Source organism: Simochromis diagramma, unplaced genomic scaffold (genome assembly GCF_900408965.1).
Source record: "Simochromis diagramma unplaced genomic scaffold, fSimDia1.1 OVJJ01000603.1, whole genome shotgun sequence".
Classification (NCBI taxonomy): Eukaryota; Metazoa; Chordata; class Actinopteri; order Cichliformes; family Cichlidae; genus Simochromis; species Simochromis diagramma.
Window position 1 is genome coordinate 1,269,571 of NW_024387414.1, and position 143,254 is coordinate 1,412,824.

The following is a 143,254-nucleotide window of genomic DNA, read 5'->3' on the forward strand; positions in this document are numbered from 1 at the left end:
CTCAGCAGCATAAGGAGAATCATGTGCTAACGGCTGTCTAAATGACTCGGCTAAAGTTAGTAGCATGCTTGCTTTTTTTTGTCTGCTTCCACTTGTCTTTGCACTAGGATGATGTCGGCGTAAATGTGCAGTCATATTCGTTGTGTTCCCACTAGTGCTTTCAGGTTAATCTCGTTGAAATGACCTTAACGCCACAACACGGCAAATCTCCGTTAACGAGCTACCGCCGATCGCTCCGTGCATGGGGCCAGACGGCAAACACGTTAACGAGCTAACTGCGCTAACACACTAGTTCACACCAATGTAATTGAGCATTGCATGGCACATCCAACATACTGTTTTACTTTAGTCCATGACTCGCTTACCTTCAGGGTCATACGTCACATGAAAACCAAAATAATTCCAAACGCCAGATCTGAATGTTGCAAGTAGAGCTTAACTTCTGTCTTGCTAGCTTGCCCTGCGCTCTTCCTTCTGACTATGCTGTCTGTGTTGAGCGCTCAGTGGATCTGCGCTCGACAGTGCAGCCTAGGCGGAGTAGTCGAACACAGATTCACTGAGCGCTCAACACAGACAGCATCGTCAGAAGGAAAATTGATAAAATAAATTACAAATGTTGTATTGTTCGATACATATGCGTACCGAACCGAAAGCACTGTATCGAACGGTTCAATATCGATACGAATATCGTTGCACCCCTAGTAATTAGATTACCGTTACTTTCCCGTAGGAACGCTGCGTTACTGCGTTACTAAAACCGTGAGTTTTTGCGAGAATGTCTCATGACAGTGACGTAAGCGAGTGCGCCGTTCGTGACAACAGCTGTGTGCAGATCAACAATGGATCATATATCGAGTGGGGAGAGAGTATGAGCGTGCAGCGTTTAAAGCGTGGAAGTACTGACCTTACTTTGAGTTTGATTCCATAAAAAGTGACAAAAACATTAGTGTCCGCTGTGCGTGGGAAGAAAACTTCTTTTTACAGCGAATAAAAACCCCTAAACTTCCAAACAAGCACCGAGTAGCTACGACGTAATGGGAAACTCACAGAGAAACTGCCGTATCCTTCCACTGACCGCGGCACACCTGCACCAGAGTAAACCTCCGCCTGCCCCACTCCTGCTTTACAGGTGAAAATAGAGCAACAGGACCGCTGAGTCTTTGACTTTATTTATTTTCTGCTGTGTTTTACTTGCATCTATTTGAAAGACTGAGTGTAAACACAAAAAATATTTTATTTTATGTGCTGGAATGTGCAGAAAATATGTTTAAATGTTAAACTAATTTCTTCCAGTCAGAGAATGTTGCATATAATTAAATTTTTGCTTGATGCATAAAGTTAAAAGATTAAAACTAATAAAACAAGTTTTAAAAAGAGACTTTTCCATTTGATTACATTTTGTATGATGGATTATGCAGCAAAAGTAGAATTGGGCTGAAAGATCTATCGCTTTATCACCTCTTCAGGTTGTAAATTGTGTTTTTAAAAAGTAACTAAGTAACTAAGTAATTAATTACTTTTGAAAATAAGTAATCAGTAAAGTAACAGGATTACTTTTTTGGGGAAGTAATCAGTAATTAGTTGCTGATTACTTTTTTCAAGTAACTTGACCAACACTGGTGACGTTACATCTCCTTTAAAATAAGTAGAACACGTGGAGACACTGGCTGCTATGTTTGAACGAGGGGACGATAAAGCTCTTAAAACAAACGGATGCAGACAGAGCAACCCCAAAACAAGAGTGGACGGTTTTAATACCGATTCCCTGAATAACGGAGGCCTGATTTAACCTAACAGGAGACATTAGACGCGATGAAGAATCTACCTGAGCTGCAGGTGAAAGAGAAGGACTCCTTTCAGTCAGTCACCTGGGCGATGTTTAGGAGAGGAGGGAGGAGACTTATGTGTATCGTGTGATTTCCACGGGTTAAAGACACCATGCACTCCTATGTCTGAGCAGAAATGTCAGCGGCGTTATATAACGGGCTCGGTTAGAGCTGTGATCGGCGCACTTTGCGCTCTGAGGGTATTTAAGTCAAAACCGTAATCCCCGTCACAGTGACGGGCACACTGGAGTAATTTACATCCATGAAACTGGCTCCGATTTTAGAGCCAAATGCAAAATGCAGGCATTGGCAAAATAAACAGAAAGTGAAGCTTTTCAATCACTGATCAATGAAAACAAGCTTAATAAACAGGGGGCGGGGCAAACTGTGTGTAGAGGCTGTAAATGAGCTGGTAACACTTTATAATACATAACAGTAATTATATTCACCCACACATATGTAGAGGTAGGCAGACCAGAGTAATGGGCAACAAATCAGGTGTGTACAGGAAACAAGGAAACACTTCTTCTTCTTCTTCTTTTTAATTTTAAAGGGTCACCAGCGAAAATAAAAACACTGATGAAGCCAAAGGAACCTGAGATTTATTGAACCTTTATAATAAAACGTCTGGTTGTCTCTCACTGTTCACTGATGTTTTCCTCCTCTCTGCCTTGTTTCACTATAAAGATAAAGGTTTCCTCCTTTATCTCTGAAACGGTTTAACTGAGGATGAAAGTTTAATAGGCCATTTACAGAAACTGGGTCATTGCAGCAGCAAATAATGGGACACAACAAGAAACAAGATCACACAGACGTCCTGTCTTTCGTTGCACAGAGTAAAATCCGAGGTGGGAACGTCAGATATTTGTGTCCGTGTCGCTCAGACATTAATGGAAACTGCTGACGGTGCTGCTGCAAACACAGGATGTTCGTTTGATGCAGTGTGATGTGACGGATGGCTCTGAAAGCGTCATATGGTGGCAGCACTGACATTTTCATTATCTGATCTCTCCCTTAGAGCAATACCTACACATCCCACGAAACAGTCTCACTGACACGGAGATGAAATCTGTCCCGTGCTCGTGTGCTGAGGCCCTGCAGCTGGGAGGAGATCTGCTTCGCTTAGCATAAAAGGTGGAGGCAGCAGGTAAAAGTAAGTCTGAGTGCACAAAATAAAGCTAATCACATCCTAACATCAGCTCTCTGCTCAACACAGACGACTCGCATTTAAAAGATGAGAGTCTCACGACAGAGATCAAAGTTACAGAAGATTCAACGCATGACAAAAACAAGATAATCCAGATTAATGCCAAGAGGAACATTACACATGTGAGTGAATAAAGTGCCGAGCTGCCGGAGAAGAAGACTGTGAGACGGGCTTTTGTGGACTGTTCTCTGAATGTGTTCATCAGACCATCTTTAACACCAAGAGATAAAATAATCAAGTGGCTGTTCTCCCAGCTGCTGCATGCTGATACTGGTCAGAAGAAGGCGTCAGTGGGGTGAGGAGCTACAAACGTGTCCTCTGGTGTGTGAACAGTCATCAGCCGGGCTTCATTTACCTGCATAAATCTAGATCTGATCAAGGTTATCACACTTCTGCAGGATCAAGGATTTGGATAAAGTACTTACACAAATAAATAGGTCCTGCAAACTCACAAGGCAACATTTCTTATCTTGATAATTAAATTACATTGAGATAAATACAAGTGTGTGATTTCATGCAGCCAGTATTAACAGATTTGGAGGGGAACTGGAGCAAACACCATTCTGCCACACAAATATCTACTTGATACTAATTTTGAACCATGAAGTTGTGACAGTGGGTTTAAACGTATTAAAAAGAGAGAAGGAGACACAGACGTGGGAAAGTGAGAGCTGAAGCGAAGACGTGAGCGAAGATGTGAGCGCGAGCAAGTCGGTGCCAGTGAGTGGAGGCTGCTCCGCAGCCAAGAACCCGCTTAATACATAAAACCTGCAGGTTAGCTAATGTCCAGCAGGGGCAGCAGTGAGTCAGTCCCCACAGACTGCCATGTTAAAACTTTCCAGCAGAAATAAACATGTTTACAGCCTGAGACACAAACTGTCTATCGAGAGGTAATTCCCCCCTTTGTAATTACTTCCTTTAGGTTTCTCTCTGGCCCCGCCCCTCCCTGAGCCTGGCTCTGCCAGAGGTTTCTTCCTGTTAGAAGGATCTACCTTACAATATAAAGCGCCTTGAGGCGACTGTTGTTGTGATTTGGCGCTGTAAAAATAATATCAACACCATCTCCATCCTTAATAATAATAATAATAATAATAATAATAATAAACTTTATTTATAAAGCACACTAAAAAACCAAGGGTATACCAAGGTGCTTGTCAAAATGAGATAAAAAAAAAAGGAGATGGGAGGGAAAAGAGAAAGGACCCGACGCGTATCAATTATAAAACAATGACAATCATAATACAAAAAAGTAGTTAACAAAGCATAACGGATAAAAATGTATCAACACACACCAAATATTAGCTAGGTGGAAAAGCAAGCTTAAATAAATACGTCTTCTCCTTCATCCTTCAATCCTTCATCACCCTAACCTGCTGCACATCCTTTCCAGCACCACCCTGTCAAGTCCTTCTCTCCTTCCTTGTAGCCCAGCCTCACATACACCTCACTAAAAGCCTTTCCTTTACATAACAGTATGTTTGCATTATTAGGGGCGTGGCCTCTTTGACTGACAGGTGGATGGTGACAACAGGGTGCTGCTAGCTGTCCTTCTATCTCTCATCACATTTCTGAGGGTGTTAAAAGTGAAAACTGTCCAAGCAAAGAAACTGTTTTCAGACCAACGACAGTAAAGTTTTCCTTAAATCCCACCAAAGTCTTCGAGCAGCCTGAACCACAGACTTGATGGATTTATGACTCTGCGCTGTCTTGTTGTTGTGAACAATTCACATCAGCTCCTGACATCCCCGAGTCTTTTTTACCATTTCTTTCTTGGCGTCAGGGTGATAAAGCCTCTTTGTTGTATGAATCATCAGTTTCTTTAGTTTCTATATTAAAAAAAAAACCTTTTCACACACTGATGTCAAAACTTTGTGTTACTGAGGACGGTGAGAGCGAAGGAGGCTGAGATTTCTTCGGGAGAGTGCTGTAATTGCAGCACTTTAGAGCTGCGCTGAGATGCAGCAATAAAGAGCATTGTGGTTAATTCATGCTACACACACACACACACACACAGATTTTATTGCTCTCTGGGAGAATGAGTCAGTCTGGTCAGGAGAGAAAAGCAGGGACGTAAACAAATAAATGACAGAGTGATGGAGGGATTGATAATGACCAGACTGGAGGAGGAGGAGGAGGTGAAGATGGAAAGAAGTGCAGCCTCTGACAGCGGACGTGTGGAGGAGGGCCGCGTCCTGCCAGGTTTGATTCCTGCGTGGCTTCAGAGTCAGCAGGATGAAGTGAAGTGAGCGGGGGAGGAAGAAGAGCGAGAAATTAGGGGAGTGGAAGAGGAAGGTGGAAAGGTCAGAGCTGTAATTAACCTTCAGAGTTGGCGGCGCTGCAGAATAAACAAACTTGGTGCCGCGCTGCTGCTTTGTTTAACCTTGCTGCCGTCTTGTTTGAGGCATTGCTGCAGGTGAGGACAAGTTTTCACATTTATGTCTTTATGTTTGAGCTGCAGGTCATTCATTTAGCATTAGTTTGCTAACAACACGTAACCTTTGTCGTGTGCATTTGAAGTAGCTGCTCCCTGAGAGCAGTGACCTGCACTGGTGTTTCTGTGAGTCTGTCTCATCTCTGTGGATGAACTTTGGTCCTCTCTTCTTCTCAGCGATGCTTCAGCTCGTTCGGGTTTGCAGCACTGGTTCATGCACAGCCTCTCAGTCTGGACCTTGGACCTCTGCAGCAGCTCCATTCTTTGCTGCTGTGCTGGTAGGTCCAAGCTTCAGCTGTGGGACAGACGGCCTCACACGGACTCTAGAGCACTTTGGTATACAGAGGAGCTCAGGAGTTGTTTGTTTCCTCCAAACGTGCTGCTGTGCATTATGGGAAAACACCTCACTTTGCTTTTTGGTTCCAGAAGTCTTTGTTTTGTTCTGATTCAGCGTTGCAAACCCAAACTGTGCTGCTCTGGTCCTTTATGGAGAAGAGGCTTTCTCCTGCAGACTTCCAAATAAGCCATACTTCAGTCTGTTTCTAATGCTGCTCTTATGAACTTTGACCTTTAACCTGCTGACTGAGGCCAGCAGAGTCTGAGCTCTTGGGTTTATCTCCACACTCTGACCTCACGATGAATTTGCTGGGATGTCCGATTGCGGCTCTGTGCTAACACACACCTGAATGCTCCAGAGCAGCAAACAGGTGCTCTCACCTGCTGACGATCATTTATTCATTTGATCAGCAGCACCTGGCTGCTTTCTGCCTGCTCGATTCAAATGGAAGCACGGATGGTTTAGTTAAATCTTCACAGGACGGCAGAGTCCTGTCAACATGTTTGTTTTTATGCGTTTTGTAGATGCATAAAACGTGATGTTCTAGCATTGGTCGTAACAAATGAAAGACTCGAGATGATGCAAGAGGAAGACTCAGAGTGTCTGTAGAAAACACAGCGCCAGTCCATCTACTAAATGTTACACCAAACATGAAGCTGTTGACCTGCTGGTGCCAAAATGGGTGACCTCTTCAGCGTGAGGCTGAGGATGGAGGTACAGCTGAGGCCTGCAGGACATTTAAATGATGGCGTGAGAAAACATCGACCCACAAAGTGAAACTGTCACCGGGAGCTTTTAGGCGCTCACCGCAGAGAGCACGTGTACGCTACGTTTCCCACACGCTGACATTAAAAACAAGCTAAAAGACCAAAGAAACAAAAAACGTTGTCTTCACTTCAAACACGAAGAGATAAATTTCATATACAACGGCCTCCATTACAGCTTCTCTGCGGCCGCTTCACTGTAATCACCGGGCTACGGTTTGGATGTCTGCTCTGAGCTTTCTGCCCATTATCCTGCCGCCCACACACACACACACACACACACACACACACACACACACACGGCCTCTGAGCACCTTTAAACATTGCTTCGGTCTCACAGGCTTCAGAGTGGTGATGTTTCTTTTATTTATCTGTTTATTTCTCACAGTAACAAACGGCTGAACAGGGCAGCCGGCGCCATCTGTTACTGTTGAGGCTGATAGCTGCTCTAATGGGCTGGGACTGAGGTCCATTCTGCTCTCTCTCACACACACACACACACACACACACACACACACACACACACACACACACACACTCTTGTCAGTCGTAAATGTAAAATCCATAGTGTTAATGAAGCACAAACAACATCCGACGGTGTTTATTGGTAACATAACTGCTGATAAGTTCCTTCTTTCCTATCTCGTCTATTGATTTTCATGTGTAAGAGTTTGGTTTTGTCTCATTTTCTCCCTGATGCTTGCCTCCTTGCCTCCTTGCATCCTTGCCTCCTTGCCTCCTTGCATCCTTGCATTAAAAAAGCTCAGAAAGCTGTTTGTTGACTGTTCTTCATCAGAGGAGAGGAACCACACAGTCTGATGGGAGTTCGTGGAAACCAGGAAGTTTAATCTCCTGATTCATGTCCTTGGTCACTCACCTCCCCCTGTACTTTTTTTGTCTATGTGAACATGATTACTTCACAGTTCAGTCTCACACACGATAACTTCTTTCCACGTTTACCACAAAAACATTTTCCCAGGTCATCGACAGAGTTTTTCTCCATCACACTGATGACAGTTGTTTTCACTGCACCAAGGTTAGCGTTTAGCACTAAAACCTACTTGGTTAGATTCATTTCACAGTTTACAGATGGCTGATGTGGGATTGTAGCAGGTTATCCTGCCGCCTCCTCGTGTGCAGTCACATGGTGTTCACTGTTTAGCTGTTTCCTGTTTTATTTTGGTAACTTTGCTCTCGTGCGTTTGGTACTGAGTTGAAAGCACAGCAGGGAGGCCAGTCTCACTGAGCCCTGGAGCTTCCTGAATAAAGAAGAGTGACACGAACACCTGCAGAGTGAAAAACCAGGAGCTGGTTGGATCTCCTGAGTGAGGCGATCTGATGATCAGAGATCAGAAACCCCTGGGCTGCAGTCGAACAGTCAATAATCAAAAACGCCATCATGCTTACTTTAAAACATGAGCTCTCACCATATTGCTTGGTGCAGACTGCATGAAAGAGGAAACCAGTGAAAATATAATGTCGTTACTGCGGTTTAAAAACAAGACTAAAGCTTCGCAGTGACAACGATGAAGCCTGCTAGGAACACATTTCTTTTTCCCGCTGAAGAAAATAACCACGTTGACTCTACCTTCATTCAACCTCTGAACGCAAATTAAACTCTGAAAGCTGCTCAGAATCAGGACACAACCAGTAAACACAAACTGTCATCATTTTATTCTGACTAACTGCATTTATAGAGCACCTTCCTAAACCCAGGCAGGAAGCACTTTAGAAGATTAAGATCTGAACAGAGTAACATTTCTATGTTTTTAAATGATGGTGCTTTGTTTCCATGAGGTTTGATGGTGAACCACTGTGAAGCAGGTTTAGGACACTTCACTCAGTCAGGAAACATCGAGATCAAAAGTGACCAGCCCTGCTTTCAGGCACACCTTTCAGCATATCAACCAAGAGAACATTTAACGATCTCTGAACGCAGCACAACGTTTTGATCCCAAAGTCCAAAAAGACAAACGAGCAAAAATGTGTCCTTCAAGACTTTAAACAAGAACTCTAAGCAACTGAAACCCTGAAGAATGGGACAGTGCAAACGGTTTAAGTGAGGCACGAACAGTTTAAAGAGTGAACTTCACAAACCCTGTGAATCTGTAAAGCATCAGGCGAGAGTTTGAAGCTCGTTGGCTGGTAGGCAGCCACAGTCGTGTGGACTTTGTCTCGATGTCTTCTGTGTCTTTATGTTATTTCAGACTCATGATGCTGAGACCTGGACTCTGCTGGGCCGCGCCATCTGTTCTTGTGGCTGTTCGAGTTCATTATGAATACATTTGGGATGGATCAAATGCCTTCCTAATGGCAGTGCTTAAGGATAAGACTCAAACATCAGAAGGCTCTCTGCCCACTCCTCTATATGCAGCATCAGGAAACACAGCAGGAGATATCACAGCTATGCCGATGATGCTCAGTTAAGTATGTTTAATTAGTTTAAAATAATACATTTTGCCAAAAAGTAAGAATGATTTGATTGAGTGTTAACTTTTATTTTGAACCAAGTTTTAAAGTCTTCAAACCTGCAGTTCCTCTAATGTCCAGCAGAGGCTCCAGCAGCGAGTCCACATAGATGTAACATAGATGTTCTTGGTGGGCGGAGTCCATCTCACAAAGGAGATTTGTCTGGTCCACTGCTGCTGCTGGATCTGGCTCCTCGTGTTGCTCTGTCGTCTTTCCACCACAGGTCATATTCTCTTTACTTCTGACACCACCTGTCAGCTGGGTCGAGTGGCCGTGAAGGCAGACACCCAACACAAGAACCAAAGAGTCAGGATGACCTTTCAGAAGTGGATTCATGCACCGCGTGATCCAGAAACCTTCCACGTCACCATCCTACAGCCAGGAAGCAGCAGAGGTGAAAGTAAGAGGCTGAAGAGTCTTTCTGTGACGTTTGGCTGACAGCTATCATTTATACTTGTTAACATGCATGTAATTTAACCAAAAGAATTTGTTGTATGTTAATATAGATCTGTGCTTGTATTCTGTAGGCGTAGCCATGAGGTGCACGCCGACGCCGAGCGCGCCCACAAACACGCACGGATAACAACCACTTATTTAACTCTGATATCCTGATAATGAATAGAGGTCCTCCAGTTACTGCCTGTTTACTTTAATGCAGTATAAGCATGCACTGAGTTATTGAGCGGAGGTGATGGAGGCTCGCCGTTACATTTGGTCTGATCAGTTTCACTTTGAGACACAACAAGCAGCTGTGCCGACACACCAGCACACACATGTGAGGGCTCACAGTGCAGTCGTGTCTCATAACTTCACTGTAAATCAAACCAATCGAGACCGCCGCAGCGACTTCTCTGCTCCATTACAGAAACACTCAGCCTGACCTTTCATGACCTCAAATATACAGAGAGGCCTCGAGGCTTCATTCACAGGCTTTAAAACACTCTATTAACAGGCTGCGAGTGATTCATAACTCCAACACGATGGATAAAATAATACATCAATATTTCTTGCTTTCAGTGGAATTGATTTAAAAGTCAGTCCTGTCAGCTGAATAAGAGCACAGAATCAGATTCATCGCTTCAAGTCAGAATAAAGGTCTTCAATTAGCTGCAGACATGAGAAGCAGTTACAGATGTCTGTTTAACTCCACCTCCGTCCCCAAACTGATGAAATCTGCAGACCCACTTTAAGTTTGTCTCTACTTTTCATACGGCAGACTAGAGAACAGGTGATCTCAGGTGCAGACGGAGACTCGAGAGGCCAAACTCATTTATTAGAAAGTGCAGGAGGATGTGGGAGGAGGGCTGAGCAGCGGAGAGCCAGAGGCGGCGGCTGGGCTGTCGACTGTGGGAGCCAAAGCAGAGGGAGGCGAGGCTGGCTGGCAGGTGGAGAGCGTGAGGGTGAGGTTGGGCTGGATGGATGGAGGCCCAGAGGATGAGCGAGGCAAGCTGGCTGGCAGCAGAGACGAGCGGATCCACAAAGAGCAGGAGAGGGGCCGGACACCGAGCTGGCACAGCGGAGCATGAGAGCAGGTCTTGATTACTGAGATGAGATGCAGCTGGTGAGGCAGGAAGAGGGAGAGCTGGTCGGGCTGACCCAGAATGGGACGCTCCTGAACAACCTTTATAGACACTTCCTGCAGCTGAGGAACCTTTAAAGGCTCGCTGTGTAACTGCACGTGTCAGAGGAATTTTACTGAAAACATATTCAGTGATTTTGTAAAATAACTGGTCAGTCAGAATTTGATTGGTACAGAACCAACAAAGCAGGAAAAGGTTTATAAAATGATCAAAATCAGCTGGTGGGGAAGCTCATCATTAATTTGTGACACGACTGCATCTGAAGAGATCATCACAGGAATGAAGGACGGCTGCAGAGCCGCTGGACTCGGGAACACGTGTGAACAACGTCCCTGCTCGGGGGGGTGGGGGCATTAATGCTGAACCACATCTCCAGGTTTAGGAGCAACACAAGCTGCCATCCTGGTGTCTTCTCGGGGAAGGCCTTGCAGTTTGCAGTCTGATGCGACTCCCACAGGAACACTACAAGAACATTGTCTGTGATAATATTACAGCTGCAAATCAGGGATGCTCTCTCGCTTTGTGTGGTTATCTAAACCCTGCACCCACCTTCGCCTTATCAGTTTTTCTTATTGCACGCTCTCATGCGTAGCTGCGTAGATGACAAATGGTAGAAATGACTTTCACAGAGCAGGAGTGTGCGCCCAAATTGATTCTCTCAAACAGAAATGTGTTTTCAGCGAGCTGCAGCAGGAACAGCGAGCGTTGGAAGTGGAACAGAGGCTGTGATTGGCTGCCAAACAGAGATTCATACAGCAGCTTTTATTTGGAGGGGGGCAGCGAGGCGATGTGGTTACTGTAAGCCTGACAGGTGTGGTCCCATCGGGGGCGACTGGTTGGCCTCGACCGTGGGGGGGCCTGAGGCAAAGAAGTACATCAGTCTGACACCACCCACCCGCAGCACCCACATCACCATAAAAATGTGTTCAGCCACAGAAAAAGGCCGTCTGCTCAGTGGCAGTTTGAGGGTTTATTCTGTAGCTGTCATCTGAAAATGTGCAAACCCCCAGAGTTATGTGTTTTTATTATCAGGTTTCATTTCAGTTCTTTTGTTTCCTTTCAGTTTCTATCGTGTGTTTGCTCGTTTCGTTAAAGATGTTTGGTTTTAGCGTTGGTTTTAGACGTTTATACAGGGTGGGCCATTTATATGGATACACCGTAACAACATGGGAATGGTTGGTGATATTAAAGTCCTGTTTGTGGCACATTAGTATATGTGAGGGGGCAAACTCCTCAAGATGGGTGGTGACCATGGTGGCCAGGGTTCCAAACCAGGGGCGGAGTAAGACGACCAAACGGTTTCTGTTCACGGACGTAACCATTTCCACAGGAAGTTTAAGCACATGTGAGAAAGTGGGCATGTGTTACTATGGCAACAAAGAAGCCAAAGCTTCGACAGATGTGCCAGCTGTTGACTTTTAACCCAAACTGCGAGTTTTATGTAAACCTCACTCACTAAATATTAATTATTAAATCAAACCAAATAACTCAAGTTGTTTCCCAAAGCAACATATTCATTTAATTCGTGACACATTTAAAAACTGAATAATTAACGCATTAAAATCTGCGACTGGAATTTTGGCCTCTGAAGAGAAACTCCATGTGGATTTATTTTCTCTGGTTTTCTCTGGTTGGTGATATTAAAGTCCTGTTTGTGGCACATTAGTATATGTGAGGGGGCAAACTCCTCAAGATGGGCGGTGACCATGGTGGCCATGTAGAAGTCGGCCATCTTGGATACAACTTTTGTTTTTTCAATAGGAAGAGGGCCATGTGACACATCAAACTTATTGGTAATGTCACAAGAAAAACAATGGTGTGCTTGGTTTCAACATAACTTTATTCTTTCATGAGTTATTTACAAGTTTCTCTTTGTTCACAGCCATCGACATGTCAAAGAGGTTAACACGTGAGGATCGAAATCGTGTTGATATCTGGTGAACGCAGTAACCGGGTCATTGCAGCAGATTTCAATGCCGGACATCCATCGCTTTTCGTGGGTGGGGTTTGACATTTAGGTGTATGTTCCACACTGAGATTCTTTGCCCTTTATCAGATAGTTACAATATCTGTAGTACTCGATAGTCTGTCTCTCCACATGAGGCCGGGCATCGTCACGCCCCAGCAGGAAGCCAGGAGCGTCTGCACCAGCGTCTGACAGTGAGTCCATCCTGATACTCGATGGCAGTCAGGGTGTCGTTCCCCGCAGAGGTCGTGTGTCCCTCCATGGATATGCCACCCAGACCATCGCTGACAACCACCTAACGATGCTGAACGTGTTACAGGCAGCATGATGTCCTCCACGGTTTCTCCAGACCCTTTCACGTCTGTCACCTGTGCTCAGGATGAACCTGCTCTCACAGGGTCCACTGGAGGACGCCGGGCCCTCTGGCCCCCCTCACGACATCTGTTTCTGATGTTTTGGTCAGAGACATTGACACAGTGGCTGCTGGACGTCCTCTTGTAGCTCAGAACTGATGAAAACCAGCCAGAAAAGATGAAGAGGGGAAAATGTCATAAATCGTTCCTGCTTCTGTTCGGCCCATTGTTGCCCCTCTCGTGCACCTTTCTTAACTTCATTAACACCAAAGCAGCTGACACTGATCACCAAGCCCCTCTGCTACTTCACTGATCTGATCAGAGGTTTAACTGAGCTGACAAAAGTGCTCCTTGAATGTTTCTGAGGGTTTACCCATTCCTCCTTTGATTCTGTAGTCCTTATGTGCAGTATCATTTCCTGTCCATACATAGACACTGACTGATTGTAGCTGTAAAGCATCAGCACTGAGCTGTGGGAATATGTAGGATTTAAAGTGTTGGACGTTGCATCTTTAAGCTGAGCTGTCTGTAAAATGATTCTTATAGTGTGGTTTGATGTCTTCTCTTAAATCTGCTGAAGTAAAATGATCCTGCAGGAGGAGGAGCCGCCTCAGCTCTCTGCTGTGATAACGTTTAAAGTCTGAACCGATGGAAGTCTCCTCTGAAACCTTCGCTGTCTGTTTCTCTGGCCCTCCGTGACTGTCATCTAACCAAAACTGGCTTTCCTGCTTGGTGGGGACGTAATGTTTGTCGTTTTATCTGCAACATATTTCACTGGATTTACTTCCTAGAAACCTAAACGACTGATCCCTAACACGCTGTGATAGTAGCTTTACTTTATCTGGATTTGTACTTTCTATGCGTGGAAACTGAGGAATAAAAAAATCAAAAGCGGACCTTTAAAAAGTTTTATTAGACATTAAGTTTGAAGGACTGTCAAGCAACGGGAATGACGAACGACTTAAAACTGCTTACTGGAGTCTGTGGTTCAGCTCGTTAAGGTCGTCACATCAGTCATAAGTCAGAGGGTTGTCAGAGGGAAGACCACGGCCTCCTCACCGAGGTGTTTCATGTCCAACTGGGAGGAGACCCCGGGGCAGAGGACACGTTGCAGGGATCGGGTCTCTCTGTTGGTTTGGGAACACCTTGATGTCCCACATTTTCTTCTGATGTCAGTCTCTTCACCATTCTGTTAAACTCTTAAAATTCACAGTCACCACCCGCCTTCTGCCTCACAATGAAGCTAAAGATGAAGGATCACCACTCTGGCACAGCGGAGGAGGTCCCACGGCCGTCACAGATGAGCAATCAACTGATCAGACGGGGACTTCCAGGGACAAATCTAAATCTTCTGCTGCACTTTCTGACCACACGGTGGAGAATCAACTGGACCAGAGCTTCTGCTGTTAAAGACGTGAAATGAAGACTTTATTGTTAGCACATCAATTCATCATGAGACGCAGCAGAAGAAAAGCTCAAGGCCAAACATCGTGGTGAATACCTGAGCCAAACTGAAATCAGAGCTGCAGTTGGTGAGGCTCATTGGAGCTTATGAGAAAAGAGCTTTAAAGGTGGAGCTGATGGTGTCACAGCTGTGGCACAGCGGCACAGCATCGTCATCCAACGAGGCTGAATGCGACGTGGTGAGCGAGGAAGGTTTGCAGCTGGTCTGGGAACATTACACAGAGGGAACAAGTGTCAGCAGCAGCGGCTCCAAACGACTGCTCAGTGAGTTTAAAGCTGCAGCTCACCGGTGAGTAGGGATGGGTATCGTTTAGGTTTTATCCGATACCAGTACCAAACTGGTACTTTTGAAACGGTGCCGGTGCTTAAACGGTGCTCAAACCAGTGCTTAAAGAATGGAGAACACAAACTTGGTCCAAAAACCTCTCATGTTCAGCTGTTTTTTTGTAAAAAGATAACAATGTTAGCCTTTTCTGCAGCTATGGGTCATATATGGTATCACTCTTGGCTGGAAGCAGTGCTTAAACAATGGAAAAAACACAAACTTTGTCCAAAAACGTCTCATGTTTAACTGTTTCCCTCTTTTTCTTTGGTCATTTTAGCCTTTTTGTCCAGGGTGAAGGGAGCATCTGCCATCAAACAAGAAGACAGCCGCATGTAGCTATGATGGTGTTTGCTAGTTCACCTTACATGCATTAATGTAATCACGTGGTTAGCCTACTCAACGTAAATCACACACGAACAACATTAAGCTACTCACGCAGAGAAGAACGGCTGCTGCTGCATCATCATCCTCATCATTTCTGCTACACTGGCAGGGCTAGGGGCCAGGACTCTCCTCTTCGGGTTCTTGGGGATGTTGCTAACTCCGGGTCCGATAACAGGCACCACACCTGCAGTAGATGCGCTCGGTGTGAGGTCTCGCAGCAAGCTATCAAATACGGCGCATTTCTCGGCTTTTAAAAAAAACGCTATGCGTCGCCAGGTGTCTCATGACCGCTTCGCCTTGGTCATTTTTAATCTGTAGCTCTGCTCTAAAAGAACCTACGTACCTGGGCCCGCCTACTATCCACGGAAACGTAAAATGATTGGCTAGAATCTAAAGTGTATGACATCTCTGGAAAAAAAAACACCTGAAATAAAGCACTGAAATGTGCGCTGCTTTTCGGTGCGATTACTACCGTTTATGTCAGAACCGGTGCCATCATGGGACCAGATACCGGTACCCATCCCTACCGGTGAGCAGCAGCCACGGAAAGGTTAGCTCAGCGCTTTCAGAGCAGCCGTGACTGCAGCTTTATTCTTGTTTCTCCGACACAGTTACAGTGCAAAGCTGTTTAGAGATGATGGTGTCGTTACCTCAGAATAACAGCGTGCTGCCGCACGAGATATCTCAATCCAATTCAGTTTCATTTATAAAGCGCCAAATCACAACAACAGTCACCTCAAGGTGCTTTATATTGTGAGGTAGACCCTACAATAACACACACAGAGAAACCCAACAATCATATGACAATCATATAAAAAGAGTTGCGTTCACTCTGACTTGGATCACGCTGCGGGCCTCTGCTGTAGCTCCATCCTGAGCTCTGTTTTCATGACTCTCGCTTTCATAAAATATGGTTTCTAATAAGATTTCTGTGTTGTAATTAAGTTGAATTATGTCACTGACAGTTTTTACTTCTTTTAGATGTAATTTTAATGTTGGATTCGGGACTAAAGGGTTTGTTAAATAAGCATTTTTTTTGCACACGGCTCGCTCTGAAGCCCACGCTTTTCAGTGTGAACCAGTGAACAAGGTAATTAGTATCATAATGTAGAAGTCATAAAAAATGAATCTGTAATCATAAAGAGCTTTCGCAGACTCAGAGTGCTGAGATGCATGGGGCTTTATTGCAGACAATGAAACGTGCATGCACACATGCACACCAACAGGAACATTAGCAGGCATAACAGAATGGCATTAAAGCTGCTATTAAACGCTCTCTGGTAGAGCAAACGCAGAGGTGCTGATGGGAGTCATATCACGTCCTCACCGCGGTGAACAGATGGACGAGCGACTGCAACCAGGAGATCAAGAAGGAACCCTAAAAGCAGCTTTGTGCCTCGGAGGACTCGCTGCGGCATCTCTGCGTGCTCTTCATCCTCCTGCCTCACACAAACATTTAGACTGAGCGGCCCAGTGTGACCGCAGTGCTGATGTCTGAGAGCATCACCCAGACACAGATAGCAGCTAATCAGTGCTCATGACATCCAATCAAGATCCTTGAATTTCACTAAAACTGGAGCTCCGCCTTCTTGGACGGTCTGTTAGTACAGTGACCTCACAGCAGCCATATTATTGGTCACATGATGTCATTAAAATGCTCCAAAACGCTCCAACAGCACAAACATGGTGCAGAGGTCCAGCTCCGGTGAAGCTAGCAGCTACAGCCGCCTGTGTCACCATCAGTGTTGGGGAGTAACGGAATACATGTACCGCCGTTACGTATTTAAAATACAAAATATGAGTAACTGTATTCCGTTACAGTTACAGTTACCGTTTAAAAAGGTGGTATTCAGAATACAGTTACTTTGTTGAAATAAATGGATTACACTGCGGTACTTTCCTGTTTCATCTTGTCGCGGGTCAGGACTGTTTGGGTTTTGTTTGACAGCTACGTTCTGTGTTCCAGGCGGCAGCGTTACGGTTGCCATGGTTACAGGGCGACGCTCTCTCTCTCTGCGACTGTGTGTTTCCTGGGTGAGAGAGGCCTTTTCGTTGTTGTTGTTGTTGTGCTAAGCTAACAGGCAGAATGCTACAAGCATAGCTCTAAAGAATGTAGCATCATGGGCAGTGTAGTCCGTGCTGCAGGGAGAATGGACCTGCCATACACGTTATGGGTCTGTGAGCGCGAGGAGGGAGAAAAAGGGGAGTGGAAAGGTACGAGTTGTCATCGAGGAAAAACGGCAGCTGGAAGCATGTAAATATAATAATAACCACTTCAGCCAAGAAGAGTGCCTGACGAGCCCAGTTGTAAGTAAGCTATTAAGACTCGACTGTACACCGTGTTCGTGTTTTCCTCCGAAAACAATAAGTTCCATTGGAGCAGTCTTTCAACGCCTCTCTCTGTCTCTCGCAAGAAAAGTTGACCCACACAACAAAGTAAAGCTATTTTTCGGCTACGAGCCGACAGGGACCCCGCCGTATTAGTCAGAGGTCCCTTTACTACAGTTCGGAGTCGCGGACCTTCAGTAATAGTAATAAATCACACAGCAATAGTACATTCACGTTGTTGTAAACAGCATGATAATATATTAAGTAATCCAAAGTATTCAGAATACGTTACTGTCACTGAGTAACGTAACGGAATACGTTACAGAATACATTTTGGGGCATGTATTCTGTATTCTGTAATGGAATACATTTTAAAAGTAACCTTCCCAACACTGGTCACCATACACCTGTCAGTCAAAGAGGCCACGCCCCTAATAAGGCAAACTTATAAAACAGGTGAGTTATAAAAACATCCTCCTCTGTACAGGTGTTAATAAGGAGGGAAAGATCCACAGAGCAGTCCGTTTGTGTCTCAGGCTGTAAACATGTTTATTTCTGCTGTGAAGTTTTAACATGGGAGTCTATGGGCACTGACTCACTGCTGCCTCTGCTGGACATCAGAGGAACTGCAGCTTTAAGGAGTCCTTATAGAAGTTTGAATGTCCTGCTGCTCGCTTTCTGTGCTGTTTGACTTTGTTGTTCATCATTTTATTTCTGATGTTGTGATTTTCTCAGCTCTCCCACTGTTTCCTGTTTGTGTTAGACTCATTTCCTGTTTCACTCTCAGTTTTCCAGTGAAGAACCAGTCTGTGTTTTACTTCCTGTCTCTGTCATCCCTCCTTGTCTTCACCTGTTCAGAGCTCGCTCTTTGTTCTCACCTCCTGTTTTGTTTTTTGTGAATTTCCTGGTCAGCATCACTTGTTCTCTGTTTTCTCGCGGTTCCTCCGTGTCCTACGATCTCTGATCCACGCAGGCTCAACACTAAACGTGCTTCCAGCTGGTCATCAAGCTCACGCTGTTTGTTAGCTGTTGTGTTTTTTTATTGCACTTTTGGCTTAATCACATGTGTTTCCACTGCGTAGCTGCACACATTTTCCCCATGGACCTCGTTAAAGTTTCATGTTGTCTTAATGATTTAAAAATAAAGCTCTGCAGCAGTGCAGAGCCACGTGTTTGTTTCCGACATAAACAGCTGCTTTGCATGTCGTAAATACACCCACACAATTCATTCAAGCACAAACTGCATGGTGTGTGTGAGTCTGTGTGTGTGAGTCCTGTGACGTCCTCTGATGTTTGCTGGATGCAAAGGAGTAGTCGGCCTGATAACAGTGTGTGAGCTGTGTGTGTGTGTGTCTGTGTGTGTGTATGTGTGAGCTGTGTGTGTTTGTGTGTGTGTGTGTGTCTGTGTGTGTGTATGTGTGAGCTGTGTGTGTGTGTGTGTCTGTGTCTGTGTGTATGTGTGAGCTGTGTGTGTGTATGTGTGAGCTGTGTGTGTGTGTGTCTGTGTGTATGTGTGAGCTGTGTGTGTGTGTGTGTCTGTGTGTATGTGTGAGCTGTGTGTGTGTGTGTCTGTGTGTGTGTATGTGTGAGCTGTGTGTGTGTGTCTGTGTGTGTGTATGTGTGAGCTGTGTGTGTGTGTGTCTGTGTGTATGTGTGAGCTGTGTGTGTGTGTGTCTGTGTGTGTGTATGTGTGAGCTGTGTGTGTTTGTGTGTGTGTGTGTGTGTGTGTGTGTGTGTAATAGCAGGCCAGTGCAGCCAGGTGACAGCGCCTGTAATTACAGCCAGTGACACCGGACAGCTTGTCTTCTAAAGCGTCCATCAGGACGGAGGAGAGGAGACGCTTTCACACCCACTGACGTGCTGGACCTGAGTCGGCTCAGTTCAAACTGAAGCACTACAATCAGCCACTGGAACCTTTCAGATGCGGCCGCAGCATCCGGTTAAACACGGAGGTCAGCGGCACAGCTTTCTTTAACTACACGTCTGATGGAAGCGGAGAAGCTTTCGCTGGTGATCTGCTTTTAGACAACTAAACACACTAAAGATGAACTTTGTTTGCTGAATGGAAACACTGTGACACGGCCCACAGCGAAGGGCGTAATTACACTGCAATTAAATGGAAATTACAACGTAATTATTTTTTTACCAACAAATACTTAGAGTTAGTAGAAAAATGGCAACAAGTCAGGAAACAAAGAATAAATTATTCTGTAAGTTTATGTAACTAGTTTACAAGTAGCTGTAAGTACTGCAGAAGTAATTTCAGGTGGTGTTTAACTTCTGTGTATTTTTATTTACATCAGCTAAAAATGTAAAAAGGCACGGTTAGTCCAGCCCATAGTACGAGCAGTGCTGCAAACGCACAGTGTGTTTAACATGTAAGATAGGGAAATAATGAGGGGTGGGGGTGGCATCAATTACTTACATTTACTTACAGTATCATTTTTTTTTGTTTCCTTTAAAAACACATATTTAGTGCACCTATCTTTAAGTATTTGTAGGTAAATATAATTACACTGTAATTTTAAACAAAAATACATTGAAATTCCATTTAATTACTGAGAAATTACATCCTTAATCATGGCCTGAATGATAACGTGTTCCTGGCTAAATTTAAACGTGCTACTAAAAGACACATTCAGTCACTGCGCTCCTGTCCAGGTCTTTGTCCTTCATCTGTGGGCATGAAGTGCACACGTTTATGATGCGCAGGGCCACGAGGAGGCGGTGGGAGTGATTTATAGGCATCCTTTACTGATCCATACATCTAATATCTTATCTTTCCTGCTTGGGCAGGAAGTGTGCTGATACAAGTTTGAAGTGTCTTTTTAAGTGAGACATGATTAAAATCAGCTGGAATAAAGTTTGGTCCGTGTAGTGAAAGAGACCATATCGTGAACTGTGCTGGAAGCAGAGACGGCGTTTGTCTTTGGGTGGTTGTAGAAAGATAGAAAGGACGTAATGATGCTGATAAACGTTCAACATCTGCTGTTCTGTGACAGTTTTCACGACACCAACTTTTCTTCATGGCTTCAGCCTTTTAGTCCAAATGAAATGTTACTCCAACGGTGAGTCGCTGCCTCCTCAGCGTTTGCTCCGCTCCCTCTTCTCACCAACAGTTTCATTAGAAGCACCGATATCTGTCACACAAGCTCACCTGTGGAAGTTCAGACACAGCCATACGTCTCTGACGACAGGATAAATGATAAACCCCTTTACATGGCACTCGGTATAACAGAGCCCACAAAATGACCACGCAGTGCAGATCCATCGAAGATAAAAACCTTTAAAGCACATACAAAAACACTGATGAACTGTACAACATGCATGAACAAGATGCATGTAAGCTGGTGACAGTGGGAAGGAAAAACTCCCTTTTAACAGGAAGAAACCTCTGGCAGGCTCAGGGAGGGGCGGGGCCATCTGCTGCGACCGGTTGGGGTGAGAGAAGGAAGACAGGATAAAGACATGCTGTGGAAGAGAGACAGAGATTAACCCTCTCAGGCTCAAATTACACTTTTTGTTGCTAATGCACAACCAAGTCCTGCAGTGGTACTTCTGAGTAAAATAAACTCATAAAATATGTATGTGGGGTAATCAGGTTGTTAGTTTTTAACTGTTGCAAATCAGCAAGGCCTGCCTCGAGAGGGTTAATAACAGGTATGATTCAGTGCAGAGAGGTCTGTTAACACATGGTGAGTAAAGAAGAAGAAGAAACACCCAGTGCATCATGGGAATCCCCCAGCAACCTCCACCTATAGCAGCATAAGTAAGGGAGGATTCTTCTGGGGTGATACTAACAGGTGTTTAAGATAAGCCGGGCACTGATGGTTCAGAACAGCACGCTGTAAACTGTCCATGGACTTAAAAGTCATTTAAATTCATATTTTCAGGTTGTTTTTGGGCTGCTTCCGTTTTCCTCAGTGACATACATCTCACCGAATGCTGGACTGCAGAGATACACGAAAGATGCTGAGATGAGACCACCATCCTCCTCCTCCTCTTCATCAGCGAGAGCAGGTCTGAAGGCAATCAAAGCATCTGAAAGCGCGTGCAGACGCTTGAAGTAACCTGTGCGTGCTCGCTGAGGTTCCCCGTGGAAACACTGCTGTCACCCGCAGTGCGAAGCTGCCATCGTCTTCATCTCTGCTGTTTTCATCCACCCATCAGACCGTTGGTGCTGAGGCTCGGTCCTCTCGACTCTGACAGGCCCTGATGGGGACAATTATTTTATTGGCCTCACTTGCGTCTTCATCGTTCTCGGTGTCTGTGCAGAAATCCCAGCATACGCTCTGAGAAATAAGAGCCACTGAAAATGGGATTCTTGTATTGTCTCGACTCATTATTCCCCCCGAGCCGTGCTTATAAAGATGATTTATGATCATATTTTCTGTCAGTGCTGCAGTGTGTGTGTGAGTGCCTCCATGCACGCCGCTGTGTACAAATCTTTAGTTTCTAAAACGCTCTCAAGTGACGGCCTCTGGCAGCCATATTGAAGGCACTCAGCCTCTGGCGATGGCCGTTAGCAACAGCAGATCAAGCCTGTGCATATTAAACCCGGCAGCTCTGCACAGTTTCGGTTTAAGTGACTTCTGTCAGTGCCAATGTCATTTGCACCTGTGTTAGGACATTCTTACCTTTTTGTTTAATGTGGCTGCAGTTTCAGTGCAGAATTGTCGATTTTATGCATGATGTTCCATAAAATTCCTAAACAGTTACAGCAAGATCATCGTGGGTGGAACACCTGGCCAGAAGACGCACGGGTGCAGAGATGTCCAACCTGGGCAGCACCTCGACCGCTCTCCCCTCCTCTCAGTGAGACTACGAGCTCCCTCTGCCGTTTCAGGACAGGATCTGCACATGCCGATGGTGCACGCCGTGCAGGGGCCAGTCCTTTCATGATTGGCCGTCCTCTTGCTCTTCTTCTTTCTCGGGTTTCTCCTGCCTGACGTATTCACTAAGCATGTGATCATGTCAACATGTGTGCTTGTTGTCTCATCCTGGATCATGGTTTTGACACTCACCAGTCCTCGGCCAGCTTTCTTTTGCTTACCGTACAGTTTCAGGGTGCTGGACTTGGGCGAAACCTTCCTCGCATGGTAAGGACGTTTCTTGCCTTGATGTCACTGGCTTCTATCTCCTCCTCTGGCCAGCTGATTATCCCAGCAGAGTACCTGATTATCAGCAGGGCGTAGGTGTTGATAGCCCAGATCTTGTTCTTCCCATTCAACCGATGGTGGTTGCATTTTTCCTAGCAGCCTCTTTGTGGTCCCCACTTGCCTGAAGGTTTCCCAGGTACTTGTAGCTGCCCTCATTGTCTGCAGTGTTGCCTTCTGGTAGTGCGATTCCCTAATTTCTGACTACCTTCCCTTGCTTTGTTACCATCGGACTACACGTCTCCAGACCAAATGACTGTTGTTGCTGTAGATCTTCAAGTCTCGTGGAGAAGGTGGCAGACGATTGCTCCGTTCTGTAGTCGGTATCCGTAGCCAGTCTCGTCAGTGATCTCAGTCAGGGGGTTTAGGCCTGTGCAGAACAGCAGTGGGGACAGAACGTCTCCTACACTTGATGGTGACTTGCGCTATTGGCATAAAGTTGGCCTGTAGTGTCGTTCGCCACATCCCCATCAAATTCCTTTCAGTTCCCTGCTCATGTATTGAGCCATGTGCCTGTTATTCATAGCTTCTATGATGCCTGACAGGAGCGTGCATGTGGTGCTGAGGCAGGTTATTGGACGGTATTTGGATGATCAGGCGATCAGGACTGTCTGTGTCTCATCTGTTAGCAGCTGGTTCATTTTAGCTGCTCATGAAATGAAGCCAATGTGTGAGTTCAGTAAGGAAGCTCTGTGACTCTCCCTTGCAGACGCCTTCGTGCAACCCACCTCCTCCCCATCACCGCCTCTCTCTTGTCACTCAGGCTGCATTCAAGCCTCCATCTTTATCTCCACCATATTTGTTCTCATATTGTTCCCCTGCCACTGAGAGTACACCTTGGATGGTCAGTGGAGAACAGCTGGTTTATTCTCTTGCCTTCTGTCTCTTAGGTATACCCCTTCAAGCAGCTGGCCAGGGCTGAGAGTCTTTGGCAGTTTTTAAGGCCTCAGGTGTGGGCTTCTTAGGTATCCCTTTCTTCATCACACCTTTCTGCAGCTCCAACAGTTGGTTGAATTCCTTCCTCCTGCCTTCGTCCTGGCCTCTACTCTCCATCTCCATGGAGGATACTGGTCCTGGTGGCTGTTCACCTTGTAGCCGAGCATCTCAATAATCACTGCTGCCACGGTGCAGATCGGCTGGCTGGTTTTGGTGATGGTGACAGTTGGGATTGTCTGTAATGCTGCATTCACATTTTCTAGTAGACCATCAGAGGGTTCACACGTTGGTGTCTGCTTCACGCTGAAGCGCTGGGCGAGCTGCTTCCACAGACTGAATGAACCGGGTCAGGAAAACACTGCACCTCTAATCTTCATTTTATTTTTTGGACCCACAGAGTGTGGAACGGTTGTTATGTGGCAGTAAGTGTCACTTTCACACATGCAAAAAAACAGAAACAAAACAAAACAAAAAAGTCTTTTTAAAGGTACTTTTTGTAATCAAACTGTAGATGTTTTCAATTTCACCACCAGGAGGCGCTGTTCTAGATACTGCTGTGTTTAGATGTTTGCTTGTTTGTTTTTAGCTTTTTTCTTTTTAGCTCCATTACGAGGTTTCGGATTTTTCCAGCCAGACTTTATGAAGACGAATGACTGCCCTGGCTAACTCGCTGCACCACCATGTGGTACAAACTGGTATTACAGCCCAGCACAAGCTCAGCTGCTCACTGTGCTCATTTCTTCAGTCTGTTAATGCTTCATTCCATTCTGGAAGGTTTTAAACAGCTTTTCAAACAAATAAGCACATTTTAATATCTGTGAGCATGCAAACAGAAGGCCTGCACTGATTAAAGACCAGCCAGCCTTGTTCACGTGCAGTCACACTTAAATAGGTTTATTACAGAGACGACAGCAGTTTAGAACCAGAGTGCCGAGAAAACAGCCAACGACATCAGACGGGCTCCATACAGTTATTCCTCACAACACAAAGAATAACCTGCACACACACACACACCCCGATTACTGCATGCAAACATGGAGATCCTGCAAGCTGTAGAATAATTATAGAGACCTCAGTGTAATGTTGTGCCATCCTGCTGTCAGCCATTACTGCCCTAATGAGAAAGACAGGGAGAGAATTAACATAATGAACCACACACACACACACACACACACACACACACACAGAGTGCAGTACAGTGTGTGTTATGCTTAGCTGACAGTTTTCAGCATTATCGCCTCTCTACTGTACTTATGGGATCAGGCTAAACACACACGCACAGACTCACACACACGTTGCTTGATTGTGTGGGCGCTCTGTGAGTTTGGTATCATCCTGGGGCTCCACAGTGAATATGTGAACAAGTTTATATGTCTATAATATTCATATACAGCTGTGTGTTTTATGCACAGTAAGTGAGCACACACACACACACACACACACACACACACACACACACACACACACACACACACACACACAGTGTGCAGTGAGATTTGCATGTTTTCCTGCAGGAGGGTAAAACACTCATTATCTGTCTCCTCTGTGAGACGCAAACGCTCAGTAATGGATGTGATGTCAGAGGAGCAGCGGCGGCGTGCTGTTTGGGGATGAGCTTCAGTCTCATTACTGCGCAGCACCGAGATGCTCCCTCTGCGTCTCCACCGCAGAAGCTTTCTGCTGGTGTTCAGAAAGTTCTAACGACCCGCTCACCTGTCTGCAGTGCTTTTCCTTTTTACTTACTTCCTGTTTACTTCTTACTCTGCACTCACTGAGCACATCACACCTGGCCTGAACCTGCAGATTAGGTCCGCGATTCCTCACCTGTGACCGTCAACTGTGGGTAGAGAGCCGAAGACTCTCCTCCAGACTGACTCTGCAGCAAAGCTGCTCCTCCAACACAACAAGAAACAGCTCCATGACAGGAAGTGCAAGCGTTTTCACACATCCGTCCATTTCCTGCTGCTTATCAGTCTAATCGGAAACGCCTGGACTTCCCTCTGCCAGTCACCTCCTGCAGCTCCTCTGGAGAGTGGAGGACAGTGAGGCGTTCCCAAACCAGCAGAGATCCCTCGAGAGTGTCCTGGAGTCTCCCAGTGAAGCACCGACCCGAAGACAGTCTAGCCCAGGGGTCTGCAACCTTTAGGACCCAAAGAGCCGTTTGGAGCCGGTTCCCACGCAAAAGAAAACACTGGGAGCCGCAAATACTTTCTGACATCTAAAATGAAGATAACACTGTATATATTGTTTTTTACCTTTATGCTTTGTGTGAACAACCAAGGTGTGTTGCTTATGAAATCCATGAAGTGCTACAGAGAAAATTACATTTATTTATGTAATTAACACATTTTGAACTCTTAAAGAAATATAACAAAAGCAAAGACACCCAGCTGACCTAAAATGATCCAGCAAACAAAAACTGTTGTAAACCGCCTCCCTTATATCGCCTTTGGGCTTTTGGATCCTTGACCTGACTTTTAAAAAAATAACTGGAAAAAAGCACTATGCTGCTAAAAATAAAAAAAAAAATCGATATTTGCAAAATTCTGCCTAAATATATCTTACCTGGTTAATGTGTGTGGCGGGGCGTGGTCTGCTGCGCCGCTGCAGGGGAGGCGGACGCACCCGAGCGGCACCCGCAATCACGCTTTGCTGCCTTAATGTCTGCGCTATCTGTGTTGTTGTTGGTGTGTGTCGGGCTGTGAGCTGAAAAGCTACAGCCGGTGTTCTGACAAACCATCCTAAACCATTCTGACAAACAGTAACGCGTTACTGTAATCTGATTACTTTTTTCAGGTAACGAGTAAAGTAAGGGATTACTATTGCAAAAACGGTAATTAGATTACCGTTACTTTCCCGTAGGAACGCTGCGTTACTGCGTTACTAAAACCGTGATTTTTTGCGAGAATGTCTCATGACAGTGACGTAAGCGAGTGCGCCGTTCGTGACAACAGCTGTGTGCAGATCAACAATGGATCATATATCGAGTGCAGAGAGAGTATGAGCGTGCAGCGTTTAAAGCGTGGAAGTACTGACCTTACTTTGAGTTTGATTCCATAAAAAGTGACAAAAACATTAGTGTCCGCTGTGCGTGGGAAGAAAACTTCTTTTTACCTAAACTTCCAACAAGCACCGAGTAGCTACGACGTAATGGGAAACGCAGAGAAACTCGCGGATCCTTCCACTGACCGCGGCACACCTGCACCAGGGTAAACCTCCGCCTACCCCACTCCTGCTTTACAGGTGAAAATAGAGCAACAGGACCGTTGAGTCTTTGACTTTATTTATTTTCTGCTGTGTTTTACTTGCATCTATTTGAAAGACTGAGTGTAAACACAAAAAATATTTTATTTTATGTGCTGGAATGTGTTGGTCAAGTTACTTGAAAAAAGTAATCAGTAACTAATTACTGATTACTTCCCCCAAAAAGTAATCCTGTTACTTTACTGATTACTTATTTTCAAAAGTAATTAATTACTTAGTTACTTAGTTACTTTTTAAAAACACGATTTACAACCTGAATAGGTGATAAAGCGATAGATCTTTCAGCCCAATTCTACTTTTTCTACATAATCCATCATACAAAATGTAATCAAATGGAAAAGTCTCTTTTTAAAACTTGTTTTATTAGTTTTAATCTTTTAACTTTATGCATCAAGCAAAAATTTAATTATATGCAACATTCTCTGACTGGAAGAAATTAGTTTAATATTTAAACCTATTTTCTGCACATTCCAGCACATAAAATAAAATATTTTTTGTGTTTACACTCAGTCTTTCAAATAGATGCAAGTAAAACACAGCAGAAAATAAATAAAGTCAAAGACTCAGCGGTCCTGTTGCTCTATTTTCACCTGTAAAGCAGGAGTGGGGTAGGCGGAGGGTTACCCTGGTGCAGGTGTGCCGCGGTGGTCAGTGGAAGGATCCGTAAGTTTCTCTGTGAGTTTCCCATTACGTCGTAGCTACTCGGTGCTTGTTTGGAAGTTTAGGGTTTTTTTGCTGTAAAAAGAAGTTTTCTTCCCACGCACAGCGGACACTAATGTTTTTGTCACTTTTTATGGAATCAAACTCAAAGTAAGGTCAGTACTTCCACGCTTTAAACGCTGCACGCTCATACTCTCTCTGCACTCGATATGTGATCCATTGTTGATCTGCACACAGCTGTTGTCACGAACGTCGCACTCGCTTACGTCACTGTCATGAGACATTCTCGCAAAAAATCACGGTTTTAGTAACGCAGTAACGCAGCGTTCCTACGGGAAAGTAATGGTAATCTAATTACCGTTTTTGCAATAGTAATCCCTTACTTTACTCATTACTTGAAAAAAGTAATTGGATTACAGTAACGCGTTACTGCCCATCTCTGGTGCTGGAATGTGCAGAAAATAGGTTTAAATGTTAAACTAATTTATTCAAGTCAGAGAATGTTGCATATAATTACAATTTTGCTTGATGCATAAAGTTAAAAGATTAAAACTAATAAAACAAGTTAAAAAAAAGAGACTTTTTCATTTGATTACATTTTGTATGATGGATTATGCAGAAAAAGTAGAATTGGCTGAAAGATCTATCACTTTATCACCTCTTCAGGTTGTAAATCGTGTTTTTAAAAAGTAACTAAGTAACTAAGTAATTAATTACTTTTGAAAATAAGTAATCAGTAAAGTAACGGGATTACTTTTTGGGGGAAGTAATCGGTAATTAGTTACTGATTACTTTTTTCAAGTAACTTGACCAACACTGCTTGTAGGTAACATTCACAAAGGTAGGATGGTTTGGCAGTTAATTTTACCGGTCAGAGTATTTTTCTAGCTAATATTCACAAAGGTAGGACAATTTGCCACTGAATTTCGTGTTGTGCGCATGCGCAGAAACAACGGGTAGGATGGTTTGCCAGGTAGGATGGATTCCCAGTACACCGGCTGTATGCGTACAGCAACCGTGTTTTAAAAGTGGTCAATAAAGAGATGCTGAAAAGCGTGTTCATGCAAACATCGTCGGGTCTGCCGTGATATGTTTACAATAAGACTTCTGCTCCTGAACCTCTGAACAGCAGGACTGTAAGCTGTCGTCTGAGGCTTGAGCGCTGTTTGTTTTTAACATAGCTCACGGTGGAGCTGCTGACATAATGTGGATCCAAAGATCCATAACTGGCCTACCTGGGGTTGAAAGTCTCGGTAAGTGCACGGCGTTTCGGCGGGTACACCGGCTTCTGCGAGTGGGACGCTTATTTTGAGCGATGAAAAAATAATATAATTTTATTTTTGTATTTCAATATCACAATAATCTTCCAATGTAGAACTACAAGTTAAAAAAAGCACTAACATAAATAAAATACACTTCAGCTAAATACTTGTTTATTACTAATTTATTTTCCCAAACCACGCGGAGCCGCAGGTTATCGACTCCTGGCCCAGCCGAACACCCTCAGCGGGCTCCTTTAGATGCAGAAACACTCGCCATGTATCAAACATGGATGCAGACATCATGATGTCACAGGCCTCATGACAGCATTTAAGCTGCCGCCATGTTGGATTTCTGGAGTGAGACGTGGTCAAAAAATGCATCACTTCATGAAGATGTTATGATGATATTCACAGAAACTGAAAAAAGTTTATTATGGAAAAAAATGGAGGCGGAAACTAAACTAAACTGTACAAAAGGAACAATCGTTTGCAACGTTGTTAGCAATGGTCGCAGTCAACACATGGTTACCATGACAACTTTAACACAGACGACTTGTTTGGTATGAGGCCACGGATGTGACCCCGACCTTCAGGTCACGGAGGAACCAGGAGGACGAGGACAGGAAGTCGGACACAGGAACGGAGCAGAAATGTGGGCTCTTTTCAAAATAAAAGACCCCCAATCACTCCTAAATGCTGCTGCTGAAAGCTCCGTCACAGACGGGTGTGCTGCTGACGACCTTTCACGGTGCTCGTTCGTGTCCTGTGCAGAACTTGCCCTCGACCCTGCTAACTTCTGTCTCATTAGTGCCCGTGTGGAGCTAAAGCCGAGGCTGCTTTACGGAGTTCTGCAATAAAGGTGGTGATTACTGTGACCCACTCATGAATAAATCACAGCGCACACAGAGGAAAAACACACGGGGACTCGTGTTCGTATGTACAGCTGACATTTATAGAGCTAATAGAAAACACGGTGGTACAGATCATTTATAAAAACTAAACCAGAACAACAACATAAATAGCAGGAATACAGAATCCTGGTCAGTACAAATGTCTTGGTCCCCTTCCAGCATCAGAGTCGAGGCAGAGTGAAGGCGAGGCTGGTGGAAGATGAACGGATGAACGGATGAATGGTTTATTGCTGTCACAGCGGCATCGTGTGACTGTTTCATGAGTGGATCTTTCTGAAGTGTTTGGTTCTCAGATCGCATCCTCAGAGCTTCCCATCCTCCCTCACAGCATCTGCACACTCGACATGAAAATGCTAAATACTGCGTCGTTACAGGAAGCTTCACCTCCCAGACTGTGACGGCCGATCATTTGGGTCTAAATCGTCTTTGTCTCAGGGACGTTTCACCTCAAAATCCAGAGCACCCCTTCCTGTTGTTAGTGCAGTGTCAGAAACACTCATTGGGAATGCTTTTTTTGCAGCTACCTACGGTGGCCCTGAAAGGCCAAACGGACTGCAACTTAAGAAAACACCAGCAAGAAGAAAAACGCTGCAAAAGCACAAAAAACACAACGGAAATAGGAAAAAAACAAGGGAAGTGTTTCTGGGGAGACAATAACCTGATGGACCAGTTGCGGGAACCAAAACATGCTCGGTAAGTGTGTTTTAATCCCACGATTCATACGCACGATGGCACGGTGGTTAGCACTGTTGCCCGAGTTCAATTCCACCATCAGGTCGGGGTCTTTCTGTGTTTGCATGTTCTGCCCGTGTTTGCGTGGGTTCCCTCTGGGTACTCCGGCTTCCTCCCACCGTCCAAAGACATGCACTTTGTGAGGATAGTTAATTGAAAAATTGCCCATAGGTGTGAATGCAGGAGTGAATGTGAGTGTGAATGGTTGTCTGTCCCTGTGTGTTGGCCCTGCGACAGACTGGCGACCTGTCCAGGGTGTACCCCGCCTCTTGCCCAATGACAGCTGGGATAGGCTCCAGCGCCCCCGCGACCCTAAAAAGGAGAAGTGGATGGATGGATTCATATAATACTGATGACAGATTCTTAGGCTAACACACTTATCTCTCCTCTTTTCTTTCCTCACAAAACCGATAGATCCTCCACATCTTTGAAGAGTCTCCCAGCGCGATTCTTAGCATATTTTGGTTCCTGCAACTGGTCCGTCGGGTTATTGTCTCCCCAGAAACACTTCCCTTGTGCTTTTGAAAACGTGTTTTTTCCTATTTCTGTTGTGTTTTGTGTGCCCACTTACTTAAAAACAAAGAAAACACACACCCTGCAGTATCGTTTAGGGACTACTTTCTTCCCACCGTCTACATCCGCTAAAGCAAAGAAGCGCGCAGCGAGCTGACGTCACAGCTCGGCCGACCTGTTCGCACTCCAGGGCGTCAAATTGTGCCGTCAGCGATGCAGCTGCAGCAGGATGTGACACTCTGAGGTAAGAAGGCTCAGGTGGATGCACACTGACATGGTTGGTGGAGGCAGTTTGGTGGAAAAGAAGGGTTAGGATGGAGGCTTCTCCACGAAACCGCTCACAGAGGATTTGGTTTGTGGAGGTTTTCTAGCATGAAACTGAGAACTCACAGGAAGCCTACACAGGTGGATCAACAGGAGACACGTGCATTTGATTTGGGAAACACCTGAACTCCAGGTGAGAGGCTGATCCCAGGTGTACCCTGGGCTAATGCTAGTGTTAGTGATTATCTCCCTGGAAGCGAGCAGAAAGCAGCTCAGGTTAAATAAAAGCAGACACACAGCCGGAGCTACAGGTGCTCCTGCTCCAAACACTCTGACTCCGCCCTGCCACGCCTCTCTCGCTGACTCCTCCCTCATAGATGTGAAGCTTTCTTTTCCTCACACTCTTTAAGCTCCACTCAGCTTCAGTCCTGCTGAGAACACATTATAGTAAACATTACACAGCTCAGCGGGTGTTCTGAATATCTGCTGTTGGCGGGACTTCTTCCTGCAGCCTGGCCCCGCCCACTCCCTTACAGAGACTTAAATCGCTCTGAGTGGCCTCAGAAGGGGAGCAGAGGAAAGCGGACGCCTTACACCTGTAAGCCTGTGATCCCTGCAGGTGTACAGGTGCACAGCGTCATGTCGTGACATCGTCGCGTGGAGCAGCGTCACACTCCTCAGCCGCCTGTTTCCTGCGTGTGAATGCTGCGTTCGAGTGATCTCAGCGAGGCCCGTGAACTTTAAACACTTTGGTATTTGGCAGAAAAACTCAAATTCAGAAACACTGCATAAAATAATTTTTTTGAACTCTTCGAACCTCAGACTTTTCTCCCTCTGGGCGGAGTTCTAATACTGCAGATGTGAATACAGCAGCACAGCTGGAGCAGCTGTGATGCTCGTGACGATGGTGTGAGGTAAGAATGAGCGAGCACGTGGAAAGGATAAAAACATGTCGGCTTGTCCTGCAGTTCGGTCTGAGTTAAGTTCTTTTAATGAGGATCAGACGATCCGGACTTCCTGTTCACGCCTGTCACACTCCGGCTGGGCTTCATCCTGCTGTGTGTGTGTGTGTGTGTGTGTGTGTGTGTGTGTTTGCAAGGATAACGTCTGTTGTTGAAACTTCTTTGTTCTGCTAAATGATGATTGGTCGAAGACACCGTCACCTGTCGCTGCAGGTGCATGCACAGGTGCGCTGTAAAGCTGATTCATGTTGCTCGCTGGTTGGGACTGATTTACTTTGTGTTGCCAAACATCAGGTTTCAGCTGAGAGCGACAATCTTCACCATCATCACGCGACTGCTGATGTTGGTGTGTGTGTGTGTGTGTGCGTGCGTGCGTGCGTGCAGGTGTGTGTGTGTGTCATGGGATCTGGAGCTGCAGTTCCTCGTCCTCCTCGTCCACATCGCTGCTGGGACCGTCGGGGTTCTCAGGACCAAAGCGAGCCGATCGCATCTTCCCGAAGAGGCCGGGACTCTGCTGCTGCCGCCGCAGTCTGACAGGAAGACAGAGAGAGGGTTAAAATAACGTCCGCTCACTCCAGTCAGATGGGCTCAGCGACCTCGGGAAAAGTGTTTCCAGACACTGCCTGAAATCAGTCGGCGGGCGAGTCACCAAAAAAACAGACTTAACATGCTAAAGTGCTAAAAACCTGCAGTTCCTCTGAAGCCCAGCAGGGGCAGCAGCGAGTCAGTCCCCATAGACTCCCATGTTAAAGCTTTCCAGCAGAAATAAGCATGTTTACAGCCTGATACACAAACTGATTGGCCTCTACAGATAATATCCTCCTTCGTAACACCTGCAGAGACGAGGATGTTTGAGCTGTATTAAGTCGACACAGTTCCTGAGCTCACAGACTTCTATCCAATCAGACTTCAGAGGCACCGCCCCCTGCTGGACGGCGGACAGGCCGCAGGCTTCAGATGCTTTGCAGACCCGGTGTACGACGACACGGCACGCTGTGAGCAGCACAGACAGTCGAGCAGCCGCCGACAAACTGAATGAAAGCACGAAGAGAAGCGGCGCCCTCGACAAAAACCCAAAACACAAAGATTGTGTCAGTCTCCTCAAGCTGTTGCCATGCCGACATGCCTGTCATTCCGCGACATCAGCAGAGGCATGAGAGAGAGCGAGATCCCTGTTACTACGGCAACCTGTGACCGGTAGCTCAGTGATTGGCTGCTGGGTGCTGGAGCAACAGCGTGGAGAAAATGGGAGAGAGAGCATAGAGGAGAGGAAGAGAGAGCGGAGGACTGTGCAAAGCTGATAGAGCTGAGTGACAGACACACACACACACACACACACACAGACACACACACACACAGACACACACACACACACACACACACACACACACACAGCAAAGCTAATCTCTGAACAATAAATGAAGGCAGTGCCAAGACTCACATTGAGCCTGGCAGCTACAAGTAGGCTGTCAGCTTAAAACACACACACACACACACACACACACACACACACACACACACACACACACACACACACACAGACACACACACACACACACGCTCCTGAAGGTGTGTTTTGAGTAAGAGCCTGTAGAGCTTTTCAGGAGTGTGAGAAGTGTTACTAAACATGCCGACACTCTAGCTGAGCGTAAGTGTTTGTATCAGAAACGGGACAGACTGAGCTGAGCTGTGGGAGCTGTGGGAGCTGTGGGCTGGCAGGAAGGAACAGAAGAAGCTAAAGTACAAAATCAACAGACTGTATCTCAAAGATGGATGCTGTCCATGTTGTCAGAAGCGAGATGCTTCCATGAACTGCTGATTTCTCCATCCCGGCATTCCAACATTAGCAGCTTTCAGCGCTGGCTTAATTTTTCAGGCCCAGATGTTGTTGCTTGGATAAAACTACAAGTCCTAAAAACTACAACTCCCCTACTGCCACAGGGCAATGTTAACAAGTTGTTTACAAGCCCAGCATCAGGTTTACGAGAACCAAATTTGCTACAATGTTTTTCATCAAAACTTGTAAATCAAAAGTTTTAAGAAATGTTTCTAACATTTTAGCGATATGAGTCATAAATGCCGCGCCGCCGTCGGCTTCACGTTTGTCAAGTCTGCTTCAGCAAATAGTGACTGAGTTCATATCACAACAGGAAATGAGACAAAGGTGTAGGACACCGGGTGCAAAAAGTCTTACCTCGACTGTAAGTGTTCCAGCTGCACCTGCAGGTTCTCCGTCTGCTCCACCTGCTCATCCAGAGACCTCTGCAGCTTCCGGGTCTGATTTTGAGACTCATCCAGCTGGAAACGCAAAAAATGCAGACGCATAAATCCCGCTTCAGACTGCACGATATCAGCCAGACGGCACAACTCAAACACGAGACGCTGCTGTGGCGCCGAAACACAGCGGTCGATGCTGTGGCAGCTAGCATGCTTCCATCCAGAGCCAAGGAATATTCTCCACACAGACAGCTTCAAAATGAATATTTAACACTTTAAATACACCAGACTTTGTATCACCTCAAATTCTCCTGAAAATATTAAGAGAAAAAAACCCCACCTAGTCACAGAAGTATTTATCGGTCAGCTGTTCGATTAATTCAATCGGTCAGAACGGAGGTTCATAAAGTTTTGAACTGGCTGCTGGTTGGTTTGTCTGACGCTGTCTGGAATAACTAACAAAATCTGTTTGTAGGTGTCAGCTCTGATGGTAGCTGATTGGTTTAGCCAGTTGTCTGGTTGTTTGTCATTTGCTGGCGGGTCGGTTGGTTTGGTGGAAGGAGGGCCAGTTTTTAACTGACTGCATGATTTTGGTTAGTTGGTCACATGACTGGCTGGTTTGTTTGTGTGTTGGTTGTTTTTTCAGGAATGACTGGTTCAGATCTGATCTGGTCAGTCAGTTGGTCGTTTGGAATGAGTCATGGAGATGTGGGCGGGGTCAGAAGCTGGATAAGCAGATGAGATCAACCATAATCTGTGACCCAGCCGTATACCTGCGTAGCCGTGTTCCTACCTCATCCTCAGCCTGTCCCAGTTCTTTCTTAAGCTCCTCCACCCTCAGTCGTAACTTTTTAACTTCGGCCTCGTGGCTCTCGACCCTCCGGTTGGCGTGGGCGAGCTCTGCCGTCTTCTCCTGGAACTGCTTCTTTAGCTTAGCGTGAATGTGGCGAAGGTCGGCCAGCTCCTGAGGACAGAGAAAGAGTTCAGACGCTGGCGTTTCCACCTCAGATTCTCACAGCTGATTAACCACGATCAGGAACGCCTTCACTCATTTATCACCCAGGAAATGGCTGACATGCGTTTTTGTTAATGGAAAAGCGACATTAGAGCAACGGTTGGATTTTTTTCTTATTTTGTGGTTGTTGGCATATTTCATGACATCCGGTCAGATGACCTCTGGCTAAATGCTAACGTTAAATGCTTCAACGTTTAAAAATAATCTGTGAGTTCTGAGTGTTTGAATAACAGACGCACCTTTACATGAACACGTCAGGAGCCTTGTGCTCTTGCGTGAGGATTATATGAAACTGACAGATGAAGCACTTTAAAGCGTGCACTTCCTTATCGTGTGCTGCACGCCGCAGGCTTCAGCTTTCTAAAGCAGCTGCAGGCAGAAGCGACCGCAGCCTCTCTGAGGAGCATCGGAACGTGAAACCGTGTCTTCACGAGGGTGTAATTACAGGTAGTTGTGGTCACAGTCGGGTTTAGCACAACAAAAGCTCCATTTGACTGGTTTGCACTTGGAGCTAATGGCAGGATTAATAATGCACCACTGTGTGCCCCCCCCCCGCAGCCTAATGGCTCCCCAGACAGCAGGAAGCTTTTCTGAACTTGCGATGGACAGAAACGAGACGCATACAGTGATAATAAAAGCCGGGGAGTGGGAACATCCTTATTTATCTACATCTGTATTTCTGATCCATCTCTCAGCGTTATTAGGTATTACATTTTTCTCTTATTACTAACTTCGATCTCCTCTATGTCCTCAGCGAGACGGCGCACGGACAGCAGTTTGATTGGAGGAGGAATTCAGGTCCAATCTGTTGTTCAAATAACGACAAATTCCTTCAGACCCTGCACACACACCTCCTCCCCTCCCCCCTCAGTCAGTATTTAAATGATGAGTGGTGCACAAATACAAGTGCAAGCTCAGAGCCAGATCAAACAAAGAGAACGGATGATTAAAAGAGGGGGTGGGGTCTGGAGAGGAGGGAATGAGGAGGATGAAGAGTGGAGGGTGGTGACTGGAGAGGTGGTGTTTCACAGGTGAAGCATTAGAACAAAGACCAGTGCAGCCTGTCTGCGAGACAGTGGGACGAGGCAGAAGTCCAGGAGGTCAGAAACATGTCTGACATGACTGCTCTGCTTTGGCGAGCTCCTTACTGGTAACGTCTTTAAAAAGGGGCAACACAGTGCTTGCTTAGATGACACACTGCATATTTTCTTGGATTATTTTACCAGCAAAAACAATTCTGGAAGTGTTTAAACCCACAAATGATCTTTTCCATCCTCTCAAAGTCAGAAGGTTGGACGTCTGGAGTAAAGAGTTTGACGCTTCACATCTGCTTGTTTGGTCCTCCAACATAAATACGTCAGTAGATCTGTGAACACGTCCCAGTCAGGGACATCCTGGGAAACACCGGAGCTCAGCCACGCTCGAGCCGTGACGATGCTTCATCTATTAGCCTAAAAAGCAGTAGCGCCTGTTTATGGATTATCATAAACTTTTACCTCCAACGGAGATTATTTTCTGTGATAAACACCTGTGAGATAATCCCAGTGGATCTGTATCACAGGAACCACGGCAATGCTAACTGACCCTCCCAGAGCAGCTTTGCATGATTCACAGTCCAAAATAATCCTTCTGTACCTGATCCTCTGCGCAGCCCCTCAGTTCATCCTCCATCTGAAACCAGCTGTTTTAGCTCCTCCCCTTTTAAGACAACTTTCTTTTGATTGGTTGCCCCTCATAAACATGTTTGAGCAGTTGGTGGGTGGGGTTTCTACCCCCTCTCGGCGCCATCATCTGGATCCAAGGGTAGAAAAAGCTGCTAAACTGTGTATTTAGATTAATCTGAGTTTCTGGCTCGCAGAGATTACTGCACATACAGCGAGCTCATTATTAGAAAGGTTGGACATGTTATCATCCAACACAGGAACAGGTCCGCTCGATCAGCTACAGATCAGTCTACAGCTTTCACTGTAACATTTAATGTCATGTAACCCCAGCTGTGCAGTTTCATCCGTTATCTGTGGCTTATCCTTATCAGGGTCACGCGGGCCTATAACTAGAGATGGGTGTGGCAGGGGTGTGGTCTCTGGCTCTGCTGCAATGGAGGGGTGGTACGATAAGCACATGGGGCGATGCCGCGAGGTCGGAGGCGACAGGTGCCACTAATGAACTCTGCCCTTTTTCAGTGTCTGGGGTCGGGAAGGAGTGGTTGGTGTGGTGTGGGAAGGTGCTGGAAAGCTGGCATCCTGGTTGAATACAAAGTGCTGAAACAGTGGAAAACTGTGGGTCAAAATAAAAGTGCTGTAAGCAACAATCGCACGCTGTGTGGGTCCTGATCATCTCACAACAGGCTACAGCCTGGACAGTCTGTCACTCCTGTGGCCACTAACTGCATGTCTCCGGGAGCCGGAGTACCCGAGAGAACCCACGCAAACTCCACACAGAGTGGACCCAGGACCTCCGTGCTGCCCGTACAGTTTCATATCCAGGAAAAAAATATTATCACATTTCCAAGTTTAATGAAAATGATTTATTTAATAAAACATGGCTAAATTCAGGAGATAATTACACTCCGTGTGACGTTTCCCTCTCGAAGCTGGTCGGTGAGCTGGATCAGGCGATTCTCTGCCACGCCTCAGTGATGCTGCTGCATTTCTCACTCTGACACGTTCGGGGCAGAAAGCACAATACAGGCCGAGCCGGGTTCTTGCTCCCCGAGCGCGGCTCACAGAGGTCTGATTGTTGGTTTGTGCTAATTTGCTGCTAAATAAATAAAACTGAACTGTTTTCTCAATGATGACTTTCTGATACTGCGGAACAAACATGCTTTTACACACGGCGAGACGTCCCTCGCCGCCTCCATCTTTCCTCATAAACACTGCTCTGTTATTAATAAAGAACCAGACCTGCGAACAGAATCTAGAACGACACATCTCTAAAATCTTGCCCGTCCTTATTTCAGTTAACCGTGCTCAGTGTGAACTCAGTTAATTTACTGCAGGTGATTTAATTTTAATATCTGCGGCCAGAGAAGTTTGAGGACTTCCTGCTTTTATCTTTAGCAGGTCAGAGACCCCAATATCCCCCCAGTCTTATCATTTCCAGACGATGGCTGTCTGAGAGGGTGGAAGAAGAGGAGAGGACGGGGGAGGGCGGGGAGGCAAGGGGGGAGGGGCGGGAAGTCCCTGACTCCATTAAACATGGATTACAGGATGGCGTATGAGCAGGAATGTTTGCCGTCCTACAAATGTGTGTGTGTGTGTGTGTGTGCGTGTGTTTGTGTGTGTGTGTGTGTGTGTGTGTGTGTGTGCGTGTGTTTGTGTGTGTGTGCGTGTGTGTGCGTGTGTGTGTGTGTGTTACGCTGCGCTGCCTGTTAAATGTTTCTCCTTGACTGCAAAGACCCTGAAGTCTGCTGCTACATCTGCTCACAGAAAACAAAGACACACACACGCACACACGCACACACACACCCACGCACACACACACACACACACACCCACGCACACACACCCACGCACACACACACACCCTTCCCCCTCTGTCATGCAGAATTTAGCATTAATTTAGACAGCAGTCCCACAGACGATGAAGAGGAGAATTGGTTTTATAACGAGGGCTGCCCGGGAGTCGTACAGTGGGGGAGGGGCTTGTGCGCGCTTCTCGGAGCGGTTTGGCGATATCGGCTCAATGAAACACAAAGAGGAAGAAAATGTGAAGAGACACAAAGAAAAGATGGAGCAGAAGGAAGTAAAATGAAAGGTTGGGAACAAAAATAGAGCAGCTCACCAATCAGATGCCTCGCTCTTATTTTGAAGGTCTAATCTCAATTAACCAGCAAACTCTGCCGTTTCCTGTCCCACGTTTTTTTATTAAATAGCTCGTTGAACAGGTCCTTGACAAAAGTCCACCAGGACAAACTTCTTTAACCTTCGGCCATCTTTTCCTCCTCTTCATCAGAGTCTTCCTCACAGACTACGAGTCAGCTTCAGCTCAAACAGTGTCTAATTATTATTCTGTCTGACTTCCTTTGATTCATTACGCTGAATCTTTACTCTGTGTGTGTGTGTGTGTGTGTGTGTGTGTGTGTGTGTGTGTGTGTTTTAAATGCAGCATTAAATCAGCCTGACATCTTCATAAATAACCCTGTGGGATGGGCGGTAATGGAGGCCACTTACACTGACAAACACCCACACACACTTCTGCCACCCACCCTGCTGCTTAATGAGGCCATTTAAAAGGACCAGAGATCATCTCACACACGCACACACACACACACACACACACACACACACAGTCTGGACCTTGGACCACTGCGGCAGCTCCGTTGTTTGCTGCTGTGCTGGGATCGTCGTCCTGTTTGGTGCGAGCTGTGGGGCAGACGGCCTCACACTCTGGTCTTTGACCTGTGTTTGAAGCATGAACCCGTCTCTCTCTCTCTGTTGGCCTTGTAATCATTCATTCCTGATGTTTCACTGACTGCTTACCCTCCTTGCAGACTTGTCCCTTACGGCCGTATCAGGTTTATTTGTGACATTTTGAGAAAAAACCTAAATAACCTCCTCACATGGAGACTGTTTATCCACTCACTGATCTTCTTCCAGATGTTTCTTTGATGCAGCACCCAGCCCCGCTGAACTCTGGGATGGCCTGACCTGACCTCAAACGACTCGACCGATCGAACCGCTGACAGCACGGGGAGGCTCGCCGTGTGACGCCATGCTTGTCGGCAGTAATGAAAGAGAAAATGAAAGCGTGGCCTCTGCTCTCTGTGTGGTTACTCTGACGTGTTTGCTGCCTGTTCATTTTGTGTTTGTAGTTCTTTGATACTCAGAGTCTTGTATTCTGTCTTTTGGCATTTTTATCCTGGATCTTTACCTGTGATGGACGGTGTTTAGACTTGTGTGATTCCTGGTTATTCAGTTCATTCCCAGAATCCTCTCATGTCTCGTCGATGTTACTTCCTGTTTTATTTTGATAGTCTCTTACTCTGTGTGTCTGCAGCCCGTCTAGGAGCCTGTTCGTGTTTGTCTGCTGTCTTGGAGCTCTGAAGCTGTTGAACTCTGACCTCTGTGTTTGGATGTTCACGGCCTTTTTCCTCGTTTGTGTTGTGCTGCCAGGATCAGATTTGGACTTTTTTCAGCCTCTCAGCCAAAACTTAAACGTGTTGGTGAAGCAGGAGTGTTTCCTGCCCCGGGAAGGTTCAGATGTTGCCTGATCATTGGTGCGATTGTTTCGCCCGAGTCTGACCTGTGAACTGCAGCAGCATCACACACTTTCACAGGAAGCTGAAAAAAAATGGGCCTCAGCTCCGTGCGGAGGCGCGTACAGACCTCAGCACGTCTCTGATGAGCTATGAACCCACCTGAGCCCTCGGGTCACCTGGATCAGGCTTTCACTTCTTAATGCTGCGACCTGCTGGGTCACAACTCCAGCTGTGCTCTGCTCCTCTTTAGGAAGTCTCACCTAAATTATTATTTTATTTCATTTCTGCTTCTTTTGCTGATTTCTGTTTGGGCGTTTAATAATTTGCTTTTTATTATCAGTTAATTGTATTTATCCTTGTGTTGGTTTGATCATTTTCAAAGACCTATGATTAGTTTTTGCTGGATTTCTTCTTCTTTCAGGAATTTAAATGATGAGTTTTTATTATCTTTGGTGTTTTCTGCTTGTTTTTTATCAGCTGTTGCTGTTCTTTAGTATTTTATGAATTCATTTGGTTACAACTGTCAGCTGATTGGACGGTGGGGATGTCCACACAGGAAGTGATTCAGTCTGGTGAATCACTCCTCCCGCTGGAGGTCGCTTCAATAACTCGCTTCTAATATTTGGGAACAGTTCAAAAGTTTAACCCCGCCCACTTTGGTTAACCGGCGTCAAAGTCGCTCCTTAAACCTCGTGACCACGGCACTTCCTTTAAACGCCGTTTCTTACCTCGCACCTCCGCCTACCTCTCCTCATCATCACGCCTGACTGTGATCAGGTGACTTATCTGACACACACACACACACACACACACTGTCCATGTGTGTGTGTGTGTGTGTGACAGTGAACATCAATCTGTGCTGTAGCATCCACAGCCTCGACTGAGGATGAAGATGATTCTGCTATCAATCAATCTGTGTGTGTGTGTGTCTGTGTGTGTGTGTGTGTGTGTGTGTGTGTGTGTGTGTGTGTGTGTGTGTGTGTGTTTCAATCACTCGCCCTGTTTGTTGTTCGCTGTGCGGATCAATACTGTGGTTTTAACACAAAACACAATCAATCTTTCTGTTTTTAAACACACACACACACACACACACACACACACACACACACACACACACACACACACACACACACACGCTGTTCCTGAAAGACAAGGTCGGGGCACAAACACGTAGCGCGAGCTCATCGGTGTGCAGGAAACCAAACCTCCTGCACTTTCAACCTCGTTTGTGAATCAGTGGAAATGTGAGAGGCAGCAGCTGCTGGTGGAAACGTCTCCTCTGTGTCGTCCACACAAACGTGGCATGAAGCCTGCAGCTGCTCTGCATGTGCAGCACGCGACCTGCGTCAGCTGCAGGGAAAGTAAGTAACGTGTAATCGTCGCAGGTGGAAGGCACCTGATGAGACTCGGGTTAACTCTGAGCTGCCACAGAAATTCTCTTTTTAACTCCTCACTTTATTTAACGAGCTGTGGGAGAGGCAGGATCGGGCGCTCGGAGGGCGTCTGACCTTAACGACCCCCTGACCTGAGGTTACAGGTACGCCGTTTCACCTGAAAGAAACTTTCTCATCTTCCGCTTGAAGGAAATAAAAGCTGAAGTTTGTTAATCTTCTATTTTTTATCTGCAACCTTTGAAACGGGTTAAAGCTGATGAACCTGCTCGTCTCAGCTCGAGACCCCTCACCTTTCACCGTCTCTGCCCATGTACAAGTTTCTCCATCTGTATTATTGGATGTCAGTTAACCTGCATGTAACCATGACGACATGGACACCCCGTGACCCGGCGGCGTCTCCCGGTTTTGATTAGACTTGGTTTACTTCTGTGATTTCCTCGTTATTCAGCCGGCCGATGCCCGCCTCGGACCGAACGCCGCCCGTCTCTACATCTGTGGAGGGATTTCCACGGTGTCGTGAAATGAAGGACCAAAAAACCTGACAGCTGTGCAGCGTGAGGGATGAGACCGTGGAGGAACACGCGAGGAAAAGGAAAGAAGAGAGGGAAGTAAGCATGCAGAAAGCCCCGCCCACCTTGTTCCTCTCGAACAGCTCGGTCTGGATGGCCTTCAGGTCGCTGTCGAGTGCGGAGGCGGCCTGCCGGCGCTGCTTGGCTAATTGCTCCTCCAGGTCTTCAACCTGAGCTCGCAGTTTCTTGTTGTCCCTCTCCAGGCCCAGCTTCTCGGTCTCCAGGCGCTCTCTACGCCCCCACTCTGCGGCGTTCTCCACCTGCAGCCGCTCCATCTGTAGGAAACACACGACACGCCTCAGATTTCACAGCAAACGCCGGTGGAGACAGGATTGACTGTACGGCGGCCCAAACATCCAGCTGTCAGTCAAAGAGGCCACACCCCTAATAATGCCCACTTTAGCCTTAAAATAACATAAACAGCTGTTCTGAAGCTACACTGCTATAGGCTGCTGGGGGATTCCCATGATGCACTGGGTGCTTCACTCACTGTGTGTTTATCCATCTGCATGTAATCATTAGTGATTATTCATGTCTGTCTCGGGGGGCCGCCCCTCCCTGAGTGCTTCTGCACCCACAAACTCACAGACTGTTTTTAGCAGTCTGACATTTTTCATCTGATTCTGTATGAAATTGTTGATAAATGTTAGCGACGTCCGTTCACGTCTCCCACGTCTTTCCTCGGGGTCGTGATTCCCGCGCGCTGCTGTCAGGTCCCTCACCTCAGCTCGTAGTTCGGCCAGCTTCTTGTCCATGCTGGTTCGAGCTCCCAGTTCGTCCTCCAAGTCCTCGGAGATGCGTCCCAGCTCGTCCTGGTGCATCTCCTTCAGCAGGTTCAGCTGCAGGATGAAGACATTGAACATTTAATCTTTCAGTGACTCTCAGGCTTTCATCGTTCAGGCTGATGTTAGAAATAAATCCACGTTTAAGCCGCCTGACATTTAATGTTATCTGGACGTTTTTCGGGGGAGGCGGCTGTTTCTTTAAAGCAGACACTGTGAGACGCCTCCTGTGACGTTGGAGGATCTGAAACAACATGCGTGGAGATAAGCGTGACCCCCCCGTCATATCTCCTTATCTCTGCCTCTCGTCTCATCCGCTTCCTCCAACCTGCAGCGCGATCCCGCTTTCATCTGCATCTTCTAACACGCTTATCTACGAACTCCGTCACCTTCATCATCATCTACACATCTCTCACATCTTCTGCCCCCCCACCCCCACTTTGCTGCTTTTATCTAACTCATGTTCATCAGACCTGCCGTCTGCGGAGCGGTGCTGCCCCCTAGTGGTTCGACAAAGACAGAGATCGTCACACTCGGCTTTATGATTTGGACGCTGCTGAGCACAGCAGGCCTCCTGCAGCTGAAGACCTGCCGGGACATTTGAAGCGATCAGACTTCTTAGTAAAGTCATTTTAAGGGCTTTTTGGAAAGTTTATGACTCGTGATGACTGACGATCACTGCGCGATCAGCAGAGGCCACAGGTTTGAACACCAGAAATAAAAACATTCAAAGACCCGAAAATGTTCACACAAAAGCAAAACTGTGATCACTGAAATGTTTAAGAACTCCTGCTCTTCTTACATGTTCCTATTTATTTGTAACAGCTGCTGTTGTTGTTGTTGCTGAATTGAAGGTCAGCTGTGCACGTTAGCTGCGCCTGTCCTGTTGCATCAGTTGCTGTTTGACAGTAACTGATGTATAAAGAAGTAAAAACAGAAAATTCAAACTGAACACGTCACAGACGCATGATGCTGTGCAGCTGCTGCACACCGAGTTTAATGAGCTGAAACAATCACGACCTGTGTTCATCGTCCTTTTGTCGTGATCACTGGAGTTAGAAATGAAATTCAAACGCCGTCAGCAGCTCTCACATTCAGCTCGTTTGCTGACTAAATGTTATGAACGCTAATTATTTGTGGACCAAACTGTGTGTGAAAATCTGAAGTGAGGAACATTTTCTATGAAATTCAAGCTGTAAGTCGAGCGCGTGTCTAACAGGAAGTCCCTGAGAACCACGCACTCCAGCTTCCTTCGTTGCACTTTTGATGTATTTGTCACGTTTGCTCCTTCTGCTTTCTTTCGGTTCGGCTGCTTTGCTCTGTCTTTGTCTTCTTGTTGTGCGACAGCAGGTCAGTGATCGATGAACCACGGAGCTCAGAGACACGAGCGCTCGTCTGTTAGCAGAAAAACAGTCAGAGCGCACGTTTAAAGAAGACGGACCGTCCCGCGAAGCAGCGTCCGCTGTGCTCGGGTGACCTGTGCTGTGCCTCACCTGTTTCAGAGCCTCCTGCTTGCTCTTGCTCAGCTCCTCGTACTTCAGTTTCCACTGACTGAGCTCAGCCTCGAGTCTCTCGATGCTCTTACTCAGAGCCAGCTTGTCTCTGCAGGGAAACAGACAGCACGAATGAATCACGCCACACTCCCCGCCACACCCACTCGTGCTAGAACAGAGTGATAAAATAACAGAAAATAAATGTAATGGCAGAAGACTTCCTGTTTCTGTACGATCTGTCGTGTGTTCGTGGTTTGTTTGCTTTCTTGTTCTTTCTCTGTGACCTTCACGTTCTTACCGTTTCAGAGTCGAGCCGACAGGTTTCTGTCTTTACAGATTTCTGATGGTGTGGAAACGATAACATAACTCGTAAAACGAGTTTCACATCTCTGGGCGCGATCGATAAAAAACATTACAGGCAAGAAGGATTTCTATGGTGAAATGCTGATTTATGACTAGATTATGTTTCTCTGATGGTGCGACCTCGGGCTGTCCCTGCTGACAGAACCAGAAGTCGTGTTTTTCCCGCTTCTCTTACTCTCTCTCCTTCAGCAGGACTTTCTGGGACTCGTCCAGGCGAAGCTGCAGAGCGTTCAGTTTGCTCGAGTCCTCCTCCGCCGTCCCCGCGTCCTCCCACAGCTGTCGGCTGCGCTCCTGCCGGCGCGAGCCGGCCGGGTTGGCGCCGCCGCGGCCATCCCAGGCCTCCTGAGCGTCGGCGCCCGGAGCTCGGGAGCGCAGCACTGAATCGAGCAGCTCCAGGTCCTGATGGAGAAGGAGACAAAGAGACCGGGAGGTCAGACGGTGACATGAAGGCTAAACCGCACACAGGTGGGAGAGACGGACGCACGCTGGCAGGTAAAGACAGAGGGAGGGACGATGTGACAGACATGCTGTGTTTTACTCAGAGAACAAAGACTTGAAACTTGTGGAACAGTTTCTGCAACCTGCTGTAAACTTTGACTTTTAGCTCAAATGAGTTTTTCAGCCCTGAACATGTGGATGTTTCCTCATGAAGTTATGATGGAAAACAACATGAAAAAAAGCACCAAATCTGGACCCACCCAACTGGAATTTCTGAGGTTGCTGCCAGCGAACTCTCACATCATTTTCACGTTGCGTGTTTTTAATGACCTTAACAGAAATAAAACTAAGCGTAGCGCTCGTCCTGCAGCACGCAGTAAATCTGTCCCCTCTGGCAGGCGGACAGCAAAGACCTCGTCCTTATTTCCTCCACAGAACAATCACTCGCCTCCCGCACGACCCAGAGCTGCTCCTTTCTAAGACATCCAGCACGCTGCCTTCAAGTGCTCCCTCAAAAGTAAGGACATCCTGGCATCAAAGCTGAGACCATCGCAGGTGTTCGGAGATCAACTAAAGCAGCTGAGATTTACTGAAGTAAATGTGAGTGCAATCGATTGATCAATCGATATATCGATCACAGTGATAGACAGTTTAAACCGGGAGGTGCCGGCACTGAAGAGAGCAGGGAACCTGATTTATCAATGTCCTGCTGTCACGTCCAATCACAGGTTATGATTTTACTTCAGCAGATAAAAACTTCCATGCTTTGTTTTATTGATCAAGCGTCCAAAGGAAGTTCAAATTCAAATTCAAATTTTATTTGTCACGTACACAGTCATACACAGTACGATATGTAGTGAAATGCTTGGACAACTGCTCGTGACCAAAGAAAACAAAAAGGAAAAGGCTATGAATAAGATAGGAAATAAATATGAAAAATTAAAAAGGGTAAATTTAACTAGGAAGGAATAAAATATAAATTAAGGTTAAAAATGAAATAACTGTACAACACAAATTAGTTCAGTCTGAGGCGTCACGATATCGTCACAACATCAGGTTTTCACAACACGATTATCAGCGTCACAAATATTCATGCGACCATAATAAGCTATAGAAGAAACTGAAAAAAGAAAACAGCCTTCACCTTATTTAGCTTATGCACGAGCTGCTGAGACAGCAACACGTGTACTGCAGTAAGAACACCTGTTGCTGACATGTGCAGCTTCTGTAGCTAACAGAGGGTCAAACTGCAGAATCAACCGTCAGAGCTCCACTCGTGCCTGTGGGAACGCTTCCCTCTGACTGAGCAGGTTTGTTGTAGCAAGTCGAGAAACAGGAAGTGAAAACTTTTAGCAGGTGTTACCTTCCTGCCCCGCCTCCCTCAGCGGGTAACTCGGGGCTACACTCACGTAGTGGCCACAATGAAGTGGACACGGCAGCTATCAAAGAGGAGCTGCTCGACAAAAAGACAACATTTGGAGATTACGGTTTTAGTGCTGGTAGCGGTAATCTCGTTAAAATCACGTTAACGCCATAACTGCATTAAAGGGGCAAATCTCCGTTGATGAGTTACCGCGGATCGCCCCGTGCGTGGGGCTGGACGGCGTTAACGAGCTAACCGGGCTAACCGGGCTAACCGAGCTAACCGGGCTAACACGCTAACCGGGCTAACACGCTAACCGGGCTAACGAGCTAACCGGGCTAACGCGTTGACGCCTAAAATCCTTCGATTTTCTCAAAAATCGACAGTGTGCCGTATGTATGAATTCTGGTTGTGTTTACTGACCTCGAACCGCATTTATGTGCTGCACAGGCTCAGCAACAAATGTTTTAGTTCGACTTTGCTGAGCTACGGAGCCGCAGCGCTTGATGGATTGTTGGAGCATTACAGCTACCGAGGAGCCTGGCGGAGTGATACGTACTGTGCTTCAGCGTAATATCACCGTACTGTGTGTATAAGGGCCACAGATGCTTGTTTATGCTCAGCGTCTGTTAGTTTACATTTTGACTTCACAACTATGAGCTTTTCGTTATGCACAAAAACAACATTGTTTTATTTTATTTATGGAGCATTATTATTTAATAAATGCTGATAATTTATTTCTGAGTACATCTGCGCTGTATGTTAATAAAGGTGCCCGTGTGAGATCTGGGACAGTGTGACTAAGAACTCTCTTTTTGTTCTTACTTTATGGCTTTAAAAAAATATCGAGATCTATATCGTATATCACCATCCAGCTAAAGAATATCCAGATATGAATTTTGGGTCGTATCGCCCAGCCCTACCACTGCTCTTCTGACTGAAAGCATAAAGATCACGACTCAGTCAAATGTCAATGTTTTCACTGCTCCAGTTTGGATCATTGTAGGATGACAGCAAACCCTCCAGTGTGGACGCAGTAACACCAACAGGACTGCGTCGTCCAGACTCACGCGTGAGGAAAAGCGACACAGGGTCACGGAGCACGCTCTGTCCCAACACGTGGAAAACAGAGCTGCCACGCTGCCATTACAGGCGACGGCCAACAGAGGGCCCCGCTGTGCCGCTGTGGGTGAGACAAAGCCTGACATGTGGAAGCACTCAAAGAGGAGAACAATGGAAGGAGACAGGAAATGAGGCTGAGCTGTGTGAGAGCAGCAGCGAGCCACCGTTCCAAGACCACCTCTGCTGCCTGTTGACAGACACATAATCACGGTTTACATGCAGCCCTGCAGCCCAAACATGTGTGCGGAGAAACAGGGACCCACCGCCGCTGCAAACAGCAGACAAACCGCAGAAATCCTGCGTTTGATTGCAGCCTTCGGTTTTTTCACGTCAGCTCAGATTCAAGTTTAATGAACTCAAACCTGCACGGATGGATGCAACAACGCTCGGGAAGGCTGCGGCGCTTTAACGACGCTCTGATGATCGCTCGGAGGCCAAAGCGGCCAGAAACATCCCCGGCGTGTTTCACGCTGCAGGCCAGATCTGTGCCGCTCATCGTTTCGGGTTCTGTAACGCTGCAGTTCGTTCAGGTCTGCCGCTTTCCACGCACCGCCAGATTTCACAGTAGAAAGCTGGACGGCGCGGTGCAGGTGAAGCACCGCATCGACCTCCGCCTGCGCTGAAGCTCATGAGTAAAATTCCCTTCCTGTCCCTGGGTTTGATGACTCTCACACATAAAAACTAAAGACCCGACACCAGAACTTTCTACTGAAGCAGCCAATCAGGTGTTAGTGCAGACTGAAGGTCGCCGCTGTCTCCAGTGGAAGTGGGCCCTTGCCCACGGCAGAGAGTTGCTGTCGAGAATAAAACGAGAAGCAGAATGATTTAAACGTGACCGCAGGGGAACGTCCCCCAGCTGCTGAGAGGATGTGTCGGGCCTATTTTAGTCACATGATTCATCACCTCTGATACTACAGGTGCAGGTCACGGATAAAACCGAGCAGCACTTTCAGAACTCAACCGAAAGCCAAAGAGACTTGTGGCACTGGACGAAGCCGTCTCTAAATCATACAGTGTGACGGCGCTCTCTCTCAATGATAACGGACATCCACCCATTTTTGACTCGAGAGAGGCTCACAGGCTGGTCCACACATCCAGCCTGTCGGGGATCCCGAGGTGATCCCAGGCCAGGAGGAGACGTACACCCAGGAGTCTCTGACTGATCCCGGTCTACCCTGCAGCCTCTGCCCAGCAGGAAGTGTCCACACCAGCCTCCAAAGAACGCCGCCTTATATTCCCGAGGAGACTGGTTCACGTCAGCATGAAGCAGCACTTCCAGGTACCATCTTTAAAGCCAGTGTTGCACTTTCAGCATCCCTGAGGACCCGAGGGTCCGCTGAGGTCAGAGTGATGGAGACTTAACCGATCCCTCTGGTTTGGTGCCTGATGTGACGAGCAAGTGCCAAAAGGAGCCAGGTGAGGTTGTTCTGGCATCTGATCAGGATTTCTGGAGGTTTTGCAGGTATTCCCAGCTGAGAGGAGTCCTCAGGGTAGAACTCACTGAGGATATGTTTACTCTAACCTTCCCTGGAAGCAGCTCAGAATCCCCCGGGACAGACGGTGTGTCGAGGTTCCTGCGTCACCCTCCAGTCTGTATTCCATGTAAACACTATATTCGCCGGGCACCAGCACAGACAGACAGCTTCTGTTTCCTCTGCTCCTGGATTTCAGTGTAAGAACTCACAGCCGATGGATGCAAAACTCCCGCGAGACCGCTCCAGTCGATTCCAGGCCGAGGAATCAACTGAAACAGGAAATCATGCTGAGAAATTCCCAAAGGGAATGTTTTGGGAAAGACGGGAATACACCCTGACCATCGAACGATCCCCGGGAGCCTGGAGAGAGCGCTTTCAGTGCCACAGAAGTAATTTTACAATAACGTGAACTACAGAACACAGCCATGGTGTTTTATTGCACAGCCGTGCAATAAACAGCGTTAGCTGCAGTCCTGCAGCGCAGCAGCTGTTGATGCTGTTGCACGTGTGGCTGACTCGTTTTTAGCCCATTACAGTTTTTGTTGCGGTCGCGTTTTCATTCTTCTGTTTTTATTGGGCAGAATAAAGCCTGAGCGTTACATCGGCCTCCAGAAACAAAGCAGCTCCACAGAGTCAATGAAAGGCTGAATCATGTTTGTCCTCATGGGAGCAACGGCAGAGACGGCAGACAGCGTCCTCTGGAGACACGGCGTGATTAGTGTTCACGTGCACAGGCAGAGGGTAGCTGTACCTCCTAAATAGGACACACACACACACACACCTCTGGTGCTATAACAGGGGTGTATTTTATCATGGTGGAGACAGCAGCCCGAGTGGCCTACATTCACGGATCACGTGTAGCAGCCGAGGATGCGAGCGCACCGATGTGAAGGAGGCGGGCGTTAAACCACCTTCACTCATTCATCTCTCCAACAGCTGAACGTTGGTCTCAGGTTTAACTTTCAGTCACCGTTTTACTAAACTCAGCTGAATCCTGTTCAGACCCACTCAGACTTCATTTCTTTTGTACGTACTTTTATTTGTTTACTTATTTTTTACGTTGCTACCTGCTGGGTCGGGACTCACTGATGTCCATGGATGAACCATCATCAGATCCTTCATGTGCACCAAGCACCAACCTTAAAATGCCCCCCCCCCCGATCAGTCTAATGATTGCATCATTTGTTTCAGGTCGCATGAGCACCGAGTTTGTCAGAGCTGCATCCTGCAGATGTTTCATTTAAACGCACAAAGGCAAAACTAAAGTTTGCAGAGGTTAAAGGTCAGGACCTCGTGTGGAAGAAATTCAATCTGAAACCAAAACCAGGAAGAAGAACGCCAGCTGAGAGCACGCTCACCTTCTGACCCGTCTTCTGCCTGTCCAAGTCCACGTCCCTCACCGGTTCTGGTTCTGGAGATCCCGGCGGTCCCTCTGCCGCCCTGTCCAGCTTCACGTCGCCGTGGACCTGAGAGGAAGAGGAGGATGACACCGGGGAGGAAGGGGGGATGGACGGCGAGGATGACGAGGAAGCGCCGCGGGGGTGCGCGGGTGAGGAGGAGGGGGACGTGGCGGACAGAGGCGGGGCCGCGTGGTCGCCGCGGAGGCGCAGCGTCTCCTGCCGTAGCGTCTCGTTCTCCGAGGCGAGCTCCTGCCGCTCGCGCCGGATGCCGGTCAGCTCCTTGGTGAGGGTGTCCAGCCGCTGCCTGAGCTGACGGACCTCGTCGCGCGCTCGGTTACGCTCCGCACGAACCTGGAAACAAAGACGACGACTGACTGAGCAGGCGGGTTGTCAAACCTCTTTATAGGACATCATCTAAAACACCTCAGCGTCTGTATCACATTATTATTAATAATATTATTTCTGCTCATCTGTAGCTCCATAGCTGAGCCTTTCTTTCAGATACTGAAGCACATCCCCACCTAGGGCCCCACCCAGCCCGGTCTCCACCCTGCTCCGTGCCACTGAGCTACATTTCTCCCACCTTGCTCCACTTCTCCCTCCAGTTGGCGGTGCAGTCCGACCACCACCTCATGGTCTTCTCCATCTGGGCGGCCCTGGCCCGAGCCTCCTCCAGCTCCCTGAGCCTCAGCTCCTCCCTGCTCTCCCAGTCGGCTCCGGCTGCCTCGCCCATGGCCCCGAGGGAGCCGAGCCCGAGGCCCCCCAGGCCGGGCGACAGCAGCAGCGGGGGGCTGGAGCTGGGCGTTCCTCCCGTGGGGCTGGGGGTGTGGGTGAGGCTGTCCGGGGAGCGGACGCCCCGGTCGGATCCCAGACCCAAGCTGCACAGCAGGCCGCCGCCGGCCTGCTTGCCGCCATCGGACAGGTGGGGGCTGGGAGTGTGGTTCATGGTGGAGGCGACGGGGTGGACGAGGACGCCGAGAATCAGGAGAGCATCGTCCTCACCCTGGAGACAGAAACACAGAAAGAGAGCGCTATGAGAAAGAGACAAAACAAAAACATAATATAAACCTAAAAATACAAATTTAATAACATAAAAAGTATTAAAAACCATAAAAATCGTTTATTTTATTTTTGTTTTGTTTGTTTGTTTTATGTTTCCCCCCACTGTGATTAACTTGTATTGTTGTACATGTTGTATAAATAAGAAAACCAATAAAACAAATAAAAAAACCCATAAAAATAAAGAAATAAAGAAAACAAACAAACACAGACGGGGACGACGGCGGCCCGGACCACCGCCGTGATGGTCGTCCACTCACAGCCTTTCAAAGCTCCCAATCAAAGTCTCTGCTGGCTCTAGTTTTCCTGTGAGCCCGGCGCAGTGAAGGCGGAGCGAGGCGTTACTTGGACACCTGGTGGACTCAGATCGTTTCCTGCTGGCGTTCCAATAATCACTCGGATTCGATGTGTGTCAGTATTTTTCTTGAAGGGTCTAAATGAAACATTCGTGCTGTAACGGCTGAACGTTATCTCGGCTGTCAGTGCCAGCTTGGGTTATGAAAAGCTGGCTGTGGTGAAGCTGGTCTCAGACGCCGGGCCAAGAAAAGCTCCGGTCCTTCCTGCCCCCTCGCTCAGCCCCCGCCTCCGCCGCCCTCCCTGCTCCAGAGGAAGTTTCCGAGGAGCTGTGGGACTGTGGGAACAAGTCTCAGCGAGGCAGCAGAGCAGGAGAGGAAATGAAGCAGGTTTAGCTTCAGCAGCTGGGGGCTCAGCGGAGGGTGAAACCACTAACACACCCTCTGCTTTTGCCTCTGTTGCCCCGTTTGCACAGGTAACATGTTGGACCTCCAAAGGTAAACTGACGGCTTTCAGGCAGTGCACGCCATCAGCCCAGGAAGTTAATCACGTGCACGAGTGTAGTTAGTGTAAAAATAACCAGCTGGGCTGGAAACCTCATCGTGTCTGAACAGCCACATTAAAGACGGCAGCTGGCTCCGGCAGATTCAACATGTCCACGACATCCTTCCCTTATTTGGCTCCACCCACTCTGACATCATGACTCAGGCTACAGGGTCACATGGTCTGTCATGCGCTGTCAGCAGGGGGCAGTGTCACAAACATGTTTGTTGTTGTGCTTTGGTTGAACTCCTGAGAGGACAGGACGCTGAAAACTGCCGTCCCCTCCTCCTGCGGGTTAATGACGCCGCTCGTGCTCCTCTTCCTGTCCAAGTCAGCTTTTAAACCAATCAGCATTCTACGTGCGCGTGGTGACATCACTGTCGACCTGCACGCATTTGTTGCTTTCCCGAAACCGTGCACTGCGGGTAGCACAAACTCAAGATTTCCCAGTGAGACCATGAGGGTGTTCACACGCAAGAGGCGGAGTTTGCAGCATCCGACCAATCAGAAACACGGACGGGCTGCAGGTAGCACAGCATCGATCAAACGACTTAGGTGACGTTCCTCTTTGTGTTCACGCGATTTTCAGAAAACTTGACCTCTGACCTCATCCTTCAGTAACAGACAAAGAAAAAGGACGAACAGTTAAAGTGAGGAGAGAAAAGCAGAAGCAGCTGAGGCCGAGGTCACTGAGAACATTTCAGGAGACGACCTCTGTCACCAGCCTTTTACAGCCGAGCGCTAAAAAAACGACGATTTATGAAAAGCACACGGCTGTTTCTCACAATAACGCAAAAATAAAATGTCTGAGATGATGTTGTGAGTCACAGATCAGAACTAAGACGTGAAGAGTTCTTCATCGCTCTTCGTCCTTTGGCTTCATTCGCCCTTCAGCCGGAGGCTGTGCGATTAATCAACTGGAATTCTGGCTTCGGCTGATTATTGGAACAAGATAAGTGAGATATGAGATTATTTGGCTCCTCTTTCCTTTCATCTATAAAACTCTGACTTCACTCGTTTAACTCAGCTCACACTGTGTTTGTTATACTTAAATTACCACTTAATTAAAACATGACGTTCAACTTCTCTCGAAACATAAATGAATCCTCTTCCATCCTGAGTGTTTGAAGGCTTCAGTGAAACCATGTCAGTCCTGACAGCGGACCTCGAACCCGAGTCTGACACGGTTTAACCCGGAGGGCGCGTCGAGGCGGAGCTCTGCTGCGACCTGAGGGCTCCTCGTCCTCCCTCAGCGCCGAGTGTCTGCCATTTCACAGATGACCACAGCGGGCTGGACTCTGCTACGCTTGTCTCACTGCTGATGTGCAAACACGAAGCGCTGTCCTCAAACGCGACATCAGCTACACAACACAACAAAACGACTCCCTCCAGGCACACCGACGACAGCAGAAACACCGACTTGATCCGGTTCAGCAGACGGCTCATAGTGGACTACAGGTGTGCGCGGTTAATGACTGTGACTGACGGTGCAGTCTGGTTGGAGCAGGGACTGAGGGACCAGCCCAATCAGCCACGGCAGGAGTCAGAGGGCGGGACAGGGGGAGTGGAGCCCGCGGTCTTGGACGGGACTCAAACGCAGCAACGTGAACGTGAAGTTTGCACCGAGCGGACGGACACGACTGACTACAAACACAAACATGATCTCAGGACCGTGATATGTTCGCAGTAACCTCCACCTCCCAGCGTCATGGACTTCAAACTATGACACGCGTGACTTTAGTTTTGATTCTGTGGAAGAAGAAAAAGGCCAAAGAGAACAAAGAGGAGCTCTTTGATCTCTCCATCGTCCACAGCAGCAGTGAAACACTGTCCAAGCACAAGAAACACAAGACTGAAAACTGAGCAGATTTGACTCTTTCACTAACAATCCTCCTAAAATGAGCCATGAAAGAGATGAGCAGCCAGCTAAACACGAGTCCAACATCCACACTGCAAAATAAACAAAGAGCAACGAGGCAGGAAAGCTGCAGTTTCCCATCTCTGCCCCCGATAAGCTGCATCGCTAAATCCCTCGCCGACACTCATCCAGCGCCTCCAGTCCCAAATCTCATCCCCCAGCTCACCTCCCAGTCAAACAGCAAACCCAGCAGTGCACTCAGGAAAAACCAGAATCTGGGTCGAAGTGTGGGAGAGGAAGACTAACGAGAGGAGGAAGAGGAGGGTCGGGAAGACGAACGGCAGAAAGAGAAGCAGACGAAAATCAAACAGACGAGAGAGCGAGGACGCAGGCCGCCGAGCACGGGCTGAACGCGAGACGTGAACGAGAGGAAAACCTCCTGCACACACACGCACACACACGCACGCACACACACACACACACACACACACACACGCACACACACACACACACACACACACACACACACACACACACACACACACACACTGCCAAGTTCCCAGCTAATGCTGTGTTGTTTGGTATCCACAGTCTGTGCAGGAGCATCATACAGACTCAGTAACATCCAATTAAAGTCACAGAGTTTCACCAAAACTGGAGCTCCGCCTCCTTGGACGGTGTGTTAGTGCAGTGACCTCACAGCAGCCACATTATTGGTCACATGACGTCATTAAAATGCTCCAACAGCACAAACACGGTGCAGAGGTCCAGCTCAGGTGAAGCTTTATTAAGTTGTACCTTCATAATGTTTCACAGTGTCACTGAATGTTCATGCATTCATGCCAAAGATGTATACATGATGTTCTACTGGTTCATCCAATCACGTTCATTCACTCCCGGGTGTCGTCATCAGGCTGTGGGAAGCGTTAATGTTTCCATGGATGCAGGTTAAAGTTCCAGAGCTCTGATGTGCAGAAACAGACAGAAATGATTGAACCCATGAATCATTTAAAATCTTCATCCTCTCTGTGCCATCAGTCTGGCCAGAAACTCATTAATCGGCAGATTCGTGAGTTCAGCTCGTGTCCTTTTTACTCTTTATCAGCATCACCTGATAACAGGAACCATTTCTGATGTGAGTACACTCAGGACCAGAGGAAAGAGAAATGTTTACCTGGAATTTGGTGCACATACAAGGTGAAACACAGACCATGTGGGAGAAACAGCAAACGAGCGTTCGTGTTTCAGAGCTGAACAAACCAACGACTGAATCACGTCCTCGGTGTGTCCTCACCGCAGGAAACAGGCCCCCTACTCCAGGAAATGGTTTTATTTAAAAGTGAGGAAGCTACCTGGATAGAGCGACAGCACACCTGACGACCACTCGCACAGCGAAAGCACCAGAACATCAGAGGCACTGTTCGTGGGCCCTGAATTCACTCCAGGATGTCACCGGCTCCAAACCACCAAAATAAAAGACCCTGAACAGTAATCAGAGTAAAAATGCACAAATGTAGAAATTCATTCAAACATTTAAAAGGCACAAACACAAAGCTAATGATCTCCTCGGGCACATTTAAAGCAGCTCATCCCTCTCCCCCCAAACAAACGAGCACAAATCTCACACACGAGTCTCCTTATCACATACAACCATAAATCATCTCTGGCAGCAGTTTGCAAGGTTAAAGTTCAGCTGTCTGTCAAGTAATCCCTGAAAGGTCCCTGAAAGGTTCAGTGAAAGCATGGAGACAGCTGACGGACCAGCACTGTGCAAAAGCTTAGGAAAGCAGAGGTGTGACTGAGTGTGTTTGTGCTGCTAAGCGGCGAATCGACTCATCCCGACAGTTAAACTGGCTCCAACCAAATTCCGCGTCAGTCATCAGTAATGAGACACCGCCGGGATGAAGCAGCTGCAGGGCAGCGAGGACAGAGACGGTGAGGAGGACTCGTGAATTTTTAAAGAAGATCCGACCGGAGCAGCAGCCGGGATCAGCACCGCACACTGCTCGGCTCCATCCGACCCCTCATCAAACTCGTACGCAGCATCCGTGTACATAAAAACGTTTCGAGGTCAGTAAACACAACCAGAATCCATACATAGGGCACACGGGATTATATGGGGCTCGGTTTTTTTGGTAAATATCACCTGGGACTATTTGGTGCTGGAAACTTTTCCTTTGGACTTGGAGCTGGCTAAAACCTCTTTGGGTGGGGGTGCAAACATTCCTCCATGCAGGAAAAACCCTGTGCACACACACACACACACACACACACACACACACACACACACACACACACACACACACACAGCTGATTTATACTCTGCTCCTGGATGAGTTAGGAGGAGGAGGAGTGCACCTTTGTGTGTACAGCTGACAGGAACGAGCACATCGATCTGTTTCCATCCGCGCAGGAACGTGTCAGTGCTGCTCACCGGCAGCCTGCACTGACTTGCAGCTCCATCTTTTCACCAGCCTGCTACAGCTTCTCTCCACCCCTGTGTGGAGTTGTTTATCTTTACCCATCTATCCGATCATGGTGTGACAGTGTGAACGGCACAAATCCGATATTTTCAAATCCGATCTGGGTCACTTTCGTATGTGGTCCTGAATCCGATACATTTAGAAAGCTGCTGTTTGATGGTCAGGTCGCATTAAATCCGTCTTTTACGTCACTGACACAAGACAGACGCCAACTATCTGCTCCGGAGAAGACATCGCGAACGCTTCCTGGCCATCCAGCGTAGATGTCAGTGAAACTGTTGGGAAGACAACGTGAACATTTTATTTGTACTGTATAATCTGCAGCTTTCCTTTGCAGAAACATGAAGCTCTAAAAGCTGCAGTTCCTCTAACGTCCAGCAGAGGCAGCAGTGAGTCAGTCCCCATAGACCCCCATGTCCAAACTTTACAGCAGAAACTGGTCTCTGTGGATCTTTCCCTCCTTCATAATAACACGCATTAGGGGCGTGGCCTCTCTGACTGACAGGTGGATGGTGACACAGGCGGCTGTAGCTGCTAGCTGTCTGCTACCTTCATCTGAACTGGACCTCTGAGCTGTGTTTGTGCTGTTGGAGCCTTTTAATGACATCATGTGACCAATAACATGGCTGCTGTGAGGTCACTGCACTAGCAGACCGACCAAGAAGCCTGAGATCTAATTTAGTTTGTGAAATTTGAGGATTTAATTGGATACTGCCATGTTGTCTGTGGATGGAAAATAAAAAATAGCTGAGGCCGAAGGTCAAAGAGTGAGTTTGTCTATTCATCCATGTTTTTTAATAATTTAATAAACCTGTTTAACATGTTTACTCCACAAATACAGCAAACAGTAAATCCTCCGCGTTTTACTACTGACTCCATCTTTAGGGTTAGAAAAACAAACTCGTGGCTTATTTCTGTCAATAGAGACACAATGAAAGGCGATACAGAGAGTAAACTGTGTACAGTCAGGCTGTAGATTTACATACAACAAATGCTCACAGCAGTAAGTATTACTTACGTAACTGCAAACAGCTGACATTGCTTATTAGCGCACATGCATTCCCATCTAACTCGTTGGCGGGCTCCTGAGCTGCAAATCCACGCCAACCTATCAGGTTAGACCACGTTCAGTGAGGAAAGACGTCTTTCGGCGTCTCTTTCAGGAGTGCAGTTTAGCAGCATCAACGCTGTAAACAAAGCGCTTCCTGTTTCTGTCACCGTCAGCTTCTCCAGCCAGCACGGTGACGGATGTCTCTGAGCGAGTAATCAAGCCTCCGTTTATTTTGGATCAGCTGATCGTTAAACTGATGGATGAGGCCGCGGTGCGCGAAGCTCAGCGACGACGCTGCACGAGTACAGCCAGAGCCGGAGCGCTTTCACTGAAATGTACTGACGACTTCAAGTGAACACAAACTTTACTGACACTTTGTTGTATGGAGGGAAAACCGATGACGGATTAATTTGGACTATTTGATTATTAACGCGTCTCTCACGAGTCCCCAAAGATTACAGCAGTAAATGAGACCACACGTTCCCACGCCTGTTTGACACTGGAGTCGGTGTGTGAGGAGTTCCTGAGCTCTGCTGAGATCCTTCCTAAAGCCACTGGGCGAGATCCCAAAATCCATCCCAACCTCCAGGAGCCTGTAGAAGCACGTCTGGATCCCAAACTCTAAAGCTGAGGCCTCAACATGCCCAACAAACCCACAGGAATACCCTCGTGTTTGCAGCCTGACGTTAATCTCTAAACTGAAGACGCTGAAGCTCCAGCAACACCAGCAGATGAACCAGTTTCTCCACCTGCTGCAGCTCTCTGGGATCATCTCTGATGGTGGAGTTAATTAAGCAGTGTGAATCCTGGGAAAGTGTAGAAGTGCAAACTGGGCGGGTTAAACTTTTCAGTTTACCAAATGACGGCAACTCGGTCAGGAAAGAGTGGCGGCAAATGAACTTTCAAAATAAGACTAAGATGGGATCCATTCTCCTGGATGGATAAAAATCAAACCTGTTAAGCTGCCGACACGCTGCCTGTTAATACATATCTAACTGATGGAGCTGCTGCTCCTCCACATCAAAAGGAAGCAGATGAAGTGGTCCAGTGTCACCCAGCATGCCTCGTGGATGACGTGTTTTGGGTACGCTCTACTGGGAGGAGAGATTACGTCTCTCGGTTTGGGAACCCCTCAGCGTGTTTGTTTTTAGATTTGTTCGGTTTTAGGCTACACCTGTACCTGGGTAAGCGTGACCGCTGAAAAAACTATGAGCTTAAGCTGGTCTCAGCCAACACAGGTGAGCTCCAGGCTGCAGGTAAGAAGGTGCAGTTGAATGAGTAAATATAGGAACATCAGAGGATCAGAAAAGCGTCACAGAAACAGACTTGTGCACTTTAAACGACTCCAACACTAAACAGGACCAAACCTCCGTGCCTCGTCATCTGGAAGCCAGTTCCACAAACCTCATTTAGTTCCAGTTTACCCACAAGAGTGGAGGTTACAGTTTGCACATGAGACCCATCTGAGGCTCCAACAGCTGCAGGCGACTCTGCAAACACACTCACTACCAGCACTCCAAACCACCCTCGCTTTACTTCCTGTCTTCCAGCCCTCCACCGTCCTGACCGTCGGCTGTATTTGCCTCCTTTCTTTGCCCAACCTCCACGTGAACCTCACCCTCTGTCATCACAGGGCCCATAAAACACACAGCTGGCCAGAGGGCGAGACCGCGGGGTAATAAAGTCTTTGACAGAGCATCTGTCCTCGCCGGCCGTAGCTGCACAGCCCCAGCTTTGACTGATGTAACCCTCAAGGCTGCAAACAAAACGGTCGGGCCGATATTCTTCAGTTTACGTCGGCACTGACGTCTGCTCATCTCCGTGAACCGAGCTGAGGAGCTCAGACGAGCCCGAGACGACAGAGGAACGGAGGGAGGGGCCTGTGTGCTCGCCGAGCTGATTTATGTGAATGTGGACGTAAAAAAGATACAGCACGCCGCTACAAAGGATTTCCCCCCGCGCTCGCCAAACTTTCTGCAGTGAGTCAGCGCGTGTGCTCTCTCCTCTAATGAGAACCAGCTCTGTGGGCCTGAAACTGGAGAAGAAGCAGCAGCACGCTGGGATCGTACTCACACTGGTCCTCTCCCATCACAATTTCACTACAACGGCTGAAATCTCCTGCTGTGACTCACACTCTGAAATGCAAGCTCCACATCGAGCGTGGCGCCGCGCTGCGCACGAAAGGCGTAGAGTGAGGATGCCCTCTTCCTCCTCCTGCTCCTCCCTCGTGTTTCTGAAAGCTGCTGAGCTGCATCAGTGCGGATGAGACAAGAAGAAGGAAATCCAGGTAAGAACAGCCAATCAGCGCCTCCCACCTGACCCCACAGTCAGCTCATTCTTTATGTACAAAAACTTCACAGTTTTTAATGAAGACATGAAGAACGTTTCATCTCATGAATATTTCATAGAGCCACGAGTCCTCCGACGTGGCTCCAGATTTGACTCTTATCATGTTTGAGCCGTCGTTGCGTCTTCAAACTGAGCCACAGTCTGAGGACTAAACCTGGTTTTGCAGCAGCATCAGAGTCACAGTTTGAATAAACCCTGCACCAGTTTAGTATCTGTGACAGGAGCAGATCCAGTACTGGTCCCTGTATGGAGGACCATGAGTGCCAAAATAAACAAATAACTAAATCATTAAATAATCAATTCAATGTGTATTTTATGTTTTTTTTTATTAACTTCCAAGTTTCAATAAATTCATGGCACACCTAATTATTCATAGATCTATTTCCTACCACTTCTCCCAGTTTGGGTCTGAGCACAGAAGCCCACACTTCCCTCACCCCGCCCACCTCTCCCAGCTTATCCAGTCAGATGACAGATGCCATCTCTCCAGTGAGTCCTGGGTCTGCCACAGGGCCTCCTCCCAGTAGGACACGTGGATGTGGAGGAGCAGCAGCTCTACTCCGAGTCCCTCTCGAATGACGGGACTGCTCCACCCCATCTCTAAGGAAGAGCCCCGCCCCCTCTCAAAAGAAACATGTTTTATCGGCGACCGTGGGTGAGGGCAGGAACACAGATGGGCCAGTAAATCCACAGCTTCACTTTTATGCCCAGTCTCACGCTCCACTCTCCCCTCCATCATGAACACGACCCCGAACTGTAATTAATTAATGACACATTTAATGAATCATTTAGCAACATAGTTACTTCATTTGGTCCTCCTGGTCCTCCGTACCCCGGGATGTTTGATTGGTTTTCTGGTCATTCACTGGAGGAAACAAAGTGCATTCTGGGTAAACGTTGTGAATCAGCCTGAGGAAATAGAAACATTTCTCGGTGTTGAATCACAGAAACATCTGTGCGTCTGAACGGAGCACAGAGATGAGCCCACTGTTTCCTGTCTCGTCACAAAGCGTCGCAGAGAGTGACACCGTCCTGACGTTCCTGCGGATAAACAGTATTTAAAATGGCTGCACTAATCGCTGCAGCTTTGGCTCCGGACTCCTGCATCAAACCTCTTCCCGCTCCGAGTCGCAAGTTTCCTGAAACGCAGCCAGAGGGAGATTTCCAAACTTCAAAGCAGAGATTCAGATTTTTCTCTCCAACTGAAATAACAGATCACTTCACAGTCTTCACTCATCAGCTAAAATACACCATCAAAGCAAAAGAGACGATGAATCTGAGCTTTAACGCTGATAAACCTTTAATATTCAAGTCTGACTGGAGGCCGGGGGCCACGCTCCGCCCAAAGTGCCTCCACAGTCTGACAAATGCTGGGTTTTAAAAAAAAGAACCAGTCAGAGCCCAAAGAAACATCTGGAAGTTTGTGGCTTTGTCCAAAGATGAAAATCCCCAAAGTGCTGAATTTATTCTCATTTTATTACCAAGTGTTTGCCACCTCGTCCACCACAGCGCGCCGACACAGAGAAGAAACCGCAGTCGTGCTTTCTGTGAAACGCATTCAACACCGTAAAACTACAACGAACTACAAACATGGCCGAGGTTCCTCGCTGCGTTCATGGGTACCGGACCTTCACACAGAGAGGGGAGATGCCCCTCTTAAACCATCATCCTGAATGCGGAGACCCCACACGGCTGTGTTCGAGTCTCCGCCCACGAACACACCCCCATCCACCACTATAATAAAATCTGCAGATGATGCAACGGTCGTCAAACTTACAAGCTTAAGGTGGCACCAAAGAGTTAGTCACAGACTCGAGCAGAACAGGAAGTACAACCCAGCAGCTGTGTGTGGAGGAACGCCGTCCGTCTGTTGGGGCTGAACCTCCAGCCTGGTCAAAAAAACAAGCCCAACAAAGGCTGTTCTTCCTACGGAAGCTGAAGCACGCTCCCCGTGAATCTGCTGCTGAACTTCTACAGGATCGCCACTTAGAGCACGAACGCCATCACGGGTGGGTCAGAAGCTGCAGAGCTGCAGAGCTGAAGCGTGAGGTGACCTACACCCCGCCACCCTCTACTCAAACTTCCTCCGTCGAGCAAACGATGCAGACAATCCCACACAAACAGACAGAGGGACAGCTTTCACCCCGCACACAGACCCCACCAGGACTATCATAAAAATCTATTATCTCCTGATTTATTATCGTCTATTTATTAATTTTTTATTATCTGTTCTTTTGTGGTGGGCACGAGAGGTGCCAGTCTAAGTTTTATTGTAATGGATCATCTGTTTAACATCCACCAGGTGAGCAGTTCACCTGTTCACCTGTTCACCTGTTCTACGAAACAAAATTCATGCAAACTGAAGGTTTCTGACCTGCTCAGGTTACTGATGAATCAGTGCAGCTGCAGTGTAACGATGGCTAATGAAGCCGGTGTGTGTGTGTGTGTGTGTGTGTGTGTGTGTGTGTGTGTGTGTGTGTGTGTGTGTGTCAGATATTTGGCTGCTTTGTTCTTCTGCTTACTCGAGAGCTTTCGTCTCTTTGGCAGATGAGGTAATGGTTCGGCTTCCCGAATGCGGTAAAACATCATTTTTTACAGGCCGGCGCTGATGTGGCCGTTTCCTCTGCGAGCTCGCTTGTTGAAGCCGCTGCTTTGTTGTGGGTGCAGCTCTGTGGATGCACACGGCAGCTGTGAAACCGTACGGCTCCACGGACATCAGCCAAACACGTCTCCTTTTGTCTGAAAGTCATACAGTTTGTAACAGCGAGGATCTCGTTACAGTCACGTCAGGCCTCTCGATCTGATTCAACAATTTACCATAAACGCAGAGACCTGAGTAACGAGCCTCCGCCGCCTGTCGTGGCTTTGCCGTGAGTCACTGTGGTTAAAGCGTGGGAACGCGCGCTCGCTGATAGATACCTGGGTCCAGCGTGGGCGTCGTTTATCCTCTCAGATCGTTTCTATTTGGCTAAAAATGTCTTCATTTGTTGTTAACGGCATATTTGTTTAAATCAAAGAGCTTCCACCGACTCAAACAGGCCTTGTTGGTCTTCCTTGTTGCATCACTGCGCGTACATTTAAATGTATCTACTGATCATCCAATAATGTCAGACGTGAATCCGCCTCCTGTGGGAGCAGCCGAGCAGCCAAACGGAGCCAATAAAAACCTGCTTTAAAGAAAACTCCGTGAGCCGAGCGGCGCTGAAGAAGCAGCAGCACAACGGTGAGCGTGAGGATTCAGCAGCTGGTGCGGTCAGCACTGCCAGCATTACAGCTATCAATCACATGAGCTGCTGTTTACCCACCACAGCTTTCCTGTTGGCTCAATAAACGGCTGTTAAAGCCTTCTGCCCATGTTCACTGAACCTTTGTCCAAAAAAGAAGAACTGTGAGGCCAAAGTGCCTCCGAGAGTCCTTTAAACACCGGGCTCGCTCCCGTTAAAGTGTAGAAGAAACTGTTCCTAACTTTGTGAGAAGCTTCAGTTTAACAGAAGCTGGTAACTCCAACTGAAGCTGACCGATATCTACGCTGGCAGATACTCCCTTCACCCTGGCCAAAAAGGCTAAAATGACCAAAGAAAAAGTGGAAAACAGCTGAACATGAGAGGTTTTTGGACAAAGTTTGTGTTTTTTTCCATTGTTTAAGCACTGCTTATCCAGCCAAGAGTGATACCATATATGCCCCATAGCTGCAGAAAAGGCTAACATTGTTATCTTTTTACAAAAAAAACAGCTGAACATGAGAGGTTTTTGGACCAATTTTGTGTTCTCCATTCTTTGAGCACCGGTTCGAGCACCGTTTGAGCACCGGCACCATTTCAAAAGTACCGGTATCGGATAAAACCTAAACGATACCCATCCCTACCTGGAAACCTAAACGTGGTGTTGCTCTAGCAGCGATGTTGTTTTTAATCTCATAAAAATTCATACCCGTGTTATCATGGATGACATGATACAGCGCAGCCCTGCTGGACACTTCCAAACTAACTGAATATCCGGGAAGGATCCGGGAAGTCGAAGAAATGTTTTCATGTCGAGATCTTAATGAACAATATTTAAAACTTGGCATTTTTCTTTCCCCCTGAGCTTCCTTACAGACTAATGAACAGAAATAATCAAGGACACGTAATCAGAGTTGTTCTGCGTCTATTACTTGAGGAGGTCTGAATGACGATGCAGATCAAACCAGCTCAAACTGAGAAAAGCTTAAATGTTTTTATTCAAAACTACAGTCAAAAAGTTCTTACTGGGAAAAGGTGTTAACAGTGTTTAAGACTCAACACACAATACAAGTCTTTAGTAAGAGCTGCTAAACTTTAAGGCCAAACCCAGAGGAACCTTTGGGGGTGGAAGGGGTTAAAAACAGAAACGACCTGGATAAAAACGTTGCCCCGCCTCTGCTCGTCTTTGCTAAACCATCAAACAGCAGAACTTCATGTCCCACAGGGCCCCAGGTGTTACTGCAAGGAGAGCTTTCCACTGTAGTAAATTATACAGCACATTCCTGAAGCATGACTCTCTCACACACACACGCACACACACACACACACTGCGGTCCCATGCAGCACACGCCCCGCATGCCAACACAAACACGCACACGCTCGGCTCACTGACGCTACAAAGAGTTCAAATCAGCAAACAGGAGCGAGCGAAGTCAAGGACAGAGTCCAGAGTCGGCGTCCCTGAGCTCGGGGATCGATGTCCAGCTCGGAGCTGCGGCCGTATCACATTCCCATCATTTATTCAGCAGGACGGCGAGGAGCAGGAGGGGGCGGGCCGACGACGGAGGACGGCGTGATGGATGCAAGCACAACAACAGGGAGACACTTTCACTCTGCTTGCTTCACAGTTCAGGAGCTTCAGGATTCATCGGTGCTGTCAGCCTCACCTGGATCAGAGGCTCGTACCGACACGCTTCAGCTCAGCTGAACAATTAATAACGTTGATAAAGTAAAAGGCTGGAAACAGTCCAGGACGTTACCCTGGAGACATATTTAACAGACTTAATCATTCAATCGTTTATAAAACACTAAACATGAAGATCTTAGAGGCTTTACTGGCCTTTCAGAGTCTGGTGATCATCAGTAGGGTGATATGGTACTACAAGGTCATTAAGATAAGATGGGGCCTGATTATTTAAGACCTTGTATGTGAGGAGCAGGATTTTGAATTCTGGGTTTAACAGGAAGCCAAAACTGAAGGCTTTTCAGGGAGTTTTTAGGACATCCTGATAATAATGAATTACAGTCGTCCAGCCTGGAAGGAATAAATGCATGAACTAGCTTCAACGTTAGCCTTTTTTTTGGCTGCTCTGTTGGTCCTCGTCCAACTTTTGGAGCCGGTCTCGAGTGCAGATTAGAGCTTCTGGTGCTTCAGCATTGCTTTGATATCAGCTTTTTGACCTGCTGCCAGGTCCTCTGTCTGACTGCAGTAACCCAAAGATGACTGAAAATGCTGCCGAGAACACGAGGCAGAGGGAGCATGCTTCAAAATGCTTCAAAAAATCATCTTAAATCAGGAAGAAGATGATGTGTGCTGATCTGGCAGCAGCTGTAGCCGACCAGGCTGAGCACGGATCAGTCTCTGTGTCACTGGAGCACAGCTGAAAGCATCTTTTTAGATGATAAAATGCACCACAAACACTCGTAGATCATCCTGTTTCACCTCACTATCATCTTCATCCTCCTCCTCCTCATTACGTAAGGTTACTGAAGCATTCTGAGCATGCCGCGGCTCCAGGGAGCCAAAACAAGGTGCACCGCTGCGGGGCTGAGCAGCTTCAAAGCTTCTCCCACACCAAAGAGCTGAGAGCCGTTTGCATATCGTGCACATTTATGCAAATAGATGGAGCCGGAGTTTCCTAATCCACGAGGAAGATGATGAAATCGCCAATACCGAGGCCAAGCAGATAAAAAGACAGGAGAAGGAAGAGGAGGAGTGGGTTACACTCCACATCTGCCAAAATGGAAAATGGAAATCCTCCTTTTAACACCTCTGGGCCTGAAAATACTTACAGAAGCTTTTCAAAGGTGAAGAATGATTTTACAGGCGAACAACGCGACGGCGGGTGGGTGGGATAAGCGCGGCTGGAGTCGCAGCGTCGAGGCGCAGCGCTGCGGCCGCGCTCTAATACCGTCTGCACCACCTCAGATGACCAGGAATTTGTCTGCCTCTAATCTTTTCCCACACTGAGGCAGAGTTCACGGCCCGTGCGACACGAAGCTCGGCAGGCGAGAAGGGGTTAACGCGCCCTAAAGGGGATCAAAGCCTCTTTTAAATGGGAGCAAATCAGCCCAACGAGCTTACACTGCAACACACACACACGGATACCAGCAGGTCCGTCCTGCACTCCACCGACCTGCGGACAGGAAACCATCCTCTCACACACAGAAGAGAACTTTCTTTGTGAAAAGCTCGGGTAGGTCCTTCGCTACTACGCTTCCTATTAGCTGTACGTGAGCATGTGGAGGCGTGGCTTCAGAGGGACGTTCAGGAAAAACCTGGAACTAAACTCAGACACAAAGCGAAACGCAGTGAAGCCAAGTTTGCGTTTAAGGGTAAAAATCTGAAGAATGCTCGACATCCAAGCTGCCTGTTGATGTGTCAGAGCCCTCGCTGCGTGGATCTGACACATCAACAGGTCTACGTAACACTCCTGCTTCCTCCGACGGTTTAGAGCTCCAAACTCTCCAGCGTTAAACCAACATTTAGAGAACGGCTCAGCATTAACTCTCATTAACTCACAAACTGCTTAAGTGAACACAAACAGGGACGCGGTCTGATAACAAACCTGCACGCGGGGTCGTAACGCTAGGGCTGTGCGATATGACCAAAACCTCATCTCCCGATATAAGAATTCTATCGTCCCGATAACGATATAAATCACAAAAATGTAACATTTCCTGTAAATTCTGTGAATCTCGGGCAGCTCGACTGGTGTGAAGCGTTTCCAGCTGCGCGTCCTTCACCCGGAGTCGAGTGTTTAAACCGATGCATGAAACGATACATTTTTAGACGTAAGTTGTATTTATTACACGGCGTGCTGCGGGTTGCCTGTTCTAACGTTTGAGTCTAAGGTTTATTTTTTAGCACCTGGCGGCTCTTTTTTACTCTTTTTTACTTCTCATCTGTAAATAATCTGCTCTTTCACGTGATTCAGTTTATTTTGATGCATCTCAATCATCCCGGAAAGTAAATCTCCAAAAGTGGATTCTGTTCTTCTGTTCTTCTGTTCTTCGCGTTTTGTGGGAGAAACGTTTCGTCACTCATCCAAGTGACTATTTTGAAAAGTCTCAACAGGATCTTGAGCTTTATTGTGAAAGGTTTATGTGGAACATAAACAAGCGGACACGCGAAGGTGTTACCGTCGTTGTTGCTAACGACAACGCATAAAAACAGGCGCTTGTCCGTCTGTAGTGTGGTTACATTAAATATAAGAGAAAGCGAGAGCTGTAAGAAATGAATACAGCCACTACAGTGACATCAGAACCATGAACAAATATTGCCGTAAACAGTTTATTTTGCGACATCACCAAACAAACGACAGCGTAAAATGAAACGATAGAAGTTTTTATATCGTCATCCGATATATATCGTTATATCGAACAGCCCTATGTAACGCCGCCGTAAAGCCGACTGCAGGATGCGGGCTTCGTGGGTAAAGCGAGTGTTAAACTTGCAGATACAAGCGGGGGTCGCTGCAGGACACGAGTGGGCGTCCCTCAGACTGATCCAGGATCAGCCCGATCACAGAGGGAGAAATCGTATTTGATGCCTGCTGAACTAAAGACATTTCTTTGTAAATGATCAACTGTACGGCCCGGCTGGGTCGACATAAATGACCCCAAAGTGTTTGATAAAGGACACAAACCCACAGACAGACGAGCAGGTTTTTGGGAGCACAGTCAGCTTCACCTTGGTTTGAAACTGTAAGGAGGACAAATCAAGAGATGATGTCAGCTACGAGCATCTGTGGAATGGAGGTAAACTCTAATAAAGTTATAACAGTGGACATGCTGAACACAGCAGCTCCATGCTGGTCCCGTCTTACTGGGCAGCTGTGGAGACTACCAGTCCATCCTGAGTATCCAAGAGACCTCACCTGTCCAGTGACTGTAGATGAATGTGGGCTCATTCATTTATAGTCCAAAGGTCACGTGTTGTGCCCGTGAGGATTGATATACAAAGGTAGCAGACGTGGTGTCAGTCTGAAGACGTTCACGCTGTGTGGAGGGAACTAAAGACAAAACCATGAGGAGTGTACAGAGGCCTGTAAACACTGCTGTCACGCTGAGTGGGTAAAGGCCCTCTGAGGAGCCATGAATTACACTCTGCCTCAGGGTTAATTAAGCGTTCGAGTGGGTGAGGCAGAAAGGTCGCAGGACCTGCACATCGCAGGAAACACCGCTGGTAACATCCAGGCCGTGTCCTCTGAATATTAACTCTGACAGGAAAATCCTTCGGTTTGTGCTTTCAGGCATCAGCCGACTAACGTTTGCTCCACATTTTTATTTTAACATGTGAAATCATGACAGGAGCCTCTGCTGGTTGCTGCTCTGACTTCTCTCTGATTGGTTCATCTCCAACGTGGAAGAAAGCGATGCTCACGGTGGCTTCGGTACCACAGGTGCACGTCTATTTCAGGAGCTCGTGTTTTACACTCAGTCAGCACTGAGGTGGTGAGTTCAGCTGCTTATCCAGTGTAGCTATGCTGTGCAGAGATAAACTCCTTTTTGTCCGTCTCTCCTCCACTCCTGAGACCATCTCCTCATCAACAGCCTTCCACTCATCTCAGCCCAGATTAAGACCTTAAAATGCTTTGATTTTTCTCAAAGGTCTTTATTTGTCTGAAAAGTTCAGCTCGAGGAGACAGAAACATTCATACAAGGAAGACCTTGTGTTTCCTGCCTTCAGCTGTGACCACGCTGGCTGTGGACAGCTTGTTGAAGAGCTCGCTCGTTCTGGAGGGACTCAGAGTACAGCCGCTACTTCTCCATATCAACACAAGTCAGCTGGAGGGCTCCAGGATCTGATAGAGACGCCTCCTAGTCACCTCCCAGGTGAGGTGTTTCGGACGTGTCCTACAATGAAGGGACACCGGAGCAGATCCAGGACACACTGCAGAGATTAGGTCTGTAGGACTGTTCGGGAACGCTGCAGTGATGAGTTGGTGGCTGGATGGACTTGTAGTCACCGCAGCTAAGAGTTGTACTCGACAGCAAACTCTGTCATCGGTGAAAATGTTTAGCTGCAAACTGTTCTTCCAGATTTTGGGCCTGTATTTGTATAGCACTTTACACGTCCAGTCATCCACACAGTCACACACTGGTGATGGCAGCTACATGTAGCCACAGCCACCCTGGGGCGCACTGACAGAGGCGAGGCTGCCGGACACTGGCGCCACCGGGCCCTCTGACCACCACCAGTAGGCAACGGGTGAAGTCTCTCGCCCAAGGACACAACGACCGAGACTGTCCGGTAAATTAGCTAAAGATGCCATACACTGGTGGCAATTGATAAAGTCTGAGGATAACGAGGCCACTCTGCAAACAAGGAATAACATTTTGGAAGATGAACCCCTCGACTTGGAGATGATGAGCGCTCTGTTGACGAAACAATGAATGTGCTCGGTGTTGACAGGAGAGGCCTGAAGAGATCCACTAATGCTCAGCTAAGAACATTTATGATTCATTTATTCAACCGCAGGGAAACCTGGAGTAGATGTAAGCTGCCGGGCAAAGAAACACACTTTGTGCGAGAGTCAGTGAAATAAATCACAGATTATTATCAGGCTCATTTAAAAGCTGCAGCAGAAAGTTAATAATTCATCAGGTCAGTCGCCATCGCATCGTTACAGTCTAGTCCTGCGCTAATCTTCTCAAACAGCAGGTCATAAAAGTGGTGAGAAAGATATGCTAGTGCAGGTCAAATCCTGAGCAGACACATCACACTGTTAATCCAGGATCCCAGAGCATGTCCTTAAAATCCAGACAGGTACGTGGATAAAGGCCAGACAGGTGTAAAGAGTGTGGTTGTGAGGGCGCATGAAAGCCACACAGACTCAGATAAGGATGGAAACATGTTCAAGTAGAAGCTGATAAGACTGTGTGTGATTTCTGAGGCAGATACTCTGCAAGCATGAGCTGGAGCTGCGCGAGCAGCAGCAGAGGAAGCAAAGCTGAGCAAATCTGTGTGTGACCGCACGCACGCACGCACACACAGGTTTGAATAAATCAAAGAGCTTCGGCTTAATTTCAGTCGATGCTGAAACTCATGACTGCGTCTGACGGCCTGAGACATCAGCTGGAGCGGCGAGATAACACCAAGGTTACTTTTCCACAGCCCGGACACGAACACTGTTCTGAAAACGGAGCCTGAAAACCAGCTGGACCAGTACACGCAACCCCCTTTATGTCCCACAGCTCACGGTCAGCTGAGGGTGGGAACACAGACCGACAGGTAAATCAGCGGCGTCGCCTTCACGCTCTGATCGTACAACAGCATCCTGGCAGCGACGCCTCTGTGACATCATGCAGAGTACAGACACCTGCACTGTAAACCCAACAACAGGCAAAGCTGTGATGGGGAGACCTTTGAAACAGCGAGCTGGATGCTGGATGGAGCTCAGAGGAACCTGAATCACGATGTTCACAACGCCACACGAGGAGCTTCACAGAGCAAAGACCCTACAGTAACACAGGGACAGCAGCTGCTGCCCTTTACTGTAAGATTAAAGGGAAAAGTCTGAAACAAACCTCTTCACGTACACATTAAACACGTATGGATACTGCAGAAAGGAAGCAGGCGGTTTTATAGGCTTGGTTTTAACAGCAGGATCAGCCGTGCCGGCGCCAAATATTATGATCTGGCCGAGAGCCGGCTGCTGACGGCGAGCGGATCCAATAAATGGTCCAGAAATAAATTCATATAAACGCAGCACAGGCTGCAGAACGTTTCTGTACGAGTCGACGGCCGTGAAACTAACGGTAAAACTGCCCAATCGCAGCCACTCGAGTGTTTAACGCCACAGATCCACCACGCGAACCTTCACCAGCAAGCACCGGGAAGCGTCGGAGGCACTCGCCGTGTTTGCACCTCATGAGCCGGGATCTATAAGGAGACGCTTTATTACCTCTGAGAACGTTCTGCTGGAGCTACACACGACAGGCACAACGTGTTCAAACTCAGGAATGTTTTGTTTGTTAACCTCTGAACTCTGACCTTTGACTCATGCAAGCATAACAAGGCTCCGAGCTCATGAAATGAGTCAGTGTTGAGGTTCTTTGTTCCCAGCAGCTGTCACACTAACACATCATCGGTTGAATCTATGACTCTGTGCATGTGAGCCGGTGCTGATGAAGATCTTGTCAAAGAAGTGTCCTTCATCAAGCCTGGAAGCTATTCCTGAAGATCCTCACAGAGCTGGCAGAGAGCTGCTCACACCAAACATACAGACTGTTTCTGTCTTATGTGTTTTCATGACTGCTGGTCCCACTGTCCTGCAACATATACAGACACGACACGTGGCTCAAGACTTTTGCACAGTACCATATATACATGAACAGCATCATTGTGACCCCCGACTGTCAGCGAGAGGAATCGGAGGGGTCCCCAGACTCCACCCACCTCTGCACGTGCTCCTCCTTCAACTCAGCACATCTGGAAGACAGATCACCTAAAGGCCACCAGAGGCGGTCACTGACATCATGCTGAGGTTCCACCCAGACAGGAAGGCGTGTGTGTGTGTGTGTGTGTGTGTGTGTGTGTGTGTGTGTGTGTGTGTGTGTGTGTGTGTGTAACGAGCCAGCAAAGAGAAGAATTCAGAGGTCAACACTTCCTTTGGCAAAAACATCACACATAAATGAAACTACGCTGACCTACATTCAGGCCTCACCCTGAGTGGACTGATTGTGGGATGTGAACAGTTCAAAAACAAACACACGCACAGATATATAATCACAAAATGCAGGTTGAGTCCTCTGGAGTCATTTTCAGTGACAGAAGCAGACCAAAGGCATTCCTCCTCCCGCTGGAGCTGAAGCTCTGCTGCCAGCCATAATTACTGAGTCCTAAACAAACACAGCTAAACATAGACACGCACACACACACACACAGTGATGGAAACACTCCCTCCAAAAATAAAACACAGCTACAACCGCACAGCAGCTCTGCCCTGCTGCTGTGCGGAGTCTGATAAGCCTTCGTGCACAGCGATTAATGCGTCGCTGCTGACGCCGTGTCGAGGTGAGCTGGTGGTTCTGATGCCGCCGCCCTGCAGGAAGGAAACTCTGGGTGTAGATTTAAAGGTTCTTCGCTGTCTCTTCTGCACTCAAACTTCACCACGGTGCACGGAGCTTGAGAGCATGAGAGATAAATGCAGCGTCTGCTTCTGAGAGCTGCGTCACAGCGGCCATCTTTTATATACAGCTATTTCTTTAAAATGGACTGAATGACCTGCAGCAGGGTAAACGTCGGGTTAATGCTGGACGTGAACGACTCTCACGCGCAGCTCTGTCAGATACAAATGTTCACGTCTGTCGTGCGCGTGTGAAAACAGTGCACGTGTAATAATCTCCACTCAGAGAGGTGCAGGAGTGATGACCTGTCCCGGGACTGAACCCCAGCAGCTCAGTTTCTGACTCGCTGTGAGTCTGAGAAACTTGTTCATGTCTTCGGCTCAGAACCAGCTACATCACTGTCAGACCAATCACAGGCCAGTTTGATAAAGTTAAAGCTTCATGCAGAAGCTGTCGTTGACATGAACAGCTGGTTTAGTTTGTTGCTACTTGTGTCTTTGCAGTGCAGAATCATATTTAACTTCTCCTGCAGAAAAAGGAACCTGTGCCACAGCCCGGGCTCGTAAAGAAGCAGCTGTTTGGAGCCGCACACCTGGAAACTATTGGTGCTAAAAATCAGAAACTGGAGCTTTACTGGGAATCACTTTATATCCAAAAACACATCGGTGAGTGGTCAGCAATCATGCAGCATGCAGCAGGAAGTGACACATGCGCATGCGTGGTTCGCTGAATCATGAAAAGCTTCTGTGTTATTTAAAGCCTTGAAGTCCCAGTCAGGCCGACGCGCTCCGTCCCAGCTCCCACTCAGATCCTCCCCCACTGCCAGGCCGACGTCCTCACAGAGCATTAGGATGCAGCTTTTTGCTGTTTATGCCCCAAAACTTTGGAGCAGGGCAAACTTTACAGACGTCGCTCTTTAATCTGCCATTAAACTCTTATTTAATAACGAATCAGTAAATGACGTCCCGCTTTAGGCCGCACTCTAATGGAGCACACAGAGCTGATGCACGTCTTCTTTCCAAATGTGTTTCCTTTCCTCTCTGTCCTTGATATCATTTGTATGTTCACTTTAAACCTTCACTGGTGACACGCTGTGCAAATCAAATGAACCAGGCTTGTTGTGAAACTACAATAAGTTGTAGGAGAGGAACAGTCGCAAAGAGGGAGGAAATATGAAGGAACAGAGCAGACTGATGATAAAATAATGACGGAAAGGGCAGAATGAAGTGAGCGAGTTTAGAAAAGGAAAAAGAAAGAAGGCAGCGGTCAGGAGGAGGCGCAGAGAGGAGAGTAAACAGTGTGAGGAGGCTGGAATGCGTTCAGAGGGAGAAGGCACGCCGGCGGCCGGCACACAAACCGACGAGAGCAAACAGCAGCGTTATTAGCACGGAGCTGCCAGCTGAGCCGTTATCTCGCAGAGGAAGAAGACGAGCGAGCAGGCGGAGGTGCGCTGGAGCAGACGGAGCTTGGCTCCTCTGGTTCGGCCTGACGGGCGGCGGGTGGAGCGACAAATGAGAGGATGTTGACATTCCACACAGGAAGACGAACAAACAAAAGGTCTGCAGGATGGAGCGAGGCCACACTGGAGAGAAACAACCAGGCCAGATTCCACATGAAGCTCTGCACTGTTTACCCCCCAAACACACACGTACACAGACAGACACACACACACACACACAGACAGACACACACACACACACACAGACACACACACACACAGGCTGGAAAAACATCAAAGGCAGAAACTGTGAAACTGTTCCTCAGCACTCAGTCCTGTACATTCTTTTAATGATAAATAAATAAGGACCCAGAATCTGGCTGATTCTGATGCCTCAACTTTAGCATTTTGGCCACAATCATGTTGTTTTTTAGGAGCCAAGCAACCATATTTACTCTAAACCAGCCGGTCTACCAACACCATCTGGCTTAGTCACACACAGACAGCAGCTAATCAGTACTCGGTAACATCCATCTAAATCCTCAAATTTCACTAAGTCAGATCTCCACCTTCTTTAACAGTCTGTTAGTACAGTGACCTCTCAGCAGCCATACTACTGGTCACATGATGTCATTAAAATGCTCCAAAAGGCTCCAACAACACAAACACGGCCCAGAGGTCCAGTTCAGGGGAAGCTAGCAGTAGGGCTGGGCCATATAATAATAATAATAATAATAATAATAATAATAATGGATTGCATTTATATAGCGCTTTTCGGGACCCCTCAAAGCGCTTTACAATGCCACTATTCATTCAGTCTCACATTCACACACTGGTGGAGGCAGCTACAGGTGTAGCCACAGCTGCTCTGGGGCAGACTGACACAGTAATACCGGTATGATGTTGGGCAACGATAAGAAAATGAAATATGGCGATAGAATATGGGTAAAACGCGCATGCGCAGTGCCTTTGTTTTCATACGCACATGGCGAAAAAAGCATGGCGGCGACGGAGAACGAGAAGAGCGAAAGTGGATCGTTGAATGAAACCAGTGAACCAGAACTGGTTTGTAAAAAAACTTCACTGGTGTGGAACTGGTTTAGCTTTCGTCCGTCAGATACACAACAAAGCACTATTTTTGGTAGAGCATGCTAGCGGGCCGTCGTTGTTACCGTGTTGTTTGGAAAATAAGTTGCTCCTAAAATCCTTTGATTTTCTGAAAGTCGACAGAGCCCCTTATAATCCCGTGTGCCTTATGTATGAACTCTGGTTGTGTTTCTGGAAACGATTTTATGTGCACGGCGCTCGAAATTCTGTCAAATGTTTCAGTACGACTTTGCTAAGCTACGAAGCTGCACCGCTTAATGGATTGTCGGAGCATTACGGCTATCGTAGGCGGAGCCTCGCGGAGTGATACGTACTGTGCTTCAACATAATATTACCGTACTGTGTGTGTATGACCTCTTTTTAAGTTTTGTGGATGTTATACATGGTTATGCTGAGGATGTGTCGGCCAGTTTCCACTGGAAATGCCTTTTGGTTAAACGGTCAGCAAAGAATTTGCATTTGCACTGTTACATGTTTATATAACTTTAATGCAGATAAAACAGCTGCTTGTTTAAGTGAAAAGACATTGATGGGTTTTTTTTGCACTAATAAAGTTGTGGAGTTGCAAAGTATTTTGTCTCGCGTCAATTATATCGTCAGTTATATCGTTATCGCAAATTTTCAAATATATATCGTGATAAATATTTTTGGCCATATTGCCCTGCCCTAGCTAGCAGACAGCTAGCAGCTACAGCTGTGTCACCATCCACCTGTGAGTCAGAGAGGCCACGCCCCTAATAATGCAAACTTTAAAGAGGTGATTTGCTGTACATGGTGTATCAGGCTGTAAACATGTTTACTTCTGCTGTAAAGTTTTAACGTGGGAATCTATGGGGACTGACTCACTGCTGCCTCTGCTGGGCATCAGAGGAACTGCAGGTATCTGGGCCTTCCAGCCCAGGGTGTTTTATGTTTTATGCTTTTGGTCATCAAGCATAAAAAATATTATTTGGGGGATATCTGATCTCTGAAAAAAACTATTTTGTGTCAGTCGGACTTTTTCTTCTCCTGAGGAAACACGCAGATGTTTCTAACAACTGTAATCATGGCTCTATTACAGCTAAGCGTCCCTGTAAGGCACGACAGAGAGCCAGCCATCAAGAGCTAAAACACACACACACACACTGACAGAGCAATCTGAGGGGTGATTTCTGTGTGTGGTTGTCATGGAAACAAAAAGGCAAAAGGGAAGAACAAGGGCCATGTGCTGCTGGTTCAGACACTGTGTCTGATCTCTGAGACAGTGTTTACGGGAGAGACAGACGGATGGATCAGAGTCTATGTTCGGAGCCGGAGACAAGCCGAAGCGCCTGAAAGGGAGGATGGAAGGTCGGAGACGCAGGAGTGCTTCTGAGGCGACACCTGAGGTGGAAACGCAGAGGGTGGAAGCAGCCGAACAGATGGCGCCGTCTGCTGTGTGCAACCTCCAAACGCCTCCTGATGACACTCGGGGCGAGAATGGCAGGGACATCCCATGATGCTTCACACCCTCACATCTAATATTCTCTTTCAAATAACCTGCATCTCCATCTGTGATCCTCCTTCAGAGCAGAATCCAGTCAGATTAAGTGCTGCACACGTCATCAGACAGTACAAACTAATAACAATAATCCCCTCCTGAGGCATCTGAGTGTGTTGGCTTCCTGTCTGGGTGAGGCTCATTTTTTCTAAAAAAGTCACCCCAGCAGTCCAACTCGGTCACACATAGTAACGCAGCCGACGCCAGCTTTTACACCTCCCACAGCTTTGCACTGACTCATTACTTCCAAGAAGAACTGTGAACATCCAGAGAACCTGTTAACAGCTACAATCAGCTGTCATCACATCACAAGCACGAGCAGGGATCGGTCACCGGCGAGGTTCCGCCTCAATGACAGCCCTCAATACCTGAACGCCGTCACAGACAGACGAGGACAGCAACAGTACGCTGGTCTGAATAATTGATTTCTAAAGAGAGACCCAAAGATATAAAGATATAAAAGCTGCTCGAATGTTCAGTACAGCTCGTCTCAAAAGGGAGACCACCAATCATCCTGAGGATGGAGAGCTGAAGCCACAGGTGGACCAGGTGACACACAGATACACCTACACCTACTGAAACTTTGAGTTTTAATTCTTCACATAGACCCTGTAAACAAAAGTCCATCCTTCTGCCATCTTGGCTTGAACTGAACTAAGCAGTGAGTGAGTCTGGGTTTTACCAGAGGGCTGTAAACGCACCACTGCAAAGGCTACATTTAAAGCACAATTAAACTGTAGTAACATTGAACGTAACTGTAACGGTTTAATGCAAACAGACACTGAAGTTTGATTAATCACAGGTATAATTTTACAGGTTTCTGGCTCTCAGGTAAACACACGTGTTACGATTCAATAATACAGCTAGTATGATAAGCAATCGTTACATTTTAAGTTGCACAGTCTAACCCTTCCATCACTGCTTTAGCTCCTCCCACTTTAACACAACCACTAAACAGCAGGTGGGTGGAGCTTCTATCCACTCTCTGTGACATCACACAGATCCAGGAGTAGAAAAAAGTGTGACAGACAGAGTGTTTGGAGCAGCCTGAGCTTTGGGCTCAGGGATTTTTACGTTACTGTTTAACATGAAAATGAAGCAGCAGCAGACACATGACCGGAAATAGCTCTGTGACATGAATGTGCAGGCATGTGTCTGACCTGAAGCTGATCCCAAACTACAACTGAACAGTCTTTTCATAAACATATTGAACCTCACAGGTGGTGCACTGATCCTCGGGTTTACACTCCCCAGCTCCTGGGGTTTTCCGCCAAGACCACCCCTGCAGCTCGGAGTAAAGCCCTCACTCGTGGATACCCTTTTAAATTTCTGCAGAGCTCGGTCAGGGTCACAGTGAACCTCCAGAAAACCCAGCTGTGCCCTGCGGGGTCCAGGGGTCACCACCCTGCAGCCCGTGCCGTGCAGGACTCACACCCAGAGGAGACAGGCTGGAGACGTGAGGGTCTCTGGTCTCGCAGAGAACAAAGTGCGTGCACAGCGCTCGTATCTGCACATCAACACCCTGAAAGTGGCTCCACGGTGGAAGCAGACGGGAGGAGCAGCTTCCCTGATATCTGACACCAGCAGCGGCTGGCACTCAAACTCAGCCCGAGGAAGAGCAGCGGAGCGGGAGGACGTACCGTGAAGGTGAGCCGGTGAGCGTCGCCGTTATTCCCGCGGAACCAGTCTCTAAATCCCGCTGAAGCAGCTCCGCGGTGCCGCTTTGACTCCAGCCGAAGCCCCGAGCAGCTTTCCGTCTCTTCTCCCGTTTTTCTTCTCCGCTCTGGATGGAAAGCAGCGAGGGCAGAAAAGGGGCGGGGCTTCATCGGCCGGCCAATCGCCCGTCGGGATGACAACAATGCACAGCGCTGAGCCAATCGGGTCAGGCGCCCAGCTTCGAGCCGTTAGCTCATTGGCTGTCTGAGCTGAACGCTCCCCTGGTTGAAAGCAGAGGAGCTCAGTTCACTGAGAGCTGCACAACAAAGCAGAGGAAGATCAGAAAGCTCGGCAAACACTCAGAAAAGATTATAATTAGTGGAATTATGAGCTGTAATCAGGAGGAACACAAACACAGCAGGATGCTGTATCTGAGGGTCGCTACTGATTTTTGTTGATCTCAGTTAATATGTAACTGAGACCAACAGTGTGATCTTATGTAGATTTTATTTAGAGTCAAATGCATTTGTCTTTGCACTAAAACGACTGAAACAATACAAATGCATACTAATATTACTCTCGCTTTTTCTCATCCATTTTCCAGCATCTACTCGGTCCACTGCGGTCCCTGTGGACAGCACCTCCTCCGGCTGAAGCACATCTTCCCTCCAGCCTGTCCCGGGTCTGCCTCATGGTCTCATTCTAACTGGACACCAGGAGTCATCACCTGCTGATTCACCTCTACTGCTTCCACTCCATGCAGAGCATCTGAGTGTGTCACATCACCGTATCAGGATATCGTCTCTCTGTGACATGACATAGAGCAAAGAGTAGAAAAAATAAACCTTTAGAAGCTGACAGTTATGGTGTGTTTTGGTGCATGTCCACATTATGATCATGAATTATGTGTTCAGCTCTGACTGATCTGATGGTCAGTGTCTCCTCTACTCTGTGAATTCAGGCACCAGATATAACCATGGAGACGAAGGAGGAGGAGGTGTCACCACAACAGACCTCCTCCTTCAGCTGGGTTTGAAGTCCAGGAGCTAAACACAGACTGTCACTACTGCTGGAATCTAACCTGAAATCACTGCCTGACTAACTGGCTGTAAACTGTCTGAGGACTCCGAGGGTGAGGATTCAGAGGGCAGGATTTAGTGGTGTCTGCACGTCCTTTCACATTTTCACTCATTGAGTCTGTTTCACTGACAGAGCCGCAGATAAAGGGCACAAAACAGGAACTTATCTCCTGAAAGCCGCCCTGGACTAAAAGGATGTTTTACTTAATCAGCCTAAATAAGTGTCATGAGACTGTGTGAACTATGAGGAGTAAACAGAGACCGCGGTTTGCGCCCTCTGGTGGCGAGCACATCAACTGTTTCAGAGTCCGCTACGTAAACAGCTGGTTTAACCTTTGGGTGGGGGGGACTAATAGCGCCCCCCAGCATTCCTCCAACTCAGTGAAACAGTGATAAGGTCAACCAGAAACAAACTACACACATGAAACTTCCTCTGCGCATGCTCAGTCAGGGTTCTCATGCCACTAACTCCTTTTCTCTGAACCAAACTCTCGGTGTCCTGAGCTCATTCTGGACTCACTCACTTTAACACAGCAGCTCCTAAATGTTCCCACTCACTCCACACCGGCAGGGTCACGGTCTCAGAGGCAGAGGAGGAAGACCAAAAACTATTATACAAACACAGAAGGGAAAATGCACTTTATCCCACATTTGGGACATTCTTATATATCATCATCGTTATTAGTATTATTGTTAGCATTAGTATTGTTGTTGTTGTTATAAATGTAAATGCCAATATTTTTTATAATTAAAGATTTATTCAGGATGTTCAGGAAAAAAATAAGTTAACGTCAGTGAAAAACTCCAACATAAAGATTGTTTTTTTAATAAACAAGAAGAGAGGTCCGTTATGTTATTTGGCTGTACGGATCTTTGTAAAGAAGCTAAGTTTCATCTTCCTCCCTCCCTGAAAAACAAAAATCTCTCGGGGCTTTTTTGCTTTTCGTTTCGACTTTAGATTCATCAAGCTGCTCAGATTAACACCGGAAATAGGAGCGGTGGACGCCACATTCAAATTAGAGAGTTGCCTTTTATGCACATATTTCAAAAACTGTAAAACTACATGAGAACAATACCCCCAGAAAAAACGTATAGACTGGCAGATGATGATTACTTGGAAATATTGTTATTTATAATTTAAAAATTACAAAATTTGTGATGTTTCTTTCTTAGGGTTTAGTTAGTTTCCTCTGGCGGGACTTAGTTGGTTTTGTTTATTATTTTGGCCTGGGTTCACCCTGGAGCTATGCTTCCCTGAAATCACATTTTTTTACTCATAACTGGTTTCGGATGTTTGGCTTGGGAACCAGGGCGGGTACTTGCCTCTCTCTCCTCCAACCTTATGTGCGTCTCTACACGCCTAGACTAGGGGCGTAACAGAAAACTTGAGAGATGTGCGCTATCACCAGTCTCACAAGCACAAGGACCCTGAAGTAATTCTAAATCAAGTTTTCCCACTCCACGGTCAGTTACACAGTTTCTGTTATGCCACAGTGACACATCTCAGATCTGATGAAAAAGGACGAGTTTCCCCATAGAGGCAATGGCTTCTTTTTTAAGCTTGAGGAGATTTTATTTTGAAAAATAGATAACCGGATGTTGCGCTCGTCGGTTGATGGCAGCTTGACTCCTGCTTTCATCTCCGGTGAGGACACACAGGTAACCGCTCCAGGTGTTTAAGCGACGGCTGCCCCACTGTTAACGCTCCGGGCGGATTCAAACTGATTAGGTGGGGTATGGTTATTAGCTTGAATGCGAAGCTTTGACGAGAACCGGGAAAAAATTGGTATTTGGCGAAGTAAAGTTTGTACAGTGCTGTTAGCAGGCAGGGTTAGCTACAGTCTGGCTGCTAGCTCAGGTTAGCCGTGCTAACAGAAGTAAACTAATGTTGGCTTTAATTTCCAAAGGCGCGTTACATTTCCGCGCGGTGTTAGTTTGTCACTTGCGCTCTTTAATCCAAAAGGTGACACCTGACACGTGAGGGATACACTTATTCACAGGAAGACAGAATCAGATGCTAGTTTAGCAGAGCAGCTAGCCTGAGCAGGATGCCGTCCGCGCCGATGGACGTCACACAAGACTCGCCTTAAATTCGGTCCGGGTTACGGTTACCGTGCTGATCCGGACCGACATGCAGCTGATAATAAATCTTTTTAGGTGGTTCTTAATGCCCAAGGGTGCCTCCTTTAATCCGGCTGTAGTGTTATACTTGAATTAACCCGTTAATGTCTTGTTTTCTAGACTTTGGTGAAGTTGGTTAGCTTACAGTGTTTACTGTAAACACGTTAACCGAGCGGAGAGAAACGGGAGCTATCCCCACACACCGGACATCAAACCCGGCAGGTAGGCTGGTGAGGTGATGCTCTGTGGTTCTTTAGCGGGACTCTCAAAGTTTCTTATCGTCGGCTTTAGCAGAACAGCTAACGCTGTAGCTGCCAGTGTTTCAGCTCTAGCTGAGCGGCTGCAGCATGTTTGCGCAGGAAAGTCCGCTCTGATGGTAGGAGAGAGGCTGAAGGTGTCACACACAGGCTCACGGTTTCACCTGCACATTCACGCGGTCAGCTCGCACTCTGTGACTCGGGCAGTCGGAAGCTAACTGCTCATTTCTGCTGTAAAGCAGTTAGCTGGTTAGGCTAGCCTGCTAGCCCGGGGTAAACTTCCGTGAGTTTGCGCCGCTGAAACACGTAATAAAGTCCATTTTAGAGATTTTTAAGCTTCTTAAAGTATTCCACCGAACGTTTTCAGGGCGTCTAAACTATCAGCTGCTACTATTAGTGGAAAGATGCTAACGAACTGGTCTGTTTGTAGGCCTGAGTGTAAGTTTTATTCAGCGCGTGTGCGCACTGAACTCAGACTGTTACCATCGTGCGTACAGGGTCAGCCTGCTGCTGCTGCACACGCGTGTTTCACTGTGAACACAGTCCTGGTGTCTTTGTGGAGAAGCACGAGCTCCTCATCCTCTTCATCCCGTTCAAGCCATCAGGCTGCAGCCGAGCTGAAAGTCTGAGCTTATTTCACGCAGTTAGGGTTTATTCCACGAGAAAGACTTATTGTAAAGTTGTATTGTTGACATTGACAGCAGCTGTGGCTGGTCTCTGTTATAACAACACTTTAAATGAGGAGAAGGATTTAGGACAGAGCACCAACAGAGGTCCATAAACACCTGGAACACCAGTTGATGCTTAAACAGAGTGTGTGGTAAGTGATGTGCATTTACCCGCGTGGAACAACAGCAGTGGGTTTAATCACACAGTCGGAGAGATCAACCCTGTCTGAGAATAAATCACAACCTGCTGTTGTACACCTGAGGCAGGTGAAGGGGGGTTTGAGGTCACTGTCAGTCGTTGTCAGCAGGAAGGCGACGCTCAGCGCCCAGAGTTTTTCACAATATTTGGAGTGATGTCGACGTGGATTTAGTGTTTATTCTTCGTCAGTGTGAAATCTTTCTCACCTGTTTGATATTGTGAATAAGATGAAACTATATTTCCTAATCTGAAGCAGACCTGAATGGAAATACATGTCAGACTTGGCCAGAATTAGAGACATGAGAACAACTCCACTGTGTCCACCCACCACTCTGACCTCTTCAGTAAACCCAACTGCAGATTTGAGGGTCAGATAATTGGTTTTATTTCTCCGTGCTTTGACTTCCATCATGTGGTAATCTCGTGTTTGCTCTGACCTTCAGCTCGTGACCGACGCTGATGGAGACTTCGGGAGTTTGCGAGCTCGATGTGGGGACGAGACGAATCGTAGGTGGCAACGATTCCCCGCCCGACCTGGACAGCCCGTCTCAGGTGAGTGTGGACGGCTCGTCGTTTGTGCTGCTGCTTGTTCATGTCTGTTCAGTGACCTGTGGGAGGTTTCTGTGTTTCCCTCAGAGTTGGACTGTCAGATAAATAATCCCACGTGTTCTTGGTGACAGTATAATCAGCTGATTAGCCGAAATTCATCTCCTCCGCGTTGTCCTGCAGCTGGTAGTCCTTGTTCTCCACCTGCTGCAGATTCTGAGTTCAGACCAGAACAAAGATTACCACCAGCTGCAGTCCAGCACAGAGGGGCGGAGTCTGCACAGAGCGAGATCTGTGAGAGAACTTGTTTAAAGGATAACTGTCTAATAGATGGATGTGACTTTTGTTAGGAGGAGGTGTCTGAGTTTGGTTTGGGGCTCTCCTGCACCAATGAGGAGAGGGGGGAGACTCCAGGCCGAGAGGACAGTCCCAGCGACCTGGTGGAGGCGGAGCTCGATGCCGGCGGAGATGCGAAGAACAGAGAGGACAAAGCTTTTGGTACGAGCAGAACTGTAGAAGCACTGAACAGCCGGGATGCGTCTCTCACCTCAGGAATCACATTTAAATATTTACATACAAAATTTAAAACTGAATAAAACCAACACGGAGCGTGTGAAGCTTCACGTGTCTGACAGCACTCACACAGATACTGTGACACATATTTAGACTTGAATCAGAATCATTCAGCTGTGATTAGACTGCTCTCTTTGTTTAGACCAGAGAAGTGGAAGTTTTACCAAACAGGACATTTTTGTGTTAAAGTTTTTCTATTCTTGTGTCACCCGATGTCAGTTTCTTCCTCGTTGGTCCGGTTTGTTCAGTTTTGATCTTCCGTGTGGTTTCAGGGAAGGAGGTGGTTCTTCTGATGCAGGCGCTGAACGCTCTCGCCACTCCCGAGGAGAAGCTGGCCGCTCTGTGCAAGAAATACGCCGACCTGGTGAGCCGCAAATCCGACACACCGACACTGAGCAGATACTCCCGACACCTGGGAGCAGGTGACAGGAAGCACTCTGTCACCATGTGGTGTTGGTCTGGGTTTCTCAGTGTGATCTGGAGCACGTGCTCAGTCGCTCCGTTTCAGAGACATCACGGGCAGCAGATTGATTCAGATTTAGCGACACGGTGAACACGCTCTCAGCTCCTCCGTGAGTCGTGGTCGCGGCCGATCATTTCCCGCTCTGACAGCAGTCATCGTGGTAGTTTGGTTGGATTTCAGCAGAGCTCTGTGGGTGGATCAGTGGACACCCACAGAGTAATAATCAGCAGAAGCTCAGTGTGAACAACAGTAATGTTTGAAAATAATCACAAAGCTTCAGTTTGTATTTTTGGAGCCACAGAAGTAAATGAATCCAACAAGCTGGGCATCTGGAAAAAGTATGGAGATGTTTCGCGCTTCAGATTTCACGTCACCATCTCACACAAAGGTGACCTTAGACCTCAGGAAGCTCTCACAGACTTGGACATAAAGAAGAAGAAAGTACGAGGAGGTTGTCAGATTCTGGCATGAAGCCTGGTTTGACTGACTCAGATACGACTGGTGACACTTGAACGGCTTAGAGATGTCCCCTTTCAGATCAGGCTTCTTGGTGCTACATGTTTGTTCTAAGCCTCCACACACACCACGCTGCCGTCAGCTTCCTGTTTGTTTCCATAAACATAAAAATGACCCAGTTTGTTCTGTTGTTGCTGTCTTTCAGCTGGAGGAGAGCCGCTGCATGCAGAAGCAGCTGAAGGCCCTGCAGAAGAAGCAGTCTCAAATCGTGAAGGAGAAGGTGCACCTGCAGGGGGAGCACAGCAAGGCCATCCTGGCCCGCAGCAAGCTGGAGAGTCTCTGCCGGGAGCTGCAGAGACACAACAAGACCCTGAAGGTAGTTCAGCCGCCACAAACACCCGATGAGGACCATTTTACATTTGTGCAGGTGTCACTCCTCCCCTTAACCCCGCAGGAGGAGAACGCCCAGCGGTCCAGGGAGTACGACGAGCAGCGGAAGGAGGCCATGCTGCACTTCCAGATGACCCTGAGCGACATCGAGGTGCAGATGGAGCAGCACAGCGCCCACAACACCAAGCTGAGGCAGGAGAACATGGAGCTGGCCGAGAAGCTCAAGAAGCTCATCGAGCAGTACGAGCTCCGAGAGGAGGTGAGTTTAGGTCCCGCCTGCCGTCCAATCAGAACAGTCTGTTTCTGCTCATGAAGTCAGCGCTGGTTGTTATGAAGAGGATTAATGCTGCCATTAAAAAGGCAGAAATGCATTCTGGGTGTCACAACAGACTCGGCCTGGTTGTGACACTCTGTCTGCAGCAGGTGATCCTGGTTCTGCTCATGCTGCAGGTTCTGGTTGGAGTAACCCTCCAGGACCCTCATCGCCAGCTCCAGACTCTGGCCACAACACACGTGGTCAAATAAACTGATTGTGGAAGATGTTTTAAACTTAAAAACAAGGCAGTCGCTTCATCTCCCAAAGATGGAAAATACGTTGCCTCCACGAAGGTCCTTTAAGACGTCTTAGATACACATTTAAAGGTCTTACAGACAATTAGTCTTAAATCTACTCTTCAGTCATGTCGCAGTGAGACAACACTGAAGATTTCATCGCCTCGGCACATTCAGGTCACTCGCTGTGACAGCGTCCTGCACACCGAGGAGAAACGTAACCAGGACCTGAGAAGCTTGGCTGGGATTAGAGCAGCAAGAAAAACGTTGCGTTTGTAGTAATCTTTACAGTCACTCAGCTCCTGCTGCAAACGAGATTTCTGTTGTTTCTCTGCAGCACATCGACAAAGTGTTCAAGCACAAGGAGCTGCAGCAGCAGCTGATGGACGCCAAGCTGCAGAGAATCACCGAGATGATGAAGGAAGTGGAGGAGAAGCAGCAGCGTGAGAGAGACTTTGTGAGGATCTCAGTTTGTTCTGGTTTTTATCGCAGCTGTAAATGAGCTCAAGTGTCTGAGAGACTGTGTCTGTGCCGCTGCAGCTGCTGAAGGACGCCACCGAGTCCAGACGCAAGTGTGAGCTGATGAAGGAGCAGGAAACCCAGCTGAAGCAGCAGGTACACACACACACACACACACACACACACACACACACACACACACAGGTCAGCTGGATCGTCTCCATTACTCACTGCTCTCGTCTCTCAGCTCTCTCTGTACATGGACAAGTTCGAGGAGTTCCAGAGCACCCTGGCTAAAAGCAACGAGGTCTTCACCACCTTCAGACAAGAGATGGAGAAGGTGAGTCACCTGCGTGTCAGCGTGCAGTTACCTGCTCACCTGTCTGTGTTTCTAAACTCTCTATGTGTGCCTGCAGATGACCAAGAAGATCAAGAAGCTGGAGAAGGAAACGACCCAGTGGAGGACCAAATGGGAGAGTAATAACCAGGCGCTGCTGCAGATGGCAGAGGAGGTGATTCTTCTTCATGGGCTCTGTTTTGTTTTCCTCGAAACGTTTAAAGTGACCGATGTCGATCTAAAATGAAGATGGAGGCACGTTTTTGGCCTCAGATGTTTCAGACACACACTTTAGAAATGCCGGAGCAGACGTAGGAGAGCCAGACTGATTAGTGTCTCGCAGATCAAGTGTTCAGCACCGTCACAGCCTTTAAAACATAAAGGTCCAACGCTCGAGTGCACTCGTCTGAACTCGGGAGCTGAAAGAAGCAGCCACGCTGAAGTGCCAAAAGCTGCAGTTCCTCTGATGTCCAGCAGAGGCAGCAGTGAGTCAGTCCCCATAGACTCCCATGTTAGAACATTTCCAGCAGAAATAAGCACGTTTACAGCCTGAGACACAAACTGTTTGGTCTCTGTGGATCATTTCCTCCTTTATTACACCTGTACGGTGGAGGACGTTCCTAAAACACGCCTGGATTAAAGTTTGTTTTATTAGGGGCGTGGCCTTCTTTTTTTTTTTTTTTACTTGAGAGCCAATTGTTGATCCCACACACACTCTGCTAACTGTTTGGCTACTCGTAGTGAATTATATTGGCTCTCTTGTTTAGGGGAGTTTTCTGTAATTGGACATCCTTTAGTTGAACACCCTGATTCTGACCAGGCTCTGATCTCTGGCCTCTGAAAACCAGCATGATGGTGGTCAGAATGCCAGTGTCGAGACCCGACGCGGTGATGTCACAGGAGCTTCATCCACCTGATTCTTCCTCCTACATGAAACTGGACCTGACTGAATGTTGTTGTTTTGCAGAAAACGCTGCGTGACGGTCACTTCAAGGCTCTGCAGGGGAAGCTGGAGCTGCTGGAGAGGCTGTGCAGAGCTCTGCAGAAGGAGAGGAACGACCTGAATAACCGACTCAGCCTCCTCCAGGAGCAGGGAGACAAAGGGAGCGCCACATCTCCTCAGGCCAAGCCGCGAGAGCCTTCGGCCGAGGATGGAGAGGATTCGGAGGATTCGGCGCAGGGTGACGGGCCGGAGACGGCGGACGTTCAGGAAGCTCTCAGACCACCTGAAACAGACCCGATGGCGTCTCCTGGTGACAGCGAGCCTGCAGAGACGGCGAGCACGCCGCAGGACTGAGCTCACCTCGCAGTCTGCGTGGAGGTGAGGGGGCGTGGTGGGAGGGGCTTCACGCAGCTCCAGCCTAGTTCCACAACTAGCCAGAAAACCATCTTCAGTGGAGATAGAGCTCTTTTTTTTAACATAGACCTCCTCAGATTTCTACACAGAAGCTGAAGCCGTGTCTCTTTGTGTGATAAATGATTGTATCAGATTCTCTAAATCGTGGCCCACGGTAACGATCGGCACTTCTTCATACTCCCTGTTTCTACTCGATCTTTATTTTCATAGGGAACCTCCAGGCGGGCCTTCGATTTCTCTCCTCACACGCCTGAGTATGACTTTGATTTGAGTCGGACACGCTGTCGAGTGTCTGTGAAAACGGGACTGGGGTCAGAGGTCATCTGACCGACCACAGGGGCGGGAAATGGCAGAACCTCGCAGTGTAGCTGGTTCTAAGTGTTTCCAGCAGATTGAGTCTGTCTGCTGCAGCCGCGATTTCAGTCAGTCTTAAATTTTATTAATGATGGATGAAGTCTGTGGATGTCTCCTCCACCATGATGCAGCTCCACCTGCTGCACGTTCAGGTGAGAGGAAACTTTCAGAGGACAGTCAGCGACACTGATCCACGGTGCAGCTCTGATCACGTTTAACCGAATGTTTAGAAAAATAATCAAAATGATTCAATTTGAACTTTATTGAAATGTAGGAGCTTCGGTCTGAGCACACAAATGTTTTTTGGTTTTCATTAACAAAACTGGCGATAACAGGAAGTGACTGTAGTTTAACGTCACGTCGTTAATGTCACGCGGCTGCCATCGGGACGCAGCGGGATCGCTTTTGAACCTGCTGATAGGCACCGAGTCGGCATGACGACAGCCTCTGTCAAGTGTTTAAAAAAGCAAATACAAACCATGAGTTTTGGGCGTTGTTTGCTGCCCCCCTGTGGTCAACCAGTGTCATTTCCTCTCCTTTGAAGCAGTTCAACACGTTTCTGGGGATCATGCATGTGTTTTGTGTTGAGGAGCGTGCACGTGTGAGGAAGAGTCGAAGGCCTTCGTCCTCTGAAAAGTGATTTCATGTAAATTATGTTTGGAAATGATGATGGGCTCTGTGATCTTTATACTGGAAGAAAAGCTGAATGTGATTTTTCTTTTTTTAATGAATCTGAATAAAAAAAAGAAAAGTTGGTTTCTGTCAGTGATGCATATTATTAGGAACACCTGGGTCTGAGCAGGGGTCAAATCCCACTCCGGGTCATTCTGTGGGGACTAAGTCATCAAGCAAGAAATTGTTTCAAACATTCATCTCTCTTCACCTTTTCATCATTTATCAGTTTTCTTTGACCAGGTCGTTAAAGTGGATCTATTTTGTTTCTATTCTTGGACTCTACCAGACCAGCTTTGCATGATTCAAAATAATCCTTCTGAATATCATACCTGGCCTCACTGCTGCTGAAATAGGCTGGTTTAGCTCCTCCCACTTTAAGACAGCATTCTGATTGGCTGCTTCTTGAAAAACAGGGCACCACCTCTCTGTGACATCATCCAGATTCAAGAGTAGAAAAAACTGCGACTGTGTTTAGAGCAGCTGAGCTTTAACATGAAGGACACAACGCAGGAACAGGAAATACACGACAGGAAGTGAGCAGAAGCAGGTCCACTTTAACTCGGGGTCACCCTCGATGGTCCCGCCGACGTGTCGACCGTGTTTCCGAGCGTCTCCGGCGTCGGATGAGGCTCTCGGCTTTTTGATGTGCTGTCGTTTAAAAAACGCTCCAGCTGCTTTCAGCGCTGTTCTCCTGCTGCACATCTGTAATTCAAACCACACAGCAGCGCCCGAATGACTGAGGCAGTTTGATCCGTTTTCATCTTTTTCCTGTCAGGTGATGGTGTCTGTCTCCGCCCACCACAAAACCTCAGCACGACCTTTTATCGAGAACGTTAAACTTTATTGAAACAGCTGCGAGAACAGCAACGCTGAAAGTTTGAAGGAGCGTTTGGACTCGTCAGATTCACCGGTTCTGTTTTTATTGAACTTGTTCCCCCCACACACGCATAATGAAGGGGCCAGATAAAGTCACATGATCAGTGTTTGGACCTGTCAGGTAACGGATTGTGTTCGACATGATTTCACCTGTGACCTCTTTAAAAGACTGTACATGGAGGATGGAGGTGGTGACGCTGGGGACCAAGGTTGCGGCACGTTTCTTCTTTCTGACTCTCAGGTAATGTCAGAATCTACCTCTGCAGGTGAGACTGAACAAAGAGGCGTCACAGCTTTGGAGAGCTTCTTGTTTGACTAACGAGCCCTCGTTACCGTGTTCCTACAGTCTGTCTCGCTTTTCAATAAACGTTTTGTAGAATTTGCAGCGCTGCTGGTTTCTGTTCTTTGATTCCTGTTTGTTCCTCATGTTGATCAGGTCGTTATTTTCATAACGGCACAAATGATACAGGAGCTGATGGTTTGGCTAGAGGCCGGATCTTAAAGAACTGCTGAGACGCATTTTTGGAAAAGTTACAAAAGCTTTATTGCGATCAGAGGTGCAGGAACCAAAAACTAAAGTTTCACATCATGTAACAGAACAAAGGTCTGTTTCCCTCGGGTGTAGGAATTTAGCCAAATGCAGGGGTGAGGAAGTACCGAAGGAGCGGGAGGCGAACGCAGCGGGAATGTTTGTTTGGAGGACGCGTCGTCAACTCGGGAACATCTAACAGGAGCTGCAGGTGGAGGAACGGAGCAAGCTATGCTGTAACGCTGCGTTTCCTTCCGTCAGCCCTTTTAAAATGAATTCACAGCGACAGCGTGCACACAGAGCCAATCCATCGAGCTCCGCCCACCCGAGAGGGACTTCAGTTCTTTTCCAGGTGCGTCGGTGCTTTTGGGTACCGGGCAGTGGTGAAGCGAAGCGAGACGGCGCCGGAGTGCGAGACGCCTCCAACGCGCCGCGCTGCTCTTTTCGCACTGAGATGAATCAGAGGGAGGGAGAGGACGGGTGGGGGTCAGGGGTGGAGCCTGTGCGGGGTTATGATCCCTGAGCCTCCAGCTCTGACGCAGGTGTGTTGTCGGGCTCCTCGTCATTGTAGATGTTCTCTGCCTGCAAGAAAGGAAGGAACCGTTAGAAGCAGCGCTACAGTTCCTACCTCAACACGGCCGGCGTGAGAGATCGGCAGGAATCTGATGAACGTCAGACGAACAGTCCTCTTTCCCCCCGATGTTAAAAACATTGCACTCTGACATTGTTGAAACTGGCCTGACACAATGATGGACCTTCTTCTACCTTCATAATTCATATTTACATGCATATTAACATTTTGAGGCTCTCGCTGCAATCCAGCGGTTTCTCCAACTGTCCACAGCTGTGCAAACGCTCTCGGGTTTGAAGGGTTGTTTCTCCAGACTGGATATTTCAGCTCCACAGGTAAAGGTGGGATTTGTGCTGCTCATGCACCATCCAGAGCATCCTGACGGGTAATATCTGCACCTCATATGTGAACAGCACCAAGCAGGACAGACGAGCTCGCCGAAGAGTGGTGCGCTCTGCCGGACGCATCATTGGCTCAGAGCTCCCTCACCTGCAGTCTATAGACTCTGTGCGCCTTAGCATTTGCTACTATTCACTCCTTGTTCAACAAAGTAGCCAACTTTATTTTTTACAATTATTACAGATGTTTTAAGGCTGTAAAAACCCCTCACTGTACACTTTGTACACTTTTCTCAGGCAGGCATGAACATTTTCACTTTTCTCTCTTCTTTAAACTCTCAAAGTTCAAACCTTTGTAGAAAAATAAGTCCAGTATTATAGAATGAAACCACAGATCAAACCCTGTTTTCAGGTCCAGAACACGGAGTAGAGCCGCTGCCAGAGAATTCAACATTAATGAATCAGAAGTCCAACTTTTTGTGCGATGGTTAGCATCTTTAGAGTCACACTGTACTGTACAGGAGAGATGGCACGGAGGAGATCGACAATGCGCTGTATACAAAAAAAGGCAATGAAAAAAGAAATGAGTGAAACAGCACAGCTGCGTTATAGTGAGGGACCGCTGTAATTTTGAAGGTACGTCACAACATACCCTTCGTAAATACTCATGCATAGAAACCCTGATCAGCAACCATTCATTTGTTTTTTTTCTGTGGCTTTTTTTCACGGTTTGTTGACATGCTGTGTAGGTGTGGACTGATATCGACATAACGGGGGAAACATCTGGCTTTCACTGTTGTTCGCCTGTAGATTGAACATTTGCCTGTTTAAATCATAAGAACTGTCACTATGCAGAGATGTGCTTCTGATTTTGTGATGCAGTTCTGCTTGTGTTGAGTGACGTAAACAACCAATCGATCTAAACTCTTCAAACGTCAAAACTGATCATTTGATTTTTTATGACAGTAATGGTGAGCGTTCCCATCTTCTGCTCTTTGTAACTTAACGCGATCTTTGCATTTTTGTGTTTTGGACATGGTTTGGGAGTCCATCTTCGCAGTAGCAATTGACCGCAAAATAAAGTTACTGGAAATGCACAACTTTACATCCGGTCTTAAAACAGGAAGTTAGTATTTTCTTGTGCACAGGGTCTATTTACACCAAGTGGTGCAGCACCAAAGCCGGGAAGATGCTGAAAGACCCCTCCCACCCCACCAATGGACTCTCACTGTTGGGGTCAGAGAAGCGCTTCCGCTCCAATAAGGCCAACACAGAGAGAAAGAGGAGGAGCTTCTTCCAGGCTACTCGGGCAATGAACCAGGTGTAGGACTGGAGACTCTGCATATCTCATATCACTGTACACTGTCTGCTGATTTGCACCTTTTTATTTTGGATTTTTAACTTTCATTTTATACTTGATTTGTAATTTTAGTTTTATTCATGTATCTGGTCTGTCGTACTGTATGCGACAAATACAATCTGAATTTGGATCAGGGCTCGTACGGCCGCCTCAGAGCGGTCCACTGCTGTGTTGTTAGCCATTCCTGGGTCTTTGTCCTGTTGGAGGACCCACAAGCTGCGACTGAGGCAAAGCTTTGTGACGCTGCACAGCTCAGCCCAGAATGCACAGTAGCTACAGCGCTGTGACCACGGAGCTGATGAGCCGATCGAGGCCTTGAATGCTACAACCGAGACGGCTCCAGTAAGACAACATTCCCAGTGTCTCTGTTAGTTTTCAGCACGGATCCTGCATCACGCTCAGCCTCCCTCCAAAACCTCGCAAACCATCACCGCACCCCGAGTAGGTTTAAATAAATAAATCTTTGTTTGGAGGATCAGACGGCCGACGTTCTGATGTTCTTGAAATCAAAACGACCGTTGGCGTGCTCGTGACACCGTTTCTGAAACATCTCCAAACGAGCTTCCAGATGTTTTGGTCTTTGGCGCGAGTGAAACGATATTCTGTTTTCCTGAAGTCGGCTTTCACAAGTCGAAATGACATTTCCATGTCAGAACTCCGAGCTGCTGCTGTCGCACCACCCACCACTTCATCTGATCTGTTCCCGTCACACACTGTGTGTCTGTGTGTGTCTGTGTGCGTGCGCGCTCACCATCTGCCACACTTGCATGATGTTGTCCTCAGACACCGAGCAGATGATCCAGGGCTCGTTGGGGTTCCAGGAGAAGTCTGAGATCTTTGCCGTGTGGCCGCCGTGGATGAACTGATGGAGATCAGCAATGACAGGTTAGAGAGGCGGGGCTTTGTTCTGACAGGAAAATGATGCACCTGCTGATCACACCTGAAGCACTCGAACACTCTCTGCTTACGTCACGGTATCTGAGTAAGCGCACTTGTGTCATCGAAAGGTCAAAATTAACTAAAACATGTTTGTTTTTTAGGTCAGCCATGATCATGTGATCAGAATAAAGACATGCGAGTGTCACCTAAAGACGTGACGCTGACATCATCACCTACCAGGAGCTCTGGCGGGCCGTCTTCAGCGTCCTCTGCAGACTGCTCCTCCCCAATTTTGCTAAAACGACACAAATCGATATCAGTATTTTTAATAAAAATACATTAGTGTCATTGTCTCAAGCCCCGCCCTGATCTGAAGCTCCGCCTGACAGCGAGGCATTACCTGAGATCCCAGACATTGAGACGCCGGTCGGTGCCGCTGGACGCCAGGATCGTCTCGTTGTGAGGAGACCATTGTACCTAATAAAAAGGACAGGAAGGCCTCGCCATCATTTTTCCGATCACGTGTGAGTCACCGACGAAGCCTCACAAACACTTTCAGGTCTCACCTGGAAAATTTCATCTTTGTGTGACTCAAAGGAGTGAAGCTTCAGTTTGAGGTTTCTCAGATCCCACAATGCAACAGTCTGACAGGAAGAAAAGCACACACACCTCAACATACGAGTAATAGAAAAAACTTTATTCGTACGATGACAGGAGCAGGTGGGTGTGTCCTCTACCTTATCGGCAGAGCCGGTGGCCAGGATGAACTCGCTGTAGGGATTGAAGCTCAGACAGTTGACCTCGGCGGTGTGAGCGTCCACCGAGTGGCTCGCTTTGGACGTGTTGTTAGAGCGCGTGTCCCATCTGAGGATGGTTGGAGGCGGGTCAGAGCCAGCAGGTTTGATCGCACAGTTAGAAACAACCACCACCTTTAACGATCACTTACATCATCAGCTTCTGGTCGTCGGCGACGGAGCCAAAAAGTGACTCGTGGAGGAGATGCCAGGAGACGTCCTCCACGACCGCCGTGTGGCCCGTGAAGATGGTCTTTGCGTCCAAGATCTTCCCTTCTTTTGGACCGCCCCCGATGTCCCACAGGCAGATGGTCTGAGAGGAAGAGGAGGCGGGGCGTGGGGAAGTTTTATGAGCAAACAAACATGAAATATTTAATTGTTCCGTAACTGCGTTTGTCTTCAGAAGATAAAAGCAAAGACGATCGTTCTTATTCCCCTGAATGACTACATGTAGAGTTTAGTGTCAACTGTGACCATCAGGGGGAAAATCCACTCGTTAACGGGACTGAGCAGCAATAACGAGACGACTTCTGTACGTCACCGCGTGACCGGGACGAAATGTTTGGCTCACCGGAAGAAGCACCTGCTACTTTCGCTCTGGAATTTTTTTCCTTGGAAAATTGATGAAAGACAGAAATATTTTTGATCTTATCAACTTTTTAAAATTAAAAGGGCCTTTATTCTGAAAGTCCCAAAAGTCTTGAAGGCATCCAATAAGAAACTGGAAGCTTTTATTTTGAAAAGCTGGCCTTTTAAAAAATTATTTAAGGTATTTTAGTTTGAAATCTGACATTGAGCATCCTGGTAATGTCCTGCTGTCGGCCTGTGTGACTTCTAAACCCTTAAACTTGACCCTCACAGGGACCCTTCTTCAGTTCGTGTACTGAAGCTAAACGATGATGTCACGTACGTGGTCGTCGGAGGCGCTGAGCAGGTTGCCGCTGAGGTTTGGATTCCAGGAAAGGCCATATCCTTCTTTCTGGTGACCTTTCAGTCTTAGGTCGGGATTACACTCCCCGCTGGGATCTGAAACGCACACACACATGCCTCGTCATGATGCGTGAGGGCGTTTGATTTTAGCATGTAGCGAGCAGCCGGGCGGCGACCTCACCTGGCTTGGACGGGTGTTTAGTGTAGTCGAAGACCAGCACGTCGGAGGTGGGAGTCTTGGTGGCAATGATGCAGGGGTTCTGGGGCATGTAGCGCGCTCGGTTCACTTCGCCTTCGTGGTTGATCTTTATCTCGATCTCGATCTTCCCGCTGACGGAACCGAAGCCGCCGAACTCTGAAAGATCAACAACGCTCAGATGGAGAGGAACAGGCGACGGCGGCATGACCGCCGTGTCCTGACCTACTGTACCCGAAAGCTGCTCAGCGGCACACTAAAACACTAATGCTACCTGTGGGAGTGGCGCACCTTCAGCACACCTGAACACAGCATCAACGTACCTGCTGGGAGACACAACAACACAGTGTGAGCGCACAGATCTGCTAAACCCCTCCCTTTCAGACAGGAAGTAACTGTAACCAGCACATAAACACGCCCTTGCTTACCTCCTTTCTCGCTGTCGTAGTGCGACGCGTCAAACTGGGCGTCGTCGTTTGGAACCTGGACGCTCGCGATAACGAGGTGGTTCTGCTCGTCTGACGTGTGCGTCCCTAAAACCAGCCTGTGGACCGCGTAGTCCTTTCCCTCCGGCCTGTGGAGAGCGCCGAGTTGAACCGTCACAATAACCAGCCAATAAAGCAGCAGCTTCGCACACACCTGAGCAGCCTTCTTTTACCTGTTGACATCCGGGAGCCACTGCACCGTCAGGCTGGGCCACTCCAGCGCGTGCGTCATCACCAGGTCGTACAGGAAGGGCGTGTTCTTCTTCCAGATCTTGTACTCCTCGTTGATGACCCGCTCCTCCACCGCATCGTCGTACACTTCAGAGAGACCACAAGGTGAGACACAGGTACACACGTCTCATCCTGACTGTATGTGAGCTGCAGACATCTGCTCCTGTTCTGCAAGTCTTTGACCACATTTTTACAACTGCCTTAAAAAGACATTAATAAGAGAAACTCTTTAAAAAGAAATAACAGTATGTATAGAAAAGATGAGGATGTTTTGGTCCAATCAGATCGTCCAACACACAAAACACTGTATGTTTACACAAATCAGCTGTTCAGAATTTCTGTTAAATCTCACATTAGTATTATCATCACTCCCACTGCGCTTAAGATTTTTCTTATATGTATTTTACTGTATGCAGTAATCATCTGTACACTGTATAGTATTGTTCTTATTAATGTTTCAAACACTTCTTTAATTCACCTTTTCTTCGTGTCCCTTCTGCTGATGTGAAAAGTGAATTTCCCCAGTGTGGGATGAAATAAAGTCTGTGTCTATGTCATGATGCCATCCTGCTGATGTTTTGGAGTTTTCCCCTTTTTCTGCAGAATTTCCCGCAGAAAAGGGGAATTCAATTCAATTTTATTTATAAAGCGCCAAATCACAACAACAGTCGCCTCAAGGTGCTTTATATTGTACAGTAGATCGCACAATAATAGATACAGAGAAAAAGCCAACAATCATATGACTCCCTATGAGCAAGCACTTCGGCGACAACAAATGGTGCATCGCTCCCAAGTGTTACTGCCCAGTGATGGATCAGCCTGCTGTGAGGAGGAGAGACCTGTGAAGGTTTCTACCATCACCTGATCACCTGTAACCACGAGCTACAGGCAGCAAATGAAACAACACCAACGAGGACGCAAACAACAGAATTGAGCTTCCTCTGAACGGCGTCCCAGCTTTAGAGATGTGGTGAGGTGTTTCGTGATCTGGGAGAAGAGCCGGCAGGACTGGGACACGCTCTGAGGAACTGATGCTTTCACTGACCGCTGTCGGCTCAAAGTAATGAGGCTTTACACCAGCTGACCGAAACTCTGCTGCCCGACTCGTCACTGGGACCAGGAGGAGAGGTATGAAGCTCCGACCTGCACGGCTAACACCTTTGGAGACTTTGATACCTGAAATCTTTGAGCTTAAACATCTTCAGGCTTCAGTCAGCCTGTGGATTACTGTTTACTTTTACTGTATTTTAAATTTTGATTTAATAAGCAGTTTCCATTTTTACCTCAGTTATTTTATTATTATTTACTCATTACAGTAGTCAAATTACTGTATATTTTACTCTGTTTTTATTATGCATCTGCCTCGTTTATTAACACATTAGTTTTTACTGAATTCGTTTCTAAATGTAGTCTTAATCTGCTCAAACTATTTAAACGTTGAAAGTGTTGCTTTTGTGTTCTTTTTAAGTTATTATAAATCGCTTATTACTGCATAATGATTTTACTCTGATTTATTGTTGGCTCTGACCGGACTGAAAGGTGCTGACAATAAAATCTGACTGATTGATTATCTGATTAATAATCACGTGATGCCGCCTTCACAGCACTTTCATGTATGAAACGTTACCGGGGAAGCAGAGTGGACCTGGACTGGAGCAGTTTGGGGTTCAGTCAAAGTGCCTTGCTCAAGGAGTCCTGACCAGCCTCACGTGCAGCAAACAGACTCCAGCTGTGTGCGTGCTGACTAACAGAGGAGCTGCTGTTCGTGGTGAGGCAACAGCTCATTAACGTCAAACCGGGTCAGTTTGGAGATCTGACGTCATACCGAACTCAAAGACTGGGCGTTCAAACGCGCTCGTGTTTAAAAACGGAGGCTTTAAACCCGGGAAAGCTCGCGCTGACAGCTCTGATATTAGCATGTGATGCTAACATGAGACCCTAACAGAGTCTGCGCGCACAAAGCGGCGCGCTCGGAAAACAGGCCAAAACAGTTTTTCGGCGCCGAGCAGCGGCCGTTAAACGTACCCTCTTTATCGGCCATTGTCCAAACTCTGCCCGCGACTCGGAGCCGGACGGCAGAGGATCCAGGAAGGCGGGAGTTCTGTTAAAACTGCTGCTCGGGGGAGCCGCTGCTAAACCCAGGGTCCTTCCCTCTCAGCGCCGGATTACGGAGGAGCGCTGCGCATGCGTGAGCGCGCGCATACTACAGGGGATCAGCGCTGTGCACAGACTGCGCAGACAGGGCATGCGCATCGAAAACAAAGAAAACACAGAAACAGCGAGTACCAGGACCACGGTGATGGGCACAGGACCAAAGGCAACAGTACAGTGGGCGGGGTCACGTGGGGGCGGGGTCGAATATCAAATTTACACTTTACAAGATTTACAAGAAACTGTTTGGCAAATTCATTAGAAAAAAACCAGTATTTTTTAAGAGGAAGGAACAGAAAATGTACAAGGAAAAATGTACTTTTTTATTTTCTTAATGTGGCCCCAATTCTGTGCCCTACAAAACAGACAGTGAGCAGTTTGCCTCTGACTGGAGGTCTTATACTGTCTCACGGTATAAGTACTCAGCATCTCGCCTAAAATCAACCAAATTCTGCTCCAAAAGGTGAACCGTTAGATATTCAGATAATAAAGGTGTCGTTTAAGTAAACCTGAATACAGGTTGAGGTCACACCTGTGGCTGCTTTTCATGTTCTTTAATCCAACAGATGAAGGACGAAAAAGCAGCAGTAAGACGCTGTGATGTTCATCGGGAAAAGGTTTTATGAGCCAGAGAAAGAAGCAGCTGAGCTCTCTGCAGCTCTGATGAATGTGACAATATAAATTTGAACCTTGAAGCCGAGTTAAACTTCACAGAGAAGCAGCTCTGAGGTGTGACTGATGCACATTTAACACACCTGTGAACAAACTACAGCAGACTTACAGATCCTGCTATTAAAAGATCATTCCACACACACAAAAATGAATAAAAAAAGCCGGTTTAAACAGAGCTTAAATATTTTTATTTTCTTTTAATTTGTGTAATTTTAGGATTATAATTTTGCTTGGATGTCTCATACAGATTGGCTGAAACCAAAAAACTAAACTGAAGCAAGTAAACGTACACTGAAACCAAAGTGGAAAAAAAAAGACTGAAATCAAAGGCAGAAGTGTGAGACCTCAGTAACACAGACAGCCAAGGAGGTCAGAAAGGTGCTTTTATTTTGGTGAGTGTGAACAGGAAACAGACGGGCTCTGCATTCCAATGAGTTTATTTTGTAAAAGTTTTGTCCATAAACAGCAAAAACAGTTTACAGTAAATTACAAACCTTTAAAATGCAAAACATGTTCCAAATACGAGCATTAACAAAGATCGGAAAGAAACACCGACAGAGGAAGAGACGAGTTCGCGCAGAGAGGATGTCTCGACCCGCCGTGGGAAAATAAACAGTCTGTATCTGATGACAACAGGAGTGGGAGCAAAGCAAAGGCAACGGGAGTTAAAAGACCGAGCGGTCAGGCGTCGTCTTTGATTCGGTCGAAGGAGGATTTGGCAACTTCAAAATAAAAGATGACACCGCCCGTCTCCTCTGAGGGTGGACGCGGTCCAGGTCACCTTCGGGAATACAGACAAGCCAACGGAAACAGAGGCGTCCGTTTCCTTCAGGTTCACTCACTAACAGCAACATGACGCTGACCTCTGAGCATCCACCAGGTCATCTGCAGAGTTACCTCAGTCTCTGTGAGTTAACCCAGGAGGTCATCATCATCATCATCATCATCATCTAATGTGTTTTGAAAAAAAGCAAAAACAAGAAAAAGTTTTTGATGTCAGAATGATTCATTTTAGTCTCCTGATTGGCAGAGACAAAAACACTCCCATATTTTTATAAGCAGGGTCAAAGTCCCGACGCCAACCGGCGCCGCTTGGCCTCAAACTCACAGCGGGGAGGATGGCCGTAGACCCACGGGTCAAAACTGAGTTGTTAGGGGTAACACGGGCTTAACTTAATGAGGTTGTCAGCCTGATCCTCCTCCACCTTTTTTTTTTTTAAACAGGAAGTAGTCTGGAGAGGTGGAAGTCCTAAATCAGAAATGAGTCCATCAGAGGGACAGCTCAGAGTCAGAGAGGCTGAGATGGTCTGAGCGTGTGCAGAGGAGGGAGGGTGGAGGATGAAGTTGGAGCTGCCAGGCAGGAGAAGAGGAAGAGCTCAGAGGAGATTCATGGATGTAGTGAAGGAGGACATGCAGAGGAGGAAGCTGGGACAGGAGGAGGTGGAGAGGACTGGAAGAAGAAGAAAGTCTACTGGTGTGGAGAGGATAATCCCAGTTACTTTCTTTGTGTGGTAGTTTTCAGAGGTGGGTTTGCAGGGATGGGGTTTTTAAAGAATCTTCACCTACTCGGAACACATGTCACAGCTTGTGAAGAAACAAAACAATCTGAAAGGGAAAACGTTCGAACGGCTCGTCAGAATGAAGAAACCGGCTCGGGTCTCCCAGACGTCGTCTGTTGTCAGGTTTCCCAGTTTCCACACCGTGTTAGGTGGATGTGACGCGAGGGTCACCTCTGCCGGTCTGATGGATGCTCAGAGGTTAAACAGAAGAACCAGCCGACACTTGGATGGATGGCGAGTACAACAGCAGAGCATGCCACTATAAAAAGCTTTGAATTATACAGTGATCTATTTCACAGGTACACAGAGGAACGGATGTGTCACTTCTCCATAAAAAGATGAGCTGTTTTCTAGAGCGGTCCGAGTAGAATAGCGCTCCTACACTCTACAACCAAAGTCAAATATACAGATAAGAGTTAATACGGAGTTACAATGTGTAACCCGGTTTGTGCACAACACTCCATACATTTATCTATGTATTTCCATTCATCTTTTTCTGGTTACATAAAAGAGTAACATATAGTGTGGATGGCTAATGTTTGACACTGAATATTCCATAAACCACTCCCATAATTATCCAGGTAAAAAAACAGAAACCTATTTCAAGCTACAACTAGAGTGATCAGTACACCGCAAAACCCGACATACATCATAGACGCTAGGAGAGTGTATACATATATATGTATACATATATATATATAGATATACACATATATCTATAATATATATATGTGTATATGAGAATATATATATATATATAGATATATAATAGAGTATATATAAGTACACATATATATATAGAATATATATATATATATATAATATATATATATATAATACACATATATATAATATATATAATATATATAGATATATAGGAGTAAATATATATAGTATAATACACATTAGAAGAATAAATATAATTGATAGTATATATATCAATATATCATATATATATCCCTCTATACTATATAATATTATATCATATTATAAACCTAAATATCTATATAACATAAATATATACTAATATATTGTGTATATTTATATATCATATATTATACACATTATATATATTTATGGGTCTTATCAAATGCATTTGTACACAGTGACAGGTGATCATGAGTGATGTGTACAGGTAGGTCTGTGCAGTCAGTATAAATACTGTCTGATGGTTATCTACACTGTGTGAGTATGACGTACACCTGGAGGAACACACCTGACCTGTCGCACAAGGTGTGACTCAAAGGTTCTGAGAGCGGGTCCATCTGTCTGCTTAGTCATCAACGTTTCCCCAGGTCCAAACTCTGAGGAAGACGGTGAAGAAGGTCCAACTCAGTCGAGGGATCAGCGTGGCTGTTCTCGCAGACACACCGCGGTGTCCAGGCTGGGGTGTCGGCGAGGAGAGGGGTTTAAAGGAGATGCAGAACTGACTGTGAGCCAGTGGAGGCTCATATGGGTGGGGCTGAGAAGTTTTGAATGTACTGTAGAACTCATCTAGGGCTGTGATTGGTCGACCGAACGGGGCATCGTTACAGTAGTCCAGGTGGGAGGCGATGAAAGGCATGAATAGAGGTTTCAGCTGCAGAGGCTGAAAGTCTGAGAGCACTGGCTCGAGTCTGGAGATGTTCTTTAAGTGGCAGGATGCAGTTTCAGAGATGGAGGTAAGATTGGTTGGATACCTCATGAGCTAAAATGTCCAGGTCTCTGTAAAAGGTCGTGTCCCTGCCGGGCGGAAGCAAACGCCATCACGTGGCTGGAAGAAGATGCTGACAATGGACCAAACGCCCACAGCACGAGGCCAGTCGTTAATCTGCTCCTCTGCGGTTTGGACTACTCGCTGTGAACAAGCGCCGAGCGTTCAGGTATTTGGTGTCCGGGACAGCGTGTCAAAGGTCAAAGGTCTGCAGCACGTTAAACAGCCTCGTGCATCGCAGGAGACGCGTGGACCAGAAACAGGTTGGTACGACAAAAAAGTTCACCTGATTTAAACTGAGCAGGTATGCTGGATATCAGCGGGCCGAATTTATATCAGGTGACGTTTCTGGACGAGTTCTCAGAACCTTGTGATCACATCCAAGTCGCAGAGCAAGCACAGATGCACCAATACTGTGTTTCTACTGTGTTTCTACTGTGTGCGACAAACTACAGGAAGTAGTACATGTAAAAAGTCGTTTTTCAGCAGTTAGTGAGGAGGCAGGTCAGGACCGTAAGTTTGTGGACACAAGCTCTGCAGTTTCACACACACCACAGTGGACGCCAGCTTTAACTCAAGGGTGAATTAAACTTGCATTCTCTCCAACGATCACCAGGGGGCGACATCTCTCCAATCTGATAGACGTCTATGAGAAAATGGGAGGTCAGTAACACTTATGGTGTCAGTCGGCGTCTCGGGTCTTATCGTTTAATTTGGAGATTGTGGTCTCATGAGTCCGAGTCCCTCACTCATACAGTCTGCAGCCAATCAGACAAAAGCTGTTGTTAAAAAGGGAGGAGCTTATTCCAGACTGCTCAGTCTGTGACGTGCAGAGGCAAAATGATCCAATAACTTACAGGCCTGAGCGTACAAACATAAAACACAAGCACTGCGTCAGCGTGTGAGGAGATAAATCTGGGCGTTTCACATCATGTTTGTTCACTCTGGAGCCTGAATGACACCCACAGCAACACACAGACGGGTCATGTTGTTGTGTTACCTCTGAGCTCTCACTGATTTCAGTCACAGACGTTTCAGTGAAGCCTACAGCTTTTTGTTGATATAAAAAAAAACATGAACTAACGCTGAATGTGCCGAGACATTTACCGTTACCGGCACAGCGCGACAGAAATGCTTATACTGGGTTTGCTTTAGTCAGCCTAGCTTTCATTAACCATTGTTTACATTCATCCTTTAAAATGGATTCAATTCCACAAAAACCACGCTGCGGTTACAGAGCGCAGCTGGTTAGCTACAGCAGAGCTATAAATAAATCCAGACGGCTTCAGCTCTGTCGTCAGACTGCACCGGGGTTTCCTTTTGAATAAAGCGAGCTCGGACGGCCGGGTCAGTACGAACAGCTGACTCTGTTTGCTGATTGTTCGGAAGGTGCAGTCAGATCGAAGCGAGCCGGCCGAAACTTTTGAGTTTTTCTGTGCTTTTGTGAATTTTCAGCAGGTTCATTCTGCTGGGCTTTTAGCTACCTCCACAATAACACCAACACAGAACATTTTAACTGTGGTCAACATCTGGATCACACCTCTGGAACAACATCTGCTTCAGCCAATCAGCATTTAGGATTTAGAGAGCCCTGCTGCTGATGTCATCAAAAGACGTGCAGAGATCAACGTGAGCAGTTCGACGAGTCGGACAGCAACATCGAAAAAATGCTAACACAACCAATAAGCATTCACAGCACCTGGCCAGCTCACCTGAGCAACGACAGGTGCCTTACTGTGCACGCGGTCGCTGCCTGATCTGTACCGGAGACCCGATTTATTCCACACGTGTGCAAACACGCTCACACTTCCTGTCACAGTTTAAAAGTAATATTTTTCTTGCTGGTGTTACCTGATACCTACGTCTTCTGTTGTGAAGAAATTAATATGGCATATTTATTCTTGTTTGTCTAAAGCAGCCTTCTTTTATCTGCCAGTTTCCCCTCAAACAGACACATTTATAGAGGAAATCTTTAACTTTATAGGTTTGATTGATAAATATCTTTAAACACGTGCTTAGTTTGACTTTTTAATTTTTGCATAGTCGAAAGAATAATTTGTTCATATTTTACAGTCACTTTGTAACTAATCCAAGTTTTTATTATTAACACGCTGAATCACAAAAAACTATTTATTTATATTCGGTGGTTTTTAAATGTTGTCGATGTTGGCAGGAGAGCGCTCTGTGATGACATCACAAACACCGATTGGCTAACGCAGCTGTTGCTCAGATCTGCGTGTCCGTCTGTGACGAGGTTTCCAAGATTCACGGTTCGGACTAAAGCTAAAACTTTACGCTCCTAAATCAGCTACTTTAAGAGACGTGAAGCTTAAACACAGTAAATTAAAACACATCGCTGTCGCCTCAGGCCGAGTAGAAACAAATCAAATCAAGAATAAAGCTCCATTAAAAACACACATTATGGTATCAAAGCTCCTAAAGGTTTACATGTACTTAATGCCACTTAAAATATCCTTCAAATCATCGCATGAAACTAATTACAACCTTCAGCCGTTGATTTTCGAGGCTTCTCCTGGGATTAAGTGAGAGTGCTGAGAAATAACCCGTGTGACGTAATGCCCAGTCTCAAGCCTGGTACCAATGTGGAGGCTGATACCAGCATCAGTAAGGGTGCATCTTTCATACAAACACACACTGAAGAACAGGAAGTGGAGGTGTCGATGGCAGCCAGCAGGTGGTGCTGATGAGAAATCATGTCGTGGGGTCACCGTGCCAACGTCGCAGCTACGCACAACGATTTCCCCTCTAGTGTTCCTCTAAGAGCAGCTGGTTCTGAGGAAGGAAAAGACAGCGTGTTCAGAAAAGCTAAAGCAGACTCGTCTCAGGCACTTTCACATTCAGCACATTTCATGTCTAATCCATTGGCTTTTTTAACATTGTTGCGGGAGCACATTTGTGAGGACTCTGTGCAGGCCAGTCAACCACACCAGTCTGGCTCATCCAAGTCTTTATGGACCTGCTTTTTGCACTGGTGCGCAGCCATGTTGGAACAGGAAGTGGCCATCCCCAAACCGTCCACACATAGTTGGGAGCATGAAATTGTCCGAAGTGTCTCTGATTGCTAAAGCATGAAGACTTCATTAGAAGTAGAGGGCCGAGCCCAGCTCCTGAACTCCGACCCTACACCAAACTTTACACTTGGCACATTGCAGTCAGACCAATACCCAGCTACACATGGAGTGTACAAAGAAAGCTGAACAGCTATGTTGGCTACCACATTGGATTGCTGGTTGCAAAACACAACACAGTCATAAATGTCTCATAAAAGCATTTAAGCCTTGGTCTAATTAAAAGCTTCGTGGAATAAAGCTTTAGCTGCTTCTTAAAAGTCTCCACAGAGTCCAAACTCCGCAGTGCACTCCACAGTCCGGGTGCAACAGGATCTGAAACCAGTGTGAGGGAGTGAAAGGTTTTGATTCGATGACCTCAGGCTAAAAGTTCATTAAGGGCGAGATTTATGGGCAAAGGAGCGAATGTTCAGAAGGCCAATCCAACAAAAACATGTCAGCGCGAGCTGGTCGCAGTGAGACTCACAGCAAACACTTTGTCTGCTCTCCAGCCGCACCGTGGGATCAGCCACTGGTTTGGCGATGCAAGCGGCGAGGGCACAGCGGTAAGGCCGCAATCGACAGAATCCAGAGCATCCAGCGAGAAAAACTGACGCTGCAGTGGCTGCGAGGGCGCATTTCCAACCACAACCTGAAGAGTAACTGGCAACAAAAACCAGGGACGGCTCCAGTCCAATTGGTGGATCTCCGACCTGGAGGCTCGTCCAATCTGCTCCTGAATGAGAGCCCCACAGCCTTTTTCCTCAATATCTTCTTAGGATTCCCTGAGGTACGGTCCACGAGTAGTGAAAAATATTCATGTGCCACAAACGGTGGCAGAGAAGTTCTCTTATAACTGACCCAGTCATCAAAAAGCTGTTTGATGTGGAGCAGGGAGGAACGGTCATCAAACACAGCAGCAGAGGTAAATGCATCGTCTGCATTTATATTTGAAGGCTTCTTGAATTTGTACCAAGGATGTATAGAACAAATCTTTTTTGTTCTTTTCTATTCGTGTATAGTTTCCCAGTGATTTAAAACAGGGGTTAAAAACAACTTGGTTTGGGTTGAAACGCACACTTCCAACTGAAACCCTGTTTATCAGTTTGGATGCATAACTCGAACCCCTTTCTTGCCTCCGAGTGCTAACATCTTTTATTCCCACCTTACTGTCGGTGGTGTTCTGCATGAGGTCGTTGTCAGGGTCCCCTCCCTCCGAGCCGCTCTTCTGGTCATCATCCTTCCCGTCTTTCCCCAGGTCGTCCTCTCCAGACGAGATCCTCGACAGCTTTGAGGATTTCTGAGGCAGAAAAACGAGCATCAGCAGACAAACTACACATAGTTACAGACATTTAGCTCATAGAGCAGTTCAACCGGACAACCAAACATCAGAGCAAATATCTTTAAAAGCCCAACTCACTGCAAACCCCTTTGAAACCCTACGCCAGAAACGGACATGCAATATGTAAGGACACATTCCACAAAGGCCAATTTCTGGAGGAAGACTGCCGAATGAATGAATGTGAGGAAATGCTCAAAGAAGTGGAAACACTTGAGGGACATCTTTGTTGGTTGTGTTGCGGAGCATACAACATAACATTAGGCTGTCTGCTCCACAAAGACTTACTGCAGCCTGCAGCAGCAGGTCTGCTCAAACAACTAATTTTAACAGAAGTGATGAATCAGGTTATGAAGAGAAATGAATGAAATTCTTTGTGTGACATAACAGATACAACAGGCAGCAAAGCAAAAACAAAACTCAAAGAACAATCACAGTGACAGCCCCTCCCGGAGCCCGGTTCTGATAGAGGTCACTTCCTGTTCGTCTTCTTTCCCACTGTCACCAAGTGCTGCTCACAGGGAATCGTCTCTAATTCTGCAACTATGTAACTGCGTTATATAAAATATATAAAGTTACATATGAGCTGAGTCAAAGTCCAGACCTGAAAACATGATTTTAGCTTTAATATGAGCTCATTTCTGTTTCTTTGTCCCCATCTGATGAACACACACACACACTCGTTTTCATATCTTAATGAGGACATCTCATTGACATAATGCCTTCTCGAGCTCCTGACCCTAACCATCAAAAATGAATGCCTAATCCAAACCTTTACCCTAAACTTAACTGTAACCCTGACACTAAAACCACATTTCGAGTCTCAAACTTGTGGGGACCTGGACTAGCCTTCCAATGTGTTGTCCTCACAAAGATGTCTAAACATGTACACCACACACACACGCTGCTCCCGGGAGCGCAGCACATTCCTTCGGATGCACCACATGTGCCGTGTGTAATGGAGACCAGTTGCTAGGCAACTGTGGTTGCTAAGTGAAGAGCAGGATGCGAGTGACTTTTTCAACCTGCCTCCATTTACAGCAGCTTAAACATGACTACAGTAACACAGAGAGAGAGGGAGGGAGAGCTTTCCTCCAGAATAAAGGTCAAACAAAAGACGGAGGACGTGAAAAACACGGGGAAGGTCGTCGGGAGGAGACGCTGCCGCGAGGGCGCCAAACATCTGGGTGAATGAAGGGCAAAAGGATGAAGGTTTAGACTCATTTTGAGCAATTAAAAAAATATTTAGCCGTGAGATTCAAACGATGTCTGCGACGCGGCTTTGACGTGATCCTCTGCAGCATCCATCAGATATCAGCTGGTTTTATTTCAGACGTTTGTTAACATCAACAAATCAAACATTCACGTCGCCCTGCTTCATGAAATGTTCCTCAAACAGCACAAAACCGATCATCTGTTAGGTCCCGAGCGAGTAACGTGAGTCAACACTCACCACATCACCGCGTGTGCTCACGGCGATGAAGGGAGACCGAGCTCCCTGATGTTCTTTTAAAATCCATTTAAATATCTGACCAAAGCTTTATTGTTGGGTTTGTGGAGAGCAGGAGAACGCGAGAATAATAACTCAGACTTTTTAAATCTGGACGATTCATCTCAGATTTCTAGCTGAAACCTGGAGGTAGCGCCGAAACCTGCAGTTCCACTAATGTCCAGCAGAGGCTCCACAGTGAGTCACTCTCATTTAAAAACGTGTTTCCAGCCTGCCGTCGGAGCCCGTGGGAACATGTTGATTCAAGCTTTTCACACTAACAGACATATTTGACCCCAGCAGGTCAGATTACTGCGGCATAGCTGATGACCTCTCCTGCTCAAACCTGAAACAAGCAGCGTAACGAGCACAGACTCGTTTCGCACTCCCCTGTCTGCAGGACGCTACCTTGGAGCTGGCCGTCTTTTTCCGTTTGGACCCGGTCTTGTCTCCTTTCAGTTTCTCCTTGTCGTCTTCCTCCTCGACGGAGTCGCCCTCTTCGCCCTCGCTGCTGCCATCGGCGGCGTTCCCGCCCTCCTCCATCTCCGACGAGCTCTGCTGCTGGATGGCCTGCGAGCAGACAACGCCGCGTTTGATTAGAAAAGCTGAAAGGAGGATGTTTATTGTGAAAGGCTTTTCTTTGAAGCTTCAGCGCCCACTGACCTGATAGCCGGTGAACTTCACTCCGGGGTTGTTCTCAATCTCCCACAGGCCCTCGTTGAATCCTTTCCTCTTGTTGGACTTGCCAAATTTGTCTTTGTACTCCTTGTAGGGAAGAAGATCCTTTGGACCCAAGAATGCACTGAAAAAGACGCAGAAGAAGAAGCGGACAGGTTTACTTCTGTTATCATAACTAAAAACACCCAGAGCGGCTTTACTGAATGATCTGAAGTTCATTGATGAACATGCGGCGTTTTCACGAGGCTCTGAGGAGACAATCTGGACGGCTCCATCGCCGGTTGGTGATATTTTTGATAGTTTAGTGAAAACGAAGCTCCATAAATATTTGACTTGTAGAGCGTGACGGCTGAATATGACCACACAGTGGAGCCTGCTGCCTCTTTTTATCCTCCTTCCCGACTCCAACCGGACCGTTATTTACAAAACAAACGTCAAGATTCATTCTTTATTTCTCAGACGTCTGAGGAGTCGCCCCCTGCTGGACACCAGAGACAATGCTAGTATCAGATCTATGTCCATCTTTTATATACAGTGTGTGTGATCATGTGTGATGAGCAGGGCTGATCTTACTGGATGAGAGCATGGATAGCACCAGACTGAAAGTAACTAAGTACATGTACTTGAGTACTTTTTGTTTCCGTGTTTAAATGTTGATCTTTTAACTCTGAACATTTGAAACTTTCAGTTCCTTCACTGCGTGGCTATTAAGCATAAATGTCCTGATATACAAAGATGACTCATCAGGGATGGAGCGGCTCTTCCAGAGATTCTAAATCCCAGGAATCTGATTGAAACCAGGGATCTTTCAGGTGTCGAACAACACGACGGATCCACAAATCAGAATATTTTTATTGTCCTTGTAACAAGTACAACAAAATATTGAAAATAAACAAAAACATCTGTATATGTGTTTACAGATGAAGCTACGCAGCAGTATAAAGGCAGTCTGTGTTACCTGTAAGGTCTGTGCATCATGTTGATATGCTTTCATGCTCTATATAATTATGTTCTGGTATTATTTTTATTATATGCTGCAGTAAATAAACACAGACTTTAAAAACTTTCTCAGCTGGAGTTTTATTAAAGTTCTGGTGGTTTTGTTTTGAGGAAAGGTCAAAATTCCTGTATGCAGAAAAACAGCCAGCATGTAAATAATTCAAATCATCTGGAACGTTAAAGCGAGACAAACGCCAATGAATCGATAAATCTGCTAATATCATGGATATGAGTGTACACACATTTTAACTCCTGTGCAGCCGATTTCCACGGACCGCCCTCCGTAGGAGGCCAAACGCCAGTTTGAGTTTATGCTCTGGATTTATTTCGGATCAAATATCGTGATTCCCGGCCCGTGGACCCGAGCGCTGCAGCTGCTGCTCGCCTCGTAAACACAAGCTGAAAAATAAAAAGGTGCGTACGTTTCATGGGTCCCGAAGAAGAAGATGGGGTATTTGTTGGCAGGTGGCTTGACAGCTCCTTCAGGAAGCTCATCAATCTGAAGCAGAGAGAGAAAGTGAATATTTATCAGAGCGATGACCAACCGAGGTCACAGAAGCCTGGAGAGAGGTCAGCGTGTTGGAGGAGGTAGGATGAAAACAACAACAAACTGTATTTATACAGCAGCGTAACAGTTACAGAAGCATCGTTTCTATCTGTGAGGATTTTTAACACATTCATGAGTTTCAATGAAGAAATTTCTCTTACAGGAAACACGACAGACACGAAACAGAGATAAAAACAAAACGAGCATTTGGTTATAAAACAGCGTGTTGGACTTACAAAGAGAAACGAATGAAGCAAGGCGCTGAAACTACTTATGTTTCATTAGAGAGGAGTTTCACACTACTTTAAATGATAGTTTTAAACAATTTCCAGCAGCTAAAATTAAATACATGTAGATCCAACCCCCGGTCCCCACAGCGCCTCCTGTGGGCAGTGATGATGCTTCTTTAGGCTGTCCCCACAGAGTGCCATACCCTCACCGAGCAGGGTAATCATGATGTTGATGCTTCACAGGGTAAAGGCGGAATGGACTTCCTCTATACATAGTGCTTTCTAACGACATCCATACACATTCATACTCCGATGGACGCATCGGAGAGCAAGTTCAGGTTAGTATCTTGCCCAAGGATGCTTGACATGCAGGCTGGAGGAGCCAGGGGATCGAACCACCAACCTTCCAATCAGGGGGTGACCAGCTCTACCTCCTGAGCTACAGCCACCCGAAGGTGAACTCTTCACCTGGGACTAAGGCACACAAACTCCTCCACCACGATGGGGAGGTGATTCAGAGCGTGGAGCCTCACAGGTGAGGTGTTCTGGGCATGTCGGGGGGTGAGACCCTGGGGCAGACCCAGGCCACGCTGGGGAGATTATTTCTCCTTCACTCACTACGTGTTAACAGACCTCTCTGCATTGAATCATACCTGTTATTAATCTCTGTCTTTATCCTGTCTTCCTTCTTCCACCCCAACCAATCACAGCAGATGGCCCCGCCCCTCCCTGAGCCTGGTTCTGCTGGAGGTTTCTTCCTGTTAAAAGGGAGTTTTTCCTTCCCACTGTCACCAAAGTGCTGCTCACGGGGGGTCATATGATTGTTGGGTTTTTCTCTGTATGTGTTATTGTAGGGTCGACCTTACAATATAAAGCACCTTGAGGCGACTGTTGCTGTGATTTGGTGCTGTGTAAATAAAATCTGCCGGGTGGGGAATGCCTCGGTGAGGTGGAGGAGGTGGGCGGGGAGCTTGAAGCGCTGCTGCTTAGACTGCAATGACTCGGACAAACAGCAGGAGATGGATAAACAAGTAGGGAGGATAAAAAATACAATAAATGATATGTGAGTGCTGTCAGATTAGAAACAGATGAGCTTCCTGAAAACATGCTGTGAGTAAAGTACCTGCGGTCTGAGGACACTGATGGAGAAGTCCTCCACCCAGGACCAAGAACCCATCTAACTAGAACCATTCAAAGGTATGAGGCCGTGCTGTTAGATCACAGACACTTTCACAGGCCCCCGGGCCGTATGTTTGACACCCTTACTTCAGAGAAACAGCCCAATAGAAGTTACAGTGAAATGTTTTTCTCTGTGCCATTATCCATCAGCTGATCACTACTCAACCACATCGTACATTTTTAAATGTCTACCTGATACAGCCACGTGTTATATGTGGTCTGATTCTTGTATAGCGAGTACTTCTGCACTCAGAGCACATTTTTCATGCTCTAACATCCATACTCTGATGGATGCACCAGAGGGAAGCATGTCAACTAGAGCAGACTGGGACTGAACCAGCAACCTTCTGATTAGTATTGCCCTGCTGCATCACCTGAGCCACAGCCACCCTTCAGTACAGTCAGAGCTTTCCAATGGGTCGGTGCTCCTCTGGCAATCCGAGTCAAACCTCTCTAAGAGGAGATGAATCCATACACGCTCTCATATATGAATCATTTCTGTGTTTAAACTTTGCTTGTGCATGGAGGAACCTCCTGCCCACTGACACACCGAGTCTGACGTGAATCAGAGTTTTTGTTGTGAAGTGACAGGAGTTTGGGTGGAGCGTGTCCCGTTCATCCACTTTTACAGTCAAATATTCCTAAACTTTAGAGGACATAACAAATGTCGCCGTGCTTCGCTGCACCTTCTGCAGGGTGGAAGCTGAAGCACTGTAGGAGCCCATCACGTCGGTAACATCCTGAACCTGCTGTCAGGATTTTATCTCACATTTTCTAAAAGAACCTTTGATAAAACCTCAAACAGCAAAACCATCCTGACAGGGTCCAAACTTTCTCTCTTAGACTTGGACTTTATCTGAAACGATCAGCATCCTGCACACGGTCCCTGAGCATCACCAGGTGAGCACAGGTGTGCACAGGTGTCCACAGTCACTCCTGACTGCAGGAAAATAAATCTGCATTCGTGTATTATGTGAATGCAGTCATGTGAGGACTTGCAGGAGCCGTGGGTCACTCGTGCTGCGTGAGTGGCAGGTATACGTACAGGTATACACGAGCCGTGTTTGAAGCACGGGCTCGTTTTAGTGATGTGGGACAGCAGCGAGAAGCCGACAGAAACACGGCGCGTGAGCGGGGTTACCTGAGGTCATGTGCAGGTTTAACATCACAACCACATTAAAACACGCGCATGCACGCACGCATGCAGTGCGAAGCTGGGAGAGAAGCGCAGTTTCGCAGAAAATGGAGCCCTGCTAAGGGCCCCGAACTCGGTGTAAGATGCCCGCACACGGACGTTGCCCGGGGCCGCAAATGCGCAGAGAAATGCGGCTCCGCTCCCGCAGCAGCGGCAGGACCGCGCGCACCGACCCCGCCTCCCGCGCTCCCAGCCCAGACTCACCCTGGCCGGCCAGTGCGGGTATCCCTTCATCTTCGCGAAAACCAAATCTCCTGCCTTGTAGTCCCGCGGCCGAGGGCGAGCCATGTCTGCGGTGGAGCTCCGAGCCTGTGCAGTCCTTCAGTGCCGCGCGGGCTCAACGACCATCGGAGTGTTTACCCGCCGCAGTCACACCGACAGAAATAATTAAAGAAAGGCGGAAAACGGGCCTGACTGACGGGGCTGCCGTTACCCTCGGAGGCGGCCGTAAACGCGGCGGGAATGGCCTACGTAAGAAGCGTAAGAAGCGCGGAGAGCCACAGCGGGGGAAAGACTCGACTTCCGGCCTTCAGAATAAAACGGCACTGCTGCTCGAACGTCCCCAGCAAACACTTCCGGTTAAATACCCGTCAGCTGACCGGTGGCTGGAAATGTTTTTATTTTTTTTAAATCAACTTTATTTGATAAAGGAACAAAGTACAAGAGCAGTAGCTACCTTAGCAGAACAAAGATTACATAAAATATGTACTCTACAAAATAATTTCAGAAGCTTAACACAGAAGAAAAAATATGGATGTTGCAGGGAGAGCGAACAAAAACAGACAAAAAGCAGACAAAAAACAGAGCCTCGCATTAATTACGCCTCTGAATATTTAATTTAAGCAGACTAATAACGGCATAATTGCTTTGTGATTAGAGGAATGTTTGATAGTGTCAGTATAGTTGTCGAATTCCATCAAGAAATTGAGGAAATTTAGTTTTCTGTTAACCTTATGTTTGTGAATATGAAAAAAGATTAGTAAATTATTATTTTTTTAAATGTCTTGAGTCATGCTCAATAATCCAGGTAAGTAAATTCCCAAAAGTTGATTCTGTTCATCTGGACGTTTTCAGTGGGAGAAACGTTCATCATCATCATCCAGGTGACTCCTTCAGTCTCAGCTTTCCTCCAAACACTGCAGCTGGATTCTTCTTTCCATGTAAAGACGAAGATCTGGCTTTGCACACATACATAAACGAAAGTTCCTCATGAAAGTGCAACCTAACATTCTAGCTTTAACCTCTCTGCAGCTTTTTGCTTCAGGTTTCATCTTTTGGCTTTTGTGCAGTTTTGAGGAGTGTTGCAAACTCTGTCTGGATTTCTCTGTGGACCTATCACAGCTCCACACTGTAACTTCCTGTTTGACATGGTTTTGGTGCATTGGCTCAGGAGCTTCGGTGAAGACGAGATGTTAGCTTCTTTTTGCTTGTAGTTTAACTGAAGCTAGTTTAAGATAAATCTGATGCTCTGCTTCTCTGGATTCAAATGCAGGCTCCACTCTGCTTTATTGATGATGTCTTTCATTCCCTCAGAGTGATCAGATTCAGGTGGACGTTAGAGGAACTGCAGTTTTGGTATTTAATTTCAGCTCTGCTCGCGTAATGGTGATTACGTCCATCTTCTATATACAGTCTGTGACTTATTTCAACTACCTTAACTGACAGGAAGTCCACCCTTCTGTTAGCAGGCATCAGTGCCTGTGTGTTAACCAGCTGAGATAGTCCTGATCAGCCAAAACACTAAAAACAATACCGGCTAAATCCATCTTTCATATAAATGTCTTTAATGTGTCCTGTTTAATGTAATGCTTGCAGACTGTTTTATGTCTGGCAGGTCTTCCTGATGTGTGGAAACTCAGAAGAATCAGAATCTTTATTGTGCTTTCGAACAATGAAAACTGTATGCAAATGTGTTCAGTACAAGTGAAAACAAAACTTTTAAGAGACAGAAGTATATATGTACAATAAATTAAAAAAACAAAACAAAAAAAAGCTGCACCTGGTTAGAGAAGGTTTATTTATTCAGTGTTTCACAGACTCCAGATGTTCATGTGAGGTTATCTGTCTGTGCGTGGAGCTGACGGTCCTTCCTCTGCATCCCAGCTGCTTCCTACAGGTGGCGTCGCTGCAGCAGATGTGGAGGCCCTGTCACACTCCTCCACCGGTTCCTTTGATACCCAGGCGCTCTCTAATATGTCGCTGACCTTCAGCCGCTGCTCCACGATGGGGTGCAGAATTCTTCGGATCAGGTCTTTAGCCTCTGGGGAAACTGGAGGATCCTTTGGAAAGTTAAAGCGGCGTTTCTTCTGAAGCTGCGCCTGCTTTTTAAAGTTGGAGCAGTTAAAGGGCACCGAGCCGTACAGCATCATGTAGAGCACAACGCCCATGCTCCACACATCTGACACTTTGGGGTCGTAAGGAATACTGTGCAGAACCTCTGGGGCTGCGTACAACGACGTCCCGCAGAAGGTTCTGCTCAGCACGACCCGACCGTCCACATACGTCAGCGTCTTGCTTAAACCAAAGTCGCCCACTTTGAGGTTGTACTTTGCATCCAGGAACAGGTTTTCACATTTCAGGTCTCTATGGGCCACGTTCCTGCTGTGAAGATACTCCACTGCCCTGCACAGCTGGGAGAAAAGCTTGTGGCTGAAGCGCTCTGGTAAGGCCAGTTTGCTGTTGATGTAATTTAGGAGGTCTCCTTTGACACAGAGCTCCATCACCATGTAGACCTGCGACATGGAAGCATACAGAGAAATAAATCCAGAAATTCTCGTCTAACAACACAAGCGCTGACCATCAGGTGACCCAGCGCGCTCATTTATGACCCTTATCGTATTATTTCAGCTCGCTATCATCAAACAAGCCTGATGCGTCAGAGGTGCAAGCGTGCTCCGACGCTCCACAGACAGACGCCCTCATCAGGCCTCCATTATACTGACAATTCGTTATTAGATGGAGAGCGTGAAGATCGGCGTGGACGTCTGCGTGCCTGCTAGTCTTCTGAGACTTTACATTACAAAGCATCAACTCAAAGAAGTATAAGAAGGATGAGTCTCCAGCTGTCTGTATCAGAGTATAGGTGAGACTAAAGCAGGCGGGGAGGGTATCAGGGCCATAATTTCCATTTATTGGGTGAGAAACCATATTTTACACCTTAAATAGATAACAGAAATGGCTTCCTAATGAATCACTTGTCCCAACTAATCAGCAAAGATCACAGTTAGTGACATTTTGCTCCTGACCCACTTCCACACTCGTGGTCGTAACATCAACACTAACCGAAGTAAGCTGATGAAACCCGTCCATCAGTAGTTGGTCTAAATGTTGATCGGTGTTGTTTGTGTTGGATTTCTAGTAATTACTTGTTATTAGACATGTAGCAGATGAGCGAGTGAGCTATACTCGTGTAGCCATATTATAAACATAGAACAGTGGTGGCCAGCTTTAATAATCAAAAGTATGAGCAATGCAATAAGAATTAAAACTAATGCCTGAGATGATAAACCATGCAGGAATCCCTGCAGTTCCTCTAACGTCCAGCAGAGGCAGCAGTGAGTCAGTCCCCATAGACTCCCATGTTAAAACTTTACAGCAGAAGTAACCATGTTTCCAGCCTGATACACAAACTGTTTGTCTCTGTAGATAACTTCACCTTCATAACAACTACAGGCAGAAGGTTTATATAACTCCCGTTTTAAAATCGTATTAAGACTTAAAGTCTGCCATTTTAGGGGCGTGGCCTCTTTGACAGACAGGTGGATGGCGACACAGGAGGCTGTAGCTGCTAGCTGTCCCTCTGGACAGTTTTTGTGCTATTAGAGGATTTTTAATGACATCATCTGACAATAATGTGGCTGCTGTGAAAATCCAGAATTTTATTTGAATGCTGCTGAGCACTGATTAGCAGGTATCTGCGTGTGAAGATGCAAGCAAGCGAATCAAGAATCAGCAAATAACGGCAGTAAGAGAAGCTTTAGGTTAGCTACGGTTAATTATCTTAAAATAGTTTTGGATTAAAGACACAACTTGGATTGATTATATTTAAACTCCTGTGTCTTTTGCAGTAAATACAAACTAATAAGCAGTCAGACGTGTTGCATCCATGCAAAGCATCTGTGAATGTGACCGTGAGCAGACACTGGCAGGCTCTGTGAGGTTACCGTACTAACAGACTGTCCAGGAAGTCTGCGCTCCAGTTTGAGTGAAATTTGAGGATTTTATTTGGATCTTACTGAGCTCTAATTAGCTGAACACTCAGCACTCCCCCCACTCGTCCAAATCTGGTCATTTCTTGCTCCAAAACCCAAGAAGTTAAGTGTATACTGACCAGAGGAGTCGCCCCCTGCTGGTCACTAGAATAAACCACGACCTTTACTTGTTTGTGCTGTCTTTGTAGCAGCAGAGCTCAGCGTGACACTAAAACAGCAGAGAGCACGAATGTCTTACCGTTCCTTTGGGCGACTCAAAGATCTCGTGAGTCTTAACGATGTTGGGATGATCCAAAGTTTCCAGGACGCCTTTTTCATGAGGCAGGAACTTTTCAATGTAAACAGTGGTGCATTTACTTATGTCAGTGACTTTTATGGCGACCATTTTCTTCATCTGGGTTGAGTATGCTTTCACAACTTCACCGAACATGCCTTGTCCCAGTCTGCCCTTATACTGGTAACCACGACTCTCCATGAAGCGTTTGTCCATGGTGGCTGTGGCTGCAGAGTTAGCTGTGACTCTGTGATGCCGGTTTAGTTTTCAGTGAACTGCCTTTATGACATCACTTTCTAGAACACCTGATTCTTAGAACTTTCCAGTCACAGGACAGAGGAACCAAGAGCAGAAATAACAAACTTAATTATAACAGGTTGTGTTTGAGTATCGGAGGGTCTGTTTGACCTTGGGGTGAATTATATGTGATGCCCACTGATGGGAAGACTTTTTTTTTATAGCTCAAACTAAACCAACCGTCTGATGAGCAGCACGTTACTTAGACTCTTAATCCTATGGAAGCAGTCGGTGTGACGGCAGAGACTCGTGTGAAAACTTTATCGTTCATGTCACTGTATTTATAGAGCTATGATATAACAGCTGTGTCACTGTTAACAATGAAAAACTAAACTCTACATATCATCCTGTTACAATATATGTTCAGATGATCAGAGTACTGGTAATCAGTGTTGGCCAAATACTTGAAAAAAGTAATCAGTAACTAATTACTGATTACTTCCTCAAAAAGTAATCCCGTTACTTTACTGATTACTTATTTTCAAAAGTAATTAATTACTTGGTTACTTAGTTACTTTTTAAAAACACGTTTTACAACCTGAAGAGGTGATAAAGCGATAGATCTTTCAGCCCAATTCTACTTTTTCTACATAATCCATCATACAAAATGTAATCAAATGGAAAAGTCTCTTTTTAAAACTTGTTTTATTAGTTTTAATCTTTTAACTTTATGCATCAAGCAACAATTTAATTATATGCAACATTCTCTGACTGGAAGAATTAGTTTACATTTAACCTATTTTCTGCACATTCCAGCACATAAAATAAAATATTTTTGTGTGTTTACACTCAGTCTTTCAAATAGATGCAAGTGAAACACAGCAGAAAATAAATAAAGTCAAAGACTCAGCGGTCCTGTTGCTCTATTTTCACCTGTAAAGCAGGAGTGGGGCAGGCGGAGGTTTACCCTGGTGCAGGTGTGCCGCGGTCAGTGGAAGAATCCGCGAGTTTCTCTGTGAGTTTCCCATTACGTCGTAGCTACTCGGCGCTTGTTTGGAAGTTTAGGGGTTTTTTCGCTGTAAAAATAAGTTTTCTTCCCACGCACAGCGGACACTAATGTTTTTGTCACTTTTTATGGAATCAAACTCAAAGTAAGGTCAGTACTTCCACGCTTTAAACGCTGCACGCTCATACTCTCTCTGCACTCGATATATGATCCATTGTTGATCTGCACACAGCTGTTGTCACTAACGGTGCAGTCGCTTACGTCACTGTCATGAGACATTCTCGCAAAAAAAATCACGGTTTTAGTAACGCAGTAACGCAGCGTTCCTACGGGAAAGTAACGGTAATCTAATTACCGTTTTTGCAATAGTAATCCCTTACTTTACTCATTACTTGAAAAAGTAATCAGATTACAGTACTGCCCATCTCTGCTTGTAAATGTAAAGCTGCAGGTAGCTACACACCTGCTATTTACTAGTTAGGAAACAGTTTTAATTATTATTTTGCTGTTAAGAGTTATTTATTGTTAACTGATGGTTAATAAGCATTTACCATTTGTTACTCATGGTTATTATTAAGTGTTAGCCAACATTCAAAACATATCAGACACATCTGTGCTGCTGGATCGGCTCATACGTGCATCGAAAACATGAAGGATATTTGTTTATGATTGCAGAAAATCGACCTGCTGTTTTGTTTGACGTGTGATTAACGATGTTTCTTTATTGTTATCTGCCGTATTTATTGCACCTCCTGCTGCCTTGATGGCCAGTTTTTGAAGATGTTGTATCTGACTGGTGGATGTTTGTGAAGGCTGATGGGCATGTGGCACATCTGCAGCTTTCGTTAGGCCACGTTTGGCTTCGACTCGCAGTGCTAACTCAGTCTGGTAAACTCGCCCACGGGGCCAGATGTCAGGTATGCTGGAACTTCAAGGCCACATCTGGCTCATAGAAGTCTTGCCAGGACTGTAGCTGAGTACTCAAAATAACCCCAGTTTTTCTCACCTTCAACAAGAGTAAATAAAGATGAAATCCAGTTTTTTAGTCAGGCTCAGGCTTCAACCTCATCTAGCATCACAGCCAGCTTCTCCTGACTCAGACTTTTTTAAACACTTTAGCAGCAAAGACACAATTATTGTGACTGGAAACACAAACATATTTGACCTGCTGGCTTCTTTGCATAGGCTACCTGTGATTCATTGCATGGGGTTGCTGCTGATTACTGACGACGCTGCTCTCTTTGCCCTGACTGACCGTTACAGCTTTCACAGCTGCAGACTCTGGAGGTCCTCGCTCTCTGGATCAGGACTTCTGCCTCACCAACAGTCTTCAAATCTCGACTAAAAACTCGCCTCAGCTGCAGGGTGAGAACAAGGATCCTGTTTTTACTTTTTGTTTCTAATTTTTCTTCCAAACTGATTTGGGATAACTTTGTTTTTTCTCCCTGACTGTAAACTGTAAACTGTGCAGTAACTGTCAGCCTGAAGCTCAGCCGGAGACATCAGAGGGAAGCTGGGACGTCTGTGCAGACATTTTTATTGCATTTGATCATATTGGTACTTTCATTTTCTGAGGTCCGTGAGTCACTGTTCCAGTAAATCCTGTGTTTCACAGAGTTTTCCAGCAGATGGCGACAAGAAGCAAGCAGCTGCTTCAGAAGGAAGAGCTGAGGTTTCATTTGTGTAACATGTTTTGTGTGGAGACAGTTAAAAATAATAAATGTGTGCATGGTGTATTTGCATGTGAGCGATGACAGATGCTGAAGCCCGGCAGGGTCGATTACGTCTCTGTATCTGCTCTGACTGGAGCCTGACCTGCAGGTGGCAGCAAAGGCAAAGACAAGCGACGGACCGGCTGTCCTGCTTTGCATCACATGGTTCGCATCTGTCTCCTGCAGATATTTGTGGACTGCTGAGCCGATGTCATGTAGCGCTGTTTCCCCATCAGGAAGCCATTAGGCCGCAGTGGTTACCTGCCTTCTCCCCCTCTCTGCAGCTATTTTTCTCCAAGCACACTCACTTACTCCTTACTTGCTCTGCACACGCCCCCACTGCCAACACCTTGACAACAGGTGGTGGTACGAAAAGCCTTTCCAAGGTGCTGTCACGTTGCTGGGTTAGGCTTTTAAAACTAATAGCATTAGGCGGCCGGGGTCACAGCTTTTTACAGCGTCCTTGAAGTTGTGTTTAATTCGAAATGTTGCAAAACTTTTCGCTTTCTCTCTGCTGCTCGTCGGTGCACAAACACCCGGATAAATCTGGCTTCTATGGCTGCCAGTAGCGCACTGTCAACTCCCATGATCCTAAATAGCCACAGTCATAACAATGCCTGCGACCGGCCACAGCACTTCACAGCCACGAAGCCCCCCCGGCACGCTCAATTTATCATACATTTTGCACTTTCACACTGTTCACAGAAAGACCTTCATGTGGCATTAATGTTAGTTTGTGAAGAAGCCCTCTGACACCCCGCCTGATGCACCTTCCACGGCTCACAACCTGAAGGGAGAGGCGTGAGCCGAAGACCCCGCCGCACAAATGTGGGCAATTTGGTTTGCGGCTGACACCCGGCGCTCTAAATAAATGATCTAAATGCTCGCCAGAGATTGTTTTGCCACTGCCGCCCCTCAGCAACGACACGAGGGGCGGGAGAGGGGGCCGACGCAACCCCGTGGCCCCGCGAAGGCCGGCCAGGATGAATATGTGGAAATGAGGCAGACATCCAGTAAATAATAGTTGCCATTGTGCCCCTCGGCGAGCAGGGGGGCTGGGGATGGGCTGGAGGGGAGGCGAGGAGGCAAGGGGGTGCGAGGGTGGTGGTGGGGGCTCTGCATGATATGCCAGGCCCTGACATGGCACCCAGACCCAGAGCTGTCACCCCTGCGGAAACATCACCCTCGCCTCCACAATTTGTGCACTTAACACTTCAGTTGGCACATGACAGGTGCTTATTTCCCCGCACTGGCTTTCCCCCTCGCAGTGATGCCTCTGAGCCCAGGGCACGCTCAGCATCTGGTACGGGTGTCTGTCCGCCGAGCTGCTCGCTGGAAGTGTGCGACTACACCAGCGATACTTTTCACATCCGCTCACATCGCATTCGCAGCCCACTGAGCTTCAGAGTGTGTGTGTGTGTGTGTGTGTGTGTGTGTGTGTGTGTGTGTGTGAGGGACAGAAGAGTCGTGTGTCTACAAAGAGGCTCAACATGGTGCATCAGATCTCTCGCACAAAGGGGACATGAGTTAGGATAAATACGTGTGTGTGTGTGTGTGTGTGTGAGAAAGACACACAACCCCCCTCAGATAATGTGTTAGTTTTGCAGTTAGTCTAACAAGCTTTCTCTTTGATCAGCACATTTTAATATTTGAATATATGGCATCAAAATCAGGATTCATGTGGAATGAAAGTCACAATATGTGGAATAATCATCAAAATCTATGAAGTTAAACTCCACCACATGTCATCATTCGGACACAAAATGACACACCAAAATAAAACAGGAAGTGATAAAAACCTGTTTTACTAGTAACGTCCTAAAGGTTGTTATACAGTGTTATTAATAATTTCTCGTTACTGATCCTCTGACTCGGCCACGCTCTCAACAGCTGAATGAACTTCAGTCATTGTTTGAAAACCAAGAAGCTTTTGTATGAAAGACGGCTAATGTAAAACAGTCTGCTTGTATTTTTTTATATCTATTATATCAGCGCATTAAAAATAAATATAAATAGATTTATTACATGTGCCATTAAAATGACACGGGTCGAAGATGACATCAGGGATCGCAGAATCGCAGAATGGAGTGGAATGAAATAGGATGAGGATGTTGGGCTGTATTTTGTCCATGTGTGGTTTAACCGCAGACGCCACCGCGCGGCGATGAGCCGCGGTGTTACGAGTGAACTTGGCGCTGCGTAATCGTCCTGCCTGGCTCTTAGAATGACCACAATTTACAAAATGAACCTAACATTTTATTCAACATGACATAAAATCAGTGACTGCGCTCACAGACTTCTATGTGAAAGGCCCTTTGCAGCTATCGCCCCCTGGTGGTTGGTCATTAAACGTGCATGTTTCGGGTGCTTTTGCGACGGCTTCACTTTCTGACCCGTCTTTTACTGTCTGTGACCAGAAACCTGTGAGTGAAAGTTAACCCCAACCGTCAAAACCTTTCAACGCTAAAGAGACAACACGTTTTTTTTGCCATCAAACTCTCCCTGCTGCTGTTTTTTACCTGTAGAATGATCTACAGCTGGAGGAGGTTGGGGTGGATGGATGGGTTTCCAACACCACAGACAAGCTGCTGTTTGTTTCCCGCGTACATGCTCTTATGCATGCTTTTCCGGCTCCGTGTGATGATAACGTGTGGGTGAGTGCTTCCATGTTTTCACACTTTCACCTTCCACAGGAGATTTTTCTGTGTTTCTGACTCTGTGACTGACTCAGCCGAGAAAGGAAGCGGCGGGGTCTGCGTTCACCTCCCCGTCGGCTACTGAATGTAACCCACGTGATGTGATGGATCCATACAAGGGAAGATTGTGTAAAAGAAGTTATTGATCAGAGCTCCGAGGTCACCGATTAGTCCTGAATCACACGCTCATTTGTATCTGCGACAAAATCTGCGTCATCGAAAGGCCACTTGTGCTGGAGTTAAACTAGTTTAAGTAAATGTTGTGTGGCTGGTATTGTCAAAGTATGTGAGAATACACCTTCCTTGAAATGGCTGTAAGCTGTTTGGCCTTGAAAGTACCCACGCTCCCCCGTGTTATAAATAATTGAATGTCCTGTTGAGACCGGCTCTTTCCTTGGCGCCCTAAATGACTTTCCCGGATACTGTAATCACACTTGTCATGCTTAAGTCCTTTCCTTCTTGAAGTCAAAGTCACGGTTTTCATCCTTCACTCCTAAATCCCACGGCTGCGGTTGACAATTCAAAAACAGGAGTGGGACTACTCCACTTTCTGTCCTTGTCAATCACGAGGAGTCTGACTCCTTTCCTGCAGGCCACAGTCAAGACTGCAGGGAACGATTGTCAGGTGGCATTACTGTCCCACGAACGCAGCTAAAAGCCGGCTTTTTTACATTACAAAAAAATGTGGATGCATTATTTAACACAGCGATCAGGCGCAATTTCTACGAAGATCCTGAGTTCTAAAACGGACGCTTGCAGCCAAGACTCCTGGGTGATGGCGAGGCGGCTGTGTGACAGGACTGCTTCAGCTTCTCTCCTCCACAAGCACACGCACACACGCACGTGCACACACACACACGCACACACGCACGTGCACACACACACACACACACACACACACACACACACACACACACACACACACACACACACACACGCACACTTAAGGAATGCTTTGAATGTGCTGCTAACCTTAACTGTGACTGCGTCGTAGATGTAACTCTTTAGAATAGTGTCTTTGTCTGGGAACTATTTTCCGTAGCGTAATAATAAACTTCCAGTGAATGTCAGGGACGCTGCCGTGCAACGCTGACAGTTTATGAATTCAAAGGCAAAGCTAATTCACTCACAGACATTAATTTTAATATGCACCCATTTTCAAAGCACTTCAGGTGAAAACAAAGGAAACAGAGCCGAGCTCGTCTTCTGTGTGAAAGCAGTGCACCCATGCATTCTGCACTGACAGCAGCGTACTCACATATACTCGCTTTAAAAAAAAAAAAATCAGAGAAAAATTGAGGATTTCACATCAGACTTATTACATAAACAGAAGCCAGCAGCGTTACATCGTTCGTGCAGCTTTTACTTATTTTTACTGAATGAATATTATGTGAATTCTGCGATATTTGATTAAGCATGCCACAGGGTCGTCACTTCATGAGGACCGTGGCGATTTTGGAGCCAGAGGTGACCGTCTTTGGTTACCAGACTGCGTCCACAGACTCTGTGGGAGTGGACCGAGACACCTGCTGCTTCACCTCGTTCTCATTTCTTTGCTGAAATCCTTCTGCATTCAAAAATATGTTCTGGAGAAGAAAATCTCTTCTCTGACCAAAGACCAAAATGATCTCTCACACACACACACACACACACACACACACAGAGTGAACAAGTGTGTCCTGGTATTAATAAACCATGGTGGACACGCGTTTGGTGCTGCAGATTTCCAGCTCCTCCGTGCCGCAGAGAGGCCGGACCTGACAGGTACGGAGGAGAGGCCAGCTGTAAGCAATAGCCAGGTGGTCCCAGTCCCAGCCCCCACCCCCCACCATCGCCACATCAGCCCACCGCTGCCCTGATTGGCGTTAATTGGCAGGTAGTGGAGGAGGGGGGGTCAAAGGGGAACAGAGGATGGGGGGAGGGAGAGGAGCTGTGGAACAGAGAAAAACTCACCTGTCAAACCTGCGATAACGTTTCTGTTTCACAATCAGTGCAAAAGGTTCACCTGAAATCAGCCTCACAGTTAGTCTGACTCACCTCAGCAGGAAAGTCAGAAGAAGCTTTCATCTCTGTGAAACTAGTGACTCAGGTTAGACCCAGAGCCTCCTCTGCATCGTGCCCAAGCTACACTCCCAACAGACAACGAAGAAGAAACAACAGATGTTGGATATGATATAAAAACACACGACAAATATGACATATTAACATCCTGTATGTTATGAACAATGCACAGCCATTACAATTCCTGACAACCATCTAAATAAAAGTTATATTCTACTGAAAAGATGAATCATGCATTTCCATTTATTTTCGTCCGCTTATCCTAAGTGTGTTGACCCAGGCTGAGATCTAAAACCTGCAGGACACAGCCCCTGAGGCCTGCAGTTCCCCATCCCTGCCACGAACACGTGGACCAGGAAGTCGAGAACCGTCTGCGTTTTTCATATAAATAAAAACCTCCCTGAGCTCTGCCAGCGGTTTCTTCCTGTAAAAAGGGAGTTTTTCCTTCCCACTGTCGCCAAGTGCTGCTGATAGGGGGTCGTCTCATTGTTGGCGTTCCTCTGTATTATCGTGGGCTCTTTACCTCAGTGTAAAGCACCAGACTGAGACTTTATAAATAAAAGTGAACCAGATTAGGAGATTAAACGCTTGGAAACGATGAATCTCGCAGTGAAAGTGAGGTGGAATGCACGGTTTTAATGCAGGTACTCTGTAAAAGAAGGCTGATTACGAGTCATATTTTTAACTCAGGAGCCGTACGAGGCTAAGCGAAGCAGAGATGAGGAGCTGAGATGAACAGACAGCGGGGTCACGCCGCCATCAGCCGCCTGCTGACCAGCAACCGCTGTGCTGAACAGGAATCAATACTGAGACCCAATAACCACGAGTTTATGAAGAAGATGCACTTGCCTCCTTCGCCGTGGCTTTTAAGGCAGCTGCTCGCAGGCCTGGACTCAAGATAAACATAACCCGCATGACTCCCGGTAATTGTTTGTTGAGCAGTTCAGACAAACCGGCTGAATGAACGGAGGCACTCAATAGTGTCTCCTTGTCACTCCAGTGACAGTTACTTTGCAGGGACTGAAAAACATGTTTTTCTGGCTCTTTCTTCAGAAAACCTTTTTATCCTTCTGTTTTTACCCATTTCTTCTTGGCCTGAACCTGCGTGACTCACTCTTTTCTTCCCTCTAGGCTAAATTGATGGCAGTGCAGGAGTTAATTGTTCAGGCATGTGTTTGGCTTCCTGATGGAGAGTGGATGTGGATCAGGGTGGGGTCATGGTTCACAATGACATGTTTTTTTTCCTGGGCGCTGGAAATGGAGAAGAGGCCATGGGAGAGTGCTGAACACGGGGGGGTGAATAGGAGTTCCACCGAGGCACTTAAACCTGTCTCTATACAGCCGGCAACAAAGGCGAGAAATCATCGTACACATCAGAGACGATGGCATATCCAATGAGAGACGCTGCTGCACAGAGACGGCGGACACACAAAGAGCCTCCATTTGTCAGCATGAAAAGAAGTGTGACATACAGTAAAATAGGCGCAGAACAGTTAGCTTTCAAGAGTGAACTCTGAGAAAACTTCAAAAACTTTCATTTATAATTTCATACAGATGTGATGACTGCCACTTCGCTTTGTTAGGCAGGTTTTAGTCTGAAAGGACCATTTATGGAGAAGTTAAAAGCAAAGGCGGCTGCGAATAAAGTGCACGAAACCACAAACTGGATTATCAGCCACACACCAAGATTTCTTTATGTCTTCTATATGTTTCCGACAATCAAAGGAAAGCTTAACAAAGACACTGAAAATACATTTTTGAAAGCCTTCGATATTTACAGACTTGGTTTAGTGGAAGAGACTCGTGGTCCACAGTCTGTGTCATTATTAACAGAAAGCCGTGGCAGATTCAAATCGATCGAACAAACTGATCCTGCTATCAGATGATTATTATAAAAACCAACACGAGCCGCTGGAAGTACCCAACAGCCTGGAGGAGAAGGAGGATTTGTGATGATTAAAAATAGCAGGAAGTCTTGAATGATACAAAGAAAAAAACAGTGCGTAAAGAAAAGCGGCTGCATTCAGCTCCCTGGTTTTATTCTTAGACTCAAGCAGAGCAACTTTGCATGAGTCACAGTTCAAAATAATGCGTCTTTAACTCTTCCTGGGGCTCTGAACCTCCTCAGCCCGTCCTCTGTCTGATAACCAGATCATTGCAGGTTAGCAAATTTCCTGCTCAAACTACGAATATCTCAAAAACTGTTAAAGGACGTTTTCATGGCCGCTTCTTACCATCGAGATCAGTCAGGCCTGCAAAATCCCCTGCTGACACAGGTTTATTCTGATTGGCTGTCGCTCACAGCAGGTGGGCGGTTCTCCTGTGATCACATGATGATATCCTCGCTCTGTGACATCATTCAGGTCCAAGAGTAGAAGCAACTGAGATAAACTGAGTATTCAGAGTAATCAGCAGACATAGATCTTTGTCTGTCGTATACTGACCTCATTATTTGAACCCTTGGACACGTTTAATACAAACAGTCGTCCTTTGAGATCTTTGAGAAGAAGAACCGGCCCACTGTGATGGCATGTAATTAACCTCACAGCCGCCATATTACTGGCTACATGATGTCAATAAAAATGCTCCAAAAGGCTCCAGCAGCACAAACACGGTCCAGAGGTCCAGTTCAGGTGGAGCTAGAGCAGCTACAGCCACCTGTGTCACCATCCACCCATCAGTCAAACAGGCCACGCCCCTAAAAATGCAAACTTTAATCTTGAATTTAATTTAAACAGGTTAACTGTATCAGTAAACATGTTTATTTCTGCTGTAAAGTGGGAGGACATGAACATGGGAGGACTGAGGGGACTATGGGGACTGACTCGCTGCTGCCTCTGCTGGACGTTAAAGGAACTGCAGTTTTTGATGACGACGTTTTTCAGCCCTGGAGGCTAAAGCAGGCAGTAATAAGAGAAAAAACATAAATGATATTAAATTAAAAAGACAACATGTGACTCAGTGAAAGTAACCTATGACTGAAAAGAAACGGGCAAGCGAAGCTAAGAAATGCTAAGAAATATGAAAATGAAACCCAAAGGAAAGTGAATGAAATGACAGGAAGCGTACAGGTTTATTGCTTTCATAGCTTAAATGTAAAAATGCAGCATATCTGATCAGATAACAGCCGAACATACTGACACTGTTTTTGCCTCAAACTGTTCTTTTCCTCTCCGACCGTCTGCCGAATTACGTCTCGCCCGTGTGAGGCCCAGAACTGACACTTGGGTGACCGCACAGGATAAAAGGAGCCCCCCTGCTGGTGGGACATCACAGCTATGTGGTTAGTGTTTTTTGGAGGGAAGGGGGTCCTGCCCTCCTCATCAGCCCCTACACATCAGCGGGCCCCACTCCAGCATCGCGTGGCATTACTTCAGCCAGCTTAAGACACCAAATTGCAGTGCAGCCGGACAGCGATCTGGGTTATTTGTCTCAGCGGCTGTTGTTTGGCTCCTTTAACTCCGCCGGTGTGGGGTGAGCAGAGTCAGGAAATCGCAGGGCTATTTAACAAAGCTTGTGTAATTGATTGTGGCAGATCCTGCCAGCAAACAGCAGGTCCACAGCCCCACTCACTGCACCCAGCAGAGGGCCCGCATTGATGTGGATAAGGGAATTATCTCTCCTCTGGTGACTTGGACTGGAGGACACTGGAAATTCAATTAAACCAATCTACTGTGTGTTCCCGGTCCTGAGGTGGCTGAAAGCTGCTGCCTCAAAAACACACAACGATGGGCTTTTATGACAGGAAGAAAGGAAAGAGGGAGAATTTAGGACGGGTCTGGACACGCTGGATCATCTCCTGCAGCTTCCTGTGGCTTTGACAATAAGACTAGATGAAGATGAATATTCTATATCTAAATAAAAAAGAAATGATTGCAACTTTAGGTTTGTTTAGGTGCTGCTGGGGTGCCGGCACACAGATCACGCAGCCCAACAGATCGGTTTCAGTGACCTGCAGCTGTTTAACGTTCAGGCCAAAGGAAACAGTTCACTTCTTACTTTTATTATATTTTTGAAGCTAACAGGCTGCTGTTGGTTTCATTAATTATCAAGCTGAGGACTTTTAGCTCACTGATTTGTGCGAACACAGGTCAGAGTGGCTGCTCTGTTTCAAGGTTGGCAAAATGTGCTCATAAAATAATTCCAAATATAATTAAATAATTGTTAAAGAATAAAGTTTCATCATTTTCATTCTAATATTTTTTTAAATCCTACAAAATCTGGTTTTATTGTAATGAAACAAGCTGATGACTGCAGAGCTGATGGGAATGATGTTTCACAGCTAACAGGTTTTTGATGGTTTTTACTGATTTATAGTCGACAGGCTGCGTCGTCTTTATTATAACTGATATGTTTTTGCAGCTCCTTCATAAACAGATTGCCGTCCTCTGGTTTAGACTCTCCCCTCACCTGTAACATTTGACTGAAGCCCCGCCCTAAATCCTCCCTCTGCTTCCTGTTTCTCTGTGACTCTAACAGGACCATCATCTCCAAAATGGACTTAATGTTTTATTCAATCATAGCTGAAAGCAGCGACTGAGACCAGGGGCGGCGCTAAGTTCAACCCTTTCGGGGGGCTCGCTCCCAATCATAATGTCAGGCATGCAGCGCCTTGTAATTAATATTAATAAAATCTGCTGTTTGCAAATGTAATCAACCCATTTCACATTTGCAAATCTCAATTCAACTGGATAAACATCACAGTGTTACCTTCAAAAGGAACCTAATGTGTTGGATGACCTCTTGTAGTGTCCAAGAATAATCAGAGATTTCAATCTAATCCACCGTTTTAGGGCGGAGCCTGTAGTTATCGAACCAGAGCCAAAGACTCGGTCATTTCTTCCACAGTAAAACAGCAGGACAGCACATGCTCAGTTATGTGAAATCATCTTCAGTGAATGTGAGTGAAACAGAAGCTACAGCTTCATCAGACTACGCCTCCTCGCTCACCCGTTTCTGTTTGCCCTCTGTCTCTCGCTAAAATGAGCTCTGCATCTTCATAAAGTTGTCAGACTTTTAATGACAAAACCAGTGTGAGCGACTGTGACATCGTGACGTCATCAGCACTGGACATGAAGCCTGTTTTTATTCTGTCTGTACTGTCGTCAATAGAAAAGTTAGGAAAACATAACATTTGAAGATAATTCCAAAACATATTATTGTTAATACTATAAAAAAGTTATTTTTAGAGGTGATCCGATGAAATTTGGAGGTGCTTGAGCACTGAGTCTAAACTCACTAATGACTGGGACCATAAACTCATCAGGACAATGAGCGGGAGGCTCATTTTTCCTAGACCCCAGAAGAGTCGCCCCCCGGTGGTCCTTACACCAATCAGTCGGCCCTCAGGGGGGCATTTTATGATTCGTCCTTCAACACCATTTAATTGTGCTAGGTGATTACTCATACAGTGATACCTCATGCCCACTAGATGGCAACACACAACAGAAAGCTTTCCTCTAGCTACATAAGTTACAGGTAGAAAGCGAAAGAAATTAGCATCCAGTAGCCTTTAAGCAAAAATGAATGTGTCCACTTACTCATTACTTAGGCTACATCAATCCAATGTTGTGTGGTGTAATCAAGCAACAATATAAAGCCGGCTGCATCATATAAATCAATATGCACAGCCTGTCAGCCACGACTTGCGCTGGAACCAACTCCGACAAAAAGTCCTGTTGTATGCTTTTGACTTCTCCTTCGTTGCCTGGGTTAGTTGAATTTCGGGCTTGTCAGGTCCCAACTCTTTAACTTGCAGTTTTTCTGCCATTGTCCTTCTGGCAAAAGGGTAGGTTAGAAGCGATCTAACCGAATTTGGGGGAGGCTGTGCCTCAACCGTTAACAATACCGCTGCCATCGTCTCTCTCTGACCTTATAGCTCACTTAGGCTACTGACTGAGGTAAAATTCTAGAACAGCAAATCTTCGCGCGTTTTCTGCAGGGGCGCAATTTTAAGCGCCCCCAAACCATTTAATTCAGCGACGCTGATAGGTCAAATATTTATTATTTTCCCCTGGCAACCATTTAATGATAGGCTATTTCGCTGCATATCAAGGGCGCTTTGACGAGCGCCCCAGAAGAAGAAAAACACCGTTTGTTGGTTGAACTTTAATGAGTCAGCTGGTGAAAATGTTAAAATACGCCTGGCTGTATATGGGCACACACATAGTAAAACTATCATTGATGAATTTTTTAAAAATATATATTTTTACTCCTCCACATTTGGGGGGGCGGAGCCCGAGCGCCCCCTATGGGCCAGCCGCCACTGCACCAAATGCAGTTTTAAATGTGCTTCTGCATTGTATGTCTTCACTGCTTTTAGCCCCCCGTCCATCTTTGATGTTTTGATGATTTGTCGAGCACTTTGGCTGTTTGTCAGCCTCCAACCTTCTTAATCTGCAGAACTGCAGCTCGAGGTCCAGGGTTAGGATTATGGGTGTGGAGCTCTCTGTGTTTTGTTATGATCATAATTTTTTCTGTTGATGGTCTGATTACTATTTTCACTTTGTAATCCTACTTCTATTCTGTAAAAGACTCTGCCCACTCACAAAGAGCCGAGTCTCTAAACAGATTCATTAAGATATTCTTCCAGCGTTCTCTCAGAGATCTTTATATCACTGGGAAGTGTGTGTCTGTGTGTTAAGACTCAGAAGAGCTTTAAAACCCTGAGCGAAGATCTTCCTCTTGGGGTTTTAAACTACTTAAATTGCCTTTGTGAGCCGTGTGTCACAGCCACCGCTGCTGCCACATGTTGATAAGCAGCTGGATTTCTGGGTAAAAACACAATAACTCACTTTGTATTTTCACTTTCTTTAACCTGCATGTACCTCCACTGCACACTCAGACATGGGGGTACAGTGAAAGTAAACTTCTGCCCCTGCAGGTGCACAAATTAAAGCCATATAAGGGTAATTATTGAACCTCACAGTAACCTTTAGGTCCAAAAATGTGCTTCAGAGCAGCACAAAGGTTCATACTTTCACCAGTTCTTCTACTGGCCATTATCTGTACTCAGACAATGATGAAATACATTAAATAAAATAATCATTTCAATGTAAAAGTTTTGGTTTCCTATATATTTAACTTTATTTAAGATAGAGGTGTGATTGTGAGTGTCTTGGGCCATGACAGGCAGCGCTAATGTGCTAAACGCTCAGCAGAAGATTAAATAAGTACCCCAGGTTTGGACCTTACAGGGTACTTCCACTGTGTTTGGAACTAAAGAGTACTTCACTGTGAAAAAGTTGTCAGTGTTTAGAAATACTTTTAATTTACATATAATATAGGAATCATTTCACTCCAGTTAACTGGGCTTAATTAGAACCTTTAGCGAGCCAGACGTAGTCCCCAGGACACACGTTGGACACTCCTGTCCTAAAACTCCCACGAGGTACTTTAATTTGTCAAAGTACGGGAAGGCCTCGAGGCTCAGAAACCTTTACTTCATTATACACGTCCTTAGATGTGTTCATTTTAGACACACTGCATGTGGTGATCACGTGGTGATCAGGTGGAGCATGAAACAAGGAAGAAGATGTTATTTTGCTTAAATCTGCAAAAAAATGCATGGACCTTGGTTGGGAATTATCTCCCAGCTTGTTCTTGTTTTCTTTCTTTGCTCTGCTTGCACACACACACACACACACACACACACACACACACACACACACACACACACACACACACACACACACACACAGGAAGTATCACATGTCTGGGTGATAAATGTCACCCCTGAGGTGTCTGGCAGACGTATATCTGATAATATTTAATTGACGTATAGAGTGCATGTCTCCACAACTGCAGGCCCATAACCCAATAATGTTTGACTGGCACTCCCCTCTGCTGCTGTGTGTTGTGTTACACCCTGTCTACTACTAGCTGCATATTAATTCTTATGTTTCATCAGTCAGATCGAATTGTTTTACAGAACCATTACCAGTAAACACATCATTAGTAGGTAATAGTCAAAGAAGAGCAGGCTTTAAAACTGAGGTTTGATTCTGTTTGAAGATGAAATAAAATCTCTGGATCAGTAAAAGTTTCAAGGGTTGAACCAACAAACCGGACTCACACTACATCTGTATCACTCGGCACCAGGACAGTCGTTTGTATTTTCTACTGTTATTTTTGAGCAACTAATTCAAATCTAACCCTGTTTTAATGTCACAGTCACACGTCTGATGTATCTGTAGGGACGGCAGCATCTCAGAAGAAGTCACTTTCCTTCACTAAGCCGCGGCTGAAGCATCAAAACCTGAATGTTAGGAGTCCCTGAACTGGACCTCTGGACCGTGTTTGCGCTGTTGGAGCTTTTCGAAACAATTGCATTTTATTCATACAGCACCAAATCACTGTATAGTTTTCAATCACGACTGACCAATAATAGGGCTGCTGTGATGGTACTGCACTAACCAGGAAGTCTGAGCTCCAGTTTTGGTGAGTGAAATTCTAGGATTTGATTTGCATGTTACTGAGTGCTGATTAGCAGGTATCTGTGTCTGTGTGATCCTCCCACAGATTCTTTAAATGCAAGCTGGCCAATTTAGGATACTCACAGAAGCTTTGGGTTAACTGTGCTTAAATATCTGAAAACAGTTTAAAGACGGAATTAAAGTTAAAGACTTTTGCACCAAATACCAACTACACACACTGAGGGGAACAGTAGGAACCGAGCTGTTCAGCTAGATGAACAGATGATCAGACACAGACAGAGGGAAGGACACCGGTGGGAAGGACACAGGTGGGAAGGACACAGGCAGGAAGGACACAGGCGGGAAGGACACAGGTGGGAAAGACACAGGTGGGAAGGGCACAGGCAGGAAGGACACAGGCGGGAAGGACACAGGCAGGAAGGACACAGGCGGGAAGGACACAGGTGGGAAAGACACAGGTGGGAAGGGCACAGGCAGGAAGGACACAGGCGGGAAGGACACAGGTGGGAAGGACACAGGCGGGAAGGACACAGGTGGGAAGGACACAGGTGGGAAGGACACAGGTGGGAAGGACACAGGCGGGAAGGACACAGGCGGGAAGGACACAGGTGGGAAGCTGGTTCAAACATGCAGCTGTGGAGCATTGTGCAGCTCTGCTGCAGCGAGGATTTTATTTAAATGATTCTTTACGTTCAGTCGTTCTAAAACTGTGAAGTCTGTGCACTGAAATTCATCACCTGGTGTCTTAGTCTCTTAATTTAGCTGACCCTTAATAGCAGGTGGTCACACACTTAAGTGGCTCATTTTGTCCTCCCTCACCCCTAACCTTAACCTTATCCTAACTCGATCTTTAATGCTAACCCTGAAGAAAACAAGAGTCAAGAGAAAACAGAGAATTCAAAAGCTTCTGGTTTCATTGGCAGCACAGCTGGATCACTGTGTTCTTCATCTGTGGTTGGACTTCAGTCCACTCAGACTGACCCATGTGTTTTTTTGTTTTTAAAAAAATATTTTTAAAGCTTTACTCGACTATGAGTTTCACGAAATAATCAAAGTGCTTTTGGTTTTATTTGTTTGCATGATCACAGGATTGAAAGTGACTGCAAAGCTTTACGAGCGCCTTATTAGCTGTTTCATTGTGAGCAGTGATGTTTTATTTTGTTGGTAATAAAATGATTAAAAACTTTAAAGATTTTACAATTTTTTCCCCAAATTTATTTCTTTTGAAAAGTTAAAGAACCACAAATAGCCACATATGAACAACTAACACCTGATGATGGTTATGTTGATCAGTCCTAACAGGCTCAAATGTTCAAATGTGCTTTTTAGGTACCTGCATTTCTTTCTTTCTGTTTGTTGTTTGGGTTAAAAATAATTCTTCAGATTGTAAAAACTGCCATTTGTAGACATTTTTTGTCATGCACAGATTTTGTGAATAATGATGCAGAACATGAGGCATGTTGGGGTAAAAATAAAAAAATGTTTGGTTTAGGAGATCATGAAGCAGTAAGGTCCAAACATGAAAACGGGGAAAAAGGAGAAACTCAGAGGTCTCAGTTTCCTTCACACACACACACACACACACACACACACACACACACACACACACACACACACACACACACACACACACACGCACACACACACACACACGCACCACCATCCCCCTCACGTTTGCGGGTAATGGATTTTTATCAGGGCAACAGTATCAGGGCTGATTTTGACGAGTCCCTCGGCTGCTCTGCGATTCCTTTTGAAATCCCTTTCTTTAGTAGTCTTGTTCAAGTAGCCCGAGGCCATGGCCCTCAGAGATCACAATGTTATTAATACAAACATGTCAAACCGCATGCTGAAATTCAAAACAGAGGTGCCAAAATGTCAAGGTGTCAAACTCCTGAAATATAAATTATGCTTTAATATTCCTAAGCACTACACAAAATATGCTTCAGTGCATAAAAAGAGTGATGCAGACCAGTGTTTAATATTTCAGCGTAATGTCACCACGGCGGCGGCGGCAGAGGGGATTCGCCGACGGCCATGGTCCCGCCTGTGATCTGAAATTTTTAGAGAAGCCTGCAGGATTAATGACTGGACTTTGTGTAGCCCCCAAGCCCGCTGCAGCATGTGGAGAGAACTCAAGGACGTCTGCTGAGAGAACAAAACTGCAGCTAATTATCAGCTAATATCCCCAATTTCTTTATTTTCTGCTGCTGTTTGGAGGCTTCACTCTGGGTCCGCCGTGACACGAGCTCAATCTGCTTAAACATGCACGCTTCACCTCTAAATCTGCCGCGTGGCGTGTTTTAATGGTCCTCACTCCAAATCATTATGAATCTGTCACCAGGTGTTCACGGGCCAAATTGAGGGGGGGGGGGGGTGTAAATGCTGTGTAGACCAACAGGCAGGTGGGTGGAAATACAGGATGTTATTTTTTCTGTATTTCCAAATATAGGACATGATAATGATAATTGTGGCTCATTTTATTTTTTGTTTGTTTTATGTTTCCTGATTCCTGAGATTCATACAGAAATCAGTGTCCAACTGTCCACTTACTGTCTTCCTCCTGCCATTCACCTGACCGCCTTTGAGCCTTTTGTTGTCAGCATTCCTCGTGTTATTCCACTTTTTTTCCCCTTTGTGCTTCCAGTGAAACAGAATATCTCAGGGTCACTTCTTGCTGACAGGTATACACAGAGGGGTAATTGCAAAATGAGACAAAGGTGGGAACAGTTAGGACGAAGCAGACAGCGAGGAGGGCCGGGAAACAAAGGCAGGAAGTACACGCACGCACACACATGCACGCACGCACACACATGCACACAAAGACAGGAGAAAACTAACCTTCAAAGTAAAACAGGAAGTAAGATAAGATAAGATAAGTCATACTTACACAAAATTGGAAAACTGTCCTACACTGGCACAACTAAGCACAACACAGTAAACCTTGCAGTGGATTTTTAAAAAGTGCAAGAAGGTATGACTTAATAAACCAAAGAATGAATGTTTATTGCACATTATTGCCCGTCCAAAAAGTCCAGAGGGACAGCCAATCAGGTCAGCTGTTAGCACTGATTAAGGCTAATGCTATCCTTGAGTAAGAAATGAAGGAACAGGGAAACTAAAGCATGAATGACTACACATGTTTTTCGTTCCCACTGTCACCAAGTGCTTGCTCGTAGTTGGTCATCTGATTGTTGAGGTTTTGTCTGCATTGTTGTAGAGTATTTACCGTACAATATAAAGCACACTGAGGTGGCTTTTGTTGTGAGTCAGTGCTCACCGATCTGTAAAATCCCTCCTCGGGCCTCAGCCTTAAATCACTGAAATCATTACTGATGACTGGGACTGAAGGATGGGCGGGATCTCATTCACGGGTCATAGCTGTTAATTTAAGATAACTTTTGGTTGTCTCAGTAAAGCTTCAGAGGTTTGACTGTTTTCTCATTCAATGCAAGGTCCAGTTTAAAGTCAGCAGGGCCGCTAACGAGCTTCCCCTGACATCTGTCCATGAACACCTAACGACCTCAAATGATCAGGATGACATCAGTATTTACAGCTCCTTCTCGTAGTTACCAGTCGGCATCTGCGGCACCAGTTGACAACCAGTTAAACGGCTCCATTGCACTCTTCACATCACGCCCGTCACCTTCAGCGACCGTGAACGTCTGATGCGAGGCCGTCTCGCATCTGTGGCAGGAGAGGCTGGGAACCATCCGGAAAGGCAGAGTTACCTGATGTGTTTTGTCACCTCTTCTGGTTGCCTGAGCAGGCGTTTGCGTTTGAGAGCTCGCTCCGGGGCTCGCGCGTGTCGGACCGCATCTGCTGTGGCTGCTCTTCCTCCCGCCAGCTTCTCTTCATGACATCTGAAACGAGCCAGAGCAGCGGCGGTTTACACATGAAATGCTCAGGCCACTCAGCCCTGTGAGAGCAAACTGTCAGTCAGCCAGAGCAGGACCTTGAAGCGCTGACCTGCCTGCTGAACTGAGCTGAGCTGCACACCTCTCCTGCACTGGGAGTGGGAGTGAGATATACCATCTATGAGTTTATCTTCTTTCTCTGCACTCTGGTTTCTCCTGGAGTTTTGCAGGAGTAAACAAGGAGGCATCAATTGTTTGCGTCGTTATACAGAGTCTGTTAGAGATTTCTATCCACCTGATCTGAACACATCTCCTGCAGGGAGTCTTTGCAGAGCCTTCGATGTTACTCGGTGTTGCTGGCACACATGTTTGTGTGCATTAAGTGTTAATCACCCTGTGCTTGTGTGCCAGTGTTTTATACAATTTGCTGACATTGGTGAATCTTTATATTGATGCTATGATTATTATTCCTCGCAGCGAGAACATGCAGTGCACAGGAGACACTGACAGTACTAAACTGAACCCACCAATCACAACAGTGTGAGTTAGGGTGTAGGGTTCAGAGGGGGTGGAGGGTATAGCATTAACCATCCAATGTGTATTTGTTATTTTATTCATGTGTAGAGGAAATGGCTAACTTAAATCAGGCTGATTTTTGTTAGCTGTGGTGTTTTATTATATTGAATACTCAGCTGTAAATTAGTATAATTGTCATTTCTCCCCTTCAGGAACTGTGGATTGAAATTAGCTAGCAGCTGAATCTGGTGTAATGCATCTTTTCTCTTAGGAGGTCGTGTTTTCTGTACGTGGTCCTCGACAGATTTAACTAAACTGAGTCAAGGAAAGTTCTTTAACCCACTTCCATCATGAAACTTCCACAGCGATGCTGTTCGCTCTCCTTTAATCATCTCAACTGAAAGTTGTCCAACATTTTGAGAAAGACTTCCCAGAGGTCCAAGCCTCGCAGACTAGCTAGCAGCTACCTCCGCCTGTCAGTCAAAGAGGCCACACCCCTAATGATGCAAACTTGAAGCCTTAATACAATTTAATCAGGTGAGTTAACCAAAAAAAAAGTTTAACAGACCAAAGCAGTTTTTGGATCAGGCTGTAAACACGAGCACTGACTCTCTGCTGGAGCCCCCGGTGGATGTCAGAGGAACTGCAGCGCTTCTAAGCAACCACACTGAAAGGTCAAAGGTCGGAGTAAACAAGAATAACCCAGTGTAAGTGTCGCAGTAATGTTTTGTGTTTTGAGTCCTGTCAGTCGGGACTGTGTCGAGCAGCTGCGTGGTGGACAGTCGGAGGCGGACTCTGTCACCGATGACCATTTCCGATGATGCTGATCCTCTGACCTGCTCTTACGTTCGTCCTCCTCCTCTTCTTCACACTCTCACACTCTGCAGTGGTGCGGATGACCTCTCCCTGCAGCTTCAGAAGAACCCGTCTCCTGTCCAGCTTCTTCTATCAGCCCTCCCATCGCACGCTGACACCGCCGCGGCGGCACATCAAAGAGGGCCGCGTTTGATGCTAACCATCAATATGCATTTCATCCTGCACCACTTTCTTCCCAGCATTCCTCCTCTGCGTCTCCTCTCTGCTGTAATTGCCTTCAGAGCCAATTAGCACAAATTATTTGCGACCGTGCTGGTGGTAAAAACCCAGCGCTTGTCGGCAGAGGTGTCGTGGGGGTCAGGTGTATTAGCTCAGTGGCTCTCATTTTCTGCAAAGCTTTCCGGTCTCCACTTGCACAAACAGGCGATCCGCATAACCCGTGTCAACCCTTCCTACATTAATCTCTGTGAGTGCATTATTAGAAGAGCACCGGCTCTCGATTTTTCAAGGCTCACGGGGCACGCTGCCCTAAACATGTGAGACTGGTAAGTATGTTTAGTTAATTTGTTGGGCTGTGTGTTAAGTCGATGTTTGGCTAATGCTGCCAGGGCCATTTCACTGCGGTGCCCGGCTGCATTCCCCCCTCGGAAAATACATGTTTTACTCCGTGAGCCAGATCAAAGCCGCGACGCTGGGATCAAAGGCCGGCATCACGCCGCTTTGGTCACATCTGCGTTGTTTACATGAATGCTAAAGGCACTTATATCAAATATTACCGACTTTGAAAGATGTATGTGTCGAATCAAAGCATTTTGATGTCACTTTTGAAGTACATCAGTGCATTTGGGGATAATTTCCAAAATCTCCCCACAATTACACAACAATTTTGTAAGCCTTAAACAAGATGGGAGGACTAAGCCCCGGCAGAGTGCGCATCGCTTTGCATTCCACCGCATCCCTGCTATCGGCGCCGCCCGTGGGGACGTCAGGGCAGCTCGGCTGGGCTCGCTGCGTCCACACGATGGACCGAACTCTGCGGGATCAAACGCTCGCCGCATAAGACAGAAACCAGCGGGGAAACAAGGATGCTTACTGTACCGCTCTCTCTCTGCCGAGCTGTTATTTATCTGTTGACCTCAGATTTTCTCGTCTGGGTAATCTTCCCCGACGGGAGGCTGAGGAGGAGGAGGAGGGAGAGAGGTGGGTGAAGGAGGGAGGAGGAGCATAAGGGAGTTCAATGACCTGTGAGCCAGACTGCTGTTGGGCTGGGGGCTAAACAACCACAGGAACTTGGACCCCCCTCCTCCTCTTTACCTCTAACTGGATTATAGACCTCGCCATTCCATCTCTTAAGCAGCCCTCACCCCTCCTTCCATCCGAGGCCTCTTCACTCTTTCTCTACGCTCCTCCGTTCCCTCCAGGTGGAGAGAAGGTGCAGGGATAGGCTGGGACGCAGAGCACCTACTCCTAGATCCTAACCCCCCTTCCCTTCGCTCCTCGCTTGCTGTCTTTCCCTCTGTCTCTGTGCCAGCAGCTGACCCCTGACAGAGTGGTATGTGTTGGAGATAAGTATGTCAGGACTCAGGAGGAATGTAAGGTTCAGTGGTTTGGGGTGATCTGCAGCGTCTGGCTCTGTTTCACCGCCGGGACTCACTCAGCTTCCAAAGGCGGCTTCTTATCTCAGCACACACACACACACACACACACACACACACACACACACACACACACACACACACACACACACATTCTCGTCTTGATATCTTAGTGAGGACATCTAATTGACATAATTAGATAATTATCCTAACCACGAATGCCTAAAAATAATCATAACCTAAACGTAACCCTGACACTAAAACCACATTTTTAGTCTCAAAAATGCCTTCAACTGATGAGGACCGGCACCTTTGTCCTCACAAGTGACTGTTGGTCCCCACAAAGATATCTAAACAGGTACACACACACACCTAAATAACTCGTATTTAAGAGTACAACACCACAATATTTCAGAGAAAAAAAATTCTATATATCCTCCTCATCATATTATTGATATTATTCACTTCAAAAAAAAACCTCAATTGCAGAAAGCTGCAGTTCCTCTAACGTCCAGCAGAGGCAGCAGTGAGTCTATCCCCATAGGCTCCCATGTTAAAACTTGATGATATACTTGATGATACTTGCAGCATGGAACACAAACTGTTCTCTTTCAATAATTCCCCCTTCATAACACCTGTGCAGGGAGAGAGGATGTTTTTATAACACCTGTTTAAACTGTATTAAGTTTGAGCCCCGCCCACAACGACAGTCCAGAGGCAGCGCAAGCAGGTAAAAAACCCCCATAAAACCAGTCAAAAACCTCCAACCAGCAGAAGCAGCTCCATCTGTCTTTACTAACACCCCTCAGTGGTGTCATGTTGTGAATGTGCAGTTGTCAGTGTTGGAAACAGTTTTGTTCATTAAGGATTGTGCGCTTCATGCTTTGCATATCTGATTGATATGATTGGAGCTGTGAAGGAGACAGGTGCACAGGTAATACAGGTTTTCATTGCAGCTGGTTGCTTTCTTATAATCCAGGATAATGCTTGAAAACCTCTGTGAGTATTTTGTAGCATTCATGAAATGAAGACCAGTGCACTGATGCATGGTACACGGCCCAGCACCACGATGCACCCAAACAGTCTGTGCATGCAGCACGCTGTCTCTACCTGACCGACTCAGCACAGACATCCATGTCCCTGCCAATCTTTTATTGGACACACAGTCTTACCTGGGAAGAACCTAAACTACAAAGCAGCAAGTTCAGGTGGACTTTAAAGAACTTTGACAGGTACGACCGCCTGGAAACAGTGTAGAAATCAACCTGTTCATCCTAATGTGGCCACTTCTGGTTCCAAAAATCAACATGGCAGTGCCAAAGTCAGAATCATATTAGTGATGTCACAGCAGCTACCTCCATCTTTTATGTACAGTTTAAGTTTAAAGAGCATAAAGTGGTTCAAACTGTACCTGAATGTTTGTTTCTTAGGTGAGGCTGCTGGAGCACACGGCTGGTTTCTGACCCCTTTTTCCTTAAAGGTGTGTGTGTGTGTAGGTGCTGTTTCTGTTTTGAACAAACAGCAAATAGCCGTTCTTTATTCACAAAAAAGGAGGCGGATGCACTGCTCAGCTCACAGAGTCAGGCTCTGATGTGCAGTTCAGCTCCATCCTGCGGTGTCTTCTGGCCGAGGCGGGTCACCGCATGCTAATACTGGCTCATGAAATATCAGCCTGCACAGGAACAAACACTCTTGCAACAAACGGCCTGTATTAGTGTGAGTGAACGATCACAGGGCAGGATCTGCTGGGCTGCCCACCTCTGCAGCTCACTTTCTTCAGCTGCGTGCAGCCTTGTTGTGTATTTACAGCTGTCGTCCGCAGGGTCGGCCTCTAATCGGTGTTGTGTGTGTTTTTCGGGGTATGAACTGATGCAGCAGCGGCCGTCGGCCCTCAGCGTCTGTCACTCTGACTCAGTGGCTCAGCTCAATGCTAGCCTGTAATTCTTCTCCCCTCTCTCGCCCCTGGAGGGCAACATCAGGCCCATAAACCCAGAGAGAGAAGGGCTGACACGCACTCACTCTCAGAAAACACAGAGTGTGTGTGTTTAGTCCTCTGGAGCTGTGCTTGTACCTTACCTCTGGGCAGAATATGGGTCTCAGCTTGACAGCCGACACTATAATTCCCCACTGCGACCCCTGATAGGCAGGGTCAGTACAATATCACCATCACGCTGGCCGCCATGGGCCAGCCTGAGGAGAGGAGGGGTTTGTCCACCGCCCCCCTCCTCGTAGATACAATGTGAATCCAATTACCCGCTTTGTCTCTGGCCAGAGTGCAATCCAAGATGCATGGCAGGGGAACGCGGGGCGAGGAGGAATAACACCGCCGTCACTGCAATTTCACAACCCGTCCTAAACGCTGCTCTGCAAACACAGGAACACTGCATGTGATTATATGATTTATACTTGTTGGGGTTTTTCATACAATAACAGTCTGAATGTACTGAGTAGCTTTGCAGCAAGCCGAGCATAGAAATAACAGCCTTGTACAGAAACAGGCACAGTTCAGTTCACATCGCACCAAATCAAAACAACACTCACTTTATAGGTGCTTCATATTGTAAGGTGAAGACGCTGCAGTAATACAGAAAAACCCCATCATGCTCCCTGTGAGCAAGCAGCGGCGACAGGGGAAAGGAAAAACTCCATTTTAACAGGAAGAAGCAAAAAAGTCCAGACTGTGACTCAGCTGCTTTTGAGCCATTCAGAGGTGGACTTACAGGTGTGTTTCAGATCATTGCATTACCCAAGTGCTCTTGAGCTTTGGAGCAGGAAGCGACGGACCG

At 46.7% G+C, this 143,254-nt stretch overlaps 5 protein-coding genes across 12 annotated transcripts; 1 reads left to right on the forward strand and 4 right to left on the reverse strand.

Moving 5' to 3' along the window:
* Positions 1–32,197: 32,197 nt before the first annotated feature.
* On the reverse strand, positions 32,198–78,763 carry ccdc102a (coiled-coil domain containing 102A). Of its 2 annotated transcripts, none has more exons than XM_040010852.1 (10): positions 78,563–78,763; positions 51,509–51,928; positions 50,884–51,276; positions 45,303–45,526; positions 44,765–44,873; positions 43,212–43,328; positions 42,555–42,764; positions 35,105–35,275; positions 34,289–34,392; positions 32,198–32,624 (listed from the first exon to the last, which is right to left on the reverse strand). In XM_040010852.1, exons 1-10 carry the CDS (start codon positions 78,746–78,748, stop codon positions 32,492–32,494), a joined length of 2,067 nt encoding a protein of 688 aa, XP_039866786.1. In that variant the 5' UTR covers positions 78,749–78,763; the 3' UTR covers positions 32,198–32,491. The 2 variants fall into 2 exon arrangements, with proteins under 2 accessions (XP_039866786.1, XP_039866787.1); XM_040010853.1 differs by lacking the exon at positions 78,563–78,763 and adding an exon at positions 52,245–57,296.
* Positions 78,764–81,230: 2,467 nt separating this feature from the next.
* On the forward strand, positions 81,231–89,144 carry txlng (taxilin gamma). 6 transcript variants are annotated; one of them, XM_040010856.1, is made up of 12 exons: positions 81,264–81,316; positions 81,899–82,000; positions 83,346–83,454; positions 83,799–83,946; positions 84,294–84,385; positions 85,146–85,316; positions 85,395–85,589; positions 86,220–86,339; positions 86,423–86,497; positions 86,589–86,681; positions 86,758–86,853; positions 87,646–89,144. In XM_040010856.1, the coding sequence occupies exons 3-12, from the start codon at positions 83,362–83,364 to the stop codon at positions 87,973–87,975; spliced, it is 1,413 nt and encodes a 470-aa protein (XP_039866790.1). In that variant the 5' UTR covers positions 81,264–81,316; positions 81,899–82,000; positions 83,346–83,361; the 3' UTR covers positions 87,976–89,144. The 6 variants fall into 6 exon arrangements, with proteins under 6 accessions (XP_039866792.1, XP_039866788.1, XP_039866790.1 ...); XM_040010855.1 differs by having other exon boundaries at positions 81,302–81,386; XM_040010857.1 differs by lacking the exon at positions 81,264–81,316 and adding an exon at positions 81,416–81,814.
* Positions 89,145–90,459: 1,315 nt separating this feature from the next.
* On the reverse strand, positions 90,460–98,419 carry rbb4l (retinoblastoma binding protein 4, like). Of its 2 annotated transcripts, none has more exons than XM_040010861.1 (12): positions 98,279–98,419; positions 96,196–96,340; positions 95,966–96,111; positions 95,523–95,696; positions 95,322–95,437; positions 94,564–94,724; positions 94,355–94,481; positions 94,184–94,261; positions 94,018–94,094; positions 93,855–93,912; positions 93,490–93,600; positions 90,460–91,051 (listed from the first exon to the last, which is right to left on the reverse strand). In XM_040010861.1, the coding sequence occupies exons 1-12, from the start codon at positions 98,292–98,294 to the stop codon at positions 90,980–90,982; spliced, it is 1,281 nt and encodes a 426-aa protein (XP_039866795.1). In that variant the 5' UTR covers positions 98,295–98,419; the 3' UTR covers positions 90,460–90,979. The 2 variants fall into 2 exon arrangements, with proteins under 2 accessions (XP_039866795.1, XP_039866794.1); XM_040010860.1 differs by having other exon boundaries at positions 95,523–95,699; positions 98,279–98,418.
* A 5,810-nt stretch (positions 98,420–104,229) lies between these two features.
* Positions 104,230–113,552, reverse strand: hdgfl3 (HDGF like 3). The gene is made up of 6 exons (XM_040011638.1): positions 113,257–113,552; positions 110,324–110,400; positions 108,888–109,026; positions 108,633–108,794; positions 106,562–106,696; positions 104,230–105,121 (listed from the first exon to the last, which is right to left on the reverse strand). The coding sequence occupies exons 1-6, from the start codon at positions 113,338–113,340 to the stop codon at positions 105,095–105,097; spliced, it is 624 nt and encodes a 207-aa protein (XP_039867572.1). The 5' UTR covers positions 113,341–113,552; the 3' UTR covers positions 104,230–105,094.
* Positions 113,553–114,856: 1,304 nt separating this feature from the next.
* Positions 114,857–118,242, reverse strand: tssk6 (testis-specific serine kinase 6). The gene is made up of 2 exons (XM_040011637.1): positions 117,502–118,242; positions 114,857–115,784 (listed from the first exon to the last, which is right to left on the reverse strand). Exons 1-2 carry the CDS (start codon positions 117,751–117,753, stop codon positions 115,110–115,112), a joined length of 927 nt encoding a protein of 308 aa, XP_039867571.1. The 5' UTR covers positions 117,754–118,242; the 3' UTR covers positions 114,857–115,109.
* Between the last annotated feature and the right edge of the window lie 25,012 nt (positions 118,243–143,254).

Excerpts from the sequence above, each read along its gene's own strand:
- hdgfl3 (XM_040011638.1), bottom strand. The coding sequence starts at position 113,340 with ATGGCTCGCCCTCGGCCGCGGGACTACAAGGCAGGAGATTTGGTTTTC. Across the intron at positions 110,401-113,256 it reads ACCCGCACTGGCCGGCCAGG|ATTGATGAGCTTCCTGAAGG; the intron begins GTGAGTCTGGGC and ends TCTCTGCTTCAG. Across the intron at positions 108,795-108,887 it reads TGAAGTTCACCGGCTATCAG|GCCATCCAGCAGCAGAGCTC; the intron begins GTCAGTGGGCGC and ends GTCTGCTCGCAG.
- txlng (XM_040010858.1), top strand. The coding sequence starts at position 83,362 with ATGGAGACTTCGGGAGTTTGCGAGCTCGATGTGGGGACGAGACGAATC. Across the intron at positions 86,340-86,422 it reads AGCAGCGTGAGAGAGACTTT|CTGCTGAAGGACGCCACCGA; the intron begins GTGAGGATCTCA and ends GTGCCGCTGCAG. Across the intron at positions 86,682-86,757 it reads TCAGACAAGAGATGGAGAAG|ATGACCAAGAAGATCAAGAA; the intron begins GTGAGTCACCTG and ends GTGTGCCTGCAG.
- rbb4l (XM_040010860.1), bottom strand. Across the intron at positions 95,438-95,522 it reads TAAACACCCGTCCAAGCCAG|ATCCCAGCGGGGAGTGTAAT; the intron begins GTGAGGTCGCCG and ends TGTGCGTTTCAG. Across the intron at positions 93,913-94,017 it reads CTCAATGTCTGGGATCTCAG|CAAAATTGGGGAGGAGCAGT; the intron begins GTAATGCCTCGC and ends GTGTCGTTTTAG.
- ccdc102a (XM_040010852.1), bottom strand. The coding sequence starts at position 78,748 with ATGAAGCCCCGCCCCTTTTCTGCCCTCGCTGCTTTCCATCCAGAGCGG. Across the intron at positions 45,527-50,883 it reads GGCAGAAGACGGGTCAGAAG|GACCTGGAGCTGCTCGATTC; the intron begins GTGAGCGTGCTC and ends CTTCTCCATCAG. Across the intron at positions 42,765-43,211 it reads TGGCCGAACTACGAGCTGAG|ATGGAGCGGCTGCAGGTGGA; the intron begins GTGAGGGACCTG and ends TGTTTCCTACAG.
- tssk6 (XM_040011637.1), bottom strand. The coding sequence starts at position 117,753 with ATGGACAAACGCTTCATGGAGAGTCGTGGTTACCAGTATAAGGGCAGA. Across the intron at positions 115,785-117,501 it reads TTGAGTCGCCCAAAGGAACG|GTCTACATGGTGATGGAGCT; the intron begins GTAAGACATTCG and ends TCCATGTCGCAG.